Raw genomic sequence first — 144,179 nt, forward strand, 5'->3', positions numbered from 1 at the left:
GTTATTTAAATACTTTAGCCTGAAAAATCGGGCTTCATACAGTTATATTATATTATAGTATAGTATATTGCATTATGTTATATTAGCCTATATTATAACCCCAAAAAGGGCAAGAGACATCAGAAAATTAATTTATTTCTATTTTCCATCTTATTAGGACACAAATTATACAATTTCATGATTTTCTTTCCTTTTTTATATGAATGTTTGCATCGCCCCTTTGGGGGTATAAATTCACTGAAAACAGAATGTAATGTGTATTACAATTATTGCATTTTAGCGACATTTGTAAAACATTTAATTTCTAAAAGTATAATGACTATTTATGAATATATTAGCCTACTGTATTATATTTAATATGCAAATTTCTATGGCCTTTAACTTATCAATATGACCGAAACTTTATTGTACACAATCTACTTCATGACTCCTGATTGATAGTTCATACTTTTTTCTTTTTTTTTTTTTTATCAAATATAAAAAATGTAAGATTTTACTGTTAACCTTTACTGGACTGAATCAACTCGGATTTACTTGATTATTCATACATCATTTTTAAAATTCTTTTAAACATATTTCATGTTAATGTTCAAAATAAGACATGAAAGGCTTTTGGGGAACTTTTAATTATCATTGTTTTGCATATATGAGCCATAAAAGCCATGTTATACCCCTAAAAAGGGCAACATATCCCCTGAGATAAAAACATTTATAGACAGATTATGAAAAATTTCAAAATTAAATTCAGAAAATTTCAACATAACCATACAACAACTTTTTAAACATGTAAGCCCCGTCCAAATATTGTAAATATGTGAAATGTATCAACTTTCATCTGAAGCTGGGTAGATTTGTTGTTTTTAAATGCTGCCCGCGAGCTAAACAATGAATGAACAAAGTCACCAGATCAAAATACTCACAAAAAACACAATTTCCACCATGAAACCAAGAAATGAGACCTCTCTAATGTTTATATCCCCCAAGAATACAAAAACCATAGGGATAATTAATATAATATAATATAATATAATATAATATAATATAATATAATATAATATAACATAATATAATATAATATAATATAATATAATATAATATAATATAATATAATATAATATAATATAATATAAAGTTTTGTTGGCTTTGTTGCGCCATTGTATGAATTTCTTTACAAAACCTACCTTTTTTGGACCTGATGGTGAAGGGAAAGCAGCCAAGACGTGTTCGGCACACATGGGAACTCCTTCAGGAATGTTGGACCAGTATCTCAGGATGTACCTCGAGTAGTTTGAGTGAAAGCCCAGAGTGTTCAGAACAGGAATCTAGGTTAGAAGTGAACTTTTTTTGTCATCGACTTTTTAAATCAATATTTGTATGCAAGTCAAGTCAAATCACCTTTATTTATACAGTGCTTTTATATATATATATATAGCCTTTTTGTAGAAAACCTTGATGTTATCGTCCAGCTCAGTCCAGTTCTCATATAATGGTGTCAATGCAGGCAGATCAATAATGTTGAATATTAAATTAAATGTTCCCATGTGCAACATTCAAGTAATAGTAAGATTATGTATATGATACACACCATACACACACATATTGCAATAATCACAAAAGTGGAGTATGAAGGCCTGTTTGGCAGGTGATTTGCACAATCTATTAAAAAAAAAAAAAAAATTATGATTACAAGCATTCATCAATATACCCAAGCCCATATAGTGGAGGCTTGCGCTTTATGGATTTCTCTATGTGGTACGGAAAAATACAAATGAGTAATCTCATATTTCATATACTCATATTTTCTTTTATTAGGGGGATGTTTACGTATTTTTGAACTGTACAACAGAGACAACATACGGCTTAGATTATAGCTAATTTTAGCTTTTAGTCCTCTGCACAGACCCTATGGCCAGGTTCAACTCCCCACCACATGCCAGATTGACATATCCCGATCTTCAAGAAGACGGAGCTGGATGAAATATTCTGACTGATACCAATCCACAATCTGACTTATGATGCAGCCTGAAATCATAATCACATCACAGCGTGTTCATTGGAGACCTGACCCCAGACTGAGCCAGTCATCCCCTTCCTTGCCACTGTGTCGCCTCTGACTTGCTAAATTGGGGACACTTAATATTCAACATTATTGATTTGACTGCACTGACACTTGGATGAGAACTGAACTGAGCTGGACGATGACATGGCTGTTTTCTGCAGAGCTGCTTTATAGATGAATTGAACTCATTCCATTATTGATTAACTTTACACCGTTATTGATAAGTTATAGGCCAAAACGCATAAAAAGTTTTCTGTTTTTAGTTGAAAACAGTGTCGAGTAAACAGCCCCTTAGTATAAACCAGGACAGAATCCATAACCCCTTTCACACAGAGATTCCGGAAAATACACGGATAATGTGTCCCGGGATCTGTGAGTGCGTTCACACACACATCCCGTAAAGACACGTGACGTCAGGATGTGTTGTAGAAAGGCCAGTCTAATCTTCCGCTACCGCTCTTTCCATTGTAGTCGTCTTCAGTTTACTAATAATCTGCGCTTTCGATCTCCAGAAACCACGTCCGAGCATTTTTTCCCGGATTCGGTCGTACACTAACGCATCGCGTACCGTTCCACAAAGCTGGCGAACGCTCTCCGCTTCAGCGCGGATAGTAAGGAGCTCCTGGTCTCGGCTTCATTCTAGTTTGCTCACGTTTTTTTGTTCTTTCTTTGACGAACACAAACTTTCTTCTATGAGCAACAAAATACCCTTTTACGGCATTGGTCCTGGCTTTTGTTCACACAGGGCGCGTTCCGGGACTGATCCCGGCAATTTTACTAGGTCCCCATCCCGGCATCAATCCCGGGACGTGTTTGTGTTCACACAGAAGGCACTCTAGCAATTTTACGTCAGTTTCCCGGGATCAACACGCTGTGTGAAAGGGGCTCATGATATGTTTATTTAAAGGCTTAGAGCTGGAGAGCCCATGGTCTCCACCAGAGGGCACTCCTCCCGTCTACTTTTGCTATATGATCATGAACTTAATTTCCCATAACCCACTGCCTGGACTCATTATGCTTTATTACTTCCAACTGTCTCATTAACCTGTTAACTACATAAGCCCTGTGTTTTCATTCACTCTTTGCCAAGTCTTGTTTGTGTTACACTACATTTCTGAGCACTTTCGCTGGTTTCCTGTATTATGGTTCTGATCTTCTGCCTGATTTCTTGGATTGCCCTGCGTTTCGACCATTTGCCTGATATGTGGATTACGATTATCCCTGATAATGTGGCGTTGGGATCTTCTAACCGTGTGTCAGAGCAGTACGTAACAGAAGACTTCACCCTCTACAGATCCAGCAGCCGATTGAAAGCCAGACCACACGTGGATCCAACAGTGAGTCTCGTCCGACTTCGCCAAGGAACTCGCTCACTTGAGGACCACATTCAGCTTTCGGGACATTGCTTATCTAACTGACCTACCAGACTTTGCTCTCATGGATTTCTTCTGCCACGGACAAAACAACCCATTAAAATCCACACTAATCCTAGATGGTCCTCAGGGATCACTGAGGGTGTATTCACACCAGGAAAGTCCGCTAGTTCACTTGCTTTGGTTCACTTGACCAAATACAATGTTGATTTATTTTTTTTTTTTTTGGTGTGGTTTGCTTTCACACTGCCCTTTTTGCAAGTTGTAAACAAAACCACACGTGTGCTAAGGTCGTCCATTCATTGGATAGAAATTCGTACCGTACGAAAGTTCGTTTGGAACCAGCCCGAGACCACCTCTTCAGCTGTGTTTCGGTACAGTTGTTTGGTCCACACACGAGTGCGATTGATGTATTCACACCAGCCCAGAAGATCCGCACCAAAGAACTTGAGTTCGATTCAATCGAACCAAACAAGACAGGTGTGAATACACCCTTAGTGAGTTCCTGGACTATGCACTTTTGTTAAGAGGTTCCCCTTTCACTAGAGGAGGACCCTTCCCCTAAATATTTTTTGTCCTCAAGTCCAGTGCTCTCCGTGCGTCCGAATCCGGTGGGCCAGAGTCCCCAGTTGTCTTGGCCACTGTACCTGAAGCAACTACGGCTGTCCCACGGCAGACCCACTACTGATGTCGGTGTGATCGGCTGGCACTCTGGTGGTTTCCATGGGCACCCAAGTTCAGTGGTCCCGTGTCTGGGGGTCTAATACAAGGGGGTCTAATCTTTCAGCCGAAACTGAAGCTTCCCCGGGCGCCGCCATTGATTAGCGGACCATCACCTGCTGTTAGCATTCCATTGACTCCCATTCATTTTGGCGTCACTTTGACGAATAACTTTACATCTGAGGCGTTTAAAGACTCTATTTGTCCATTATTTATTTCTAAAGAAACACGAAAATGTATAAAAGGCTCCATTACCTTGTATCTCCAATGGGGTCGCTGTGTCCATTTCTTTTACTGTCTATGGTCTAAGTAAGAGGTCCTTCCACTGTCGGCTGTGCTTCCTGTGATGACAACCGCCATTTTGTGTGTGTGGGCCGTATACACTTCTCCTGCTTCTCCTGAGGTGTCTCCCGTAACAGTTTGAGGAGCATCTGGAATACACTCCTCTGGTCTCCTTTGCTATCTGGACATGAACTTCATTTCCCATAACCCATTGCCTGGACTCATTTTGCTTGATTACTTCCAGTTGTGTCATTATCCTCTTAAGATATAAGACCTGGGTTTTCATTCACACTTTGCAAAGTCTTGTTTGTGTTACACTGCATTTCTGAGCGATTTTGCTGGTTTCCTGGATTTCCCTGGTTGCCCTGTACTTTGACCATTTGCCTGGTGTGTGGATTTGGCTCAAGGCTTGTCTGACGTTATCTATCTCTTGATCCAGTCAATGGCTACCAGGAACAGGATTGGTGAGATGACGCATCCTTGCTGTACCCCTGACTTCACTGAAAAGTTAGGGGTACAAAAAACCCAAACTGCAGATAGAATAGCTCAGTCAGTGTAACCATCCATAGGCATGCAACATCTTCCACAAGGTGTCACGGTGGAGGCTGTCAAAAGCCTTTCTGAAGTCAATGAAGTTAACATATTACACACTACTCGATGATGTTTCTTAGAGCAAAACTCTGGTCTACACAACCTCGCCCCTTCCTGAAACCTGCTCTTGTCACAGCCTGAGGTCAATAGGGGCTTTCGCACTGAAGGAACCTATTTATGTTCCTGGAACTAATGGTGAAAGTACCCAGTTTTTGGTGTGTTTGCACCGCAGGAACTGGGAACGACTTTAGTTCTAGGAATGACTTTTGGGGGTCTAACCCAGCACAATAGGAACTACCGGTGGTTGTTAGCTGAACACACATGAAACGCCAGCACCCGAAAAAGCCTTACACACACAGATTATAGCCTATATATTACATTACCATCATGCATTTGGATGTGTTTTTGTCATTCTCTTTTCCTATAATAATTCTCATTATATCATGCCTCTCACTAAAAATACTTTAATACAATATTTTAAAAACTAAATCAGCAGTACACACACACACGTTGCATTTTCATGTTTTATGGGGACTTTCCATAGACATAATGATTTTTAGACTGTATATTCTCAGCCCTTACACTAACCCTACCCCTAAACCTATACAGAAAACTTTCTGCATTTTTACATTTTCAAAAAACATAATTCTGCATGATGTATAAGCTGTTTTCCTCATGTGGACCAAAAAATGTCCCTACAAGCACAATGATTTCAGATATTGCCATCCTAATGGGGTATTTTGTCCTAATATAAGGTTTACCTGAACACCACACACAGACACACACCCGCACACAGACACACTCACACCGCAGGAACTTTGGGGTCTGTGTGTTTTGACTGCAGGAACCATGCAGGGTCTAAATTAATTTCCGAGTAAAGATTTCCCCGTCAGAAAGTCCCTGCTCGTGAGGTAGTAATTTTTCAAAAGTTCAGGAACTTTCAGGGGTGGGACTTGGGCACTGAACATGCTGATCTGTTGAGTTAACACATCATTTAATTTCAACCACCATTTTAAAAAATATGTTGTGCTGCGCGCAAGTCCTACATCTCCGGACTAATTTGCCTAATCTTCACGGTACTTTAGGCCGTGGTGAAACGCAGAAAGCAACAGGTCTTGGGCGAAAAAAGTTCTTGGGACAAATTGTAATTTCGGTGGAAACGCGGCTTTAGTTATCTAAATGGGGACATTGCATAGACTATTACCTAACCCTACCAGAACGCTTTCTCCATTTCTCCACTCTACAAACATGGAAACCAGTGATAGATGGACTTCTCAACCTTTTACGCTGAGGAGAAAATCCAACGCAACTTTGAGGGGATCAATCGAAACATGATTATGTATTTCTGCTCAGCTAGCGACACTGAGCATCAACCACACGGCATACGCAAATACTTTTTTCATATACTGTCTACTTTCTTTGTATAACAGTTCTATCTGATAACGTATTAGACAGGACTGTTAAACAGATTGCAAGTGGCATCAAAATAAATGTCCGCCGCGCCTTCAAAATAAAAGACACAACAACAAGCGCGGCTTACGTCACTTCAGAGTTCCTACTAGCGGTGCGAATGCAATTAGGAAAATGGCCCTATAGGGGACTTTTAGTTCTCAGGGAACTAGTTCCTATAACCGAGTTCGCAGAAATATCCAGTGCGAAACGGCTAATGGCTCAATTATGGACAGAAGGATTCTGCAAAATTCGTTTAATGGTATTGAAAGTAGTGTGATGCCTTGACAGGTGTCACAATTTTGAAGGTTGCCCTTCTTGGAAAGATTGATAATGAGGCATTTGGACCAATCTTCAGGGATGATGTCTTAATTGCAGATGTTCTCGAATAGATCATTGATAACTAGATGTGGTAAGGGTTGCTTTAACCATCCGGCTGCTGAAACCGAGACAACAGCGTTTTGGGGGCCTGAAAACACAAACTTTTGAATACTGGTTTTAAAGTGCAAGTTTTTGAAAATAATATTGTTATCATCTCCGTGTAAACTATAAAAACACAAATTTGTTTCAACAGGTGTTCAGTCTATAGGCACGCAGTGTTTCTACGCAAAGTCACATCGCCAACTACTGGCCTGGCATGAATCATACAGCATTTTTACGGGGATGTGAACGGGGCCTGTTTTGACAACGTTGTCTTCTGTACGTTGCAGTTTTAATTCATTGTTGTTGTGTAAACGTACCCTAAAAGGTTAAAATAGAGAATGCATTTCAATATATAATATGTTTAAGGAGGTTCAGTGATTCCTAGTGGAACGAGCACAAGATTCCATGACAGGGAAGGGCCGGTTTGCTTGTGCGCAGCCTTGGGTCCGGCAGCAGGAACGTTTCCAAGGCTCTGGGATGCACGCCAAACCTTTTAGTAAATAATAGCATCTATTACTCCCAAGAAGGAAACAAAACTTAAACTTACACGAAGATGAAAGAGGCTTTGTGTTGCTTGTGCTTGCTGCCAGTGTAACCATACCCATCAAAAGAAACAGGATGTTTTATGGGCCATAGTGTATAATAGGACGTCACCTGACCTCCAAATGTCCTGAAACGTGCAGAAGCTGTATTTAATGTCTAAGCAAGGTGGTTTTGTACTTCTAGTGTCATAAACTGCAGGTATGTAATGGTGTCGTTGCTCTGTGCCGCTCCAAATAAGGGGATCAGCTGGGCCAGTGAGAGAACAAGAACAGTGGTGTCAGAATAAATCCAAAAGCTTTCTTGCGTTTGTGTGTGCAGAACTCTGCATTCTTCGGGATTCCGGGAGAGTGAATGGTCCACTTCGCCATGGTAACACACATACACAAACAAAAATGAAAGGACAGGACGTACAATGTGATTAGTATCGAGTTTCAATGCATAAACTAAAAGCGATCCTTCAGGTCATTTTAGACATTCACAGAGAGAGCACATATTTACAAATGATAAATTAATAAACATTCAGGTTTAAACTGCTAATAAACTGAAATAACTTCACACGCTATGGAAAGTTCCAAATATACAGTACTGACACATTTTGTTCAAAATGTGTTAAAAAGAAAAACAAAATAAAGAAATTATATTTTTGCATTAAGAACTATTAATAGTTTTAGCATTGTGACATTATTTCCTCATTGTCAGCTGTCATTAGCATAATGCATTTGGCCTGGTTTTTGTAATTCTTTTTCCTATAATGATAATTCTCATTAAGTCATGCCTCTCACTAAAAATACTTCAATACAATATTTTAAAAACTAAATCAGCAGTAAATTTACTACTAAATACTTTCAGATGATATATATATATATATATATATATAATTTTCAAAGAATTATATTTATTTATCTCTCATTTATACAGACACAGACATGTGTTTTCATGTTTTATGGGAACTTTCCATAGACATAATGGTTTTTATACTGTTCAAACTGTATATTGTCTCCCCTTACACTAACCCATCACAGAAAGCTTTCTGTATTTTTACATTTTTAAACAACATAATTCTGAATGATTAAGAAGCCGACTAAAAAAAAATTCCCCCCAAGGACAAGGATTGCAGAAATTGCCATCCTTATGGGGATATTTGGTCTATTTACCTGAACCACACACACACTTAGCTATCTAAATGGGGACATTGTATAACCTAACCCTACCAGAAAACTTTCTCCATTTTTACAATTAAAGTCCCCCTAATTTTATCCCTTAAAACTCATCTTTGATCACTAAAATTACATATTTTTTGTGTATGAAATTTTTTTCTTCATGCTTTAAAATAGCTTCAACTCGACACCCTTGCCTCATTTAGTATATGTGGTTCTATATGCAAATGAGCCCCGCCTCCACTCACTCACTCAGCTCAGAGATCCACTCGTTACACGTTGATCTGATTACAAGGTAGTTTGTAACGTCAAAAACACCAGCGATTTCAATCCGTGTCTTTGTTGCACTTTGTGAAACTGAAAACTGAAAGTTTTTGTCAGGTTTGTCAAAACTCACTTATGGTGAAATATGGTTAAGTAGGTACACACGCACGCACACACACACACACACACACACACACACACACACACACACACACACACACACACACACACACACACACATTTACATTTTATAAACAAAATGTTTGCATTTATTCAGATTTTTGCTCCTGCAAGCAGAACCATCATTCCTCTGTCTTTCGTCTCCCGAAGGCCTGAAACTGCAGCTCTGTGGACACAATAGCACAGTGACAAGCAGAATATGGTTTTGAAATGCGCTCAGTATTTATGAGCGGGTTACTGTGTAAATAGATTCAGCAAACAAATGAAGAGGAAAGAAGGGTTTAGTGTTTGTCTGGATCGGCTTGTGCTGGATGGACTGTTCTCTAATCAGTTCAGCTATCAAGATTTCTGCTTGCGCTAGATGTTAGATGCCTGGGTGTGTACATCAGAGCACTGAACATCAGAAAACAACAGAATCATTTATTCAAGTATCAGAGAATATTATTAGAGTATTTAAGAATTAAGTAATTGTTACATTTTGCCATGCGTCACTGCCGCCATGATAGTGTGCTTTCACAGCTCTGTTTGTGCAAGTATTTTGAGAGGTTGTTAAACTAATTAAGACACAATTTGCATGCATTTTACAACATACATTTAAGTTATTAATATCATAATACTAATACTCCTTTCCTTTACTAATCTAGCAACTCCATACATTTGACTTTTTTCCACCAAAGAACAAGCACCGTGTGGCATCCAAACGTAGAGGCATTGCTCAGTGTGTTTATTAAAAATCCCACATCTGCAGACAAAGCTTGCATTGTGAATGCTCCTCATAATCACTGTAGTTTCCCACAGCATTTTAACACACTAGGCCTTTTTGTTTTCCACAAGCTAGAGCGGAGAAACTAGACAATCTTGGGAAAAATCCTCATCTCTTGAAACAGCGCCCCCCTCTGTCATTTCTGAGATTAAACAGTAAAAAGAGAGAAAAAAAGAAAGAAAGATATCGTCTATTATTCATTTTTTAAAGAAATGTTAGTTTCTTGATTATAATTACTAATCTGATCAATTGGATTATTTTTATAAAGTTTTTGAGACTCAAAAACAAAAGAACAGACGTTGAGACAAAACGTCTTTTATTATATTAGAATGATTTCTGAAGGATCATGTGACACTGAAAATTCAGCTTTGCATCAGAGGAATGAATTGTATTTTAATTTAATTTCATAGAAAAGTTATTTTAAAATCACAATAATATTTCAAAATAGTTCTGTTTTTACTATATCTTTAAAAAAAAAAATGAAACATTGGTGAACAGAAGAGACTTCTTTGAAACTTTTTTTTTTTAATAAATAAAAATAATTAAATACATTACAAGACCATTTTTGCAACTGTCATGTTTGTTTTCGCGTCTTTTATTTTGTAGTTATATTTCCTGTTTGTCATGCATTTCATGTGCTTCCCATGCCATGTTCTGATTGGAAGTTTTAGTCATGTGTTTCTCAGTTCTGTTTTCTCATTGGTTTATTGTGTTCAGGTGTTTCTTATTAGTCATTAGTCTTTGTGCATAAATAGCCCATCGTCTTTTGTCTAGCTTTGTTCATGTAAACACTGTTGGTGAGATTTGTCTTCGTCAGGTCTAAATCAAGGTTTGTTTTGTATTATGTCTCAATAAACTTCGCATTAAACTCTCCTTTAGTTGACTTATATTACAGCACCATGGATATATCAAACGCAGTCGCAGAATGCTTATTCAACACACTGGACATGAGATGACCACAAGCCAACATTTATTGAAATGAGAAAATCAAGCTATCATTATAAATCGATGTTAAAGGTTAATTCCTGCTAAGACTTTACACATACATAGCATGTAAAACACAAAATTGTGAAACTAAAGCCGTATTCGGACTGGACTAGTTTAACATGGAGGTGGGGTAACGTTAAAGTAATTATTACCTGGGGCCGGTTTCACAAAGCTATTTTAGACCGGTCTATAGTGTTAGACAAGTCTAAAATTTGCTCATAGATTAGTCTAATGCAAGTTAGACTGTTTCACAAAAATAAAGACTGACTTTAGACCAAAAAAATTAGACCCCTGACCCCCAGGCTAACTTAGGTCAAAGACTATGTTACCTTGGCAACCAACAGTATGAGGCTAGTTGCACGCATAGACAGTAAAAGAAAGTTAGTTGCACGTGGCCGCCATTTTGGATTTCGGATCAGCGAGTGTGCGCTTAGACACTTCCGGTTTCGCATTACGGCCGGTGCAGGGAGCCGTTGTTGATAGAATCATTTATCACTTAAAATAATACTAAGATCCATATTACTATCACACGAGCCAATGGCAATTAAATGCACGGATGCATAGTCAGATTAATGAATTGACGCTGCGGTACAAACAACCAAAAGAAAAGGGAAAATGGCTCATAATTTAAACATTTCTTCTTGTTACTACATTCTCCGCTAAATTTTCCAAGTAAAATGTCCTTGTAACTGTTATACTCCTCCAACAAACACATATTTTCCACTGGGGTAAACTGCACTGAGCGGTTGAATGCTTACTCGATCCGCCATGTTTTTTGTTTTGAAAAGTGTCTTATTTTACCCAGAATGCATTGCAGTGTAGTCCTACTTAAGATAGTCAGTCTTAAGTGCTTTGTGCAACGGTCTGATTTAGATGTCTATCTGAAGTCTGACTATCTACTGTCGTAGTCAAAGTCTATCTTTGTGAAACCGGCCCCAGAGCTTCTCAGTGATTTTAGTCCCGTCCGAATGTGCCATCTTAGTGATCATTACGGACAAGCCAGTAAAGATTACAGCGACTTTTACCTTCTGGAAAAATGTCCTCAGGTAATGCTAATCCTGTGCAAATAGACCCGCTGTAAATATATACATAAATATTCCATTATTTCCTGTTTACAGGTAGTTTTCCATGGTTTTTCAAGTATGGAGGCGCTTGAAGAAGCATTCAGTTGTGTTCTAGACGCTGGGACAAATCTGTGGCAAAACTCAAGTGTTTCCACACACACTATTCAGATCAGAAAGAAGGTCGAAAGCACTTGAACTTATTTCAGCTTTAGGTAGCGCCTATTACCAACAGAATCCAATCAGAATTTAATTAATAAATCATTCGACTGGACCTAACTGTTATATATAGGTTATATAGATGATATGTGTTGCGCACGTGATATGTGACCCTGGATCACAAAACCAGTCACGAGTCGCACGGGTATATTTGTGGCAATAGCCGACAATACATTGTATGGGTCAAAATTATCGATTTTTCTTTTATGACAAAAATCATTAGGATATTCAGTAAAGATCATGTTCCATGAAGATATTTTGTAAATTTCCTACTGTAAATATATAAAACATTTATTTTTGTGAGTGAATGCAGCACAATCGCCAACATAAATGCACAACTTTAAAGGCGATTTTCTCAATGTTTCGATTTTTTTGCACCCTCAGATTCCAGATTTTCAGATAGTTGTATCTCTGCCAAATATTGTCCTATCCTAACAAACATACATCAATGGAAAGCTTATTTATTCAGCTTTCAGATGATGTATAAATCTCAATTTCTAAAAATTGACCCATGTGACCCAAAGTTTTGTAGTCCAGGGTCACATACAGGTGAAACTCGAAAAATTAGAATATCGTGCAAAAGTTTGTGTATTTCAGTAATTCAAATTAAATAAAAATCTGTATTTAGTATATATAACTATATACATATGCATGACTATACTTTTCAGAGGGCCGACATTTCTGTATTTAAAATCCTTTTTTTAAATTGATTTCATGTAATGTTTTTGAATTTGGGGTTTTCATAACCTTTAAGCCATAATCATCAAAATTATAACTTTTGCACATGAAGAGTTTCACCTGTATTGCAAAAGCAAATGACAACCGGAGGGTGACTGTGTGTGGTGTGTAAATCGAGTTACCCCTCCCACTTCTGCTGTTTTTACTGAGATATCTTATCCCGTACGAATTGGCCATTAATATTACAGTAGTCCTGTGGTAAAATTACATTATTACTCCATTAACCCTTGTAAAACTAATCCCATCTGAATAGGGCATAAGACTTCTTCAGCAAACATAAAAATGCATAAATATAGAATCACTCTTCAAATCTCTTCATGACTGACCATGAAGTCGGTCAGTCATGGAGAAGACGTCCCACACATGAGAGATCAAGCGTTTAGCCCGAGACCGCACCGCTGTTCGTGTTCGCCAAACATGCAACCGTTTTAGCATCAAAATAGTAAAACCAAGACATACGCCGTGTTGTGTGGCTGTTGTGGAAGTTTAATCCTCCTTGTTAAATTCCATAGTGTCTTTACAACGACATGTGGTGAATGTCACAATTCTGTCTTCACTTTGTGCATGAGGTCTTTCTGGTCGATCATTTCCAGTTGTCTGTTCCAGCGGTGGTATGCTAACAGTGCTATATTCTTAGCCGCCACCGAGCTCATTTCCATCGCACTTCCAGCCCACTCGATTCCATTGAGGAAGTACAGGTTATCGTGCAGCTCCACCGGTGGCAAACCCTGTGTGCTTCCATAACTAGGGTACGCCAACCAATCCGTGACCTGCACGGAGTAATAGGACTTAAAAAGGGTCTTCAGCTCACTCTTCCCGAGAGGTACCGGGGAAAAGACCTTGTAAACCCCGGCCTCCTGAGGCTGTTTTCTGCGGAAGCCGGAGCTTATGTTGACGGGACACACGCTGGCGGCGCTGTTGAAGACCAGTCCGGGAGTGTCTGTGGTGAGGATGCTTGAAAATGGGAAAAGCTTTGGGTCGGGGAAGCCGAAGTAGGAGCAGTTTAGGTAGCCGTGGATGATGGAGGCCACGGTTTGGTGGTAGGAGCCCGTCATTTCTGGGAGCTGTGGCTCGAAGCCCTGGAATGAGATGCCGGAGTTGACGTTTTGTTGGAGAGGCGTTGCTACTACTACGATATCATAGAGCTCCGATGTCTTTTCATTTTGAGAGTCGTAGGTGAGCTCATACTGGTGGTAATCGCCTGAGGAAACAAACTGCAGTTTTAGTTATTATTCAATCCACCTTATTCCTACGTCCCATGATGCTTTGCGTGAATTATGGGTGTTAGGGATGTCCCGATCAGGTTTTTTTGCCCTCGAGTCCGAGTCCGAGTCATTTGATTTTGAGTATCTGCCGATACCGAGTCCCGATCCGATACTTAATACATAAAAAAAGAATAAAGAAGAGCGAAAAAACAGATCCAGGATGTTCCTTATTTTTTATTTAATTCACCTTATTTTAACATTCAACAACTCTGTTAACAAACAGAGCACTTCTGTGAGGTAGCTTGAACAATCAAATACATAAATTCTTCACTTTTGGACTTTAGTGCAACAGTAAATATAAAAAAAGTCTAATATATAAACAAATAGCACCTCAACTTAAAATACCCGGCGGCAGGCATGTAAACAAATAAAAAATAAAAGTGCTACAGTGTTTGCAAAGCCAGTAATGTGCTTTTAGGAACTGCACTCCTAACTCTTACACCGGTTTCACACTGCACTGTTAGCAGAGCGTGCAGCGCGTATTTTTTTCGCCGCCCATGTTACCAGATTAAACCAGGCTTTAGAGCATTCACACCGCGCGCAGAGGCGGCGCGGCAGTGCGGAGCAGAGCAGAAGCAGCAGTGCCGCGATCGTTTCGGCGCCGAGTCTATTTTTGCTGCGCCGCTTTTGCTGAATTAAAGTGACAATACATTGATCATGTCCAAAATACACCGCAGTTTTATCCAAAAAGTGCATTGATGATATCTATTGTGTTTTAAACAGTCAATCAAATGACCAACAGCAATTTAAAAAGAAAACAAATGTCCAAAAACAAACTTGTTGCCATAACAATAAAATCAAAGATGAAACAAAAGTTATATATATGAAATTATTAATAAAATAAGCTTCTTGACAAGTCTTTTCTCTTAAATGTATTTGAAAACGAAAAAAAGCAATGCCAACTTATCCATTACAGAGTAGCCTACTCTGTCTGTAGCCTACACAACCCGCGGTTCAGCCGCGCGTGACAAACGATGCCAGTGTGAAAGCAAAACCCGCGTGTCCTGCTCCTGCTCACCATACGCACTGCTCCTGCGCTGCTTACTAACGCGTGCAATGTGAAACCGGCGTAACTCTGTGCCACCGCATAAATATTGATGTGTTAAAAAATAATGCGAATATATATATCCGAGTCCTGATCGGGAGGTAACGTCCGATTCCGATCGAGTCTGAAAACACGTGATCGGGCCCGATTTCCGATCATGTGATCGGATCGGGACATCCCTAATGGGTGTAACTTCCGTTAAAGGACAAGTTCGGTATTTTACACTTAAAGTCCTGTTTACAGATCGTTTCTGATGAAATAGAACGGTTAAGATTAAAATTTGGACAAATGCTGCTGTCCCGAGAATTTTAGGTTTCTTTCGCTTTCCCCCCCCACCAGTAGACTGGGTGTATAGGTGCACTGAAACAGTTCTTCCTAAAACACATTAAACTTTCGTTTACAAAGACGTGAAACTCACCGAGTGGTCAGGGGTGTTCACTGATATGCTCACACAAAAATCGCTGCAAAAGATGCTTTCCAACAGGTGTTTTACCATTCGTTGTAAAACTGTGGATCTATTTTTCCAAACGCCTCACACCCGTAGATTCTTCCGTTGAGAGCTTGAATAATAGACACTCCAGCCCAGTTGGTGGCGATAATGCACCTTTGCAAGCAAACCACTGGCATTTCATTTGCTGAGTCCCAATTCGCATACTATCCATCCTAAATAGTATGCGAAACTAGAATTAGTACGTCCCAAATCGTAGCATGTTGAAATGAGTATTCCAAAGATACCCGGATGGTCTACTATTTCCGGTTAGAATTCGAAGTGCAGATCAATGCACACTCTAACGGCTAATATTGCCCACAACCCATTGCGTGCGGGAGGGAGGAGCTTTGCGGTGATGATGGTGATGTAAACCTGGCAGTCGGATGCAGCAACGGAGATGCGCCCTCAGTTTTTAAGTGTAAGAATTCAAATGTTTAACCCTAATTAAAGTTATATTTTATTGTCTCGTAATATTAATGGGTTTATGTTGTGCCAAAAAAGTACCGTGTTTATCTTGTAGGGTCCGATGAAGATACTGAGCGCCTCATTGCAGGCTACAAAACAATAAATAAAAAGGCTCTAGTACAGTGTCATGCAAGTGTCTTTTTTTATGTATTTCTTTTGATGTTTCTGTCTGACTTATTTGTAGTAATACTGTGGCTGTACATATGTTAACTTTATCAGTCCAACCAAAGAAACATGGTTACTACACTTTTACTATAGTAAAAGCATGGTTCATTTTCATCGGGGTATTTTTAAGTATTATACATACGTATAAGATTAAGTATAAAATACGTTAAACAATAGTTACACTTTCTTACACAGCTTTCGTTACACACATTTGCACATGAACGTCAGAGCCGCCTCACAAACGACCTGCGTTTGGTTGATCTACGACGACGCCCTGCTTCACTCCTCAATTTGGTAAACACATTGTAAATGTATTGTGGAAAAAAAGATGGGAATAGTAAATAAAATTATATTGGATATATAAGAATGAATGAAATGTTAAATGTTTTGTTAACAGTCGCGGTGTGCGTAACTAGGCAACCACGTTCAAGTTCACGTTGCATGACGTCGTCGAAGTATGTCCCAGAACGTGCATACTTTTTTGCTACACACTCAAAAGTATGTATTGGGGGGGGGGGGGGGGGGGGGGGGGGGGGGGGGGAGAACCTAAAGCGAAAGAAACCTAAAATTCTCGGGCCAGCAGCATTTGTCCAAATTTTAATCTTAACCGTTCTATTTTATCAGAAACGATCTGTAAACAGGGCTTTAAGTGTAAAATACCGAACTTGTCCTTTAAGCTGTAAACAATCAGTGAAACGCTCGCTCTATGAACGCAATACGTTAAAGAAAAAAGTGTCACAATGAGATGACATTAATCTACTCACCGTTCAACCATTAAAAGGAAATTTAAAAGTGTAAAAGCATCAACAAGGTATTTTCAACAGACGGGTTAAATATCATTGTAGTAATATCTATATATATATATATATCTGTATTATGTAACTTATGTTGCCTTAATCAAAAATGCTCATTAACTTCAGCATTGCGTGATACTATTTCAAAGTGATTTCCGTCATTTTGACTGATAATAAATTGCATTTACCTGTGAAAACAAACCTGGAAAGAGACGTGAGGATTTGAAGAGAATAACGAGAGATTCTTCGTGCATTCCAGTGAATTATTAATGGAATATATCAAAAATTTAATTCGGGAGAACAGAGGACAAATGTGCAGTACATGTCCTTTTTCATACTTTTACAGCGGATTGCAAAAGGAAAAAATAAAATAATCATGAGGAAAAGCAAGCAGCGACTGAAAAGAGCTCTCGCCGTAGATATTCTTGTTAAAACGTCACGTTAAAACACCAAGTATAACGTTATTTTCATGATGTCTGAAAATAAATCATGAAGGAAAATTGATAGCTCATCCAGTCGAACTGACGGATCAGCTTTATTTGTAGGGCAACCTTATGATTTGAAATGATTCGTTTCAGCCTATTTGAATGGAAGTTCCCCAAACAGGAAGTGCCACCCATCATTCAACACATAAGGTCGTCAGGAATAAGGTGGAAAAGACCACCACATTTGTAAGGTGCGTTCACACTGGCAGCCATCCAGGCATTATAAAACTGATCGGTGAATGTTTTAAACAGCTGATTGTACAGGTCAGTTAATCGCCGTTCTAAACTAATGCCCTGCTGCATTGTAACACACACAGATACAGAGAAGAAAACCATGTGGAAAAACATAATTCTTAAACATTTGTAATGCTTGCCCTGCCATTGGCGAGATATTCCATCATTTATGAACCACTTTCCCACCACTGACAGACATTTCAGGCAATCCATGTTGTTATTGACCTAGACCATAGTACAGAATCTTCTGATCCACAAACAATCGAAGAAGATCTGCGTAACCCAGAAGAAGCGACTTTTTGGCCCCTTAAAAGTTTGTGCTAGTGATATTTTGGACAAACATCATATTCGTTCTGCTGTCTGACAGAAAATATGTACATGAGAACAGCTTTATTGGACATATGTGAGCACGGATTAGAAGAGAAAACGATGCAACTATGACGCGATGTCACGCTAATTGACGCATGACGTCATCTAGCGACATTTTGAGCAGGATTTAGCTACTTTCCTTTGAAAACAGTTGGCAACACTGGATAGAAGTTGTTTACGCACAAGTAAGCTAACGTGATCACCAAATAGAGCTGCGTGATTGGTCGTTAAACGATTCTTCTGTGTCTATTAAATCTAACCAATCAGTGTTTGCGCTGCCGCTGATCCAGCAGTGGTCATGTATAGCTATGAAACGGCTTCACACACAGTCTTACAATACTTCATATTTTCACAGAAGTACTAGGATAAAAGTTTAGTTTGAATATAAACACTGATGTCTAATGCCTGGCTCACACTACAGGAGTTTTAAAATCCTAACCGATTTTGAAATCTGGTTGCAGCACACACTTAAGGAGAATCTTTGCAGATTTTCTTCCCTCAAATCTTAAACATGCTCACACTACAAGGTTTGAAAATCGCGGTGCACCACACACTACAAAATGTTATTAAGATTATCGTGCCAGAGGAAGCGCCTCACGTGATCTCACGCAGCAGATCTGAAGTGGAAAAGCATGGAAACATATGGGATATGCATTGCCATGAGACACACACACACGCACGCACATGCACACGCACAGAGACTTTGAACCTACCGGTACTTTGAGTTAAGAGCTTAGATCGGGCCCAAAAAATCAAGCCCGACCCTACCCGAGCCCATGCACGTTGTGTCCGAGCCCGGCCCGGCCCGGCACAACACAACACAACACATTAACATAACTGTAATTATGAGCCCGAGCCCTATTTAAAGGGGTCATGAACTGGATTGTTTTATTATTTTATAATGTTGCAGGGGGTGCCCTTATAATGTTAGTATGATTTTTACATCAAAAATTGTCATAATTTATAAATAAAAGCCATTTTTCCAAGCCTGATTTCAGCCTGAGATTTGAACGCTCTGTTTTAAGGGGCGTGTCTGCTGTGAGACTGCAGTGCAAACGCCCACTGCTGTTATTGGCTGACATGCTTGCATATGAAATAGCTAGTATTATATGAACTCTCTTGAAAACTTTTACTACGTTTTTACTAGTACAGCTATCGAGATTAACAAATCGTGAAAAATATAGTTTAAAGCATTATATTTAAATCTATTCCATCACATGAAAGGTTGCAGCATGATGAGCACTGAGCAGATGACAGACAGTCTGTTGATCGCGTGAATAAAGATCTTATCATTGCAACGCAATTTTTGCACTCTCACAAATGCTTACACCAAATGACAATGCAAACACGATGTGAATACACAGTAAGAGCTTCGTTGTGTAGTGTAACAGTGTCATTATTTCATCACGAGTTTGGTAAGTGTCCAGATAAGCTCTCGCGGCTCGCGCTGTGCTGTTTGATTGACAGCTTGGGCGAAAGGGATCGTTCTTTGATCGCTTTCTGTATAAAATTTAATAACCGTTTAAAAAAGATTATTTTCATAATACTACGAGAAATTATGTGAAGTTGATCGTTTAGTCACTGAAGCATAAACAGTATTGAACGATTTTAAGAGAAATATCTGAACTTGAATAATTACACCGAAATCACTGATCGCAGATCAGGCATTAGAATACACATGGTTACTTACATGTTGCTGGCAGATCCGTGTCGGGAAATTGTGATTGACTGATTTAATAAAGTAGACTGTCTTCTTCCACAAACAGGCACGCACAATATTTAGTAAACAGCATGTTTATTGCTTGGAAGTAGCTCGATCCGGTTTAGCAATCATCATGTCGTCCTATGTTATTTAGCATGTTTGGGCGAATCGGTGGGCGGGGCTAAACAGGCCGTGTTGAAGTAGCGTTGATCTTCTTTTGTGGAGGCGGTGTTTTATCCTCTTTGACGTCATAGTTCCCCACTTTGAAAAACGAGTCGTTTGCTGAGCCTGATGTCTATAAAAGCTTTTATTGGACTAACAGGGTAGTTTTCAGTTCTGAAACTTACAGGATATTATTATAGTATGATGATCTCTTACATGTCAAAAGCTCAAGGAAATTTTGATTTCTCAGTTCATCACCCCTTTAAACCCGACCATTTTTTTAATACGTGGGCCGTTATAACCAGGGGCGGTGCCAGATATTTTTTTAACGCAGGTGCTGAGGGGGGTGCTAGATATATAGCCTATATAAATACTATTACAAAAATTGGCCACTTAATATTTAATATTTAATTATTTCAATTGTCACAATTAAAGTATTAATTTTATTAAATTGACCAAGCACAACATTCAGCATTCAATCAAATATTGATTAAAGATTTATTATTATTAGGCTAATAATGTTATTTCAACTTAATATCTCGTTATTTCGACATAATATGTGTGCGTGCAACAAGCTAGATGTGCATTTGTAAATCCGGTGACGCGTGCATTGATTTTATTAATAAACTAGTGTTTTCTGTCGGCTGCAAAGATGAAGTTGACGATCGCCATCTCCGTAGTGAACGCGCCTATGAAATGCACATGGATTACATAAATCAGAGAGTAGCCTATTTCTTTTCGTTTAAATTCATTTAAATTTCAAAGTTTAAATTAAATATTAAAATAATTAACAGCTTGTTTCATTACATCTAGCACCTATCTGTGAATGCATCCGCATTTTTACATTTCCATTGAATGAACAGTTTAATGACTGAGTGACAGTCTTGCGCAGAGACTTTCAATGTCAATAGGCTACTGGTGAAATATCAGCAGAAAGCCTCTCGTAAAGTGAGATTCAAGGAATTAACTGTTATATAACAATGGTCTAACAAGCTCATTGTCAGGTTTATTGTGTTTATTATGTTATGTGGACCCCCGACCCTTATTTTGACGTGTTGTGTCTTCATTTTAATCCACTTCGTTTTAACGCGCTTTTTAGTTTCGGTTTAATTACTGAACACACTCGTCTTTGTGCCTGCTGACCACAGCGTAACACTTATTTATTTAGCAATAAATAAATGGAGATAAAAACGCATATCGAGTTGAGTCACTCAAAATTATCTCAAGGGAAATTCCTTCAGCACGACAGCCCTACTTGTTTCCTGGCTATTTTGACAGCACTGACGTAATCACAGATTTGCTCATCCCGATTTAAAATCTTAAATATCAAACATGTTTGATATGATCGGGGCGAGCCCGATTTGTGTGAGAGCAGATCGGGAGGTGCAAGATTCGATCTGTGAACGCCTCACATTACCAGATAATCTACTCCGAACATCGGAACCGATCAAGGTCCTCGACAAGATTTTTTCTCCGATTCTCGGGAGGGGGAAATCGGGCATAAATCGGCCTAAAACTCCTGTAGTGTGAGCCAGGCATAAGGTAGAGATCAAAATAGAGCAAAATCACCTTTTAAAAGTAACGTGACGAGTGAGCGAATCCAGACAGTCGTTGAGCGTAGATCGGCTGTACGCTCGTTGTTGTGGTGCATTGTGGGATTGAATAAGTGCACTCAATAACGTCCACTATGGTTTGGGACACCACTATAATGGCTGTCCCCTCAAATAACGCCCTATTTGAGGGTATAAGGAGCGATTTCGGATTCAGCCCAATGTATTTGTCATTGAATCATTCATTCAAGAGATTTGTTCAAAAATGCTGATTCATCCAGTACTGAAACAAAGTATGAGCGAGTCACTGAATCATTCATTCAAACTAAATTAACATGTTGTCAGAACCTCTAGTAAATGACATGTTATGTTGTTTAGTTGTCAGTTCAGAATTGTGGGAGAATCGTGATCTCCGTTTTATCCAGAATCGTGCCGCTCTATCACAAAACAATCTGAATGAAACGTCAAAACCTGCAAAGAGGTGCAGGACTGTGAAGCTTTACGGGTGTTCATGGACTCGATCTACTCCATATACGTTTGGATTATCGTTTTGTATCTGATCCGGACAAAGTCTTTGACAAAAACGTGATTTTCTAAGCTTTCTTCATACATTCAAGTGTAGATCCAAGAACAGTATTTTTGCCTGTCAGTGTGAACACACCTTTAGAGGTCCAGATGAACATGATTGTTTTTTTCATGTGGAATACCTGCTGATCGAAGGCTAATGGTTGTAACTGGACTTTGGATGAGATTAGCTTTAGCTAGTTGAAGCAGTCCTGAGCAAACCAGCTTGTTTCCTCCCTCCACGGCCCAGAGATTGGCCTGTGCACCGGCGAGAGACACGGCACCTGTCACAGAGAAACACACACATCAGGACAGGTGATCTTATGACATCAGAACAGGTGATCTTATGACCAACATACACTCACCTAAAGGATCATTAGGAACACCTGTTCAATTTCTCATTAATGCAATTATCTAATCAACCAATCACATGGCAGTTGCTTCAATGCATTTAGGGGTGTGGTCCTGGTCAAGACAATCTCCTGAACTCCAAACTGAATGTCAGAATGGGAAAGAAAGGTGATTTAATCAATTTTGAGCGTGGCATGGTTGTTGGTGCCAGACGGGCCGGTCTGAGTATTTCACAATCTGCTCAGTTACTGGGATTTTCACGCACAACCATTTCTAGGGTTTACAAAGAATGGTGTGAAAAGGGAAAAACATCCAGTATGCGGCAGTCCTGTGGGCGAAAATGCCTTGTTGATGCTAGAGGTCAGAGGAGAATGGGCCGACTGATTCAAGCTGATAGAAGAGCAACTTTGACTGAAATAACCACTCGTTACAACCGAGGTATGCAGCAAAGCATTTGTGAAGCCACAACACGCACAACCTTGAGGCGGATGGGCTACAACAGCAGAAGACCCCACCGGGTACCACTCATCTCCACTACAAATAGGAAAAAGAGGCTACAATTTGCACGAGCTCACCAAAATTGGACAGTTGAAGACTGGAAAAATGTTGCCTGGTCTGATGAGTCTCGATTTCTGTTGAGACATTCAGATGGTAGAGTCAGAATTTGGCGTAAACAGAATGAGAACATGGATCCATCATGCCTTGTTACCACTGTGCAGGCTGGTGGTGGTGGTGTAATGGTGTGGGGGATGTTTTCTTGGCACACTTTAGGCCCTTTAGTGCCAGTTGGGCATCGTTTAAATGCCATGGCCTACCTGAGCATTGTTTCTGACCATGTCCATCCCTTTATGACCACCATGTACCCATCCTCTGATGGCTACTTCCAGCAGGATAATGCACCATGTCACAAAGCTCGAATCATTTCAAATTGGTTTCTTGAACATGGCAATGAGTTCACTGTACTAAAATGGCCCCCACAGTCACCAGATCTCAACCCAATAGAGCATCTTTGGGATGTGGTGGAACGGGAGCTTCGTGCCCTGGATGTGCATCCCACAAATCTCCATCAACTGCAAGATGCTATCCTATCAATATGGGCCAACATTTCTAAAGAATGCTTTCAGCACCTTGTTGAATCAATGCCACGTAGAATTAAGGCAGTTCTGAAGGCGAAAGGGGGTCAAACACAGTATTAGTATCGTGTTCCTAATAATCCTTTAGGTGAGTGTAGTTTTGTTCCAGGATCATTCAGAACTTTCTCTTCTACTGTTGATAAGATATTAAGGTTACACTTTATTTCAAGGTGATGTGGTTACATTGTACTTACTCAAATAAGTGCTGAGTTAGGGTTTGGTTTAGGGTTAGTTACTTGTAACTATGCATCATTTACTGTTATTACTATAGTAAGTTAGCCTGACGTCGTCATACTCAGATTCTAGTCAGAGTATGAGTCTGATACTGCTCCATTGGGCTGTGATTATGGGGTGTGTTTCAACCGAACCAGGAAAGAAAATGCCTCTGCACTCAATTGGATAGACCTACAACCAATCAGAGCAAAGGAGTAAGTGACGCATGTTCTTCATTCATCTTTACAATCGACAAATGCCTTGATCGTGTTTCCTGTTCCTCTTTTAAAATCAATGCGCTGTCGACATCTTCTATAACAGACGCGATGGCAGAATCTACACATATCAATTCTCCAGTGGCAGCCATCTTTGTTGTAAACGAATTCAACCCAAGCACTCTTTGCTGACGTGGATGATTACGTTACTGTTGATCATCTGTCCATCATCGTATAAAGCCCACCCTGACAATTGGATTGGTCCGAACAGCTCTGTTTCGAGCATAGTTGCTCCACGACGGATCAAGTCCAGACCGAACTTGAGGGCGGGGCTTAGTTTGTCTGGCATCCAGGCTAAGTAGTAAGTACATGTAGTAAAATAAAGTGTTACCGGTATTAAAAGTGCCAAATCACGAAAACTTTGATGTAAAACAGTTTGATGTCATATAACACAATTTTAAAACTGTCCAAAACCCATTCATTTTAACTAAGCAAAAACAACATTAAGAAATCAACTTGTTTAATTTTTTAACATTTAAAAATGAACGTACATGGTCACAAAATTAATTAAACTATTATATAAAAATGTACAATGTTTCAAAATATTTTTTAAATGTTTTTTATTGTTCACAAAGGGCTAAAAATTTTGTGTTTGAATAGATTTTAAAATGTAATTTATTCCTGTGATGATAAAGATGAACATGTTAATGTTGAAACAGTTGCTTAATATATTAATATTAGTTCATTTGAAATGTAACAATGTATTTACTGCCACATTTGATCAACTTAATGCATTAAAAATGCTACATTTTGAAATAATAATAATAATAATAATACTGTACCCAAACTTTTGAATAATAGTGTATATTTAATAGATTTTTAAATTTATGCTTATGTTTTTGGTGCAAAAACTTTACAATATTTACATGTTGACAACACACCTTTAGATATTTAATAAGAAGATCTTGTAGCCCTTTAATGTTTGAGGTTTATTACATACTCTATATATCTAGCTATATATACACGTTGTGCTTCAAATATGTATTATGTGATTAATATTAATCACTTTTAGAATGAAAAGGAAGTGAAAAGTAGAGTATAATTCTCATAAGAGTGTAGAAATAGAGTTTTCGGCTGTGCATACCCACAAACGCAGGGATGCTGATGTTCTGGCCGTAGTTGACCCTCATGATGGGGGCGATGACTTCATCAATGAAACGCTGGGAGACGCCCAGTTCGAGCAGAGACTCGGAGAGAGAGCGGCGGGTCATGTTGATGAACCCCGAACCGCCCAGAGAATGCAGCAGCTCTTCCACTGAACTGAAGGCGTAGCCATGGGCCTGATATTTATAGATCCTGACAGGAATGGTGAGACAGATCATTTGGTAAATGAAAATCAAATACAAAAACTAGTCACTCAGCTGAACAGAACTGCAGATTTTAAGGTTCCCCAACACTACAGTTAAATCAGCGTATGTAGTGGGGGTTTTTCAAACAACAGAGAATGCATCAACAAGAAGTGGTTTGACAAGAAGTGCCTCTTTCTTTTAGTTTTTTTCAGTATTACCTATTGAGGACATAATCAAAATGCTTTTTTTTTTTTAAGTGCCCCTTTTGTGCTTTTTCGAATATTATCTTTCATGCCGTGCGTAATAAAGCTGTCTGTGACTGTAAAAGGTCTGCAAAGTGCACAATAAATGGAGTTATTGTGTCCCAAAAGAAAGAAGCGAAAGAAAGAACTGCCTGAAACGAGTCGTCAGTCATTCCAGTCTTACTTCCTGCATGAACCGATGTGGGTTTGTAACACATTTGCATAATTATACATTTGCACAATTTTTTAAACAGATATTCAGTAGCGTTGGGACATGTTTCCTATCGATTGTAAACAAACGCTTTCTCTCTGGTTCTGTTCCAGATCAGTGTAAACATGCCATGGTGAGACAGATATTGAAAAGACCAAAATAATTTTTGTCTCATTTTAGACCGATCTTTCATTGCTAAGATCTCAGAGAAAGCTGTTGCCAGATAAATTAAAATACACAACACAGAATTTCTGAAAAAAAAAATACAACAACATTATATAGAAATATCTTTTTTTAAACATTATGAATTATGAGTTCACAGATTTAATTAATTAGACATGCACTTTGATTATTAAAATTTAATTAAAACAATTAAAATGGAATCCAGGAAACTTAAACCAGAAAACACAGAATTTAGTAAAAAATAAAATGTAATTATTTAAGAAAAGAAAACGTATTTCTTAAGGCCTAAACATGTAATTTTTGTTAAACTTTTAATAAATTGTTATTAAATTGTATAAGTTTCATGATTTCAAGTAATTAGATTTAATTAATTATGTTTTTTGATTACTAAAATGTAATTTAACCATTAAAATGTAAAATTCTTTCTAATTTAATAATTTTTCTAGCTGACTAACAAGTTATGGTCACTAAATATGTTTTTTTCTGAGGTAAATGTGATTTTACGTGACATTGTTTACAAGCTGTTTTATTGACGTCTTTCTGCGGTTGAAACACTGATTGAGCGATTACATGAGAGACATGATACGGATTTCGGTAAGTTGTACAATATCTTTTAACATAACTTCGGTTATGTTGCTGCAATGTATATTTATTAGAAAATAAAGTGTTCTTTGACCTTGGATGCATGTAAAAGTATCATAGGAGACAACCAAAACATAAATAGGAACCTTTAAAATAGCATAATAGAGGCACTTTAAAATGCAACAGCCCTACGTCACAGCACGACAAAACCACTTGCTATTGCTATTCAGTTTCAGGTGGTAATTATCAAATTTAATTCTAACAGGCAGAGATTGGGGTAAAAAAAATACTATGGAAGTCAGTGGCCATCAACTGTCTGGTTACCGACTTTCTTCAAAATATCTTCTTTTGTGTTCAGCAGAAGAAAGAAATTCATACAGGTTTGGAATAGGGCTGGACGATATTCTGTTTTAACATCGACATCGCGATGTGCGAATGAGCGATAGTCACATCGCCGGAACATGCGATGTGAAGGGTAGTAGCACCCATGGTGTATTAAGAGAACGGTAGCACCAGGGTAGCACACAGTAAACACGAGTTTGTTGTATGGCTTTTTGCTGGGGTGACTTGCACGTTCCGCGTGCTTGTACAGTGATTGGTTCGCTGTGCCGCAGCTCACAGCCTACATTCACTGGCATGGCATCCTATAGTTAAAAATGGGTGATGAAGAGGATCCGCCGCAAAAAAAAAAAAAAAAAAGAAGATTTCGTACCAAAAAAAAAAAAGTCAAAATCAGCTATTTGGGACTATTTCGTCTACAAAAAGGAGGATGTTGACCAAAAAGAGGTACTTTGCTGGAGTGTTATAAAGTTGTGGATGGTTGTCTTTTTTAAAAAGTATTTTATTTTTCGTGTTCGCATTTATGAGGAAAAAACAATGTTACGTGACAGTTCTCCATTACGGATGCGAACGTTATAAAAGCGGCACTAAAAGACTGCTTTAAAACTTTCACAGAGACCTCAAACAGAAAGCACAAAGCCTTTCTTTAAAGCGAATTTCGTTTTGTATTTAATTGTATCTTAATTTTAACAAGTGTTTCATTATCCAATTTCCTGGATTTAATAAATAAAAAGTAAATATAGCAGACATAATCACGACATGGAGGCGCCAGCGCCTGAATCCATGAAACGAAACTCAGAGTATAAGGTAGCCTACTCGCCTCACACACCTAAAAACTATATATAAATATATCTATTATCTACAGAAATCTCTACTTTTAAACCTCTACTCTAATGGTAGATCGTCAACTTCATCTTTACAGAAAACACTTGTTTATTAATAAACAATTAAAATGTCTCATTGTAATATTTTACATATTCATAATCATTACTTTTGCTGGTTCTTTGTGACAGCTTTTAAGTGCCGTTTACATGAACGCGTCACTGCATCAGCACCGAAAACATAGAGACACAGAAAGAGAGAGAGAGAATAAGATTTTTTGACAGAAATATTTTTTTCGAATTCTGACAGAAATATGTTCTAATTTTGGAATAAAATATTAAGTGGCCTTTTTGTCACTTGTAATGAAGCTTGCTTAGTGAAATTATTAATATCATGGAATGGTAGGCTAATTATTGACTTTAGCCTGGATTGATGGCACGCAATATCACAATATTTATCGTTGGGAAAAAAAAATATCGCGATATATATTTTTTCCAATATCGTGCAGCCCTAGTTTGGAACAACTTGAGGGTGAGTAAATGGGTGAATTGTGTGCTTAATTATAAACGTGAGCAAATTTAAAAGATTATAAACGGTCAGTAGGCGGTTTTAATGTTCGCTCACCTCATGAACTTCTCCATGATCTCCTCCACCCACATCTGCAGGCGGATGAAGCTGATCCCATAGCGCCACCACAGGCGAAACAGATCCAGCAGGTACCAGTCCGTCTCCTCCAGGATAAACTCCTCTCCATTAAACACCGCTGTTTTCCCAGCCACGCTCTTACGGTACTTCAGCCCTGTGGACAGGTAACATGAGACGAGCACTGAAGAGAACAGCCTCACGCTTTATATAATGCGTCTTTCATTGTACTTGCCTTAAAAGTTAGTTCAACCAAAAACGAAAATTTTCTCACCCTCATGTCGTTCCAAAACCGTATGACTTTTATTCATCTTCAGAAACACAAATGAACATCTTTTTGATGAAAACTGAGAGCTTTCTGTCCCTCCATTGACAGCTAAGCAACTACCACTCTTTTTTTGCCTCAAAAAGTTCAGTAAGAGATCGTAAAACTAATCCATATGAATTGAGAGGTTTAGTCCAAATTTCCTGAAGAGACTCGATTGCTTTATTTGAAGAAGAGATTGAATTTAGGCTTTTATTCACTTAAAAACATTCTTCAACTCACACTTCAGTTGTGGTAAAAAGAAGCTCAAGCATGTTTGCTTAAAGTGCGAGAACCAATGAGGTTCATTCCCGTGTAATGAAACATGTTTGAGCTTCTGTTTACGTTCGCTGATCAATGTTTATAAGGGAATAAAAGCCTAAATTCAATCTGTTCATCATGTAAAGCGATCGAGTCCCTTCAGAAAATTTGGACTAAACCACTCAATTCATATGGATTAGCTTTACGATTTCTTTATGAACTTTTTGAAGCGTCAAAGTGGAAGTTGCGTAGCTGTCAATGGAGGGACAGAAATCTCTCTTTTATTCAATTTTTTAATAACATTTTTTTTTTTTATTCGATTTTATTCAAAATATCTTCATTTGTGTTCCAAAGATGAACGAAAGTCTTACAGGTTTGGAACGACACAAGAATTTTCACTATCCCTTTAAGAGCAGTGTACTTATTGTGTGTTCATATTGTATTGCAAAACACTTGTGCTGCGATTGAGGTGTGATATTAATGTTAGGGACAGGTTTCATGTTTAAAGGGGTGGTTCAGGATTTTCGACATCGGACCTCATTTTCAAGTGAGCCTGGTTGTTATTCATCAGTGGAGACAGTTTTCAAAAAAATTCATCCAGTCCTTACTTTTGGATAGTTCGCCTATGCTAGGCTAGCGCGAGTCAACGGTGCACGTTAGCCTGCCATTAAAAACAGTTTTACCCACTCCACAGTACACCAAAAGCAAATAAATTATAACGCCAGACTATCGATGTAAATGTCTGTTGAGAGAATAATGTTAGAAATCAAACTACCCTTTCATCACATTGCATTAGTTATCATTTGTTCCCTGTATTTATAAGCAGTCTACAGCAGCGGCGGAGTTATATTTGGTTACCTAGGAAACCGAGAGAGCCGGTCCACAAAACAATCACGCAAGTGTATTTACTTGCCGCAGATAATTGAGATACAAGAGTACTTTGATTTCTAACATTATTCTCCCAATAGACATTTACATCGATAGTCTGGCGTTATAATTTATTTGCTTTTGGTGTACTGTGGAGTGGGTAAAACTGTTTTAATGGCAGGCTAATGTGCACCGTTGACTCGCGCTAGCCTAGCATAGGCGAACTATGCAAAAAGTAAGGACTGGATGATTTTTTTTGAAAACTGTCTCCACTGATGAATAACAACCAGGCTCACTTGAAAATGAGGTCCGATGTCGAAAATCCTGAACCACCCCTTTAAGGGTGGGTTAAGGTGTAAGGGAAGGTCAACAGTGAAATTACAAATGCAATTACAAGCAGATTTTATTTATTTATTTATTTTTATATATAAGTACAATGTAAAAACATGTATGAACAAAATAATTGCATTGCATCAAATGATTAATTTAAATGTTAGTGCATAGTTGTTAAAGACACCTATAAAGTGAGGCTGAGAACAGAATGAATAAAAACAAACCACTTACTCTAAGTATGAGCAACTGAAGAAGTGTTTTCTCAGGAGGACTAATTCAGTCACTAATAACTAAATTCAACATTTTAGCAACATGACTACAACTAACCCAGTTGCTGGACAAAGTCTTGCATGTGCAGGTTGAGGGAATGGATGATGGATCCGCCGGACTCGTACTCTTGCTGGTTGACGGTCACAGTAGCCAGTCGACCACCGACTGAGCCTTTCTCAAACACATCAATTCTCACTTCTGGCCCGAAATGTTGCCTCAGGAAATGAGCTGTGGCGGTTCCTCCGATTCCGGCTCCAACAACAGCTACACACACACACACACACACGAGTGTTCAGACTGCAGCATAAAAACCTTTATTAGCAATATCATTCACTTTTTGGCCTACCTATTTTAGAAGGCGGAGCGCCATCTTGCTTTGCAAAATCCGAATCCGCCAATACATGCACAAAAGAAATAAGAACAAGCAGAGACTGATGCATGTTTGTTTATGACCCGAGACTACTTCTAATGAACAGAGGATGCACGTGCATTCAAGCTAACAGTTAAATGAATGCACGAGCCTTTATGCATTTCTTCTCAGCATTGTAATAAAAAGGAATTAACACGCAAATATCTGATGATTTTGATAAATGTCGCTTTAAAGCTATACGCATAAATGTCCGCTACTGTCCACCGGCAACAAGAACGCATGATCGTTCATGCGCACGCTTCTGACCAATCAGAGCAATAGAAACTCTCTTCTGACCAATCAGAGCAAGAGAAACTCTCTTCTGACCAATCGGAGCGATATAAATGTCTGACCAATCGGAATAGGAGAAACATTCTTTCTTCCGGGATGCGTTTAAGCTTTAAGATGGAATGGGCTTCTTGGACCCAATTATTGGTTAGGTATAGTTTTTGTTGGAAGTTATAAGATGCCATAAGCGATTTCAGCGACTGTTTTAGACCGTCCAGTCCCCACAATCATACGACATATATTTAAAACACCGCCTTTCAAAGACGATTGACAGACAGAAAGTGTTTCTGCCTAAAATATTGCTAAATTACTTTTAATTGCCATTTACAGTAAAGAGAGCTCTCACAGGTGTGATTTCTCGGTCAGGAGTCAGGTGATATCTGTCAGGTAAATCATGTTACATTTCCAGGTTTCTCCGAAGCGGAAGTCGTTATAGTTTGTGTTCTCATTTTCTCAAATAGCAAAAGAAAAACTTCACAATAGTGTTTTCACAACTTTCAAAAAGAGGAAAAAAATTAATATAGAAATTGATAATGGCAGTGGAACAGAGAAGGGTGTCATTTTGACCTTATAGCCATTGTATTTGAAACAGCAGCGTTAATTAGTTTTTTGTCATTTAAAGTAAAGGTTATATAATACAAAGTATAGTGTTATTATAGTAAAAATAAAAAAATATATATATGTCGCATAAATGTCTGCTACTGTCCACCGGCAATATATATATATATATATATATATATATATATATATATATATATATATATATATATATATATAAAACTTTGCAGGATTTACGATGATGATAACCGTTAAAGGGTCAATAGACCTTATTCAGAGCAGCGCCATGACAGGTATGAAAGTGAGGCTGTGAAGAATAGACTTACCGTGTTTTCAATGGCATCCACTGTTAAAAAAAGCTGTTTAAAACTCCCATATCACTTATAATTTTCCACCGCTCATACTGTCTGGGATTTGTGGTCTACTGAAATTTTGTGGAAAGATATTTTTGCTATGTTTTGTCAGTAGAAGAACAATCAACACACTGAAGAGATGCGGGCCTATACGCCTCGCTTTCATTCCTGTGAAAAATCAAAGATGACGCTGCTGTGAATGAGGCCTGGCCTATGGTTTCATTCACTATTCCCTACATTACTCCACTAATGTAGTCCACTTGAAGGAGTGAATGAAAACGAGTGAGTGAATTCGGACACTGAATGCATAGTTTGTGTTTGGTGTTTGATAATCATTTGAAACTTAGCAAACTGGCAGCTCCAGTAGTAATGACAAGATTTATCTTGAAATCTGTCTCTAAATCTTATTTAAACAATTTAATAACCAATTAAAAAGGAATTTATACCTGCATTATATTACGCAGTTTGGAAAATGGATGGATGAATTCATTTCGACACGACTCTCACAGTGCATTATGGGTATTGTCTAGCGGTTGCACACTCGTTATTGCGGTGCATTGTGGGATTGAATGAGTGCACTCAATAACGTCCACTATGGTTTCGGACAGCACTGCAAATGGCCGTAAGCGTCCTATTTAAAGGAGTATTTTGACACGGCTCCGTTCACGCCACGTGGTAATTATCGTAATTACAGGATTTCAACTTGTAAAAAGTGTTAAAGTTCTCGCAGAGCTCGTAATTACATCTTGTGATCTGGGAATTTTCTGAGAGACCACATGATCGAATTAAAAAAAAAAATGACCTAGCATAAATTATGCAATTCCAAAATATCAGCATAGTCACAAAATAATGAACATTTTCCCTGCATTATGTATGTATAACTCCTTAAAAATGGAAAGCACAAGAAAAAACAGAGTAGTATTAAATAATTAAATAAAATTAGATTCAATTAATATAAATAAAATGACAAAATAAAAAAAAAAAATATTAAAAACATTAAATAATTAAATGAAACACATTTAAATCTGGTAGAGAAATTAGAGTTGTAGTTTTGATATTGATATTTACCATTTTTCTAAGGCTAATAGAGTGTTCCAGTCAGATCGTATGTGAGTTATTAGTTAATTCTGGGTCAGGGAGAAATTCCCCTTTAGCCAACTGGTTTTGTTTGGAGACTGATTTCCCAAACAATTATTATGCTCAAGATTAAAAGGGATTTTCTTACAAAATCACAATGACCAGTGCCAGGAACCTGAAACGTGATTTGACTTGATGCCTGTCCAGGAAATGTCCCTTGACCTGAAAGGTTACAGTAGATTAAAAATACATGTAATGTTCTGTTTAAAATTGAAACCATTATTTATCGATATGTACCATTTGTGACATTTCAAAGATTTCTTCGAAATATCGTCGAAATAAATATAGACCAATCATTCCAGTCACTGACATTTTCACACACACCCCCCCCCCCCCAAAAAAAAAAAAAAAAAAAAAAAAAAAAAAAATATATATATATATATATATATATATATATGAAGAGTTCAGATGCAAAAGCCTCTGAGTGCCATCTGAAATTTTCTTCTAGAATGATCATTTTTATCAGGTCCGTATATTTAAGTTCAGTAATTTCAATTTCACTTTAATGACAATTAATAGGTAATTTGCATTGCCATTTAAGTGAAATTACTGAACTTAAATATACAAGCTTTATAAAAATGATCATTTTAGAAGAAAATTTCAGATGGCACTTAGAGGCTTTTGCATCTGAACTCTTCATATAGATATATATGCTTATTTGGTTATAGTTAACATTTGTGCCCGGTTTCACAGACAAGGCTTAAGATAGTCCCATACTAAAATGCATGTTTGAGTTGTTTTAACTGAAAGCTGATATATCTTTAAATATGTCATATATGTAATGTTTTTTCAAAGGCACATTTATAAAATGTCTAAATCCTGGCTTAATCTAAACCCTGTCTGTGAAACCAGGCCATCTGTTATCTGAGGAAATAATTCTCATTTGTTCAAGAACACTGTAAACACTGACAGGGCGTTTATATCTTCTAAACCGTGCCGTTAATCTTCCTCACCAGTGTTGATGCTGGCTTTCACACGTTTGCACTTTTAAAGGTCAGCGTTTATTTATACGCCGTTTTCTCGTCATGAGAGTGGCCTGTGACTTCAGGTCATCTGTGAGATTCTGACTCATTTCCTCTGTCATGTGAGGAGAGAGAGACAACTCAGTGGCGCAAGATGGCCAAAAGTCACGATGACCGATATCATAAAAACAACTCATAAAAGGTCATGACAGGACATTCCCACATTGTTTATGACCTTTCCAGACATAGTATTTTTGCTGCTGTAATGTTAAATGGTCAGTGGAAATGTTTACAATTCAGTGGTGACCTAAAAACGGTAACACCTAGTCAGCGATATTATTTAACACAACCGAACCAACCAATAAACATTCATTCATATGGCCTACCCACAAATCAACATTTTGGGGTTAAATCAGCTAGAAATCACACTTTAAGGGAACAGGTTACTACTGTTGACAGTGTATAAAGCTGAACGCAGCTTTATGAAAACTCGAGTGATATTCAAAACAGGAGGTCTGATATTTTGCATTGTTTTGGTACTCTTGGAAACTGGGACGAGAAAAAACCACCAACAACAACGCTCGTATGAATCAGGAACGTGAAAAAGTTGGTCTAATAACAGCCATGTGACAGTTAATGGCACTCTTGATGGGCAAACCGAACAGGGTTAGGATTTCCCCGTCTCAACCCACGGACTTTACAGAGCGGAAATGGTGCATTAAATACTTAACCAACATTTCCTCCTGCTCTGGCGGTTGGGGTTTTCTCAACACCAGCGTCGCTTGCACGTCGCCTCGTCTGCAATAACAGGCTATACCGACGGAAAAACAATGTTATTCGATCAACCTTTATCCATTAAACATGATTGCAACGGTGTGCTGTTGGTGGTGTGACGTGGGTCTATTATCATGGGCCATACGTGTGTGTTGTGCAATTACGGCTATCTTTGCACTTTGAGCAAAATGGATAGCAGAGGGACTTTCCCATGACTGTGTGTGTAGTGTGGAACAAACGCCCATGCAAATGACAGTTCTAATCGATGGGTTTATATAGGGATGCTGCGCTGAGCGAGTAGGCGGCAGAAGAGCTTATCGCTCACGGCAGGTTCATGAGAGACGTGATTCAGCATCCTCAATATTGGTACTGGTACCGAAATGACTCAGTAACAACACATGATGTGGACCTGTGGAGAGAAAAGAGGCCAAAACTGAAGGTAGGTTTAAGGAGGTGAGTGATAAAACGCAGATAGACGACACGTGGGTTGAAGAAGTCAGTGGAGTTGAAGATGTTAAAAAAAAAATTTGCAAAATGCAATCGTTGCATTTCATGTTTAAGAGCGTTCCCACACTTAATATAAACACTAATATCAATGGAGTTTATGAGGGCAGTTCAGATTCATCATAACACAACATGCATGTAACACTGGAAGCAATATGCGCATCTCTCAGTGCGTTTAAATGCACTACTGTTCATAGGTTTAGGGTAAGCAAGACTTTTTGTGGAAGAAATTATTCATTTTATTTAGCAGGGATGCGTTCGTTGACATTTATATCGTTATGAACGATTTCTATTCATCGAAGAATCCTGATTTTTTTTTTAAAAAGGTCTCGGTTTCCCCCAAAATAATTTTGCAGCACAATTGGAGGCATCATTACATTTTAAAATATATTCAAATAGAATTCATTTTTTTAAGTTGTATTAATATTTCACAAAATTACTGCACTGGAAAATATATATATATATAATCAATAAGTTATGACAACAAATGTTTTTACTTTGCTTTAACTCACAAAAATTTTAAAACTTAAAGTCAGTTTAATGTAATATAAGTTGAAATTACTTAAACATCCACGTTCATTGTACTTAAAAATTAAAGGCAGCCACTTTTTTTAATCAAATAAACTTAGAATAGTGAGTATAATAGATTTTCAAAAAGCAAAATCTTATCGACCCCAAACTATAATGAAAGGCACGGTGTATGTTATATTTATTTTTATATTTATTTTGTTTGTAGTAGGTGAAATTAATTTGTTTTGTGAAGTTCTAACATACATATGCAATTAACATAATTAAAAGTTCAATCAACTGAAAACATTATTTAAATCATCCTTGATCACAGGAATCTTGTTGTTATTTGATTCTTGCAAGGAAGTTAACCGAACATGACAAATATTAGTTCGATTTATTCGTGCATGAAGTGCTTTCGAGAAAATGCTCTTGAACAAATACAGAATTGCTGGAAACATGAAGAGGAACGAGGAAATCTAAGACAAAAAAAGAATTGCTACCAAAAGAGACAAAGTTGTGCGATGCATTTTTACTAACTAAATAATACTTTAATTTATCTGTTTTTATTTTTGGTGATAAATGATTTTTGAGTGAATATTTATTGACTTTCATTTTGTTTTTTGCTCAGGTCACATAACCCCCCCTGGGCAGCTCTGCGTGACTTCTGGATGTTACACTGAGCTCTTGGCTTTGAGAACTGAATTCCAAGGGTGTCTTCTTTATATTCAGCCCACGGAGTTCAGTTCTTAAGCTTGGATGCTCTCGGCATCGGCTCTGACCCACGGCCTGCACAAACACTGGACCAGAAGGTACTGATGCCGTTTATCATGCACAACTCCTCAGTCCTCTTCTGGCTTTCAGATTAGAGATCTTAATGCACTAGTTCAGTGGATTCTCTCAGGGTGTGGATCATCATTTCTCTATTGCGTAGAAGTAAATTAGAAAACTATTGATGTAGTTTTGTATGGTGATTTTTTTTTTTTTTTAATTAACACTTTTATTTTTATCCTACACTTGTAAGTGAAGACTTGCTTGGTTAAACACGATATAGTAAATAAGGGTTATTAATTGTTTACCAGCAATGTTTTTTTTAATCTAATTTATATACTGTATAATGTATGTATAATGTCAGATATATACAGTATATATATATATATACATATACATACTAATATTGTTTCATGTCAAAATATAATACGCAAGTAATATATATATATATATATATATATATATATATATATATATATATATATATATATATATATATATATATATATAAATAAATATAAATATACATGTATATATACATATATTACTTGCTCTATATTATATTTTGACATGAAACAATATACGATGAATAGCATGTTGTGAATAATGGGAAATACGTCTGTTATTAAACAAAGGCAATATTTCTTTACTGTTTTTGCAGCACAATACGTTTTATGAACTTTATTGCTAAAGTATTTTGATAATAAAAACATTTTTCATTTTAATATGAAAAAAATATTTTGTTTTATGCAATTAAAAGCGAAAATTACAGGCCATCATCCTTTAAAAGTGCATTATAAACTTTAACTGCTTTGCTGAAACTGGTTTACTAAAATTAATTTGAAGTTGTATATAGTCAGTCATCGGCAAAAGTGTACTTTGTACATCTGGCACTTTATTTTACAGTGTCCTTGTTAGACATGTAGTTAATAACAGTAAATTAAACTAAAACTCTATATACAACTAAAACTAAATGGAAATTAGTTTTACTTAGTCAAAGCTGCAGTCCGTAACTTATAGTCCAGATATAAACACTTATCATAGGTGTACGGTAGTGATTCAGGATGAGACAAAAACACGTTTTGGAAAATGGATTCATGATGTTCTCGCTTATTATATACATCTACGGACTGCAGCTTTAGATGTATAAATACACTCTCACAAGGACACCTTCAAATAAACTTGATAACCATGATAACCAACATGTAGCATATACTTCTTTTCAAATGCTTTATCTGATGTCCAGTTGTTAAATCACTCTTTTGAAGTAAAATGTCTTCATCGCCCCAATCTGCCAAAAAAAGACACTTGAAACTGACATTATCCGGAAGGCTTCGGCTGATTTTTTTCCGTTTTAAAGACAATTTAAAGGGTCATGACATGAGAAATCAAACTTGCCTTGATCTTTTGATGATAATTAGGTCTTTGCACGATTGATTAAATTAAATTAAATTCACATTTATTTGTATAGCACTTTGCACAATAAAGCAGCTTTACAGACAAATACATGTTTCTACATTACAATCTGTTATCAGAGGCGACTGTGTCAAAGTAATGTCCATTTGTCCAGAAAACTAAGATAATACAAATCATGTAGTTAGCTAAAATCATGTTCTCATTTAGGCAGAAACAATGGTCTCATTGATACAAGTTGGGATTATAATGATTATATAGAAAATGTGGCAGTTTTCCATCATGTCTGCATCTGAAGTCTTCATGCTGGATCCAGACGGTGTGCTGCTGTTTCCTCGTAGCTGCCGTTCATAACATTTCAAGCAAAAGATAATCATGTGCACGTCATCTGACTGACATCTGACATACTGGACTACAAAGAGGTTAAGATATGTATTATATGAATGCTTGGCTAAAGAGATGCGTCTTTAATCTAGATTTAAACTGGGAGAGCGAGTCTGAGTCCAAACATTATCAGGAAGGCTATTCCAGAGTTTAGGAGCCAAATGTGTAAACACTCTCCCTCCTTGGTACTATCAGAAGCCCTGAGTTTTGTGATCTTAAAGAGCGTGATTAGTTAAATACACAGGAGCTAAACCATTTAGGGCCTAAGAGGTCAGTAGCAATACTTTTCAATTAATATGTAACTTAATAGGCAACCAGTGAAGAGATGATATATGAGTTATATGATCAAATTTTCCTAGAACTCTAGTATAGCTGCATTATGGACTAACTGTAGCTTGTTTATTGAGGATGTAATGCATTACAGTAATCTAGACTAGAGGTCATGAATGCCTGAACTAACTTTTCTGCATCAGAAACAGAGCATGTTCATAGCCTAGCGATGTTTCTGAGGTGGAAGAAAGCTGTTTTTGTAACATTTAAGGACTTTCTGGATGGGAGACTCCTGGGAAAACCAGGTTGCTGCTGGAAGAGGTGTTAGTGAGGCCAGCAGGGGGCGCTCACCCTGTGGTCTGTGTGGGTCCTTACATCGGTGATGGGGACACTATACTGTCAAAGAGCACCGTCCTTCGGATGAGACGTTAAACCGAGGTTCTGACTCTCTGTGGTCATTAAAAATCCCAGGATGTCCTTCGGAAAAAGAGTAGGGGTGTAACCCTGGTATCCTGGACACATTTGCCCATTGACCATCATTGGCCTTTTAATCATCCCCATAAATATACACTGATTGGCTTCATCGCTGTTCAGGTGGAGCTGCACATTAGTGATGGTTGAGGAGATTTCCCCCTTCCATGTAAAGCGCTTTGAATACCCAGAAAATCGCTATATAAATGTAACAAATTATTATTATTATGATTATTATTACAGGTGGGAATGTGGAGGGACGAGACACTGGAGACAGGGAGAGAAATCCACTTTGAGTAAACGTGATGGGACGATGAGCTGGGGTGAAGTGAGTGCATGTATAGTGGCGGTGATGAGGGTGATGGGAGATGTAGTGCAGATCTGTGACAGTCACGATTGCAGAGGTCGTTCCTGAATACCTAACCTCTCCTGAGACGCACGCGGAGGTCGTCCGTGGACTTTCTGCCTGTCCTAAACACAGACTGTAAAAAAAATGATGGACGATGCACCCTCCCTCTCTTCCATTGTAGTAAGCAAAGCCGCCAGTGACCCAATCTGGCGCTGACATCTTGAGTCTCGAGTCGAGCGAGCGTGAAGTGGTATCAAGGTACTAACTAAAACCACACTTATTTAAAGAACGAACTCTTGAACTTATATCAGCGTGATAAATAAAACTGGCTAAAATGACAGAAACCATCTTTGGAAAAAAAATTATTTCATGTGTAATTTGATTGTTTAGTTTGTCTCACGTCCATTACGTTACATGGAGAGGGCAGGGTTTATGACCTATACCGGGACCGGCCACCAGGGGGCGATCGAGATGCTTTGGCTTCACTTTTCAGGACTCGTGTGGCACGCTTTGCCCCGACACGACCACGGAGGTCACCTGTGAACTCTCAGTTTGTCTTGTTATGGCCACAGAGGTTAATCTGAACTCTCTGCCTGTTTTGACACAGCCCTAGAGGCCAACCATATCCTCTCTATGCTCTTTGTTCCAGTTCCACCTGATTAGTGATGGTGGTTTTCTGATGGTGGCGTCCAGGTCCGACCAAACGGCAACCGTCCGGTCTCTCTCTTGAATCCAACACGGAAGTGACTTAAACTGCAATTCATCGACTGGCCACTAGAGATAGGCTCCAAAAGAGAGTCAATCCCATAGACCCCCATGTTAAAATGTCCAACTTTACAGCAGAAAAAAACATGTTTACAGCCTGGTGCAAAAAGTGGTTTTGGTCTATATAGCTAATTTTGCTCTTCTTGACGACTGTGAGTGGGGTAAAATTTTTTATAACTCATCCGTTTAAATTTTATTAAGTCTTAAAGTTCTGCATAATTAAGGGCGTGGCCACTTGAGTGACAGGTGGATTGCGGCTGATGTCACTACTAGCCGTCTGTCTGCTGTCTGTTAGCGTCACGTCACCTCAGCTAATCGCCTCTTTGACCATTTTCGGTTATCCGGGAGTGACGCGCAGCCAAGATGGCGACGGCCGGCTCCGCCCACTTTGGGCTTAAACAGTGCTCTTCTGAAACCTACGGGTGACGTCACGAACACTACGTCCATATTTTTTTACAGTCAGTGACTCCGACTGATGGTCCTTAGCTACGCCTTGGCAACACCAGCTGGAGAGCCCACGATCTCCACCAGAGGGCACTGCTTCCCCCTGCTTTAACTGTGAACGACATTTCCCAAAACTCATTGCCAGGACTAATCATATTCTGATTAATCTATTATTATTAATCTATTATTGATCTATAGCCCTGTGTATTAATTCTTACTTTGTGAAATCTTGTATGTTGTTGTTACACCGCATTTCTGAGCATTATCCTGGTTTCTTGTGTCTTGGTTTTTTGGTTTTCTGATTTTTTTTTTGATTACCCTTTTACCTGTGTTTTCTTGTTCACTTGGATTGTTTGACCTTTTGCCTGTTATATATTCTGGATTGTCCCAATAAAGCTGCATTTGGATCTTCAACCCGAGTCTCAGAGCAGTTCGTAACAAGTCATCAGGCTAATGTCATATTAATTCGTTAAAATGCATTGAATAGGCGCTGTGCCTCCCTACATCTGTTTCCCATACTATATTATCTGTTGTAACAAAAAACCTAGTGCTGTTAATTGATAAAAAAAAAAAAAAAAACTACTGTAGATTAATCACACATTTTTTTCTGTGATTAATCGCGATTAATCGCATTTCATTTTTTTTATATATTTTAGAATGTAATAATTTCACAGTTAATCTCCAAATTTATGTAGAAACAACATAAAGACAGTGTATTTAAGATACTTGTTTAATGGCATCTTTTTATGAATGAAGGTCAGTATCACTGATAATACAGCAACTGATAAAATTTTACCCCAATCTTAAACATTAATTATAGCCCTTCAACATTACAGAGTAATTGAAAGCTATACATTTTTAAAAACATTTATTAGGCTTCAAAAAATATAACAACTTTTTTTTTTAAGAACTTCAAACAATCCTCACACAAAACCATAATAAATGTCATATTTACATGTAGGAGGGCTACCTGTCAAGGTACAAGTCATCACAGTGCTTAAAGGCTGAATGGTTATGCTCTTATTTATTAGGACTTTTCACATATTCTCATATTCTGTAAAAATCAGATGGCAGCTGGGATCTGTTTATCATATATATATATATATGGAAATATATATATATATATATATATATATATATATATATATATATATATATAAATATATACATAATTTAGCCTATATATTCCATATATTAAATATTGAATAGGCGATGTGCCTCCCTACGTCTGTTTCCCATATATTTTATCTGTTGTAACAAAAAAAACAAAAAAAATGTCTTGATCTTTCAAAAAATGCACATTTTTTTTTCTGCTTTTTGTTGCAGCTGAAAAAAAAAATTTGTCGACAAAAAATGGCACTTTGTTGCTTTCAACCACAAGATCTCTTATTTACATACGTGCAACTGGAGCATCTCTGCTTAATGGAGTGCAGCAGAGAGCACAGCAAAACTAGTTTGCATTTTAGCACTCCCAGTTCCATCGCCCTGATATTATAGAGTATTGTTATTGGAAATATACAGTATATTTGTGTAGTATGTATTGGGGGCAATCTAAGCAGAATTAAGAATCTGATTCAAGAGTCTGTGAAAGCTCAGTGTTTGGTTAATCACTGAACATGCGAGTTTTCGGAAGCTCAGTGATGGTGACCCTGAAGTAGTTTTGAAGTACTCAAGACTGGCCTTGGTCTCGAGACCAGTGTTTGAAGGTCTTGGCCTTGTCTCAGTCTCGACCGCATTTGTACTCGGTCTTGTCTCTGTCTCAGACTAAGAGGACTCAGTATGTTATTTTAAGACATTGGGGAAAAAAAGTGTTTGTGAAGTGAACCAGAGTGATGCTAACTTCTGAGTTAGCCTAAACATGTCATGATCACTGCAGTCTCTGGCAATAGTCAAATCTCTTCTTCTGCCCCATTACATTAAACGTGGCTTTACTGCCATCTAGTGTTCTTTAAGTATTCAACAAACTAACTCCAAATCCTTCAGATCATTCTGTGTGAACGATTAAGCTTGTCTTTGCTTGAGCTAGTTAGTTATATTATGTAAATACATACATATTGTATTTATACAGCTGTAAATAAAGCACACATATGTGCATAAAGTCTTCTGTTTCAGATGTATACCACATTATTATTTATTTATTTTTCCCTTAGTCATATATAAATGTTCTATCTGTTCTCGTGTCATATAATGTATGTATCAGTGGATATGCTAATAATAATATCTCAGAAATGTTATATTTCTCCTATAAAAATAATTATCATCTCATATTGGAACATCGCAACATTTTGTGCATATAAATGAATGTTAGATAAATTAGATCAAATTAGGCCTTAATCAAGGAAACGGCATAGCGTGGTGGAAAATGAATAAAAAAATGGCAACAACAGTGGGATAATGCAGTAAAAGTTTATAGTCAATACAAAACAGACAGATATGAATCAGAGACAGCAGGATAAGAATGTGAATTTCTCATCATGTGAACCGAGTGAATCAGGACGATGTTGAACGTATTCTAGATTGTGCAGGGAGTTTATAAGAGAAAAGTGTCTACTGAACATTCTCGAAAAGTCTGGACTGGACAAGCGAGTTTGTAAGTGAAGTGCAGGACAGTAGGGGGCGGTAACGCAACACTCCTGATGTTAACCTCTGCCAAACCCCACCGAAGAAGAAGAAGAAGAGGGAGTGGAAGCTTCTAGACGCCTGAACCTCGGCCGCGTCTCTTCCGTTATCCCCGTGACTCTGTGTTCAGGTTTCCAGCAGAATGTCCGCGGTTAAAGCACTAAACCCGAAAGCAGAGGTGGCCCGGGCCCATGCGGCCCTGGCCGTGAACATCAGTGCGGCCCGGGGGCTTCAGGACGTGCTGAAGAGTAACCTGGGGCCGAAGGGAACAATGAAAATGTGAGTTATGTGTCGTGTTGCGCACCGCTTTGTTAGCACGTGTTTGTCACCCAGTCATCCGCTAACCGGCTCAGTCCAACATGTGCTCCGGGATTTACGCACGGTTTCCCCCGTCACTGCGACATGCCAAAATGCAGTGTGTTGCAGTGCTAGAAAAATCTGTTTGTTCAATGAAAGTGTGTGTTTTTGAGGCAAGTTTGGACCCACTGGTTGTCAAGAAGTTAGCATCAGTGCTATCCACTCATCGTGACTGTAAACTTGCATTTATAATTAGCAAATCTGGTCTAGAGCTCGATTCTTTGTGTTGTGTGATATGAGTGATTTGTTTAATACATGTTTGCAGCACTTTGGTATCAAGTTTTTAATTGCATGCAGCGGCCAGCCATTTTAATTCAAGAACGCATGAACCAAATAAGCAAATAAAATGAATTAAAAAATGAATGGTTGTCTTAAAAAAACAAGTGTCCTGGTAATTTAAGTCATGTAAGGTTAATCAAACTCAACGACTTCTTTAATGATGTTTACTAGCGCGAGGGTGTGGCAACCTGTCAATCACTCTCATCACAGTAATGGCAAACAACAATGATTCAACCAATTTCTGATGGACAAAATTAAAAGGTTAGTTCACCCAAACATAAATATTGAGTCAGTAATTACTTGTTCCAAACACCTAAGACTTTTGTTTATCTTCGTAACACAAATGAAGATCATTTTGATGAACTGAGAGCTTTCTGTCCCTCCATTGACAGCTACGCAACTACCACTTCTGCATTAAAAAGTTCATGAATTAAAGAGATTGTAAAACTCAGAAGCTCAAGCATGATCGCTTAACGTGCAACAACCAAAGATGTTCATTCGTTACGCAGCGGGTTTGAGTTTCAGCTAGGGGTGTGCCGGTGTCGTGCCGAATTTTGACTCCTGCCAAATTATTACCGCCCTAGTATTGGTAGGTTTAGGATTAGTTGTGGGGGAGGGGTTAGAATTAGGGGTGGGGTTAGGATTAGGCAATCAGGTACTGACTTCAACGAGGGGGGTAATAATTTGGCAGGAGTCAAAATTCGGCACAACACCGGTTTCAGAGTCAGTGATGATGGTTATGACGTGAGTCAAATGTGACGTTCGTCTGTTATAGGACAACTTAGTTTGAATGAAATTAATATTTGTGTAGTGTTCAATGTTGTTATCAATTGAGATACGCGGATGGGGTATTATTTCATCCGCAACCGCATCACAAAACTCATCATCCGCACCAACATTTTTTGACTATATTTCAAAGCCGAGCCCGCCCGCCATCCGCTGATTGTTTTGCAGTCTATGGACGATGCAATGCTCTGCTGATGCGAGCCGCAAGAAAACCCTTGTCTGTTCTAGAAAGGATGCAGCAAAGATATTTAATGCTAATGTATGAGGCATAGGCCTACGCTGAGTTTCATTCATTTACGATGAGATGCGCTCTAGTTCAACTTCACAATGCAATGCAAGTGAACGCGGCGCATCGGAGCCTCCATGTCACGGTTATTATATTGTCTCCTATATTGCTTTTTATTTATTAAATACATGCAATTGGTTGATGAAACATTTATTAAAATTAAGATACAATTTGTACAAAACGAAATTCGCTTTAAAGAAAGGTTTTCTAAAAAGCAAAACTTAATGAAGTGGTAAAAATCATGTCTGACGATTTACAAAACAAAACTTCATTAAGTGGTAAAAACCATGTCTCCCGATTGCAAATGTTCATTGCTAATGTTTATTATTGCAAATGTTTTTCATTTGTTTAATAAATCTCATAATGATGGCACATCACTATATCATAGCTTTTATTTCTATCTCAAATGACTGGCGGTCGGTCAAGGGGTAGCCTACTTGGCAAAGAATCAAATACAGTTGGAAACGACGTAGACCATTAATAACACAGACTGTTAACAATTGTTTTTAATTAGTATTTAAACATTCTCTATGATAAATGTTTGTAAAAAATATTTTAATAACACGGTTTTGGCGGTTATAGAGTTGTAATGACGGTGTTCAACTATAACCGTCGGTCTCACGGTTATATACTAACCGTCACACCCCTAGTTTCAGCAAGAGGTTTGTTCTTGCGCGTTGAGCAGGTTCGGTTGAGCTTCTGTTTATGTTCGCTGATCAATGTTCATATCTGAATAAAAGACTAAATTAAATCTGTTTATAATACAAAAGGGATCGTGTCTAAAGCCGCTAAATTCATATGGATTAGTTTTATGTAGGGATGTAGCGATACCCACATGTCACGATTCGATACATATCACGATACTGAACTCACGATATACGATATTATTGCGATAATCCAAGACATATGGTAAAAGGTCTACAAAAAATGTGCTGTTGATTAAAATGCTAAATTTGGTTTTACATTGTGAGTGTAAATGAATAGTCTTGGACTTGGTGCTGAAAACCAAAGCACAGGACAATAGAGACACCAGAATAACAATATTCATGATTCTGAAGCTGAAAATACAGAAATAATTTAGATGAATATGCTTCCACTCTTTCACGGACTAGATATATTTAAAATAATGTAGGACACTTTTTACTGGTAACAAGACATTTGGCATTATCAGGAGCCACAAATATTCCCCTATTGGATTATTCTACATTATATTCTACATTATATATAGTAGTTTAATGTAGTACTGACACTAAAACTCTAAAAATGGGAATTATTTTCTCACACAGTAATTTTAATTTTGAGTGAACTATACACAATATATATTGTCACTATCCACGATACATATTGTTGCATTTTTGTATTGCGATTATATTGTGATACGATGTATTGTTACACCCCTAGTTTTATGAATGCATTTTTTGAAGCGTCAAAGTGGTAGTTGCGTAGACTGTCAATGGAGGGACAGAAATCTCTCAGATTTGATCAAAAAAATCTTCATTTGTGTTCTGAAAATGAACGAAAGTCTTACAGGTTTGGAACAACATGAGGGTGAGAAATGAATGACAGAATTTTCATTGTTGGGTGAACTAACCCTTTAGGGAAGCCGTTTAGGGAAGGAAAGTGTTTCATTGCGACTTTAAAGGTACACTAAGTAACTTTTTTTTTGCTTTTGTTCAAAATCTAAATGTCAACACATCATCAATTATTCTTTTAAAACGTGTTTTTGTCTTGGCCTGATTCCCTATAAGTAAAGGATAATGTTCACCCAGCCGGTGGTTCTCTCAAAATAACGACGCAAAATTCGCAACGCTAAAAATGTGTTGTTCTTATAAAATGTTCTCATGAAAAACTATTTGAAGAAAAAACTATAAAATTAAGATGTTTACTGAAAATGTATTATGCGGATTTTTAAATAGTGTGTAGCCTGTGTGTTTCAAAGCAAGGCACGTGTAGCATTAGGGTTGAGAATCACAGGGTACCTCACGGTCATATACCGATAACATCACGATACAGCAATTCTGCGATAATCAATATATTGCTAGACAATCCTATAATGATAAATCACAATATCGGTCTAATTGTTTTCTCTCTTCATTAAAGTCCAAACTGTTAGAAAACAGCGCAAAAAGTTTCAGTCTGTAAATTAAATCAAATATTTTAAGTAAATTAAACATTTTATGCTCAAACTTTTTAAAAGCTTAAACTTGTCTTTGTGTGTAAACTGACACATTTAATTGCTTATCAACTTGTTTTATATAAACATGGATATATTTCAAAATTTACCAACCTCATTTATCTAAACCTGGGAAAATCTGGGTGTTTTATCAGCTTCCTTAAAATAAACCTGGTTTATTAGTAGGGCTGGGTATCGATTCAGATGTTACAATTCGATTCGATTTCGATTCGCAAGCTCTCGATTCGATTTTCGATACCGATTCTAAATTCGATTTCGATTCGACTCATTGAATATATATTTAATACAAATCCTATATTTATAAAAAAAAGAAAAGTGAACATAAGTTTACAAGTGGTTAATTAATAAAAAGAAATAGAGCTACAAACCTGTATATTAAACTCTTTTTATTTTAGTTACACTTGGGTACATTAAAACAGAATCATATTTACCTGTGCCCTTCCTATTTCATAAAAAATCGCAACATTTTGCTATAATTGCGTAGGCTTGAAATCGCGATTGCGATATGATTAATCGTGCAGCACTAGTTGAGGTTATTTTATGATTAAGATAAAACAAACATAAAATCTCACAGCATTAACTATAAAATGGAGTTTGCAAGCCTATGAACAGTGGAGGAAAAATACTGGCTTTTGGGTAATAGATAAATAAATATGGAAAAAAATCGATTCATGGCGTCCGAGAATTGATTTTGAATCGACCACATTTTAAAAAACGATTAATCGAAAAATCTTTTTTTTTTTTTACCCAGCCCTATTTATAAGTGTTGTAAAATACCCGAACTTGGGTATTTTAACTTTTTAAAAATGTGACGATACCAGCATTTCCCTCTAGCGTTTTCAGCGATATTGAACGGATTCTTAAACGCCTCTGATTGGCCATTGTGTGCTCAACACTTATGTCTGTGATTGGCTACAATGATGAACTCTTCCAAAACAATATGCATTTTTGACGCTTTTCACCGAGCGCTTGCTCAGATACACATGGGAGCATCTATTTACAACATGTTTGTCCCATCAATGGTATTAAAGCAGAAGTGGGTCCAGACTTTAGACTCAAACGTGGCTGAGGCGTCTATTATTTTACTCGCACTTCTGTCCGCCATCCTGTTTAAACCCTCTTTGTCTTAGGCTACTTTACTTGATCACGTTTCCCTCATTCATGTGTTGAGCGCCACCTGGAGGAGCCGTGAAGAACTGATGCTGGAAGTAGGGAAATCTATTTAGAGCGCCTTGTTTTATTAATGCAAATATCAATATTTGGCACCAGCATGTCTATTCTCGTTTCCCACGGAGAAGGACAACGATACATCGCCCTATAGAGATTTGGTCGCACCCCTAGTGTACATGCGTGTCGCTCATGATCCGGTGTTTATCATCTCAGAGTGGCGCAGTCGATGCTGTGAACTTCATCTGTGTATGCATTTCCAACATTTTTAAAGTCAGATGACTACGACGTATCATTAGATGTGCTGCTTTTGTAAAGCTCCTCAGCAGATTTGAGTTGTCATGCACACATTTCAGTTTTACTACTTCTATTTGTCACGAGGCGCACAGGATAATGGTTTTATGATGAGACGTTAGTTTTAAAGCAAAGAAAGAGAACTTTTCAGCAGGCTGGTGTCCAAATAATTATTGATTATAAAAATCTCAAAAGAATCCATTTAACGTGAGGGTTCTTAATGGTGTGAAATAAGGGGCATTTAGTTGTAATTATATTCGCATGAGGTTAGGTCAAGGATTGCACGATTATCTAAAAGCTGCAAAAATTGATTCACACATGCCGTCTTTGCCTGCCCTTACAAGCTGAAACTCTCACATGTGGAAACACTTCTTTTTAAAAATGGTTTTATATCAGCAGCAGTCATAGTTCCAGTTTCTCTTTTTAAATGATGAATACAGACCACTGTTATTTCATCTCGCACAGGCGCAGAACATACACTACTGGTCAAAAGTTTTAGATCGGTAAGATTTTTTTGTTTTTAAAAGTATCTTCTGCTCACCAAGGCTGCATTTATTTGATAAAAAAAACAATAAAAAAAAAACTGTAGTATTGTGAAATATGACCATTTAAAATGACTGTTTTAATATATTTTAAAATGTAATTTATTCCTGTGTTCAAAGCTGAATTTTCAACATCATTACTCCAGTCTTCAGTGTCACATGATCCTTCAGAAATCATTCTAATATGCAGATTTTATGCTCAAGAAACATTTATTATTATTTTCAATGTTGAAAACGGTTCTGTACAATTTTTTTTTTCAAAATTCTTTGATGAATAGAAAGTTCAAAAGAACAGCATTTATTTAAAATAGAATATTTTCTAACATTATAAATGTCTTTACTGTAACTTTTGATCAGTTTAACTCATCCTTGATGAATAAAAATACTGATTTATTTTATTTCTTTCCCCCAAAAATAAAATTAAAATTCTTACTGACCCCAAACTTTTGAAGGGTAGTGTTTAATGTTACAAAAGCTTTCCATTTCAGATAAATGCTCTTCTTTTGAACTTTCTATTCATCATAGCATCATGAAATAAAAATGTACACAACTGTTTTCAACATTAATAATCATAAATGTTTCTTGAGCATCAAATCATCATATTATAATGATTTCTGAAGGATCATGTGACACTGAAGACTGGAGTAATGATGCTGAAAATCAGCTTTGATCACAGAAATAAATTACTTAACTATATATGAAGAGTTCAGATGCAAAAGCCTCTAAGTGCCATGTGAAATCTTCTAGAATAATAATTTTTATAAAGCTTGTATATTTAAGTTCAGTAATTTCACTTAAATGACAATTAATAGGTAATTTGAATTACCTATTGATAAAAATGATCATTCTAGAAGAAAATTTCATATGGCACTTAGAGGCTTTTGCATCTGAACTCTTCATATTCACATAGAAAACAGCTGTTTTAAATTGGAATAATATTTCACACAATATTACTGTTTTTGTTTGTATTTTTAATCAAATAAATGCAGCCTTGGGGAGCAGAAGAGACTTCTTTTAAAAACATTAAAAATCTTACCGATCTAAACCGGTAGTGTACTTTCTTGTTGGCCTTTGTCTGTCCTCTTTGCAATCTGTTCGAGTGCATTCTCTAATCCCGGACCCTGGCGGTAACACGGTTTAACACGGTTGCCTTTCATCACTGCTTCTTGTTTGACGTCAGCTTGGTGTGTCATGGTCTAAAATCACTGTGAACCACGGCTTCACTTCACAACTGTTATAACTATACCTCAGCAAGCTTTTATAAACACACCAACCAAGTTCTTAATAATTTGATAAATCATAAGTTCTTCAGCAGCGTATGGCAGAATGGTTGTCAAGCGCAGTAATAGTGATGTAAGGAGTCCACAGGTGTGTGTTTATAGAGTATTTTACAATGGCTTCAAACACAGCTCAGCCAATCATAATCAAAGACTGGAGCTCAGTAAATGGATATAAAGTGAATGCACACACACAATAAACATGGCATCTTGGACACATGCTCCATGCAGCACTGACTCAATCCTCTTCTCTATTAACACGTTCTGTTGGTTTCGCAGGCTTGTGTCCGGTGCAGGAGACATCAAGCTCACCAAAGATGGGAATGTTCTGCTGCATGAGATGGTAAGAGCTTTACTACTAATGATTTAGGAACTTTAGTGTCATATGACATTAACTGTCTATTAATTGTTCCACAGGTGCAAGTGCAATAGTTGTTTACGGCGCATTGAACAAGCATGAGAAACATTGTTTAAACTGGGGACTGAATATTTTATAACATTTTATAAACATTTTTATTTTTAACTATATAGTAGGGCTGGGCATAAAAAAATCGATTTTTCGATTAATCGTATTTTAAAATGTGGTCGATTCAAAATCGATTCTCAAACGCCAAGAATCGATTTTTTCCCATCTTTATTTATCTGTTACCCAAGTATTAGTTTTCCTCCACTATTCAGGCTTGCAAACTCCATTTTATAGCTAATGCTGTGATTTTATGTTAGTTAGCATAAAATAACCTCAACTAGTGCTGCAAGTTTAATCATATCGCAATCGCGATGTCAAGCCTATACGCAATTAGGCTATATGACGCAAAATGCTGCGATTTTTATATGAAATAAACAAATTTGGGTTTTAACGCAATTAATATTAGCATCTTTTAATTTTTTGTCATCTTTTGGCTAGTGTTACACGATCCCGCTCTTATTCATGCAAATGTTTTTAAACCATTCATGCGCGACAAGACAAAAAAGAGCTCGCTGCTTTGAATGTTCTGACTGTGACACAGAAAAACTTCCGATGATATCGTGCGTGCGCACAAGACAGCCCAGAATAGTGTTCTCTTTCGTGCTTGAACGAACAATAACACACACAATTATGCCAAAATGTCTTTTTGTCGAGTATTTTCATAACATAAGAGCAGTCTTATGATGAACGTGAAGAGTTATGACTCGTGAGAGAATGAGGCGCGTGTGAGATCCGCGTCTCTGTCAACAGCGGCTGCTCTTAAAGGGACAGTACACAGTAGCCACTAATTATCTCTGTCGCTAAAGTTAATCAAAGAACAAAGGGAACAGAGAAAAACACTCAGTGCTCTTGACTAAAGAACTTTTGTAACTTTGATAAGTCTATATATAATTTATAATTAATGCTGCGCAGACTGTTTGATAACTTTATTCAATTTCTGTATATGGCCTTGCTGTTAAGGGCACAGATAAAAATTATATGCAATGTTTATATATGGGTTTATGTGAGGATTGTTAACCTGTTTGATCAAGACATGGGACTGTTCTGACTTGTCCAGTTTTCAGCATCAATTTTTCATCTTGCATCAAAATCCTGTCTATTCATTGTATGCATTTGAAATATAGAGTTGGGTTCTGTTTTGATGTACCTAAAATAAAAAGTTTAATATACAGGTTTGTAGCTCTTAATTTCTTTTTATTAATTAAACGCTTGAAAACTTGTTAATTTTTTCTTTTCTTTTTCTTTTTTTAATAAATATAGGATTTGTATTAAATATTCATTGAGTCGAATCGGAATCTAATTTAGAATCGAAATCGAAAATCGAATCGAATTGAGAGCTTGCGAATCGAAATCGAATCGAATTGTAACATCTGAATCGATACCCAGCCCTACTATATAGTATTAGAGTGTGTGTGCTTGCAATCTGGACTTCGCCATGTTGTCAGTGTCATTATCATGTGATCTACCACTGTCAGTTGCGTCACTTCACTGTCATTCATAAATCCTCTCCCGTGGTCTCATGGGATAGTAAAGTGTCCATCGTAAGCATACAATCACACGAAGTATTAGGTAATCTGGGTACTTTTTACCTACTCTTTTATGAGTACTGTGAATTCGAAGACTTATTTTGTGTCATACTATTTTTCGCCTACTATGAAGTAGGGAAGTATGCGAATTCTGGTGCAAGCTGAACCAGACTACATGAATGATGAGCAAGCGATCTCATTGGCTGCAGGATCAGCTTGTGCCATGCAGTATTGATGTGAGAGCTTGCAGATCGCCAGTAAAGGACCGATCAGCCCTCTAGAGTTTCATGATTTGAACTAGATGTTTATAAAAATGCTCCTCTTTAGAGATTATTATTATTATAATATACCATGTTTATAAAATTATCTCATTAGTCTGGGGTGGCGAAACCTCAGGTGCTGTAACACATCAGATGTGTTCGTCACGGTTGCTGACACTATTTGTCTGTGCATTATATTTAGTTTTTTGGTCTGTGAAGGATCATTAATTCCCCGTTATTCAAGCCACTCTCTGAAATTGCATATGTTCTTGATATTTATTTTCCTTTTATGTTTTTTTTCTCCAGCAAATCCAGCATCCCACTGCTTCATTGATTGCCAAGGTGGCCACGGCCCAGGATGACATCACGGGAGATGGCACAACATCTAACGTGCTCATTATTGGAGAGCTCCTCAAGCAGGCGGACCTCTATGTTTCTGAGGTTTACATGCGCTTCTCATATTTCTAGTTTTGTCTTTGTCACGAGTCATGTTCCTCATTTAAACTGGTCTTGTACTTGTCTGAAGGGTCTTCACCCCAGGGTGATCGCCGAGGGGTTCGAGGCTGCGAAGGAAAAAGCCCTTGAGGTGCTGGAAGAGGTGAAGGTCGTGAAGGAGATGGACAGAGAGACTCTCATCCATGTAGCCAGGACCTCACTCAGAACCAAGGTCCACGTGGAGCTGGCCGATTTACTAACAGAGGTGAGAAACGTTGTTTGAATATCTAACGTTTTAAACCAGTTATGATGATAGAACAGAAAATCATTTTAACATGGGGAGAAAAAAAAGGATTTGTTACTTGTCACTGGATCACAAGTTGTGCCCATGGCATCGTCTTCAAAGGGGACATGAAGTGATAAAATCTAAATGTTCTTGTTATTTACACAGTTTAGAATATCATTTTATTTTGTTGCCATTAGACGTGCTGATATACAGTAAAACAATATATCCAGATATTATCATGTGCACTTAAATGCATTCTAAAATCTAAATAATTCATAAATAGGAATTATTCCCTGCATTTTTAAGATAACTTTTCCATCAAACGGTTACAGAGCTGCCAACGCTCGCGCATTCAACGTGAGACTCACGCAATTGACACTTTTCACACGCTCTCGTGCCACACATCCATTTTCTCACGCACAGAAAAATCACGAAGCAGAGAGGACACGGAGACCGACAGACTATAGAGCAGGTTACTTATGATATAAAAAAAATCTCAGCTCTCAGATTCTGTCAATTTTATTACGAAATTCAAACAATAAATACAGTTTTGGCGCTTGTAAATATGACGTGACAGATCCCTAACGGCATGTGAACCGATCATCTCTACTAGCTAATAGTATAGTAAATAAACACAAATGAACAATGTTAAAAGATATAGTATAACTTACCGAAATGTATATTCCTCATACATAATATCGATCAGTCAGTGTTTTTCAACCGTGGAAAGGGGTCAATAAAACAGCTGGAGAACAATTGTCACAACATTTACCTCAGGAAAGCCATTTAATGACCATAATATAGCACGTTAGTTGGCTAGAAAAAAAGAGCTATTAACGCTCTATTTTAATAATTAAAAAATTAACGCCTATCTTGTGTACCTAATATTTATCCAAATGAGTCAATATTAAATCAAATCACAAGAATTGAATTGAAATCGCGAAATTTGTGTCAAGCAATAATAAAAAAACCGTAGCTTACCAGAAGTTGTACCATATGTAAACATTGTAACATGTTTGTCATTAAACCTAATAAAATTCAGTTTAGTTACTAAAATGTTTTGACAATCACAATACACTTATTGTGATGCAAGAATTTTATTTTTATTTTTACATCCACACACACACACACACACACACACACACACACTTCCATAATTCTCACTCCAAGCTAAACTCAAAAGTTGCCAGCTATGCGGTTAATTTCCAGCACTGCGTGTTTGCTGCTTCAAAGAGGAATGTGCTTTCTGATGTAAACGATCCCAACACGGATGAGAAGCACGGCAGACTGAGCGAAGGAGACGGACTGAATGAAAATGCGCATTCACTCTCTAACAGCAGGGCTTTATTAACACTCTTTTGGGGTTTTACAACCGTATTTACCACATGTCCCGTTCACTCAGCAACTTATCATTAGGGTTGGGTATCATTTGAATTTTAACGATTACGATTCTTAGCGATTTCTAATTAAAAAAAAAAAACCTTGGATATCATTCACATTTATTTTGTCTTATTGCAAAACATTGATACCATGAACAACAATCAACAGGCTAAAGAACACTTACACGAGGAACACTTTCCTGTGGTTTAAAAATACTATAGCAAAAACAACTATCCTAACTAACATAAATTTCAAGCATTATACAAGTAAACACTCAGAAATTAAAAAAAGAGCTCAAAAATAGCAGCAAATAGAGACAACTGAACAAACATACGTTTTAAATAAACTGTTGTAAGATATTCAGGTACACAAACTAATCAAATGTAAAATAACAGCACTTTATAAATAAAATATACATTACAAATATAGTTACAAAAGTTATTCAAAGATCGAGTGAATTTTATCTTTGTATTTTGTTGTTTGATTAGTGTTATTAGAGACGGCAGCAGGAATATTAGTCTGCTGTCACTTTAAGAGCTGCACAATTTACTGTTACTTTATGTGTGCAGCACAGAAAACAGTGCGGGAGTCTTATTTTTATATATATTTTTTTTAGCTTGTCCATTTTCGACCACTTCCAGAGGTAGTCTAAAATGCATTTGCTTTCATTGTGTAGACACTCAATGCGTTCAAGCAACCATAACATACTAGACTACTCTCCATCTGTTGAGCTAATGTGTAAACATTATAGGAACCGCTTGGCTGAAGACCTGAGTTTGGTTTGAAGGAGACAAATGTACCCGTTCTCTCACCATTCCTGATTTCTAAACTAAACTTGGGTCATACATTTATCAGAGCAGGAACGACAGCTGGTCTCCATGTATTTCCGTCATCTCCGGTCGCATTCATACATGCATTGCGTGAGCTCATTTCATCCACTAGATCCAAAGATCTGAAAAAGCCCATTTTAAAAAATTTTGTTTTTTTTTTCCATTTCCATGCGTCACACTTTAAAGGGGGGGTGAAATGCTCATTTTCACTCAATCTCCTGTTAATCTTGAGTACCTATAGAGTAGTATTGCATCCTTCATATCTCCAAAAAGTCTTTAGTTTTATTAGTTTCTTTAGTTTAAAGATAGGCTGTACCGAGTCTTTCCGAAAAAACCCGAGCGTCTGGAGGCGGGCCGTGTGGGCGAAGCCAGAGCCATAGAGAGAATCCGATCTGGGCTTTGTTTATAAAACATTCATCGTCGAAATGCAGGGAACAAACAGTCTACACAACTACACAACAATCTGCATCCACTGTTCCTAACGCTGGGTTCTTTGGGAAGCTTTCCCTCACATCCAAAAACACACTTTGGAGACACTATGCAGCGCTGCCGATGATTTCCTGTTGAAGCGCGTTGATGTGCGCGGTCTCGCTCTCCTCTGGTCGACGTGTGCGCGGCCGCGCTTTTCCGGGAGAAATGCTCATATAAGGAGTTCCACTTTGGTCTACGTCATTAGATCCACGGTCGAAAAAAAACCAGCCGAAACTTGTACCAACCCGGAAGTAAGATTTTCGGCACAGAAATTCTCCGTTATTCGTCCAAAATATTTTTTAAAAACTTTGGCCATGTTATGCATGAGAATCCATCTCTTTAACACTGTAAACAACTCTGAATACATGAAACACCATTGTACCCCCCCTTTAACAGACTCCTACAGATTTGATCGGGTCATCTATATATTTGGTCAGTGTAATCTAAAGGCCTTTGCAATGCTACATTGTAAAGCTTTTGCGTTTTCGTTGAAGTGCGTGTTCGTGGCGGCCTGACAACGTTTGATGTTTCACCATAACTCAAGGAAGTTGTAACTCAGACATATATTGTCCAATCTGCCCCAAACTTCACATGTTAAGAGTCCTGGCCTGAAGACATCCACACTCCAATCGTCCATTATAGTTGTAGCGCCACCTACTGGAAAGAAGTGACACGTTTTAGACTAATGCACTCGTAGCATCATATTAAAATGTCATCAAGTGCTAAACTGTGCTAAAATAGCATGCAGCATAGTAGCAACATGCTAGCTACATTTAGCTAAGTGTTAAAGAATGCAATCAATTCCATGAATGTTTGGGCTGCTGTAACTCCAACGTGAAGTTTGGAGATGATTGGATGTTTGAGTCCTGGCCTGAAGACATCTACATGCCAATATTCAGTAGTTGTTGTAGCGCCATCTGCTGGCAACAGGAAGTGACATGTTTAATATTGTCATGCACTCCTATTATAATTTTAAAATATTCCAGCAAGTGTTAAACATGCTAGAAACACGTTTTTCTCTGCTTGCAGCTTTAATAATAGTTTTAGAACTATATACAGATTTTTTTTTAACATGCTTTACCACACCACACCAAGTCTCGTATATGTTTGATTCCAAATCCGATCCTGTCACAGCTCTGGCTATCTCGAGCATCAAAACATCATGCATACTGTGGGGAGGGTGTGAATATAGTGCGACACAGTTTGTCAATCACCGCACTGGGCATTTATTTGCATTTCTGAGACCTAACAGCCTCTGAAACAGAGTATGGAAAATGATTTTCACAAATTTGATTGGTGCAAAAACTTTAACTTCATAAGATACATAAAGATCTGAAAATGCTTTTCATGACCCCTTTAATATGATAAAAATGATTTGGATAGGACATCTTTCCCCTGTACACTTACATGTGCTTTTACTTCAGGCTGTGGTGGACGCTGTGCTGGCCATCAGGAAACCCAACGAGCCCATCGACCTCTACATGGTGGAGATCATGGAGATGAGGCACAAAACCGACAGCGATACACAGTAAGACTCAGACAATGGTTTCCTCTCTTGTGTGGATTGTAGACTTTCCTTAAAGAAAAAGTTCTCAAAAATGAAATTGTGAAAAGTGGTAAATTGTTTTGAACATGACAGAAGGACTTCTGTGTAGCACAGAATATTTTAGATGAATATCCTAGGCAGTTTTTTCCATATAATGAAAGAGAATGATGATTGGGGGATTGGCTTGTGGGCTATATTACAAGTCTATTAGTCAAATGTCTGTGCTATGCAGTGGCGTCGCTTCACAAAAACCTAGAGTACGGCATTCCCTGTGGGCATACATAGAACAACGACATTACCGAACGATATACCTCACGTTATACCAAACAAAATGCACGATGCACTATTAACTCTATTACACTATTAATAAAACTCACAGTGAACAGCATTAAATATAAAAACACATGCCTTACATTTTTGTTGCAGTGCAGTTTTTATTGACAAGCTCATCCAGATCAAAACGTGTCACCAACTCTTTCTCCACAGACATGAGCATTAAGTGGCTTTAGTCTCTCATCACCCATTGTTGTCCTCAGATAAGGTTTTACTTATTTTTTATTGCTTCTTCCATTCTCATGATTGCTATTTAATCTCTTCGTTAAAAAAAAAAAAAAAAACATCCAGGGAAGATTGAATAGGCCTGTTTCTTTATATTTTTACTCAGTATCAGCTAGGCTAATCAAAAAGACGCACTTAAGTGATGCAATAAACTGCGGCTGCGCACACTCACTCCACACACTTTTTTTTTTTTTAGAATAATACTTTTGCAATAATGTATATATTTGTGTTCATTTAAAATCTGCCATTGTTTTTTTGACGTTGTTAAAATAATAATAGTAAGAATAGGAAAAGTGTCAAAGTCTCATGCTGTTTGGATGAAAGGAATTTCATAAATCAATAATTCGTGTTGAATTGCTCCAGCATCATATAATGTAAAATGCATTTATGACAAACAAAGAACTACACTGATTTATATATATAAAATCTATCATAACGCTCTATCAGTGAATACACACGTTGTCCTCTGCTTTTGTTCTGACACTGACGCTGCGGAGATGATACTGGGAGGAGCCGGTTTCATATGAGTTTTAAAGGTGACTGAGGCGATCACGAATAGTGTACAGTTAATAGCAAATATTTAGGGGGGTTAAAGCCCTCCTAAAATCTTTAATGAGCATCATCATTAGCTGATGTTTTATCTGAACTCTGACTCCCATGAGCAAACGCCACCCCTGGTGCTTTGACAGTTTCATGGTTCACGGAAAAAGAAGAAATGTCTTTGCTTGAGCTTGAATTTCTGGCCTCTGCCCAAGATATTTATCTATAAAGTCTCCTTGATTTCCCTGTAAGAGAAGTAACTCGGGTGTGTAATCAACAGGGGTTGCAGCACTTACATTTACATCTGTGTGTGTTTATTCTCAGGCTGATCAGAGGACTGGTGTTGGACCATGGATCCAGACACCCTGACATGAAGAAGAGGGTGGAGGACGCTTTTATTCTCACTTGCAACGTTTCTTTGGAATATGAGAAAACGTAGGCTTTACAAATGTTCATATTTAATTATTTTCAGTAGGTTACTGGGTGTTGCTAATCATCTATGAATTAGGAGATCTGTAATGAAACGATTGCCTGTTTTCACAGAGAAGTGAACTCTGGGTTCTTCTACAAGAGTGCAGATGAGAGAGACAAGCTGGTCAAGGCTGAAAGGAAGTTCATTGAAGATCGTGTGAAGAAAATAATTGATCTAAAGAATAAAGTGTGTGGAGACACTAAGAAAGGCTTTGTGGTCCTCAATCAGAAGGTAATGTAATTATTTTAGTTTGTGGAATAAATGATTTTGAATCGATTTATTTATACCCTACTTAATTATATTCTCTAAGGCAAGCATCACTATTAGTATTGGCCATACTTGGGGTTAGTAAACAGGTCTTTTGTACAGGTGAAGTTCAGCCACATAATCATAGTCATTATTACGAGTCATTATTGAAATTAAAATTGGCTTGAGTAATTTGCTTTTGAGTGTATAAAAAAAATACTGTGACAGTTGTTTGACCACCTGATAAGCTCAGACAAGCACTACTCACTTTTTCATGACATGTAGAAAGTTTTATTTTTTATATTTTTTTTATATTCTTGTGTATGCATTTAAAAGACCCCTCAAACAGAATTGCAATTACATTACATGTTTTCATCAGACAAGTGGAGTGTCTGTTCTTTAACTTTTCCAGCTTGCTAATCACTTAGTTTTAACCAAAGTGTATTTTGTACAGGGTATTGATCCATTTTCTCTGGATGCTTTGGCTAAAGAGGGGATTGTGGCTCTGCGCCGAGCAAAGAGGAGGAACATGGAAAGGTATGAGAATGATGTTAGGTAGGGGTGTACCGATACCCCTTTTTAATTCTCATACCAAAGTTTATTTTTTTCTGCTTAACTGATTGGTATTTCTCATGTATAAATAAACATTAACTATGCTACTTGAATATAAATAGAAAACACATATACGTTTGCATAATATTTTCAGGTTAAACAATAGGGGATTTCACACTCGAGGAACCTTTTCATAGTTCCTAGAACTATTGGAGGAAGTACCTGTTTTTTGGCATGTTCGCACCGTAGGAAATGGGAACGATGTTAGTTCTAGGAACGTCTTTTGGGGGAAATAATTAGCTCCTACTTCAGAGCAGGGTCTAAACCAGCAGTATAGGATCTGCCAGTGATGTAAGTGAAGCGCTGATCGCCGAACCAGCACTCGCCATTTAAAAAAAAAAAAAAGTTGGTGGATAGTTCCTATAACTACCCAGTGCGAAAGTCTGTGAAATAAGGTTTAGCACATTATTTCACTTTTTTTTTATCATCTGAAACGTGCTGTGACTTATATTCCAAAGTGACTTATATAATGCATGGTTTAATCACTGTTATGATTATAAGAGGGTTCTTGGGAAAATATTCCACCCAATAAGGCGCCCCTGGCTTACACTATCAAAAAACAACCAGTACAATACAATTTTTATAGGTTTATGTCAAGTGTAACTGTTTTATTTATTAAAACAATGTAAAAATTAGGGATGTCCCGATCAGGTTTTTTTGCCTCCGAGTCCGAGTCATTTGATTTTGAGTATCTACCGATACCGAGTCCCGATCCGATACTTCTATAATACATTAAAAAAAAAAATAAAGAAGAGCGAAAAACAGATCCAGGATGCTCATTATTTTTTATTTAATTCACCTTATTTTAACATTCAACAACTCTGTTAACAAACAGAGCACTTCTGTGAGGAAGCTTGAACAATCAAGTAATAAATAACATCAATTCTTCACTTTTGGACTTAGTGCAACAGTAAATATAAAAAAAAGTCTAATATATAAACAAATAGCACCTCAACTTAAAATACCCGGCAGGCATGTAAACAAATAAAAAAATAAAAGTGCCACAGTGTTTGCAAAGCCAGTAATGTGCTTTTAGGTACTGCACTCGCCGGTTTCACACTGCACGCGTAAGCAGAGCGTATTTTTTTCGGCGCCCATGTTAACAGATTAGAGCATTCACACCGCACGCAGAGGCAGCGCGGCAGCGCGTTGCAGGAGCAGAGCAGAAGCAGCAGTGCCGCGATCGTTTCGGCGCCGAGTCTATTTTTGCTGCGCCGCTTACCTGAATTAAAGTGACAATGCATTGATCATGGCCAAAATACACCGCAGTTTTATCCAAAAAGTGCATTGATGATATCTATTGTGTTTTAAACAGTCGATAAAATGACCAACAGCAATTTAAAAAGAAAACAAATGTCAAAAAACAAACTTGTTGCCAGAACAATAAAAACAAAGATGAACCAAAAGTTATATAAATGAAATTATTAATAAAATAAGCTTCTTGACAAGTCTTTTCTCTTAAATGTATTTGAAAACTAAATAAAGCAATGCCAACTTATCCATTATAGAGTACTCTGTCTGTACACAACCCGCGGTTCAGCCGCGTGTGACAAACGCTGCCAGTGTGAAAGCAAAACGCGTGTGTCCTGACCCTGCTCACCATACGCACTGCTCCTGCGCTGCTTGCGCTCTGCTAACGCGTGCAGTGTGAAACCGGCGTAACTCTGTGCCACCGCATAACTATAGATGTGTTAAAAAAATAATGAGAATATATATACATATATATCCGAGTCCTGATCGGGAGGTAACGCCCGATTCCGATCGAGTCTGAAACCACGTGATCGGGCCCGATTTCCGATCACGTGATCGGATCGGGACATCCCTAGTAAAAATGGTAAAGTTTAAACATTTTTGTCAAAATTGAAAAGCAAAATCCCTCTTACTATTCCAAACATGTTCTCTTCCCCTAAGGCTGTCTCTGGCATGCGGCGGCATAGCTATGAACTCGGTGGACGATCTCACGCCGGAGTGTTTGGGACATGCTGGGCTTGTGTATGAGCACACACTGGTGAGTGAACTAAACTCTGAACAACAGTCTGAATGTCAGCTCACAGTCACTTATGTTTGGCTCTCTGTTTCAGGGAGAGGAGAAGTACACGTTCATTGAGAAGTGTGGAAACCCTCGCTCCGTGACCCTGCTGGTGAAAGGGCCCAACAAGCACACGCTCACACAGATCAAAGATGCGGTCCGAGACGGGCTCCGGGCCGTCAAAAACGCCATTGAAGATGGTAGAGAGACAATCCTTCAAACATTAAAGGGGTGGTATAATGCCCTTTTCACAAGATGTAAAATAAGTCTCTGATGTCCCCAGAGTGTGTGTGTGAAGTTTTAACTCAAAATACCCCACAGATATTTTTATAAAGCATGTTAAAATTGTCACTTTTTGAGGGTGAGCAAAAACGCACCAATTTGTGTATGTCCCATTAAATGCAAATGAGCCGCTGCTCCCGGTACAGAGAGCGGAGCTTCAAGAGCTCGAGTCCTGAAACTTTCAAAAACTTTTAGCCTTTTATGTTCAAACTGGAGTCAGACAAAGATGGAGAGACTCAAGAAGTGACAACATGTAGACAACATTTCTGAATGGTTAGTTGATGAATTTATGAAGCTGTTGTGTTAGTTATCTTCTAGTCATTGATTAGCATATTCTGTCATGACAATCTATAAATCGTGTTCAGGGGGCGGGGTTTATGTAAATTTTAGGGTTGGTGATGTCACTAACCCGGGAGGAATGTGGTGTAGTCTCTACCAGCCGTTTGCTGTAATCCTTAAAAAGCGATTTCTTTAAAAGCAAATATCTCCCTTTGCTTTGAACTGAGCGTTGTAACTTTGCAGATGTTGTTTATGCTCAAACAACAACATTACACACTAACTAAAGTTAGAAAAGTGAAATCATAATCAACCTCCCCTTTAAAGAACTTTATATGGATAATACTGAAAAGTAAAGAAAATATCCCATTTCATATTGAATAACTGTTTTAGTAATCCTATTAAAGTTGACAGTCCCAGTCTGAGTCAGGTGGCGTTTTCGGTTTGGTTAAACACTTTTATTCTGAGCATCCCTATTTTAATCACTTCCTGTGTAGAGGAATACGTCATAAGTTAGACTAGTTTTAGCATACACTTGTTCAATTACCCTCTGTTTGATTACAACATAATCACGTAAATGTAAAACAATTCCATATGCCTTAAACACTTTCATTGCCACTCATTTAAAGAGTTTTATTCACTATCGCCTCACACCTAAAACGGCTAATGGTAATGCTAGCTAGAGGTCCTGTGTGGACTATAGTGGTGTTTTCCTCATCTTGTGTGTGTGTGTGTTTGCAGGATCTGTTGTGGCCGGGGCCGGTGCGTTTGAGGTGGCTGTAGCGAACGCTTTGGTCAATCATAAGCCCAAAGTGAAGGGCCGTGCCCAGCTGGGGGTGCAGGCGTTTGCTGATGCCCTCCTCGTCATCCCCAAGGTACTGGACAAACCACAGAACTATGTGTGCGCTGCGTAAATCACTCGAATCAACAAGCTTTTTGTGTAAAGGAGCCTTTGACTGAAGCTTATCTCCTTTTCAAAGGTTCTGGCTCAGAACTCAGGCTACGACCCTCAAGAGACTCTTGTGAAGCTCCAGAGTGAATTCAAAGAGACCGGACAACTGGTGGGAGTGAACCTCAACACAGGCATGTGTCTCTCTCTCTCTCTCTAAATATAGCTCAATTGTTTGTTTTGTTTTTTCAATTTCTATGATTGTTCTAAAATACGTTACTTTTTTTTTTTGTGCAGTCAATGTTTAAGATTTTGTAGTACTGTAAATCAGGCGTGTGCAGTGGAGCCAATATCTGTGTCTGTTACAATCCCAAAATCAGTTCAATCCCAAAATCAGTTCAATCCCAAAATCAGTATCTGTAATCAGATGAAAACGGGTCTAAAATCACGGATATAAATGCAAATCTGAACAAATGATAAAGAATACAAAATGCTTGTCATCTCTGGGAGAGAGTTGGACAGAAAAACATTTATCGTATCATTAAAGGCTTGAAACATTTAAATAGACATCATATGTGACGCTGGACCTCAAAACCAGTCACATGGGCCATTTTTTTAAAATTGAGATTTATACATCATCTGAAAGCTGAACAAATAAGCTTTCCATTGATGTGTGATTTGTTAGGATTGGACAATATTTGGCCGAGATACAACCATTTTAAAATCTGGAATCTGAGGATGCAAAAACTCCGAAACATTGAGAAAATCTCCTGTAAAGTTGTTCATTTATGTTGGCGATTGTGCCGCATTCACTCACAAAAATACATTTTTGATATATTTAAGGTAGTCAATTTACAAAATATCTTCATGGAACATGATCTTTACTTAATATCCTAATGATTTTTGGCATAAAAGAAAAATCGATAATTCTGACCCATACAATGTATTGTTGGCTATTGCCACAAATATACCCGTGCGACTTGTGACTGGTTTTGTGATCCAGGGTCACATATTGTAGAAAATGTTTAAGATTGAGTATCTTAGTTGATATTTCTCTCGTCAAACTCTTATTTTTGAGAAATGCAGCTATTAATTTGTGATCATTGCACTCATTTCATTCATAGAGCTTACACTAAAATCACTTCACCATAAATGTGTGTGAACGAGTTTTATATAGTTATATCACACTTTCCCCTGGCTAGGGCTGGCCGATAAAGCGATTGTAATTTGGTATTAAGGTATTGATAAATGCATGGTTTAAACTGTGGTTATCATGATCTAAATGTATGCTTCTACGCAAGACCAATGTTTAGGATGCAGATGTAAACAAATCATTAACAAAAACAATCAAATGAGCATTTCTAAGAGCCTAAACATGTAATATTAATAGTGCAGTCTGCGCTGCAAACTGTGGACACAGTCAGTCAGGCAACACAAACATGTTTCATGACTTGAAACAGTATCACCTAATAGAAATACATTTCTATTAAGAAATTTATTTGAAGGAAAACCGACTGGAGAATGACTTGTTAAAATGTGAAGTGTTTGTCATGTTCTGACCATTAAGAGCAGTTTAAAACCACAATTAATGGTCTGGGGCCGTATTCACAAAGAATTTTAAGGCTAAAAGTAGCTCCTAACTGGCGAATTTAGGAGCAACTCCTAAAAATAATGGGCGTGTCACTCGTAACTTTAGGACGACTCATTTTTTTGACTAAGAGAAATTCACAAAGCATTTTAGCCCTAAAAGTAGCACCTAAGCCTGGGACAGCTTAAAAGAAGTCGAGAGGACTCCTAACTCACTAAGACCTATTCACAAACCGCTTTTTGTGGCATTTCACGCTGCGATGTTTTGAAATGCGTATGCGGCGGCTACAGGAGCTTCCACTCGCGAGGGAACAATTTTGCATTGTAGGCATAACTAGGGATGCAATAACGCCACCAACAACAACATTGCATGTAAACTAATTGTAACGTTTCATTGTGAATAAAATTAAAATGTTCTTCTCTTTGCAAACGTAGGCAGAGGCATATAGTGACTAGGGCTTGCACAGACTAGTCGAGTAGTCGAGAGATCGACTACTTCAACCACTATTCGGCGCTGTCGGAAACAATTGACTACTCGAGCGCCCATTAAACATAAATGAATTCAAAAAGGTCGAACGTCACCAACAGACACCACACATCATGATGTGTGGCAGTATTTCATCAAGGATGACAAAAATATCGTAATTTGCCAACTCTGTAAGGAGCCGTTCACATATCGCGTCTAAAAACGCTCTCCTTCTTTCCACAAGTGCTTGCGCTCCCATGGCGTCTGTCGTTGCTATGCAACCATGAACTGCGCTGACGAGGAAGTATCAGCAAAGGATTAATGATTTCTAGCCCTTGCATTAGCTTTACCACTAGATATATGGAAATGAGAAATAAAAACTTGCCCTGTACAGCTATGGTCAGCTGTTCGGCCGAGCTTTCGATGTTGTTACGGAAATGCAAGCTTATCGGTTGGTTTTTGTCTCATGACCTGCGCAGCGCTTGCGGCATTCTGAAAAGTTGAGACATTTTCATCTCGCCGCGGCATAGATGCGCCTGGAAAAACGAGCGCGCCGCGACCGCGTCGCTTCCATTATGAGTGCGCCTGCCGCACGCCTACATTACTGAAATAACAAACTTTAGCGCGCAAAAGACGCAATATGTGAACGGCCCCTAAAAGCGATTGCGTATGAAATGAAAGGCAAAAACGGATATTTATTTGGATTTACTCTGTTACATGAAAATTAAATAATGTCATACTCATAAATAATAATTATAATGTTTTAAGAGTTTACATATGTAATTGTTGCATTAGGCTATGAATTGGGCTAATAAAAGTTTATTGATAATAACTATTTCATGTCTTTTCATTTACAGTCGCATGAACCACGAGTAGTCGAGTAACTCGAATATTGTTTTGATAAGAAATCGACTTGCAGAAATCAGTAGTCGTGCAACCCCTAATAGTGACAGATTAATTCAATAATGTTGCAAAGATATTGCATCAATCCATATGTTTCATTAGGCTTCTAGGCTATTTGTTTAGCCTTACTCTTTATTCATTTAGGCTATTTATTCAGTTATTCATCATCTTCCGTCCTTCGCACTACTTGTGTAGCGCACGCATTCTCAGACCTGTCACCTGTCACTCATCATCGTAGGGGAGGTGTTTGGAATCATTCCCGCGTTACAATCATCAGCCAATCAAGGTGGTCACTTCAGTCAAGCTCGTGCATGAGTAATGACGTCATCCATAGCAACGAAGACTCACTCTTAGTTTAGGAGTTGTCATTTTTCTTTACTAAGAGTAGGTCTGAAAGGCGTTGTGAATAACTTTTAATAGAAAACTCCTAGCTAAAATCTTTTAGTGCGATTTAGGAGTACTCCTAGTGGTAAGATAAAATGCTTTGTGAATACGGCCCCAGGTTTCTACAACTTTCAAACATGAGCAAAAAATCTGCCTTAGCAAAAGAAATGAAGATTTGACCTTTCTCATGATAATTCAACCCTCTACAATGTGAGTAAATCACTCTCATATGTGACTAAACCGTCAGTGGGCGACTAAATGTCTATCATTAGCCATTGGCTAATAAATGCTTATTTACTCGCCAGTGTGTGTGTGTTAACCTGGCTAAAGTTAAAGGCTAAGTATAAGATTATATTTTCCCTCGCTGAACACTGACCGAGCGCTTTAGAGTTTCGCTACTACTAATCAGCTCAGTGGATGTGTGCATCGTACCTCTAGTGTGAAGACACAACTCGCCCGTCGCTTTACTGAGAGCGCTGTTTCTCTCACACACACGCAAAGAGAGAGAGAGCGAGAATCTTGCATACCACGCAGAATCGACACGCTACATGGAAACGATATTCTTCGCTGTATTTTCCTGTCAAAATAACAGAATAATTCAAATCATTTTGAATAATTCAGCTTTTAAGTACGATCAGGAGACATGTCGGTTTCTCCGGTAGTGGGCGGAACTAATGCACAAACGGCAATCTCATTGGCTGGCGCTCATCCCTGTTTTGATTTCAGCAAATCAGTTTGAGCGAACGCTGACAACGTGACTAATATTCATGAACCCAGCAGCTCATCAACCCTTAAGGCTCGGTTATACTCCAGTTTGGACGCGTACACAGACAGCGCGGACTACTTGTATTTATACTGTCTGCTCGGTGAACGCGTTCCACACATGCGCAGTAGATCGGCTTGCGCTGTTTTAGCCTAGTGACCACGCGGTCATAAAAAATGGGTGGCACACGGATGTCCACAAGGAGCCTCCGCTCGGAGCCTCCGCTCACACCCTCCGATGACGATTTTTGCGCGGACGCGGAAAGTATAAAGCCTCGTTCACACCGTCTCTGTACTGTGAAGTCCAAAATGCAGCTGCTAGAGTTATTACTAGATCAAGAAAATATGATCATATAACACCGATTTTATCATCACTACATTGGTTACCTATAAAGTCCCGTATTAATTACAAGGTATTGCTACTGACTTATAAAGCCCTAAACGACTTAGCTCCAGTTTATTTAACGGATCTTCTATCGCCCTATAATCCATCGCGCTCTTTAAGATCACTAAATTCGAGGCTTTTGCTCATACCTAGGATATCCAGATCCACCAAAGGAGGGAGAGCATTTTCACATTTAGCTCCAAAACTCTGGAATAGCCTTCCTGATACTGTTCGTTGCTCAGACTCGCTCTCCCAGTTTAAAACTAGATTAAAGACGCATCTCTTCAGCCAGGCATTCATATAATACTTTTAATCTTACAGTTAAATCCGACCTCTAGTTCATAAACGCCAGAGGAGAACTGGCCCCCGACTGAGCCTGGGTTCTCCCAAGGTTTTTTTTTCTCCATTGGGTCACCTGATGGAGTTTTTTGGTTCCTTGCCACTGTTGCCTTTGGCTTGCTCAGTTGGGGATATTTAATTTAATTTAATCAATCAATAATACTATTGATCAGCCTTTTCCACTAGAAACAAACCTTGTTGTATTATTTTAATTTAATACTGTGAAGCTGCTTTGATACAATCTGTATTGTGAAAAGCGCTATACAAATAGACTTGACTTGACTTGAAGTCGCTTGTGGGCGTTGGTAGTGCTGTCGCTCTAATGTTATTGGTAGACTGCACGTCTGGCCATATCTTTACAAAATACCATCACGAGTGATACAACTATATCATTTTAATTTGACTAGGAATTAGGCGCAAAAGAAACAGTATGCTGTTGGGAGAGCGTTTTTATATCACCACAGCAGTGTTCAGTGGATTAAATCATTTACTAGATTAACGATCGATCAATCAACAAATTAAACTCACTCATACTGTCAGTAAATTACTAAAACGTCATTCGAATTTGACAAATAATCAATTTTCTTGTCCCAAATAGTCAACATAATGCAGGGGAAACTGTATAATGAACTGCAGCAGTGCTAAACTTGCATCATAAAACTACAACACTCAAACTATAAATGTATGAATTAAACTCACTGTCGACAGTTTCTTTTCCATGCATCATTTTATTATATCCATGTTTGTGGTTCGTGACAGTCAAATCATATAAAACAGTGAAATCGCCCTCGAACTCTTCTGTCTTTCCTGCACTCGAGACTGACGGGAGCTGAGCTCCACTGAAAGGCTTCTTTCCTATTGGTTGTCGCTCGCTCAAATCGCTTCTTATTTGCATAAAGTCAAAATTCCTGAACTTTTGTCGTGTGTCCCACATTCTGTCGCCAACGGTCACTGTTGCTCGTGTCACCGGGAGTCGCCAGCGCTACATTGAAATGAATGGGATCGTATTGCTGGCGGTGTCAGACAAATATGCATTCATACATGGTTACCAAGTTTTAGTTCTAATTTCTAAATTTCTATCATTTAAATAGTGCTTGATTATCATAATAATAATGCTTGATTGACTGATGTTAAGTATACGTTCAGATATTTAAAAAGATGAGCTGATTTGGTGGAGTGAGATGTATGAACGTCTCTCTCCTCCGCCTGTGAGCTCAGTTCAGATGTTTGTGGTATTTTGGTTTAACATCAGTGTGTGTTGTTTGTAGGTGAACCCATGGTTGCAGGAGAGGCCGGTGTGTGGGATAACTACTGTGTGAAGAAGCAACTGCTCCACTCCTGGTGAGACTCTTTCTGTGACTCTGGAACAGTGGTTTCAAACTCAGTTCCTGAAGTTTCGTGTCTGAGTTTAGCTCCGACTCACTCCTGCTGGGAAGTTTCTAGTAATCCGGAAGACCTTGATTAGCTGGATCAGGTGTGTTTGATTAGGGCTGGAGCAAAACCCTCCAGGAACTGAGTTTGAGACCAATGCTCTATAATAAATGCTGTCAGACACCATCGTTTACTTCACTAGACTTTATGAACACATTAATGTGTATATAGCCAAATACTGACCTAAACCTAGACCAGGGGTCAGGAACCTTTTTTCACCAGTCTCATCTCTCTTTTTCTCTGTCGTCTGCACAGCACTGTAATCGCCAGTAACATCCTTCTGGTTGATGAGATCATGAGGGCTGGCATGTCTTCACTCAAAGGATAGTCCATCATCATCATCATCATCATCATCCTCCCGCCTGGACTCAAGACCACAATCCTTGGCTGTTAACAATATATTTGTCTGCTCATTGTACATGTCCAAGCAGTTTTGTCCATTTCTATGACCTAGGAAATGTTACTCCTTCCAGTCAGTCGGTTTATTTAAGAAATTGTTGCATAAGCACTGAATTGCAATACACACTTTCTTTTGTACCCATTAAACGTTTTGCTTTTTTTCTGCGAATTCTTTAGCGTGTGTGAATTGAGCATGAGCTACCAGTCAAATCAAGAATATCCATTTGAGTGCATTCATTTGTGTATATAAACTGTTACTATAGCCCCTTCCACACAGAGATTCCGGAAAATACACGGATAATGTGTCCCGGGATGGTCTGATTTTGGTTCATTCACACGGCCAGTGGTTTTCCGGAATCTGTGAGTGCGTTCACACACACATCCCGCAAAGACACGTGACGTCAGGATGTGTTGTAGAAAGGCCAGTCTAATCTTCCGCTACCGCTCTTTCCATTGTAGTCGTCTTCAGTTTACTAATAATCTGCGCTTTGGATCTCCAGAAACCACGTCCGAGCATTTTTCCCCGGATTCGGTCGTACACTAACGCATCACGTAGCGTTCCACAAAGCTGGCGAACGCTCTCCGCTTCAGCGCGGATAGTTAGGAGCTCCTGGTCTCGGCTTCATTCTAGTTTGCAGACATTATTTCGTTCTTTCTTTGAAGACGAACACAAACTTTCTTCTAAGAGCAACAAAATACCCTTTTACGGCATTGGTCCTGGCTTTTGTCCACACAGGGCGCGTTCCTCAATCCCGGGACATGTTTGCGTTCACACAGAAGGCACTCTAGCAATTTTACCGGGATTAACGCGCTGTGTGAAAGGGGCTCATGATTGGGAGAAAAGAGAACACATCTTGCTTTTGTACATTAATAAAAAGGTAGAGTCCGTTAGAAGCTCCGGTTCTCATAGAAACAGTGGGTATGTTTACATGCACTAGTTTGTCAATCTGAAGGCCTGTTCACACCGGGACGAATTTCGCCGACGTTTAACGCCTCGTGACTAAACAAAGGGCGCCAATGTGAGTGTGCACACCGACGCGAAAAACGCCACGCGTAAAAGCGTAATTTTTTTAAAAAACGTCTCGGGTTCGTTTTTTTGGTTTGACGCGCTGCGTCAAAAACTGTCCGACCAATGAGATTGGCGCTTTTGCTCACGTGTCTGGAGCTTCTGAAGTTACAGTAAAACACAACTTGGGGCCTGTCTTGCCGAGCACACATACGTAACGGCGAAGAAGATATACGTCAAGTAGCGTCTACACTGCCGGTGTCGTGCCGAAAAGTGATGGTCTGCCGAAAATTTATTGCATTATTTATTGCAATAAGTAGAGGCTTCAATCATTTTGTTGTAAGTAGACTACTGCATTTTATGGGTTGTTTTTGACATTTAAAGGTATTTTAACAGGTAAAAAGGGCTGGATTGGTTGGTACACAGCAAGTAAATAATGCAGTGTCATAAGGAGCAAAAGAGATCATGACTTACTGCTGAGCTATATATAAAATAAAGACATGTTATTATAGACTACAGTCCGTTTTCCAAATAGAAGAAATAAGACGAGGAAGATGCAAGGCAAGATGAATGTAGAGCTGCTGGTCTCGTTGGTGTCGGAACATAAAGAACTATATAACAAACGCGACAGCGACTACAAAAATCTTGATAAAAGAGAACTGTTATGGAGTGGTATTGCACCTTGTGTACCGGGGTATTTCTGTATTACATTAAGTGCCATCTAATGTCAGGGAATGAATTTGCATGTTATTCACTCGGCTCAAAGTCAGCGAAAATCGCTTGGGTGCATGTGAACACAAAAAACGCGGCGAATAACGTGTGCCGATATTCGTCCCGGTGTGTAGGGTGCTTGAATCAATCCAGTCACGTTTCAGAAGTTCGGTTTAAAAATTAGATCAGATCAGTAAATGTGTTTGTGTAAATACTTGAATGAACATAAAAAGATTCAACTGAGACCAACTGAAGTTTCAGAGAATTGATGAACAGAAATGGAATGAGTCAAAAGCAACAGTATCTGGTGTGGCTTGAAGTATTAAGATTTTAATATCAGCCTTTCAGACAAGAACGTACAGGTAAATAAATGACCATGGAGACAAAGATATATGGTCAATGTTTATTGTTCAGGTGTTGGCTTCTATACACTTGCAGACGATGGTGAGGGTGGTATACATCGTGTCCTTATCTCACCATGACAGTTGCACTACATGTTTCTCGCCCCTACACCTAAAAACCACCACTCGCCCTGAGGTAATATGGATATATTGAGTAATTGTCTGTAGTTTTGTGATAATGACAAGACTACACAAAACATTATAATAGTTCAACATTTTATTAAAGATACAGATGCTACATGAACATTTTTTCATGACTGCCTTGCTGTGAGAGCTCCGTGATCTTCTGGATCTGCCTGAACACACTCCTCTCAACTTGCATAAAACAGCTGAGACAATCTGATAAACTTGTCACATGTATATTCATTTTAACCTGAAATCTTGATAATGTGCCAACTCATTTACTATACTTTCAAGTCCATCAAACATTTGTCTAAAATTCCATCATGAAATGAACATTAACAATAGCCAAATAAACAAGTAATCTTGTTGAAAGTCAACATAATTGCAAAGGAGCCAAATTCATTAACTAAAAAATAATATATTTATATTCTGTACTTTTGCACATACTTCTGCTAGGCTGATTTACTGCATGGCTGTATTTCTCACTGAAAATATGTTTTGTTCACACATTTCAGTTAAAATATGCATAACACAAAGGTGAACTGGAATTTGAACGTGGTGTGAAAGTAAAACAAAAAGGGTAAATATATGAGGCAAATAGATTCTGAGAGATGTTCATGTGATACCCTAGTCATTTAGTTCTTGCCCAGTCCAGAAGCGCCCTGGATGAAGTTATATCCTTTAAGCTTTTCATTTATGGTGGATCAGTCATCTTCGTCACTTCCAAAGCCTTCTTCATCTTCCATTTCCACTCCCTGAAACAATCTAGAGCAGAACATGAATAAGTAAACACACCACAAATGCACCAGCCATTTTAGAAAAGTTATCATTCTGAAATCAATTATTTATGACTTTAAGACCAGGAATTGTATTGGCAGAGGAAGAAAACTCTGAGGCGGCGAGAGGCAGTGTCCCGATCCGACGGCGCTTCTAATCTCATCACTTCAGAAAATTTGGACTAAACTTCTCAATTCATATGGATTAGATTTACGATCTCTTTATGAACTTTTTGAAGCATCAAAGTGGTAGTTGCGTAGCTGTCAATAGGTGCGTTTCCATTACAGCGATTTACTTTTTCTAAATGTCAACAAAAAACTATTGCGAAATGACGGCGTTTCCATTAACCGATGTTATGCGACTAAAACTTCCTCTCGCGATAAGTAAAATCATTCCAGGTAACGGACGTTGGTAGGTTTATGTACTATATCCCAGCCACTGCATTAGCCATTATTATTAATCGAAGGAGATGTATGTGTGTTTTCCAAGCATTAATGGTAAACAACGACCCTTATTATACTTGTGAGCGGCACATATGAGGAGTTTCTGGGTGTTTCTCCCTCGTATCTGCTTCGAGGTCTTGATTGTGGCATTTATTTGAGGTTTAGAATCCATTATTCCTGTAATAATTTTGTCTTATATGAATTTCATAAAGAACTCTGTCGCGTATTCTGTCCAAACACACCGCGTCATCTACGTCAGGTGACCTGTAAATGAGCAAAAACTGTTTCCATTGCAGTTTTGCGAAATATTCCTTTTTCGAATTGCCTGAAAAACCTCCTCATGCGAGCGTAAAAACTTTTTTGCTATAAATGGGAGTTTTTGACGCTTTTCCATTGGACGTATTTTCAATTCGCAATTTTAATGTGCGCAATTTGAAGGGTAATGGAAACGCGGCTAATGGAGGGACGGAAATCTCTCAGATTTCATCAAAAACATATTCATTTGTGTTCTGAAGATGAAGGGAAGTCTCACGGGTTTGGAACGACATGAATGAGAGTAAAGCTCACGGGTGGCTCTGTTCTTACTCATGGAGCTTCAATGGTCTCCTCGCCTTCTTTCTGGAGTGGCTTTCACATTATAGGAGAACCTGTTTTCGGCTGAAGTCCACAGTAGTCGATTGTCGAGTTCGGGCGCATGATCGTACGTACTAAACCTATGCGCGTGAACTCGACAATCGACTACTGTGGACTTCAGCCGAAAACAGGATGTAAATACAGGTATGTGTGCTGGCTGAAATAACATCATTTTTATTCATATCTTTCACATCTACTGCAGTCAGATTCACTCGTGTTCACTCTGAAGGAATCACTCACATGGCCTGTGCACTTGTAATGACACATCAAGGATGTTAAGAGGCTAAAAGCAGGTTTGAAACTTGCCCCATTGAAGTCAACAGGGTGCAAATTTTAAAAAGAGGATAACACGGTGTAGGCAACACCGATTTTTGTCGTTGTTCTCTGTACTGACAGCACTCCAAATTTACAAAAAAATGAGCTCAATGTTAAAATTGACCGGAGTTCTCCTTTAACACGTGTCAGGGTACCAGAGTGAAATCAGAGTAATACGCAAAAACAAATGATGAGTGCTGATCACAACAAGGCTTCATGACTAAAGTTGCCCCATAAAGAGTTCAGGACACTTGCATGTCCGTGTCGGGACACTGTTGCTCATTGAAGACAGTATGTGGAGGAACTCACTGGTTATAGCATGGCGAGCTGGGGTTGTTGAAGTGGCTGTAGGGGTTCACTCGGCTGAGAGCTCCCAGACAGATCCAGCAGAAATACTTCTGACAGGAGGAACAGGTCATCTTGTTACAGCCATGAACCTTCTGAAGAAACGGGAAAATACAACAACAAAAACCACTTTCAATCAAAGCGCAATGAGTCTTTCAGTGTCTCCTCCCCACAATACATCAGTTTTGCAGAAGGTTTCCATTATTTTTTAGAGATTTCTGGGGCAGTTTATCATTGTAATGTTTAGGCAAGGCAAGGCAAGGCAAGTTTATTTATATAGCACATTTCATACACAATGGCAATTCAAAGTGCTTTACATAGAAGAAATTAAAATAATAAAAGAAATAAGAATAATTAAAACAGTTTAGAAAAATAAAATAAAATGCAGTACAGTACAAACAGTCGGACGAACAGCGGCACAGTGCTCATTCAGTAAATGCACAGCTAAACAGAAGTGTTTTGAGTCTGGATTTGAATGTGACTACTGTAGGAGCACATCTGATCTCCTCTGGAAGCTGGTTCCAGCTGCGACTGGCATAGTAGCTAAAAGCAGACTCGCCATGCTTAAAGTGAACCCTTGGTATTTCTAGCTGATATGATCCTAGTGATCTGAGTGATCTGTTGGGTGTATATTCAGTGAGCATATCTGCAATGTATTGAGGTCCTAGGCCATTGAATGATTTATATACCAGTAATAATACTTTAAAATCAATCCTAAATGTAACTGGGAGCCAGTGTAAAGACCTGAGGACTGGTGTGATATGTTCATATTTTCTGGTTCTGCTCAGAATCCTGGCGGCAGCGTTCTGTATGAGCTGCAACTGTCTTATGGTCTTTTTGGGAAGGCCAGTGAGGAGTCCATTACAATAATCCACCCTGCTGGTGATGAAAGCATGCACAAGTTTCTCTAAGTCTTGTCTGGAAACAAAGCATCTAATTCTTGCAATATTTTTCAGGTGATAGTATGCTGATTTAGTTATTGCTTTGACATGGCTACTGAAACTAAGGTCTGACTCTAGGGACACACCGAGATTCCTTACTTGATTTTTAGTTGTTTGACCCCTAGAGTGAAGGTATGCATTCACCTTGAGAACTTCATCTTTGTTTCCAAACGCAATGACTTCAGTTTTGTCTTTGTTTAACTGAAGAAAGTTTTGACACATCCAACTGTTGACTTCGTCAATGCATTGATCTATCCAAAAATGGATAGATCAATGATAGTGATGGATGATGGATAGTTTAGTAAAACTTTCTATGAAGCCTGTATTTATAGCTTGCATTACAAGGGTATTCTTAATGCATTATAATACAAGCATAACGCCTTATAATGTGTTGTATCATCTAACAACACAACAGTAATTATACTTATTAGATTTGGTAAAGCCTTGTAATCTTACAGTTTTTATGAATAAAATATGAATATAATATAAATACTTTTCCACACAACTTTTTGATTTGACTTCACCTAAAGATAAACGTTTTATAACCACGTCATGACAGCTTATGGTTGTTTAAAAGAAGACATGACACTGTGCAGATCTTAAGTAAACAATGTCAAGATATGAGACTTGGAAAAGTAAAAAGATATGAAACGATGAGATATATAATTCACTATAATTGAAGTGGATAAAATTATGTTCATTGTGTGTTTTAAATAATCATACACTTATTAGATATAAACACAAATAAGTATTATTACTGTTGTTACAATTATTCATCATGAGATGACAACACATTATAAGGTTGTTTATAAGGCATTATGCATGCATTATAACACATTAAGAATACCCTTATGATGCATTATAAATGCAGGCCTTATCTGGTGTTATAATGCATTGTACTCTTAAAAGTTATAACCACAAATAGTGGGTTTATCCCGTTGTGCAATAATGTAACTGTTATGAATATTTATCAGATGATACAAGGCATTATGCATGCATTAAAGGGTTAGTTCACCCAAAAATGAAAATTCTGTCAGTAATTACTCACCCTCATGTTGTTCCAACCGCGTAAGACCTTTGTTCATCTTCGGAACACAAATTAAGATATTTTTGATTAAATCTGAGAGTTGTCTAACTCCTCCATAGGCTTCTAAGGGACTGAAACTTGCTGGCCCAGAAAATGTATTAAAGACATCGTTAATATAGTCCAAGTGACTCCAGTGGCTCAATCTTAGGTTTATAAAGCGACGAGAATACTTTTTGTGCGCAAAAACAAACAAAAATAACGACTTTATTCCACTTTTCATTTCCTTCTCTCTGGGCCTCGGGTCTTTTCACGTAGTGTTTAAGCGTAGCGCGTCTGTGTTGCACATCACCACGTATCACACACATGACCAGCTTCGGCCAATTGTGAGCCAACGTGGTGACGTGCAACACAGACGCGCTACGCTTAAACACTACGTGAACCAACTCCAGGGTGTCCAGAGAGAAGGAAATGAATAGTGGAATAAAGTCGTTATTTTTGTTTTGTTTTTGCGCACAAAAAGTATTCTCGTCGCTTTATAAACTTAAGATTGAGCCACTGGAGTCACTTGGACTATATTAACGATGTCTTTAATAACTTTTCTGGGCCAGCAAGTTTCGGTCACCTAGCAGCCTATGGAGAAGTGATCCAGCGCTCAGATTTCATCAAAAATATCTTAATTTATGTTCCGAAGATGAACGAAGGTCTTACGCGGTTGGAACAACATGAGGGAGAGTAATTACTGACAGAATTTTCATTTTTGGGTGAACTATCCCTTTAAGAATACCCTTTTAATACATCCTTAAGCATCGCTTTCTGCCAGGACTTTTACATGCTTTTCCCTAATCACTGAAGTGACGTCGACATCCGGGTTAGCGGTAGCATGAGCCGTCAGGCAAGTGTTATTTAAATAAACTCCTGATGTACTTACAAACTTTCCAATGCCTCGTTTTATGAGTACAGAACCTATTTGTACTACTGTAGAAGTTTGGTACCATTCTGGGCATTATTAGTGGGGTAATTTACAAGATACAGCCTTGGATCCTTTAGCGCTTGCACTAAGTCATCCGGCTGATATCTCTAAATAAGCTCTAACTTTAATAATGTTCAACCAAGGGAAAAAGGCTTCTGGGGGGTGTTTGGCTCGAGGTCATGGAGCAAAGGACCCTAGGTTGAAATTACTCCGAACCATCCCTTTAAATATTCGTCTGTACCTCACATTAAACTATGGAATGGCTTCAGAAAACTTGGAATATAGTGTTATATTATATAGTTATAAAGCACCATAATGTTTTCGTGCCTTTTGTGTGGTATAACAATAACATAGGCACAATATCGGATTTGGATCGGTCACGTCTGGATGATACCCGATCCGGCAAAATAATTGGCAGTATTGGAGCACTACCTATACGGAGTATCGGATCGGCGCACCCCAATCCAGACTGCTGCCACCTGCTGGTATGGGAGAGTTACGTCCTCACGCAGGAACAGAACGTATGTGCTAGTTGTCCGTCGGCTGTAGTCTGTGTGATGTGTTCAAGCCGGCTTTCATCAGCGCTAGTTCTTTTACCTTTACAGTCATACGCTACACATGCACAGATGTTATGTTGGCCATTGCATTACAAATTGTATGGTTTGAGCATCTTGCGGTATTAGCATTTAAAAAATAATAATTTAATAATAATAATAATAATAAATATATACTCAATAAAGGCATTATTGCCTTTATTGAGAGAGTATAGTGTAGAGAACTGACAGGAAGTAAAGTGGGAGAGAGAGATGGAGGGGGGCGGAGTCCAGCTGTTTTTGAACACAGGAATGCATCTTCTGTAATTCTTCCAAAGAGAAAAGCATCTGACTGGGATCAGCCTAACTATTCACGGCATTTCATTTTAGACAACCCACCGAACACATTTTGAGAATATGTAGCATGTCCGCTTAGCACTGACCTCTATATGAGAGCCGCAGCACGGGCACTGTTTAGAGTTGCTCTTCAGCCAGTCTGTGCTGAAAGACTCCTCCACCGCCTTCTGAATGACCCGCTTCCCAAAACGCTTCTCAAGGAACTTCTTTCCCTCTTCGCTGGCAGAAATGTACTCATCCCGCAAACTGCGAAGCTCATCTGTTAGAGAAAAGCACACCTTTTGAACAAGCTAACCAAGTGCCTGTACTTCACTTTTTGTAGCAAGAAAGCTGGTCACTGAGCATCCAATACATTTATGGAAATATTAATATCAGAATCAGGCAACAAATTAGCTGGAAGTGACTCATTACTAACTCAAATAGGTGTAAAGATCCCGGATCTTACCAGTAGTCGCTATGCAGTTGGAAAGGCCATGATAGCTTCTCTTACAGAGGGTACAAAAGGCGTATCGGCAGGAGGGACAGATGCCCATGGTGGAGTCGGGCTCGACCATCACAGCCATACAGCAGCTCATGCGGGGGCAATACACAACATCTGCCATCAGATCCAGACTGGACTGCAGCAGAAGACGGTCGTAGCGCGCAAATTCATCTTCACCCACAAGAAGTTTCACCTATTATCATATGAGCAAAGTCCCAAAGCATTCATTCAGGTCTCCAAACAAACACATTTCACACACGTTCTTGATGATTTCTGCAGAACTCCACATTTGACACTTTACACAAGTTTAACCATGTGCTCATTCATCAAACACAAACACATTAAATAATTAACTCAATCTTTCATTTATGTTGTATACTGTAATATACATTAAGCTGCAACATTATTCCTGAATCCGACTAAGAGGTTTTTGTTACAGTGTTATGAATTTTTCTCTGTGTTCTCTAGTTCAAACTAGTCTATGTATTTGTTAGGGTTTGTGAGTCATCTGAGGCCAAAGTTTGATTCTGACAAAAGAGAATATATATTGACTAAAGTATTTGATTTTGATGTAACAGTTTGAGGTTTGTAGATTGTTTGTTGATTGTCAAAATGAAAACTTTTACTATTGAATTTTTTTTTTAGCAGATGGTGCCATTTTCTCTGATTTGGCCTATTAAGCAAATACTAGCATTTTCTGATGTTGCTGTATTATAAAGCCAATTTAATAATATCATGCAGCTATAAATGTGTGGGTATGTTGATATGGATGTCAGAATGTGGTTTGCATGTGTAAAAAATGTGTGTGTGATGTTTGAGAAAGAGAAATTATACTGTACTTACTGCAGATCACAAATGCTGGCAATCTAATGGAACATTTTGGTATTGCACCCAAACAATTTGTATAAATCTAAAACCTCTTTCACTTTTTTAAATAAACGTTTGTTCAGTGCCCCAAAGCTTTTAGACACATTTTTGTCTTCTAAGGACCTCTGAGTGACTTTTAAGGGTTTAAAGGGTTAAAATCAGGTGTAAAATGGCTGAATGGTCATGTGAGCTTTAGACAGGTATTGTATTGTGCAATATTGAATGAACACGGCTCTATAGGACACTGTTGTAACTGCCGCCTGAGGACTAAAGTTGAAATTTAGCTTTAAGCAAAGACTGTTACTAGTATATAAAGTGAATTGTCCCTGTACAAATAAATAAATCAGATTTCACCCAACGGTTTAGAGAAAAGACATAACCAACTGTGTTTACAACAAAGATACCCTCTTTGACTATTCTGTGTGTATTTTTCCATTCAAGCATGATAAGACATGAAAGAAAACTCAATTCAGTACTCAGGCTTTCTGTGTGCACACTCTGAGGGGACGTTTACACCACAACGATGTGCTAAAAACGGAAATGATTTTTTTGTACAGATGACAACGTTGTCAAAATGATCCCTGTTCAAACGGATCTGTGAAAACGACTAATAACGCTGTATTATTCATGTCAGACAAGTAGTTGGCGATGTGACTTTATAAAGAAAGACCATGCGCGAGCCGAACGCACATGCCTAAATAATCTGTCGTGTTTTCTGTCCGATTTTCATTCTAAGGATGTTAATCTTCTTGATAATACTGTATTATTACTTTGTCTTCTGGGTAAATTTCATCTTCACAAAGCCAGAAACATTCACTGTAATCCCAATTGTAGAACGTCCTCCTCTGATGTAAAGTCCCGTTTTACTTCCTTTAAGAAAATGTCAAACCCTTTGAACACAAAAGCTTCGAAAACATGCATCATCCTTGAGTCTGTTGTAACGAACCTTTCATTTTTCATGATGACAAAATGTTATATCGTGATTTGTGTAATTCTTATAACCACTTGTGATGATGATGTCCGTACACCCACCTTGTTAATATCTGTATCCTTTCATTTGCAAAAAAAGAAAAGGTTATTGACTAGATGGAGATGGTAAGGGCATTGTTTTCAAAAACTTGCACTTTGAAACCCGTTTTCAGGCGCCCAAAATGCTGTTGTCGTGTAAATGAACAGCCAAAGCGCATAAAAAGTCTTCTGTTTTTAGTTGAAAATCGTGTCGCTTAATCAGACGGCCACTTGTGCTTAAAATTGCATGAATGTTTAAACTGGCAGGATTTAAAAAAACATGAATTTATAACAAACTTGCTCTGGATAGTTGATGGAATTTCCACGCATCTTTCAAGCTGGCCCTACATTACCTATTCATATTATCTATTACTATTTTTATTACTATTCATATGAGCACACAATGACACAATGATAAAAAAAGACAAAGATACCTGTGTGGGAGTGGCCAGGGACACACACTTGGGCTCAGGGCAGTTAAGGCACTGAACTTTGCCATCTCTTATTTGGATCTGGAAGTACTCCTTAATGCAGGCCTTGCAGTAAACATGCTGACAGTCTTTGAAGAGCAAAGAGTCGCATCCCAGCTTCTCCGAGTAGCAGATGCCACAACAGAACACCTTCCCGTCGAACACCTTCTGCTTCTGAGCTTCGTCAAAATCCAGCAGCTGAGTCAGTATATCCGTGCGAGGGTCAACTTCTTGAACAGCTCTCGGGTCCAAATCTTGTGCTTTGCTTTTATCTCCAGAAATGTCTTCGGCTTCTTTCTGACCGGATTCAGATTGATGCTGAATGCAAGAGCTTTGGATTTCAAGCGGAGACTGGATTCCCAGGAAATCCAGAGCATCTTCCTTTAGGAACTGGATCCAGGTAAAAAGAACCACATTGCCTTGGGTCTCCTCCCAAAGCTCATCCAGCCTCCTGCAAAGTGCAGTGATCTGATGGAGTGAGAGTGGAAGATTATCTAAGATTATGATTGATATATTCTATCACGTCAGAAATAATACAGCAGCAGAAAAGATATATGTGATGTCTGCACCACTAACAAACATTAGGGGCCCTATTGTAATGATCTAATCACATGGTCTAAAGTGCACGGAGCAAATCCACTTTTGCTAGTTTAACGTTGGGAAAAATGGTCGGCGCTCCCGGCGCATGGTCTAAAAGGGTTGTCCCTATTCTCTTAATGAGTAATGGCAATAAACCAATCAGAGTCTCATCTCCCATTCCCTTTAAAAGCCAGTTGCGCTCGCGTCATGGCAGATTCACTATTTACATGACAGAATTTGATAGCGGAAATACTGAACGCGTCTTCAGAGCGCAAACAAATCTTCTCGTGCGCGAGGTTAAAGCACTAACAGACCATCTACGGGACAAGCCGGATTCCACCATATCTTTATGTACACAATAATAATCTTTTACATTTCAATTGTTTTATTTGTAATATCTTTATTTGTCCCTGTGTGTGTTATAAGCAGAGTGTATGCATGTTGTGGACCCGCCTATAGGCACACATTACTAACGCGCTCTTTAAATAACAAAACAAATACTGCACCATTGACTTTAGACCAGGTTTCAGTTGGTCAATGGCGCAGTGTATTTCAGTTTCCTCAAAATAGCAACGCGTCAACAATGCACCAGAACACACCTCACTTTCAGACCAGCACACCCATGGGCGCGCAAATGCATTTGCTATTTAAACAACGTGGCGCAGGACCTGAAAATGAAAACTGCGTCAGGCTTTGTTTGACTTCCACTGGTCAAAGAAACTGATATCCCCAAACTAACACCATTTACCAATGTCAAAGTTGCTGTGACAGGTTGATTGGGATGAAACCCCCTGGTCCCCAATCACTTTCATGATGGTCCGGAAAATCATGAACATTTCTCAGAACTTCTCCTTTTGTGATCCACTGAAGAAATCCATGCAAGGTTTGCCATGACAGAGGGAAAATATTTATTTATTTATTTATTTATTTATTTATTTAGTGAACTATTCTTTTTAAAGACGCTGCCTTATCAGTATTTGCACTTAATTAAATGTCCCTGGCTGTTTAAATAAAATAAAAAGTTCAATTTATGCGAGTATGACTAATTGCTTGATGACAAATGGACATGGTCTCTAATTACGAATTTTCTGGTTAAAAATGCGATTTGCAATTTAAAATGTGTTTTTACTTTTTAACCACAAATGCTCGTCTCGCACTAGCTCTGCGATGCGCCACGCATTACGTAATCACGTTGAAAGGTCACGCGTGTTCTGGTTCAAAAAGGTAGGGTAGGGCGAAAAACTCCATCTCAGTTTCTCCTCAAACTACAAAATCGTCAAACATTGTTGTTTTACCTTTTATTTATAAAAATTTTTGTAAAGGGCTTTGATCTTCTCAATACTTAGTCTTTGCACGTTCGCTTTGTAAACACAAGGTCGGTACTTCCGCCTACGTCACGCGTGACCTTTCAACGTGATTACGTAATGCGTGGGGCATCGCAGAGACGAGCATTTGTGGTTAAAAGTATATTAATTTTTGATTTTTTTTAGAAAATGACTGATCACTTCACTAGATATTTCTTGGCTGGGATTGTGTAGAGACTTTGAAGCTGCATTAAAACTGCAATTTGGACCTTCAAACCGTTGGACCCCATTGAAGTCATTATATGGAGAAAAATCCTGGAATATTTTTCTCAAAAACCTTAATTTCTTTTCTACTGAAAAAAGAAAGACATGGACATCTTGGATGACGTGGGGGTGAGTAAATTATCAAGAAATTTTAATTCTGAAGTGAACTAATCCTTTACATGCTGCATGATCTTACATTTGTCAGCAGAGAAAAGTGAGTGTCACAGAAAGCTATGATTCAAAACTACAAAAGCAAAAATAACAAAATTACAACAATAACATTACACACATTTCGGGACATTAGTAAACAGGACTCACCTGGACTCTTGTGAGCCATTTGGAGCTTAAAGTAAAAACGGGAGACGATACTGAAGGGTAGTCTGTAGGAAGTTCAAAACTCAGAACCAATGGAGGTAGAAATGATAAGTTATACTCTGTGGATTTCTGTCCTGCAAAAAAAACAAATATAAATATATAAATATTTTATAATAAATGTATTTATTATAAAATAATATATTTTTATAAATTTAAATATATATAATAAACATATTTTGTGTGCGCATATGTGTGTGTATATATATATATATATATATATATATATATATATATATATCTTCCTGGCAAATTTGTAACATCTTTATTTGATTGGAACTTCTTAATTATTGCCCTGATGGTGGAAATGGGGATTTTCAATTCTTTAGCTATTCTCTTACGGCCACTTTCTATGTTGTGATGCTCAACAATCTTTTGCTGCACATCAGAACTATATTCTTTGGTTTTACTCATTGTGAAGGATGATTAAGGGAATCTGGCCTTTGTGTTTCCTCATATTTAAACTCCTGTGAAACAAGAAGTTATAGCTAGACAATTTCATGGTGTGCTAAAAAAGGTAAATATTAATGGGAATATACACTCACCTAAAGGATTATTAGGAACACGATACTAATACTGTGTTTGACCCCCTTTCGCCTTCAGAACTGCCTTAATTCTACATGGCATTGATTCAACAAGGTGCTGAAAGCATTCTTTAGAAATGTTGGCCCATATTGATAGGATAGCATCTTGCAGTTGATGGAGATTTGTGGGATGCACATCCAGGGCACGAAGCTCCCGTTCCACCACATCCCAAAGATGCTCTATTGGGTTGAGATCTGGTGACTGTGGGGGCCATTTTAGTACAGTGAACTCATTGTCATGTTCAAGAAACCAATTTGAAATGATTCGAGCTTTGTGACATGGTGCATTATCCTGCTGGAAGTAGCCATCAGAGGATGGGTACATGGTGGTCATAAAGGGATGGACATGGTCAGAAACAATGCTCAGGTAGGCCGTGGCATTTAAACGATGCTCAATTGGCACTAAGGGGCCTAAAGTGTGCCAAGAAAACATCCCCCACACCATTACACCACCACCACCAGCCTGCACAGTGGTAACAAGGCATGATGGATCCATGTTCTCATTCTGTTTACGCCAAATTCTGACTCTACCATCTGAATGTCTCAACAGAAATCGAGACTCATCAGACCAGGCAACATTTTTCCAGTCTTCAACTGTCCAATTTTGGTGAGCTCGTGCAAATACTCAGACCGGCCCGTCTGGCACCAACAACCATGCCACGCTCAAAATTGCTTAAATCACCTTTCACCTGTTCAATTTCTCATTAATGCAATTATCTAATCAACCAATCACATGGCAGTTGCTTCAATGCATTTAGGGGTGTGGTCCTGGTCAAGACAATCTCCTGAACTCCAAACTGAATGTCAGAATGGGAAAGAAAGTTGATTTAAGCAATTTTGAGCGTGGCATGGTTGTTGGTGCCAGACGGGCCGGTCTGAGTATTTCACAATCTGCTCAGTTACTGGGATTTTCACGCACAACCATTTCTAGGGTTTACAAAGAATGGTGTGAAAAGGGAAAAACATCCAGTATGCGGCAGTCCTGTGGGCGAAAATGCCTTGTTGATGCTAGAGGTCAGAGGAGAATGGGCCGACTGATTCAAGCTGATAGAAGAGCAACTTTGACTGAAATAACCACTCGTTACAACCGAGGTATGCAGCAAAGCATTTGTGAAGCCACAACACGCACAACCTTGAGGCGGATGGGCTACAACAGCAGAAGACCCCACCGGGTACCACTCATCTCCACTACAAATAGGAAAAAGAGGCTACAATTTGCTATATCTATCTATCTATCTATCTATCTATCTATCTATCTATCTATATATCTATATATATATATATATATATATATATATATATATATATATATATATATATATATGCACACACAAAATACGACTCTATGAATATGTTAGAACAAGGTTTAAATATCCGCTAAAAAGGTCTCACCCTTGACTAGCAGTTTGAAGTTAGGAGGAAGCTCTAGGCACAGATGAATCTCACCCTCCTCTTCTGATTCTGCCTGGTGAAACTCCTCTTCATCATATATGCTTGTTAGAGCAAGCAGTTCATCTTTTTTCGCTTCCTGGTCGGCTGACATTTGAACATTCCTGAAATTAATATGAAATCAAGTCACACTTGTATTTTGTAAAGCATCTTGAGCAATGGAAATACTCTAAACCAGGGGTGTCAAACTCAGTTCCCGTCCCGCAGAGTTTCGCTGCGTTCACGCCGTGGCGTAATTACCGTCATTTCGTGATGACAACACGTGACGCTCTATTTGAAGCTGTTCACGTCCTCAGACTGGGAATTATGCACTTCTATCAACACCTAAATAAATCTGCAGCAGTCAGGTGGTGGTACGGTGGTTATGTGGTACTAGGACGAGCTCTCAGAAACTTCCTAGGTAACAAGTTATAACTACAATTTCTATGAGGATGTGAACGCTTTTTACAAGTTGGAATCTCATAATTACGGTAATTTTGACATGGCATTAACGCACATTTTAGCTCCAACTCGAACAAGGTCTTCAGGATCACTAGAAACTTCCAGGCAGGTGTTTTTGGAGTTGGTTGGAGCTTCACTTTGCAGGAACAAGGTTTGAGACATTTGCGGGCAATTCCACGCAAAACTGTCACATCCATAACGCCAGCACAATTGCCATTGTATTTAGTTGGCGTTATGGATGTGACAGTTTTGCGTGGAATTGCCCTTGCTCTACATAAACTACTAAAAAAACTTGTTCTATGTATTTGTCTAATAAAGGTAACTGATATGTCTGGATTCTTCATGTCATTTAACTCACTGTAAACAAACACGTCACAACTGTAAGTGTTAAAATAATCAGAGGACCATTCTCCTTTCCTAATGTGACGTCAGTCAACTTAAAATGGTTGGGAGAACGTATCATTTACAGACATTTCACAAGATAGAAAATGTTAGGCTAATTGTGCTTAGGTTGTTGCACCTATAAATTGTGTAAGTGAAACCTATGTAAATCTAGAGGCGATCAACTGGAAACCAAGGCGTCGATTTATGTTTCTGGTAGTGGCTGCGCACACTCCACACCACTGTCATGCGATGAGAAACGCAAATACGTACATCTTTCTTTTACTGGAAAACACATTACCAATCAAATATAAACTTCTTTATTCACCTGTTTCCATGAGCAAATGATAACTGGAACTAAGTTACACATACGCAACAAATGCCCCTTAAAACATTTTAAAGTCCCCCCATTAATGTTGTTTATATGTCTATGTGGTGTTTTTAATACGCTTTAAGACAAACCATGTGTAAATTCATAAGTCGACAGCATTGCTGAGTATTTCCTCCTTAAAACTGCAGTGAACCAAAGACAGTCTTAAAAACACGCTTTGAAATCGCTGGTGTTTCTGACGTCACAAACGACCTTGTAACCAATCAGATCAACGTGTGATCGTCAACCAGTGGATCTCTGAGCTGAGAGAGGGAGTGGAGGCGGGGCTCATTTGCATATTCATAGATCCACCTATACTAAATGAGGCAAGGGTGTCGAGTTACATTCAAGCTATTTTAAGACCTGAAGGATTTTTTTTCCAAGGAAAAAACGCTTAAATATGTAATTCTGGTGATCAAAGAAGAGTTTGAATGGATAATATGATTGACTACAGGGGGACTGTAATATTCTCATTACTCAATTAATTATACTTAAATTACTTGGTGTTAGTTTTTCCAAGAGTAATGTCTTTTTCTCCGTTCAATGGTGCACTTGATTAATTCATTACACAAAATGTGTCTCACAAAGGGAAACACACAGACTGCAAATACATGATCAAGTTTCAGTCAGAGCGCACAGACAGAAAACAAGAGCTCTAAGATGGAGTATATGTAATTTATGACATATCATGCGGATACATTTGTCCGGTATCAACAAAGGCACAGGGAGGAGACAGATGAAACATGAAACCAAATAAATACACGATTATAATCATATTATGATTTGTCAACATTCTTCAAGCAGTCTCTGGTATTTGCCATAAACATATGTCTATTTATGGACTGCAATCAGAAGCCATTTCAAGCAGCCGCTGGTGTCTGAAGGTGAGTTTTGAGCTGTACATTGTTTTAAATGTTGAGGTTAGCTGGTAGCCTGGTATGATAACATGGGATATTAGCAGCGGTGTTAACCCTCTCCTGACTCAGATAAACTCCAGCTTTTGTTCATGACCACTCCACCTCAAGCCCCATTTGGCCTAGTTTGGACATTGTTTGGTCATTGGCCCTGAGGAGGCTTGATCAGGTTGAACCACTACAGTCTAGGGTTGCAAAATTATGGGAATTTTCAAAGATGGAAACTTTCCATGGGAATTAATGGGAATTTAAGGGAATTAACAGGAATTTATGGGAATAAACTTGGAATTTTCAAAGTTGAGGGTTGGCTCTTCGTAGGGAACTTAAATATAGTTGAGGAAAGTATATTTTAGAATAATCTTGACTAAAACAAACAGATGCCATTCAAATACACTTGAATATCCATACCATTCCTCAATCGCATGCACATAGCACACTGCTTACTGCATGGCTATTGAGACCACACCCCCTACTGGCACTGTGCATGCCTCCATCACATGTACAGAAGCCCAAAGCACAAGACTATTGAAGGCACACATTTGAGCCTGTGGACTAAACAAAGTGAAGTAAGTTTTGATGATATTATGGGGAAATACATTTATTAAATGTTTAAATTGCAAATATCACATACAAATGTGTTCATCTAGTAGATAGCAAGCTGATAAGTTAGATGCTAAATAAGCTAGCATAACTTTATTTACCACATAAGTAGGGCTGGGCAGTATGACAGTATATATCGCTACCGCGGAAGAAAATGTCAACCGTAACAGATTTTTTTATTCCGTGTATAGACCTTATGTAGCCCCGCCCACTTTACCCGTTTCCGGTTTAACGCGATTGTCTTTCGACTTCCGCCTAAAACGCCACAGAAAGAGGAAGTGTAAACAGTGCTACAAAACAAAGCTAATTTGTCAGTAAAAAGGGCAAGCAAACATTTGTTATACATTATTTGTTTCGTTTGCGGTAATTAGCTGACATGGCCAACATATGGGAGCACACTATTTCTGTGCTGCGGCGGTCGGATGGTGTAAATGTATCGCATCCTTCAAGGATCGCCACTAACGACTGGGAGGATGACATGAGAAAGTGGCCAGAAATAATGTACGGGGATATATTCAATTATTTTGTGCTGTCCCTTGGAGTAGATGGTGCTGCTATGAAAAGCTACAAGAGCACTGAAGCCTACCAGTCTCGGCAAGTCATGTAGCCATGCAGCTTCAATTTTATGGAAGGTGAGGAAGTATGTTACATTATCAAATAATCTTTGATAGTATACAGTTATGTTTTTCATGCATCTATCTATCTATCTATCTATGTATGTATATATATATGTATGTATGTGTATATATGTATGTGTGTGTGTGTATATATATATATATATATATATATATATATATATATATATATATATATATATATATGGGGAAACTATTGGCCCACGTGATGTAACATGAATTGTGTGCAGCTTTACAAATTCATACCATTAGTATATCAGTACGTTCATATTAATAGAATAAAATTTAGCCTTATGGGTAATGTGGATTATACTAACATGTTATTTGTGTATCACAGACTTGGAGAATTGTGGAGAATATGTAAGTAGTATGTAGTCAAATCTCATATTGGAGGAAGAAGGTAAGTACATAGTATGGAGTCAAGGTAAGCAACAAATCTTGTCTACACCAAAGCATGATATATTCAGTATATTTTACTCAAATTGTACATGGTGAAAAAATCAGCTCTTGGACTCATACAGCATAATCTGTAATATTTAATAATATCTACTGTTGTCACTTTTCAAAATGATAATAGTCTAATCAGTTGCAGTTTTGGAGTTAATTTCTCCAGACATACAGTAATGGGCTGGATGTGTCACGGTAAGTACAAGACTAGTCATATAACTTGGATCCAAAGTAAGTTTATTAGTAGTATATTCAGATTTGCATTTTTTATCTTAAAGATGTATAATTTCTGTACAGTATATTGATCCAATTGCTCCATTGTTGCTTGGAAATGAATATCTTTATGGGCCCTATCTTACACACAATATTTTCTTTATATTATATATAAAATGTATATTATATATGTATATTATATATAAAAAAGTATATATATTTTTTTTAGACCGTGCGCTTAGATCATTAAAATAGGGCCCTATATCTTTATATATTTAATATTCTGACTGTAATTGTCTCTGTGTTAGGTTCAGAATGCTGTGACCCAGGGACTCACTGGTATAGCGTGCACTGATGAGCAATGCTACTGGAATGCTGGAACCCAGAGGAACCTTGCCCCAAAGCGGTTAGTGGACATCAGGTTTGCACACCATAGAAACACTGACCAATTTCAGAACATAGAAGCAAGGTCACAATGCCCACCCCTGCCTCCCACCCCTGCATTTCAATCCCATGTAAAGCTGAGGGAGAGCTTGAGCCACCTGAAGCTGCCTGTAGGAAGCCTGCTTTACAAATGTCTTAATGCTCAACCAAACGAAGAGCCATCCCAGCCAGATTTCCTCCCACATGGGGTACATGATGTTCCAGCCACCTGCCAGAAATGTTTGTTATTTTACAATACCTTCATTGCGCTTGACCTGACCAAATCTGCATCACTGGAGCGCATCACTAATGAGCAGAGTTCCTCACACATATGGCATGAAGCTCGTAAGATTCGCATCACTGCTAGCTCTGCCAAGAGGGTTCCAGTCAGAGCGAGTCCTGAGAAGTTCCTTAATGAGCATCTCTACCCAAGGTTCCACGGAAATGCAGCTACAAGATATGGGAACGAGAGTGAGCTCAAAGCTTGCCAGTGGCTCAAAGGCTGCGGCTACTCTGTCATTCACAGAGGCACTGTGGTCAGCACAGAAGAGCCATGGCTGTCGGCAAGCCCTGATGGAGTGTTGAACACAGAAGAACTGTTAGAGATCAAATGTCCAGTCTTGGGAAAATCTTTTGAGTCTCTGGAAGACCTCTTCAGCAGCAAGACCTCAGATGTGAAGATAGTGGATGGGGCACATCAACTTCAACGACATGGTCCACGTGGCTATTACATGCAGGTGCAGCTGGGCATGTTCTGTACTGGACTGACCACTTCGAAGCTGCTCATCTGGACCCCATCCCAGCAAGCCTTGATCAATGTTAAATATGATGCAGATTTCTGTGCTGACATTGTGCTAAGGCTTAAGGCTTTTTATTTTAAATACATGCTGCCTCACATTGCCAATGAGTTTCAGGCAGGCATGTTGTCATTAAGTGATGGGTACAAGCAGCTTTGTGAAAGTTAGAAATCTTCTCTAATTTAGGATGCAATGGAGTTTAAATTAACAGGTCTAAGAAATTGAATTATTTTAAAAGAAAAGAAGATATTTTAAAGAAATTTGATAACCAGACAGTGGATAGACCCCATTGACTTCCAGAGTAGGAAAAAAAAGTATTATGGAAGTCAATGGCGACTGTCAACTGTCTGGTTACCAACTTTCTTTAAAATATCTTCTTATCTGTTCAGCAGAAGAAAGTAAATGTTTGGGTGAACTGTCCCTTTAAGTGGCTAGTGCTATTTTAAAAAGGCAATTTTATTGTGTAATGTTGTTTAAATTAATACATTTAATAAACTTTGTTACAATTGAACATTTCATTGTACATTTTTTGTTAGGCCTATGTATAAAACACAAGTAAACATCAGCCTTCAAAAATACCTAGCAAAACACAAGTAACACAACTTCCAATGGCATTACTTGCCACTTTACGCATAAGCATTACACTGCTTTGTTGACAACGCCAATCTATCTCACTCAGCATCTTCATGGATAATGTCACCTCGCAGGTTACACAGGGCAGCACAGATTCTCAGAATTTTATCTATTTTTGAAGCAAGGTTGATTGGCACAACTTGTGAAATAATCCTGAAGTGCTTCAGTCTGCATATTATCCGCTCCACGTGGACTCGCACATTAGCAATCCTCCTTGTGCTGGTGGTGTCTTCTTCAGAAAGCTGTGCCCCTCTTTTAGTAAAGGCAGGTATCGTGAGCTTCACCTTTCTTTCAGACAGTAGATCCCGGATGGTGAAGCCTCGGTCAGCCATGACCTCATCTCCTGGACGCAGGTACTCCAGGAACCCTGAGTTGCATGTTATGAATTTATCACTACATCTACCTCCATAAACAGGGGAGATGAACATTATTAGGCCACAGGGTGCAATTGCCACTAGGTATTTTATTGTGTTCTGGGCATAGTAATGGCTAAAAGACTCTGCACGGGAATCAAGATTCTTGGCCCTTTGGAGGGGGGTCTCAGAGCAGTCTATGATGCACGTTGTGCCTGGGTAGTTTTCTTTAAAGGACTGGGGCATTGTAGCACATATTGTCTCCTTTGGAAGCCAAGGAATGTATTCTCTCATATTCTCTTCCATGAGGTCAATCCAGTAGCTTAACACTCGACTGACGACGCTCTGGGACACACTGAATCTTTCAGCCAAGTCATCCTGGAGCAGATTAAGCTTCAGCTTCATCAAAGCCAACAGAAGCTGGTCCGTTGGGTCGAGCTGGAAGTTACCTTTGTAGAGAGGTATGAGGTGTTCAGCCACTGAATAAAAGGCAGCATGTGACAAGCCCGTATGGAGCAAAGAGAGAGCTTCGGTCCTAAGCAGAGTCTTGTGGAGAAGTTTGACACATTGTGTTCCCTGGTCAGTAGTGGTGGTCAAAGGCATCGGGGGGTGACTTGAATAGTAGTTATGGTCACCAAGTGAACGGTCCTCCCACTGGGTCCCAACATCTTTATGGGAGTCATCCAGTGGCACATCCACTAGATCAGTGGCCTCATACTCCATGCTGAGTATTTCATTGTCATCTAGTAAAATAATAAAATGGCTCTTCATTTAGTATCACTCTGAGCCTTCAATTTTATACCAATTTTGCAATTGTGAATGATTTGTATGTTGGTAAGCCATATTTTATTCAGTGTTTTCATTAAAGCCTTATTTGTATGCATTTTTTCATTACAAAAAAGAAAAGAAAATACACAGTAACTATTATGTAACATTTTAATAAAACTTTATTTGAAAAATTAAACGCAGAACCGCAGCAAACAAATCAAATAAATAAAGGCAAAAGTCTTAACATTAGCATTTAAATCCGGCTCCCCGCCCCTCTCTGTCGCTCTGTGTACATGGCCTGTACCACTACACTCGCTATCTTCGGAACGTGTATGTGTCCCAGCTCTTTCACATAATGGTTTGATCCTAGTCTGTATTCCCATGTAATTGGCCACATAGTGTGCCCATCCAAATAAAGTCCCGCCCCAGCCGGCTTGTTCGCGAACGACACATATCTACGACGTACCTGACTGCCTAACTAGCACCCGACGTGGCTTCTTCAACAGAGCTTCATAGCCAAGCCACTTTTCAGGGTAGGGATGTTCTTCAGTTGGCTTTCCATCCACAAAGTGGAAGGAACAAACAAAAGCACGTTTGGGTGGGGTTTTCAGGTTCAAAGCCTTCAACCAAAGTCGCAGCGCTTCTTTCTCCTTCGGAGGTGGATGCAGGTTGTACGTGGCTCCACAGGTACAATCACATCGTAGTTGAGGTCGATGTTCAAAACATTCCTGCTTTAAAAACTGCTCTCGTTTCTTCCAATTATTATGGCACCCTCTAACTGAACACATAACACTTGACATTGCCGAAATTAATAGGAAAATAAATTAATATAACAGAACACTCGCATCTAACTAACTTCTACTTAGCATTTCCCGGTGTTTAGCCGCGTAAACCGGAAGTTCGAAGACAATCGGAAGTGCTCCGCTGACACACAGTGTAAAATGGAACATAAGGTCTATAACGCGACATGTAAATAAGTAGGCGTGGTTAACTCGCGTGCAGCATGCGTGAGACTGAGACACTGATATTTGTCAAAGAAACAGGAAGAATCACCAAGAGGATCCACAAAAGGAATTACGTTTTCAAAATTAACGTGATATTTTCGGGGGGGAAGGCGCAGAAGTCAACTAGAGCAGTGCAGCACACTGAAAGTTTAGAGAGACGCACATGCTCGCAACGGGGCTTACTTGACAACAAGTTCATATATCAATATTCTAACGAATAGAAGTAACCTTAAAAAATGCATCTATCCGTCTCTTATGTGTACAGTTACTTTCAGAGTGGACGTGCAAGCGGTTGCCGTGGTAATGAATATTTCCAAAAATTCCCCAGCTTAACTTCCCACCGGAAATTTTCCGCCCCTTTGCAACCCTAATTAGCAGCGGTGTTAACCCTCTCCTGACTCAGATAAACTCCAGCTTTTGTTCATGACCACTCCTCCTCAAGCCCCATTTGGCCTAGTTTGGACATTGTTTGGGCATTGGCCCTGAGGAGGCTTGATCAGGTTGAACCACTATAGTCATGAACTATTTTAACAATGTCTTCACTGCCTATCTGGACCTTGAAAGTTGCAATGACGTTGATGCCTGTCTTAATTTGTGTTCCTAAGATGAACGAAGATCTTACGCGTTTGGACCTTAATTTTGGACGGGTTAATTAATGACAGCAATTTCATTTTTGGGTGAACTAACTCTTTAAGTATGACAGAAATATGTTAGTAATGGAATTTGAAGCAAATGAGAGCTAACAAGTTTATTTTCTTGTTCTGCTTGAATGTTAAAATGGCCCTCCTATGAGATGTCAATCACAGCACTGGCCCCCAGCCAATCTGAGCTGGAGAGCCCTGATTTACACCAATCACGATGTTCAAAACACAGGAGACAAATGGGGTGTGAATGAAAACAAATGCAGTCAGTCAGTCTGTTCACCTCCTACAACATCTGAATGTGAAATCAAAATTTAGATGAATTATTGTTAATAATTCTGTACAATAACAGCATCCTGTACATATAAAGGTAGATATTGGCACAGTAAGTCCGGAAAGGAATCTACTACAACCATCGGAATATTAATAATAACAATTAGGTCAATTATAGCCTAATGATTATTTTCCTTAAAATATGTTAGTACTGCATTAGTATAAAGGGAGGTACTGGACAACTCTCACCTGTAGTCTAGCACCTTCTTGTGATCCTACAACAACTTTAGGATGTGAAAATGTTGTTTTGCTATATATATAATTTAGTGTATGTTAAAAACTTGTGAGTCATTTGAATTAACGCCTGGTCATCTCATATGTTTTGTACTGTGGGTTGAAATGTCAGATGATCCTTTAGGGAGCAATTCAAACACGAAACTAATAACTTTAACGCAATGTCACCCTACGACTACAGTCTAACTGATTGAGTGGAGTTATTTCCTTTTATTATTCATCTCAACTGCGACCTGTGAAAAGATATTAACTTATAAAACACGTACCTTGCTCTGTGCCTGACGCAACTTCAACAACAACTGCCGCTTCTTCTTCTTTAGGTGTAATGGCGGGTTGCGAACTGGCGTCCTCGGCGCAGACCGCCCCCTACCGTGATGGAGTGCGAAGAGAATTAATTCTATATTCCTATATACTATTTTTTAATCCACTAATCCTAAAGAATATCATGATTGCATATTGATTTCCCGCATTTGGACCATTACTTCGTACATTTTGTATTATTAATAATCCTAAAGATTGCAATTCCTTTCTCTTGCATTATCATCACTGTCTCCTCTATTAAACAAACATCACATAATCCTGTGTTATGTAGAGATGATGATGGGCGTTTTCGAAACACTGCTTCGTGAAGTTTCGAAACCTTTGTGAATCTTTTGTTTCGAACCAGTGATTCGGAGCGCGTATCAAACTGCAATAGTCACGTGATTTCAAGCTTCGTTGCGTCATAACTTTTTCGAAATGTCAATGGTTCGCCGCTAGAGGGCGATGATCTCTGTGAACCCGTGAACAAGCGTTCAGATGTTGTTTTATATATATATATATATATATATATATATATATATATATATATATATATATATATATATATATATATATATATAACTGGCGCATCACATGTATAGAGGGTGGTGACCTCTGTGAATGTTTTTTTTTCTTTCGATTTTCCTGATCTCGATTTTATTTGTATAGCGCTTTTCACAGTAACTTACATAATAGTTTCAAAGCAGCTTTACAGAAAATGCACAGTGACATTTTGAGTGATCTGTTATCAGAGGTGACTGTGTCCAAGTAATGTCCATATAAAATAACATATATTATTCACACACTTATATTTAATTGTTTTTTGTGATTTGTAGATTCAATAGCTATCAATTAAACATTTGCGATTTGTTTTTAAAAGGTGTTTTAGGCTGACATATCTTTGCATTTACAGTGTTTGACCAGCAGGCGTCACCAGCGCGCGGTGTTTCGAGTGAATCAATTTGCGAAGCAATCGGTTCAATTGATCCAGAGTTTCGAAAAGATTCGGTTCTCCCATCGGAACTGGTCCGGGAGTCTCCCTGATGCACGCAACTTATATACAATATCCCAGAAATCGAGCGAGCAAGAGAGAAACCCTGTTTCCACCTGGTTTTAAGATGCGTTTTCGGTGAACCGAATTATAATAATGATATTTGACACCCAAATCATGTTAATCTTTGATAAATAAAGACTATGGTGTAGCTATAGTTTCTCCTGTCTTGGACCTGGACCAGATTTAAAAAGATTTTGCATTTTGAGGTTAACTACACACACCCACTCCACTGTAAGTAGCCTAGCTTTTCTTTCTTTTTCACATGCTGAACAGTGAAGAAGCACATGCTCCATTACTGTCTGGTTGCAGGGTGAATTCAGGTTGAATGGGACACGTTTTTCTAAATCATCTTAATGACAAAAGTGCCCCAATTACCCTGAACTCACCCCTACATTTATTGTCCTGTTTACTGTTTTCCTATTATAATAAATAGCGAATGAACAAGACTTGAATGGCCTATGAGTAATGTCAGTAGGTGTCATAAAGCTTGTTAAGCCAACATATCCACAATTTCATAACCATCCGTTCCTACGTGTAGCCAACAGAAATGACAGGATTAAATGCATGTTATGGATTCAGAATAACACTTTTGAGAATATTTTATATCTTGATGAATATGTTAAAACCGAGAGTGAGTCAGTGCATATTACCACATTTAGAGGGCCATGAAACCCTACATTTTTTTAATCAAATATTTTCCAAGAAAAATGTGGGAAAAAAAGGTTATCTCTGCGCAAACCTCAAAAATGGTTTAAGAATTTTTTAACAATTTACACATTTTTAATTGTTGTTAAAAAAGAAGACACTGTGTCAAATGTTCTGAATATCGGGAGAAACCTTTCTTTCCCTGATGGTGAATCAGCAAAAGGGAATGCTGGCGATTTCAACTTTATGGTTTGTGTCAGTGGGTCTGAAGAACCACTCAAAGAAGTGTGGACAGTTGGCAGCTTGTACGAGACGAGACAACAGATTACAAAGTTCTTAGACTGTATGTGTGCACAAGACTGAAAGATCAGGATTCTGAATCTAAAGAGACCCCGGCTTACTTCCACTCCAAGCACTTCAGGGGCCGGTTTCACAAAGATAGACTTTGACGACGACTTAGATATAGTAGATAGTCAGACTTCAGATAGACCTCTAAATCAGACCATTGCACAAAGCACTTAAGACTCTGACTATCTTAAGTAGGACTACACTGCAATGCATTCTGGGTAAAATAAGACACTTTTCAAAACAAAAAACATGGCGGATCGAGTAAGCGCATTCAACCGCTCAGTGCAGTTTACCCCAGTGGAAAATATGTGTTTGTTGGAGGAGTATAAATGACGGAGTATGTTTTTATGTTTCCACTGTTCGATCGCGCCCGTGCCATCTCTCTCTCTGACATACACACACACATTCCAGCATTGCAATCTTGACATCGCAGCCTGTTATTATGCAGCGTTCACACCAAACGCGAATAGAGCGTCAAATTCGCGTCTAGTTCGACGCTTGAACATTTTAAATCCATTCGCGCGTCCAAGGCGAATAGGACGCGCGTATAAAGCGAGCGCTTGAAGCGAAATAGACGGGCATTCAGAGCTATGACTCCACTATGACTCTACTACCCCCTGTTTGAGCAGTCACGGTGTATTGCATTTCATGCACCGCCCGTGACACTTGCGTATGAAAGGGAGCGCGTCGATCGTTGCTCGCGTTGACTATGTAACGGCCCTAACAGTTACAAGGACATTTTACTTGGGAATGTAGTAACAAGAAGAAATGTTTAAATTATGAGCCATTTCCCTTTTCTTTTGGCTGTTTGTAATGTAACTGAGTGTTACTGCTGGTTGCCAAGGTAACAGAGTCTTAGACCTAAGTTAGCCTGGGGGTCAGGTGTCTAATTGTTTTGGTCTAAAGTCAGTCTTTATTTTTGTGAAACAGTCTAACTTGCATTAGACTAGTCTATGAGCAAATTTTAGACTTGTCTAACACTATAGACCGGTCTAAAATAGCTTTGTGAAACCGGCCCCTGGATGAACCAATCAGACCAGGGGCCGGTTTCACAAAGCTATTTTAGACCGGTCTATAGTGTTAGAAAAGGTTTTGGATTTTTTATCATATGTTAATTTAAAAAAATATTTTATAATATGACTTGCTTTGTTTGTTTTGTTTTGTTTTTATTGTATGTATATGATATTTGTATTTTTGCCATGAAAATAGCTTTGAATGCTGACATGGCATTAAATAAAATAATCTGAATCGGATTATGTCGGGAACGAAACATTTGTTGAAACAATACTGGAAACAGTTCAATCTGAGTCAGATTCAGTCTTCATCCCAGATAGCACATTCAGTGACGTTACAGATGCTGAACTGTGCCAGAAGTGCCACAAGATCCACCACAGGCAACTGATTCCCAGGAGCCAGCGAAACAATGACTCCTTCTTTGAAAATCCAAGACATGTGACATTTGTGTTCTGCATGCAAATGTAAAATTTAAACGGGTACTGGTAAGCTGGCATCAGGATTACTGAATTCTGGGACACATTTTTTGCAACAAGAACTTGTGGAACAACTCACAAGATTCCTACTCATCACACTTACCAAGAAAGCGAGTGGGAAGCTGTTGCACGTATTTTAGCCAGGCTGCGCTTTGGTTTCTTGCCAATTCAGCTGGCGCACCTCCTTTTCTAAAAGAAGCACTGTCCCTTCCTTCACCAGAAACCAGGCTAATGGAGGTGTTTTTTAATTACATTAGTCCAACAGAGAAGGATGTTTTAAGTGAAGCGCTCCAAGACTTCCAAAGTGCTGACATGGATGAAGTACTCAGTGTTGTCAGCAGTCACAGCTGCACATGAAAACAATCTCCAGAAGATACTGGAAGAAAGTGCACATAAAGAGATGGTGCAACAACCAGCCTACATAATAAAATGCTGGAAACCCATTCTATTGGGGAAACCATGACTTCTGAAAATCTGGACAAGAGAACTGAAAATCTCCAACCAGAGGCAAGAAATGTGGCAAAATCCAAAGTTCCCACAATCAATGTCTGAAACAATCGTATCAAATCATCTCTTGCGATTCATTAGGGAGAGAGACCAGAAGGAGCTTGGTCTTTTTCTCAGATACTGCACAGGATCTGATTTATTTCTCTCTCATTTAATTGAAATAATCTGTTGTTGAAACAGGAGTTGCACTCACATAGTTTTATTAGCATCAACTGATTCATTTATTTTTCTACACAGTTGTATGGATCTTTCTATGGCTGTCATATTAAAACAAAGTTCTTTGACTCATCCTTTGATGTACTTTGTTTCTGTTTTCATTTGGTGACAAAATTAAAAGATAAATAAATAAAACATTAAATTATGAAACTAAAGGGTATACAAATATAACCTGCCACCTAGAAAAAAAAATGGCATTTCATTTTTACACACTAAAAAAGATTTATAAAGATTTTATAGATTGTGACATCTATAAACCTTAAAGTTCTCTAACCAGAGGTCGAATGTGTTTGTAGAGTCTCGATGTCTCTGTGGCTGTAGATTATTCTCCTCCATAACAAGAATGCAGAGGTCATAGAAGTCATGATCACAGGGTATGTCTGATTTCCACAGGCTGACATTTTCATGCATAATCACATCCAGTTTTTCAGCATCTACAGGATTCAAGTCTTTTGATTGATAAAGTTCTGGTAAGTTGTACATGAGGAAGGGTTTTCAATTTTGTAAGTCACGACCATTGCTACGTCGGATTCAGTGGTTATTCCACATGTGTGACCCTGGACCACAAAACCAGTCACATGTCGCACGGGTATATTTGTGGCAATAACCAACAATACATTTTATGGGTCAAAATTATCGATTTTTCTTTTATGCCAAAAATCGTTAGGATTTTAAGTAAAGATCATGTTCCATGAAGATATTTTCTACATTTCCTACCGTAAATATATAAAGCATTTATTTTTGTGAGTGAATGCAGGACAATCGTGAACATAAATGGACAACTTTAAAGGCGATTTTCTCAATGTTTCGATTTTTTTGCACCCTCAGATTCCAGATTTTCAGATAGTTGTATCTCGGCCAAATATTGTCCTATCCTAACAAACCATTCATCAATGGAAAGCTTATTTATTCAGATTTCAGATGATGTATACATTTCAATTTCATAAAATTGACCCATGTGACTGGTTTTGTGGTCCAGAGTCACATATTTACAACAGTGTCCAGTTCATCCTAAAAACAAAGCATATTAGGGATTAATAAAAACAAATCATATTTAGGATTAATAAAAACAAAGCATATTAGGGATTAATGAAGGGGAATAATGACATGCAGTAAACTGAAAAGCTGCAGGGTTTACTGAAGCAGTAAAACTTGAACAGAAATTGCCATAAACTACTGAACTGCACAAAAAAACTACTCAATCTGTATGGCACGTTTCCAAAAACCATAATTATCTAGTAGCAGGTAAAAACATTACAATAAATAAATTAAAATATTAATTTAGCTCTTAGCTCTGACTCCAATTAAATACACCTTTACCAGCTAATCAAGGATCACTAGACACTTTAAGGCAAGTTGGAGCTAAACTCTGCAGGATGTTGGCCATTCATGAGCCGGACTGAACATCCTAGTATTTACACATTTTAATCATAGCAAAGCAATATCTGAGAATAAAGAAGTGACTATTACGATCCTCAGCAGTTTAGGTGTTGTCACTTAAAAAGACTACTATTTGAACAACCTACTTAACTTAAGCATATGCACGATTAATTAAACTCTCATAGATGTAGCCTATGGGTTACACAAATGCCTTTAGCATTTCTTACCTCAAAATATTTTATATGAACAAGCAGATACTAGCCTATATCTGTAGTGTACTGAATAATACAAGAAGATAATGCCAACAGCAATAATAATAATAAAGGTCAATTGGACAGTTGGGCTATTGGCCTAAAAGACTTGGACTAATTGGCCTTAACTTGCCAAAAGAGATGTAACCCATTTAAATTGTTTTGGAGATAAATCAATAGCAGACTAAACAACAGTTGCCTGAATTAATGAGGGAAAACAGAACCGTATGAGGCATTTGTCAGTTGCATCGCCTGTGAAATCCCCAGTTGACTGCAGTTCTTTGAACATATCCATCCAGTAATCTGCATTTTGTCGTCTGTAGATACCCCACCAACTTTCTATTCTCTGGTTTGCTGGGCTGGTTCCTTGAAAGACACACGGTCCACACATGGTCACGAAGAAACTCTTGTAGCCTGTTGACGTGGACATTTTCGGTTCCCAAAATCAGATCTGATTATTTGAGGACAACCGACTCTTTCAGCAACAGCGCGGAAATAATAACCAGCAATTACTCTGGGATTGTTATTGGTGAAGTAGGCTTGCATCCATATGATGTGCCTCGAGAAACCATCAATGCAGCCGATAACTGCTATGCCATACGGCTTCAGTTTGTCGTAAGAATCCATGTGCCACAGATAGTTAGGGTCTGGCACTCGGTAATGTCGTCTCCGCAACCTTCTCCCTCTTCTTTCCTCCACACCTGATGGATCCAGACTTAACTGTACCTCTCTGACCATTTCTCTGGTCAGCCGCAAACCATTTCATCGGCATCTTTCAAACATCATTCTGTAGTCATGCAGACATCCCGGTCCCGCTCCCTGAAGTTGGCTGGCAATGAAACTGACTACACGTTCAGGGTCGCTATATTGTCTTTTACGATAAAGATGACCTGACAGCTTCCTTCTCGAGTGTCGGACACTAATGTGGAAGTCGTCAATCACTGACAAACATGCTATTTCAGTTTGAGTGAGTCCGCTATCAAAGTAAAAGCGAATGCGATCATCCATGATTCTGCTTTATTCTGCTTTTAGTGCTTAGACTGTTCTTGCCGAATACGCAGAAAAAAACATAGAAGATCACAAGTTGTGATCTCGAGAAAACAACTTTTGTTATCTCGAGATTACAAGAAAAATAAGTCGTCATCACGAGAAAACAACATAGAAAAAAATTATAATCCATGGCTTCTTAGGGCTTCCGTACAATTCCACTGATGCCAACATAATTTTCGAGTCTATTTAAAATAATGTTGTGGTCAATAGTATCAAATGCAGCACTAAGGTCGAGTAACACTAATAGCGAGATACAACCACGATCGGATGATAAGAGCAAATCATTTGTGACTCTGATGAGAGCTGTCTCAGTACTATGGTACGGTCTAAATCCTGACTGGAAATCCTCGCAGATACAATTTCTTTCTGAAAAGGAACATAGTTTTCTCATAATGCATGAGATAGTATTCAGTTTCATGGCAATGATGTTGCACTGGTAGGTACGCCAAAAACAACAACAACCGCATCATGGAAGTTTCATGTTTTCTTATTTAAAACATGACAATGTGTAGCCGCTGGCCTGGACTCGTCTGGCACTTTGCAACAACACAACCTGCAGTAGTGATGAGGCAATTATGAACGGGATGTGTCAATTATGAACGAGATGTCTCAGAGAGTGATTCGTTCATTTTGTGTTGGATTTTTACTGGAAACAGAAAGTCTTTCGTTCTTTTGTCACGTGACATGACAGCCGTATTGGATACAGAAGTTAGTTAATGGATGTGTCCGAAAAGTGATAAATGCTCCCTTCAGAGGACGCATTCTCAGGTCGGAAGGCTCGTCTGAATGCAATGTTAGTTTCACTTTCTGTCTCCTGATATCCCTTCATCTGATCGGTTTTTGAAGGCAGAATAGATATATCCTTCTCTGCCTTTGATATCCCATAATCCTGTGCTTTCCATTATGTGACAGTTCAGCTAAAAAATAAAGATGGCGTCTGAAAGTTGCGGCTGGTCGTCAGTTTGTGCGTAAATGTAGGGAGAACGGGGTAATGTGAGACATCGGGTAATGTGAGACACCCCCTGTATCTAGGCAACGGAACACAATTTTGGTCATTTGACCATTTTGTTTTCAAGCCCCTCTCATTTCCCCTTGGCCATGAAGGAGAGGACCTCATGGTGCTGTAGTAAGCATGTTTTTTTCACAAAAATATTTTTTTTGCATGTAAAAGTAAATTTTCTTGCTGTCAACTTAATCAACTGTTGTGCCAAAACAAATTGATTCAGGTAGAAAAACTTATATCATACATGTTGATGAACTACCAACATATAAAACCATGTGATGATGCTAGCTGAAGATTAGCCTGAATTGCTAAGAGAGATCGTTTTTTTCTAAAATGTGGGGGTGGGGTAAAGTGAGACATGAGGCACAAGTTAAGTTGAGTCTTAAACATATTTTAACGTAATTTTAAATGACATATGTTTTATTTTTAATGTCATAAATATTGTAGAAAAGCCATCAAAAAGAAGGGGGAAGTAAAATCAGTAGCTTGGGGTGCAGTAGCTGAGGCAAAGAGGTGGAGCACCTTCTCCCTCTTACCTTGTCTGAATGGAGCGTTTGTCCCCTCCTCGACAAAACCCCTAAGGTCCGTTTTAGGACCGAGGTCGCTCCGACAGGAGCTCCGCACTCTCCCTGGGAGCCTGCTAGGGAGTAAAGTCAGCATGGGAATCTCGTCCATCTGCAACCTCACGGACACTGTCCGTTTTTGTTTTCGGAGGAGGACTTTCCTCCACCACTTTTTCTCCAGGGGTGTCTCAAGCCCCTGGAGTCGCTTCGCCGTTTACCCAGACCGACCGTTCGACAAGCATACGTTTTACCTCAGGATCAACCGAGAAGCCCCGGACAGTGAACCGTGATGCGCAGGCTCCCTACACATGGGTCTCGCTCCACTCGGGCCTGGGCTCGAGACAACATGGTCACTCATAGGGTGCGTGAGGACTGCATGAAATGAACAAATGACTTGAAAAAACAATTCATTCATTTTGCTAAATGAGACTCAAAGATCCGAGTCAGTTAAATTATCCGAATTCTGCATGTTTTCTATAACAACGTCTTACGTTACATTTCACATGGCGTGAGGAAGTCACAAAAAAACATGCGATATCCAATCAGAGCAGTCAGACTGAAACGGATTTCCAGAGATGCGATTTGAATAGGATTTCAAACTCCATATGAATGTAACTCAAAATGGATTTGTAATTTTATTTTGCAGTTCACACATACTAATTCTGATCGGATTTCAATTGAATATGTGCAAAAATTGGATTTGGACTGACAGTCTGAACGAGGCTTATATCATTCAGTGTGTTCCATGAATACCTTGGAATACACTAAAATAGAGCAGACATCTTGAATGAAATTATATACGTTATATAGGATTCAGATGTGGGAGAAAGAGATGGGGAGGAAACATTTGGAGGAGGCTAGAACTGCTAGATGGTTTTATTACATTCAATGATCTTAAGGGTTAGTTAGAATAACATGAAGAAACAGATGATAAGAAACAATAATCTCCAGATTTAGGTCTGGACATATGGCTCTTAATAGTACACAGTACATATGGAAACATGACGCAGGGAAATGTGACCAGTGCAAGGAGAAAGAGACATTAGAACATGTGATGATAATCAGTGATAAATATTATAATGAAAGGATGTGATTTCAGAAAAATGACTCTGGGAACATAGGATCTATTCTTTCCTCTATATATTTCAGTAGCGTCTTTGTCATTTCTAATGTATTGTCAGTATCATCAGTCACATTTGCAATTTTAAAATGAATCTATTCTGTCCTTGTTGAAAATGAATAACTCATTTTTAGTGAAGGACATGTCCCTTTTTGTGCAGTCAGTCAACATTTCACAAACAGGATGTCTTATTACTTTATTTTGTTCATGAACAAGTGCATTTGGGTCACATTCTATTCAAGGTAATGACGCTGCTACACATAACTTTATGCCCCATAGAGGCTTTCACCACAAATGACAGCAAAACAAATTTTAATTCCATATATTTAGGATTATGTTTTGTGCATGCTATCTTTGCATTGCACCCTCTTTCCCTCCTTGTTAAACAAGACTGACTCACAAACTGAATGGATGAATGACTTGCCCTTTCTCGTTCAGTTTTCAATCTTAAGTTCCTTTAAGTTCCTAATAAACTATTTTTTTTTAAATCCATATTGCCAAAGCATTTGCAAGGTTGCAAAAGTTGATCAGCATCATAACTGTGAGAATGTGATGACTGATTGTACTGGTTATATTCGTTCAGTATGTCCAACCCAATGAAATGCACCTGTACAGTCCACACTTGAAAACAGTTGGCTCATATTATAGCCGGTTTTTACAGGCAGGAGAAACCACCAAACAAGTCACACGCTTGAAATTGAGATTCAAAGGGGAGAGACTTCAGTGAATAAGAAATATGAGTCCGTGTATGAAAATGAACAAAACTGATCCGTTCAATTTAGAGGTGTAACGCTACATGTATTCATCCCGAACCGTCACGGTATGGATGTCATGTTTCAGTGCATACAGTCAGACGATGAATACAGTCAGTTACAGGCGATCCACACTCCAATCCAGAAGGGGGCGCGCTTGGTAATGCAACGCGGTTTGCAAACCGCCACTACAGGAAAAAGAGCAGCAGAAGAAGAGACGATCTATGCACCATCCCAAAAACAAGACATTATGAGTCCACTAATACAGTTCACTTGAAGGAGTGAATAAAAACGAGTGAGCGAGACAGCCGTTGAGCGTACATCGGCTGTACACTCGTTATTGTGGTGCAATGTGGGATTGAATAAGTGAACTCTATAACGTCCACTATGGTTTCGGACACCACTACAAATGACTGTCCCCTCATATAATGCCCTATTTGAGGGTATAGGGGGCGATTTCGGATTCAGCCCAAGAGTTCAGATGGTAAGCAAGAGCTTGCTAGTAGCATATATGCTTGAGTTTCAATACATTTTTGTGACGCACTACACTAATTCACGGAAAGGAACCCGGGACTGCAGAAAGCGGCATCCTCTTTATTTTACAAAAGCACAATGTTTTGTTTCTATTGTGAGTGTACACAGATAAAAATAGACCATTTACAGTTTGGAATGACGTCTTACTCTTATCTCTTATCTATATGACCATAATATGACGAAGTATTCCTGAGAGTTCTTTCTGCTGTTATAATGAGACAAAAACATTTGGCATTGTGCCGATTTGTGTTGTAGAAGCGTCTCTTCTGTCCAGTGATGAAATGCGTGTCCTGGAAATGGGAAGCCTCAGGTGCCGCTTCTCTCGCTGTCTCGTCGTGGAAAGTAGGCTCAGATGTAGATGCCACTTTTTCTCCTTCTTGCTCACCTTTTAGTGATTTCTTGAAAAAGCATAATATTGAACTTTGTGGATCCACCATTGTCACTGCATGTGTTAATGAACTCTCACGCGCAAAGAAAATGACAGCGTAGGCTACTCACATCACATCAATGAATCAAAAATCAAACCAATATGTTTGAAATGAACAAGTTTGAAATCAATAGGTTTGAATCAAACCAATAAGTTTGAAAACAGCCGTTGCATTTTACAGCGCATCATTGGTCAATCTATCATTTAGAGTAACAAATCAACAATTCCTTCATTTTTTTATTTATTTTAAGCAACCAGAAATCTGGGTTTTTTTTATCGACCCTACAAAAAATATGACCTATGCAAGAGTGCATTGTTTACTGCTTAATACTCTATTGGACGCTGTACTGTACCAACTAGGGGACTAAATGCCGCTACTGTAGGTGGAACAAACTGTAATTTGCACTACTGTCTGTTCAAAATAAATGAATAGAAACCTAGCATTGGGGATTTGTTGCTTTTCCTGTTGTACCAAAATCGTATCGAACCTTGACTCCAAAACTGAGGACCGTACCGAACCGGGACTTCTGTGTACCATTACACTCCTAATTGGGGGGTGGTGTGGCGCAATGGATAAGACACATGCCTTTGGTGTGAGAGACCCGGGTTCGAATCCACTGTGAGACACCAATGTGTCCCTGAGCAAGACACTTAACCCCTAGTTGCTCCAGAGGCGTGCGACCTCTGACATGTATAGCAATTGTAAGTCGCTTTGGATAAAAGCGTCAGCTAAATGAATAAATGTAAATGTAAATGTAATTCAATTAAAAGATTATTTTAAAAACACTGATTCATTCACGACACATCACAGGACCTTGGGAACATAGAACCTTGGAAAAGTACTTTACCAGGGTTAACAATTAATCCTGGACATTCATAGTCTGATGATTCACACTGTACATTCCTAAACCCTGGGATCATATTCTGGTTTGCATAACTGATTTAAATACCTGCTTTTCTCATGCTTTTGCGTCAATAAAAAAAAAAAAAAATTGTTGCCGTATAAATCGTCCTTGGCTGTTTTACAAAGTGCAGAGTTTCTGTGAATGTACAAAGCACGTAATAAGAGGAAAGTGCTGTTCAATTTGTTATTGGATTCCTTTTAAGGCATTAAGCCATAACATTCTAACAACGCATTGTTTGCTTACATGTTTGGCACCAACATGCTGAGGGTTATAACAATGATTTAGAACGGTGGCTTAAACACATTATAAAAAGCCCTTCAGAATTCATGTAGCAAAGATTAATTTATGTTGCCCTGAAAACGTTAGACACTACAAACAAGGCTATGGCATTGAGGTTTTATTGTTTTTGAGATTAAAACATAAAATCAATACTTATTCCCTGCCACAATTAATTCATTTACTATGAATGACTTTGTATGGTTATACATTCACGTATTTGACAAGGACAGGATAGGTAGTGCCTATGTGCTTCTGGTTGTAGTGGTGACAGACTATCTCCACCTCATATACGTCAAAGGAGACTTTCACTCGCTCGTTTGGGGACGTGAGAAAACACAGCGTGTACAGGGCAAACTCAAACTCTGGGCTCACACCAACAAAGATGCTTCCTTTGGGTTTAATTCCATTCTTCCAACTGAACTGGAGAGCCAACATGTGTTTGTTCTCATCCGGCTGGGAATGTGAAAATTAGAAGAAAAAGAAATGAGGATTATGCATTAAAAAGAGATTAATGTGATTAGACAGACAGATAGAGAGTGTAATTGATTAACTGGTTGATTACAAGTTTTCTGCAAAAGATTTTCCTCAACAGATTTCAGCTAGTTAGTATAATATAATTGTATAATTGTATACTAATTTTAATTAAAGGTGCTGTAATTGATGTTAACCCAAGTACTTCAGAACACTAAGCTCTACGAGACTAAGTGCCCCTCATTCTACAACCCAGCCACTTTTAAGTAACCATTATTTTTTTACCTTTAATTTTCCCTTGGGATTTTCCTATGGTGTTTTATAATGGATTCAATTTAAAATAAAGCCTGTTGTAAACATAACTTGACAATACTTTGACGTTTTGTTCTACAAAGTCAATTACACACCCATACCGGAAACACGAATTTTGAAGCTGTTATGTTCATTTTTGAAAAAGTACGTTTTTAATAAACAACTAGATAAGACAGTTTGGGGTGTGAGTGTGTGCAGTGTAGGTTGTTGAACAAAATGTCCAAAATAACGTTGTTATGTTTACCACAGGCTTTACTCATAAATTGAAATACCCCAATATAAAACCGCATAGGAAAATCTCAAAGGAACCAGCAGCGAATTAGTCTTCCGGGTTCTGACGTCATACCTGCACCACTTATTGTTATTGTATTATTATATTATTATTATAACACCAAACCTCACTGGTGCTTGCGTGATGACACCATGACGCCAAGTGATGTGACACGCAACAACCAATGAGGTTTGATGCTTTTTGCCATGTCGCCATATTGGATTTGGTAATGAGTACCAAATTAGCTTGTTCAGATACACTTAAAAAAATTATAGAATCAATAAGTTGACAACATATGTAAGTCATTACATATCATTGCTTAACTCATCAAAATAAGTTGAACAATTTACAATTCTTTTTTTTTTTTTTAAAGTTATTCAAGATTCAACTAATTTTTAAGTCAGTTTAATATAATTTAAGTTGAAATGACTTTTCTTCTTCTTTTTTTTTTACAGTTTATGGTTGATTAGTGTTGGAGAAAAAGTCTGCAGAAACGTGGATCTCGAGGACCAGGCTCGAGAACTTTTAGAAACCATTGATTATTACTGTATGGACTTAATTGAATCTTTTTTGTTGCGCAAAAGAAAGAAAATCATATGATTTTGGAACGACGTGGAGGTGAGTAAATAATGGCAGATTTTTATTTTATTTTGGGTATTCCTTTAAAACTAAGTTATTACAACAGAACTATTTTTTTTATTAATTTATTAAAACATGCAAATATTTAAATAAATTTTATAACGTATCTGTTATTACTAAGAACAAACTAAATGAATCTAAGTGGTATTTGTACATTCCAGTGATGTTACAAACATACCTGTGGTGATTTGGCACTCCCACTATATCCTTTGTAGTCGATGTGTCCTAGTTTCTCCTGTAAGTACAACTGAATCCAGTTATGGAAACCAATGACGGTATGGCCTCCTCTCGTCTCTCCTACAAAGACATGTTCAAAACCAGAAGAGTCCGGTCTTGTGTGGAGAGAGAAACAATCAAAACCTAACTTTTAAAAATGACTTTATGTTACATAAATGAATATCAAGTTACCTGTCTGTGTGAACAGGGACCAAATTCATCACACAATCTTAAGAATAAAAGTTGTCTTAAAGTTTTGATGTATCAGAAATAGCTAAATATATTTTCCTCCGAGCTGTGACGTACATCCGAGTGAAACGGATTATTGAAGAAGAAATAAATTCTATCCATCGGTTGTTGATTGGATGGAGGCAGATCTTAATGCAAGCTTGCAGTCGATTGAAAGACATTTTTTTGCAGGGTTTATGGAGACTAAATGATTGGAGAAGTTCAGAATAAGTCACTAGAGGGAAGTCTTTCATTTCACCTGAAGATTGAGTTATGACATTGTGATTAAAAATAATGGTGTGAGAATTTTTTTTTTTACTTGTTCTTAAAGGGATACTCCCCCCAAAAATGAAAATGAACATGATGGCAACAAATACAAACCCAGTGAAGAAAAATACTAATATTTAAAAATTTTCACCTTAAACCATCACTTCCAGTCAGCTGTTATACGCGCATTCAAGTGTTCAAGGTTGACATATATCAGCATGTTGTGAAGGGTGATGCAAGCACATTGTGAAGCTCATGCGAGAAATGACGGTCCTCTGTGCTTCTGCACTATTTCTTGCACGAGCTTCACAGTGTGCTTATGTCACGCACCACGTAGCGCTTCACGATGCTCTCATGTATGACAGCTGGCCAGAAGTGATGGTATCACTGTATGGTTCTCTCACACACACACTTATCATCCACTGGGGTCATATACGTTATTGTCGTGTTCTTTTTGCATGGTTTTTGAAGCATCAACGTTTGGGCACCCATTCACTTGCATTATACGACTCAAGACTCAAAGAGATGGATTATTTTTCTAAAAATCTTAATTTGTGTTTTACTCAAGAAAGAACGTCATATACATCTGGCATAGTAAGTAAAAAGTACGTAAATGATGTGAGAATTTATATTTTCGGGTGAAGTATCCCTTTAAGACAAATATTTTTGTGAATCTGGCCCCAGATAATCTCCTGCAAACTGTTTTGAATCCTCTATACTTACTTACTGGATCCTCTCCTGGCATACAGCTCAAACCAAATGTTATATAGCTGCTTCTTGAAGTCTGTGTTGTTCTCCGGAGAGAGATGCTTCTCCACGAGATATTTGTGGGCAATCTAATGTTAGCAAATACACAATTGCTGCAAATTAATATTCAGTACACTATGTTAGGGAAATTGTACGGTATAATAAACTCATTTCTCTTTTTAGTTTTACCTCTCTGCATGGTACTTCACAAGAATTAAAACAAACATCTCAAACTGTTATTTTGAAAAACAGAATACAGCTGAATTATTTCTCATCACAAGTAATGAATAACTTCCGTGACCCATTTATTACCTTCATAGTGGGAGTCTTTATGATTGAATCCAGGAACTTGTGATTTTCTAGTTCTTCCTCTGGTGTGACAATCTCTGGTTCACCAGTAGCACTTTCATAGTTGTCCAGAAGTGAGATGAAAGCTAAAATGGCACAAATATCATTATGAAGACAAAATATTTCAGCTTCATCTCTTAATTAGTACCTATACTTGTTTAGATCAATATTATTTCCAATCATGTCATGACAAGTAGAATGTCATTATTCCATTGATGACTGCATATAGTATATTTGATTTAATTCAATAAGTTGCTCTTTTTGTTTGTCAAGTTTGTTTTTACTTTTTACAGAAAAAAAAAATAACCATCAAACATGATGATAAAGTCTTCTTACATTTCTTTTGTTACTGATTCTTGAAGGTATACTATGGAATTCTGGGCTCACAATTAACATCCGGCTTAAGTCCCGTACGGAGGGAGGTTTTTATTTTAATTTATGTTTTACATCAGTTCTGTGTGGATAAATCTGATGGTTTGAGATACAGGCCTACCTATGTTTGTCTGTAATTGCTATATATTCTGAAACATTCCACAATTTCAATGGTTCGCTGCTATAGAGGGAAATCTTAGTTAACCCATAAACCAGTATCTGTATTAGGGCTGGGCAACTGGGCCTCAAGATCCACTTTCCTGCTGAGTTTAGCTCCAACTATAATCAAACTCACCTATAGCTTTCTTTGGCTGCTTCCGAAATCGCATACTCTCCCGAGTAGATACTTATTTTGAACATGTAATTACTTCACGACCGGTCATTATCATGTGATCTACCAGCGGCAGGTGCGTCACTTCACTGTCATTCATAAATCCTCTCCCATGGCCTCATGGGATAGTAAAGTGTCCATTGTATGCACACTTCAAAATCTCACTGGAAGTAGTACATCATCCGGGTACTTTTTGCCTACTTATTTATGAGTACTGAGAATTCGGACATACTTATTTTGTCACATACTGTTTTTCGCCTACAATCTGTCCGTCATTTTGACAGATTACACTGAGTGTGATGTATTGTAACTTGTAACTGTAATTCTCACCCCTGTCCACTTGGTGGTAAGTGTGCTCTTGCTGACTAAGTGTGCTCTTGCTGACTATCAAGTTAATGGTCAACGGATTGCTTTTCTGAGTTACGCGACATTGTTTACAAGCTGTTTTATTGACGTCTTTCTGCAGTTGAAACGCTGATTGAGTGATTACATGAGAGACATGATACGGATTTCGGTAAAATTGGACTGTATTTTTCAACATATTTTTTGATGTTCATTCATGTTTATTTCATTCTGTAACGTAGTAAAGAGGAAGGAATTGATCACGTTCACTCATGCTCTGCTTCTCTTGAACTCAGGCACTGATCTCTCGCGCCACATTAAAGAGCGCCAAAACGGTATTTATTGTTTGAATTTTGTGATAAAATAGACAGAATTTGAAATCTGAGACTTTGTTTCATATCAAAAGTAACAAAGCACAAAGCTTATTGCGATTTACTGGACAAACATTCATGATATAACCTGAAAAGTGATAAATAAATAAATAAATGCATAATCTAGCCTGTCATATACGTTTGTGAATGCAGATTAAATTGTGAACAAAAACATCATCATCATCTTCTTCCGCTTATCCGGGGCCGGGTCGCGGGGGCAGCAGTCGAAGCAAACCCAGACTTCTTCCCTCTCCCTAGTCACTTCCTCCAGCTCTTCCGGGGGAATACCGAGGCGTTCCCAGGCCAGCCGGGAGACATAATCCCCCCAGGGGTCTCCTCCCGTTGGGACGTGCCCGAAACACCTCCCCGGGAAGGCGTCCAGGAGGCATCCGGAGCAGATGCCCGAGCCACCTCAGCTGGCCCCTCTAGATGTGGAGGAGCAGCGGCTCTACTCTGAGCTCCTCCCGAGTGACCGAGCTTCTCACCCTATCTCTAAGGGAGCACCCAGCCACCCTGCGGAGAAAGCTCATTTCGGCCGCCTGTATCAGGGATCTTGTCCTTTCGGTCATGACCCACAGCTCTTCCTCCAGCTCTTGACCCACAGCTGACCCACAGTCATGACCCACAGCTCATGACCATAGGTGAGAGTAGGAACGTAGATCGACCGGTAAATCGAGAGCTTCGCCTTGCAGCTCAGCTCTTTCTTCACCACGACAGACCGGTACATCGACCGCATTACTGCAGAAGCTGCACCGATCCGTCTGTCGATTTCCCGTTCCATCCTTCCCTCACTCGTTAACAAGACCCCAAGATACTTGAACTCCTCCACCTGGGGCAGGAACTCTCCACCAACCTGAAGCGAACAAGCCGCCCTTTTCCGACTGAGAACCATGGCCTCGGACTTGGAGGTGCTGATTCTCATCTCAGCCGCTTCACACTCGGTTGCAAACCGTCCCAGTCCACGTTGAAGGTCCTGGTCTGATGAGGCCAACATGACAACATCATCCGTAAAAAGCAAAGACGAAATCGTGTGGTCCCCAAAATCGGACACCCTCCGGCCCCTGGCTGCACCTAGAAATTCTGTCCATAAAATTATGAACAAAACCGGTGACAAAGGGCAGCCCTGCCGGAGTCCAACATGCACCGGGAACAAGTCTGACTTACTGCCGGCAATGCGAACCAAGCTCCTGCTCCAGTGGTACAGGGACCGGACAGCCCTTAGCAGAGGGCCCCGGACCCCATACTCCCAGAGCACCCTCCACAGGACACCGCGAGGGACACAGACGAAGGCCTTCTCCAAATCCACAAAGCACATGTGGATTGGTTGGGCAAACTCCCATGAACCCTCTAGCACCCTGGAGAGGGTATAGAGCTGGTCCAGTGTTCCACGACCGGGACGAAAACCCCACTTTACTTTCCAAATCCGGGGTTCGACTTGAACAAAAACAGAGCCTATTAAATGGCTTATTATTAAAATGTGAAAATTTAAATGACGGGTAATAATAGATTAAGACAGAATTTTTCACGACCATGTCCGTCAAAATGACGGACAATGCGGAAGTCTACCGCGACCTCTGCCTACTGTATGCGATTTCGGATGCAGCCTTGGTAATCCTGAAGACCTTGATTAGCTTGTTCAGGTGTGTTTGATAAGGGCTCTGCTGGAAAGAGAATCTCGAGGGCTAGAGTTGCACACCCCTGTTCTATGTGGTTTTTACCTGATCTCGGATGCAGTTTAAAAATTTTGAGATTTTTTAATTACACATTTGTATAATAAAAAAGTAAGAGTAATAGTTAGTTGTCCTTTATTGACCTCATTAGCCAAGTCCTCCATAAAACACACAAATCAAGCCCTATAATTAATAAAATAAGGCACTTAATGTTTAATGACCAGCATTAGAACAATTTGAGTGCTTCGTAACAGTGAATCATTTTGCAAAGCAGTTCATTTGAGCCGGAAAGCTCAGTTTCTACCATCTTCTTTCATATTGGTTGAGTGGCTCATCAGTTGCACAAAGTTAAACATCTCAATTTTCTCAAAGACACCCTAGAGACACACACACACACCAGACGTCACTGTCTCAAGATCTCATTTAAAAATGAATAGGATGAGTTTATTATGTCACCTAGAATTGTGGCATGTGTGGATGGAGCAAAAACACGATTTTAAACCCAGAATTTATATGTACGGGTTTTGTTTTCTCAAAAGTTTAAAAGTAAAGTCTTCCACGGTGTATCTTTTGATGTTGAAATTCTCAATACGAATTCAACACACTTAATACAAAACTAACCTGACTTCTCCACCACGGACAATTCAGACAACCCCAGGTTGTCAGTATAATATATTACAATACTACTGTGCCTCGGGGAAATTCCTGTCCCAAATAATACAACATAATCCAATACTTCAAGGTAATTCCCCTCTTAAAGTATTGTGACAACATCCCCTCAAGAAGCCATTATCACTACCTCAAACCCCACATGAGCACCAGGTCTTCAGCATCTATACCTGGGGTTCCTCAAATCTTGAGTTTAGCTCCAACCCTGATCAAACACACCTGAGCAAGCTAATCAAGGTATTCAGGATCACTAGGAAGTCACAGTAGTGGAGCGGCTAAGTGATATAATCGTTCAGTTTATGATACAAGCGTGAAAATTGGCATGAGCAGTCTCCATGGGTCACTTGACAAGAAAATTGTCCGAGCCACTTGAAATTTCAAGATTTTTCATTTTTCAAGATGGCCGACACCTTAGTGGAGCAGTTAAGTGATATAGTGGTTTATTTGGTGATACAAGCATGAAAATTGGCATGAGCAGTCTCTGATGGTCACTAGACAATAAGCCACCCACAGCTACTTGAAATTTCAAGATGGCGGCCATTTTTCAAGATGGCCACCACCTTAGTGGAGCAATTAGGTTCATGGCAATTTTCATGCTTGTATCACCAACTAAATGATTTCTTAAGCCTAATTGCTCCACTAAGGTGGTGGCCATCTTGAAAAATGGCCGCCATCTTGAAATTTCAAGTAGCTGTAGGTGGCTTATTGTCAAGTGACCCACAGAGACTGCTCATGCCAATTTTTATGCTTGTATCACCAAATAAACCACTATATCACTTAACTGCTCCACTAAGGTGTCGGCCATCTTGAAAAATTGCCGCCATCTTGAAATTTCAAGTGGCTCGGACAATTTTCTTGTCAAGTGACCCATGGAGACTGCTCATGCCAATTTTCACGCTTGTATCATAAACTGAACGATTCTGCCAAACATAAGCACTTAGCCGCTCCACTACAGGTAGGGGAGTTTGATCAGGGTTTGAGCTAAACTCTGCGGGGCAGTGGCCCTTCAGGACCGGATTTGAGAAATCCTGATCTATACTCTATATCACTGCCCTTCTCAGGTCCACGCTGGTCCAACACAGGATCATTAATACTAACTTTGAGTATTACCTCACAGAGAGAGCGTGTCTATAGTCTTCCAACACCATCACTGTCCCTGCTGTGGACATCAGTGCATAGATTCTTTAGTACTTCTATTCTTCAGCAGCGCAGCATATACCAGACAAGACTTCCACTGCTCTTTGCAAGAATAATAATTTATTCATGGCCGGGAGCTCACAACCAAGAGACGCTCCCTGAACAGAAAGATACAATGTGCATTTATATCTTGTAGTTGAGTAAAAATCAATGTTACTCAAGCAGGGCCTTAACCACCATAGACAGAGATTAAAAATGGGCAAATTGTAAAAGTTAAAATTTTAGTCTGGTCTACCTCAGCGGCTTAACAGCACACTGGTCAATGTCAAAATGATTGAGATGGCCAATCAAATCAAAGAAGGCGAAACTTACTGTTCACAGAAGCAGAGTGTGAATTCCAGAGTGAAGCGTCAGTTTAACGTTGAAAGAGAATAAGGTAAGATGTAAATAGCTAAACATTTAATACAGGTCAACTGTTTCATGATAGAAATGTTAAACGACAAGACAGCAACACCTTACAGACAGTAAGTCTTGTTCTCAAGTCTTCTTCACTGTGATTGTGTCACGGTACGTGTAACCACACTCACAAAGACAAAAATAAATGTTGGGAAAAATGACTTTAATAATAATTATCTTGAAAACAGGAATAATACACACGCTAACATAAACGAGAACCGACAAACACTTAGGGAGAACTGAGGACTTACAAGCAGGAACTAAACAAAGAAGCTGATGAGGTAATTAACAGAACACAGGTGGAGCCAAATTAACTAATCAGAACATAGGAAAACTGGGTCACAGAGAACAAAACAGATTAGACATGTGAAAGATTGCTTATACTGACCTGGTGATTGATATTTAATGATCTATTTTAATGAAGCTAATCATATGACAGTGAGTTCTACCATGTTAAGCACTTCTTAGGTAGGTCTAGATTCTTTGATCATGTGATGGCACATGGTCTTTGATCTGAGCATCATTAGTCTGCACATTCCCTGTAGAAACTTTTTTGCCCCCTCTGAGGCCATTACATGAAACATTTCTATCACACTTTAAAATGAACAAAATCATACATGTTAGCTGATATCCTACCCAAGAAAGTCTCCTTTTTGAAAATGTTTTCGTCAACAAAAGTGAACAAAGGCAACCCTGCTCCATCATTGCAATCGTCAATACCTGCCAGATCTCCCGCTTTGCCCTGTGAGATAAAGAAAGGTTTGAGGAACTTCCAAAAGTATTTTCAAATTATTATTATCAATATTATTATTATATCTGAAGACGGGAATGCTTCAATTGCTGGTTAGTGTGTAAATTTCAGAATAGAACCTTAACCAGAATATTGTTATGTTAACATGATCATTAAGTACAACTACATTATAATAAAGATTAATTATTAATGCAATCAATTAGTTGTGATTAAATCATAAAATTACTATATATCATTAACAATCCTAGTAAGCATCCAGGTTAATGTTTTGCAGCCATGTCCAAAAGTGTCGCTGTGAATGGTTTTCTAAACACAGCACCAAAGAACAATGCTCATCTCAGTTTGTATGTGTTAAATAGGAGCTCTCTGACCTTATGACCTTATGTCAACAAACATAAAATAGAAAGTGCATGTCACTTTTTAGTGTCAATTGGAAAGGATGCAACAGAAAGTAGATGTCAAATATTATTCAGAATTATTATTTATATTATTATTATAATTTCTATTTCTAGAGAACTTGTAAACTTCACACAGACAAGATTTCAGAATTACCTGTAGAGATATGCGGTAATCTATCCCAGGTCTCAGCCGATTGATGTCATTGTCCCAGATCTCCTGAATCATAGCTGAAAGTTCTCGATCACCTTCAATCATTTTTTTTTCTTTTTGAATTCCTAAGGATTCACTACAGGTGTTAAAATATACTTCATTGCTTTAAATTCATTACTTAAAATTTCATTTAAAAAAGGGTTATATTTTAATATAAAAATAACCTAAAAAATTGGTAAGTGACCAATTGTTTAAGTGACTCTAAATGTATTTAGTGAAACATTTGTTGTAGTTGCTTTGTTTTTTTTCAGAGTGTAATTATTATTATGGTATGTAAAAGACACTATGTTCTGAACAGACACCTGAAAACAATACAATATATAAAAAATATATGTATCCACTGACCTGGTTCCTCTCACCGATGTGGGTTAGTGGTAGATTTGGATTGTCTTCTTAAAAACAGTGAGGGCAGGTATGCCACAACAGCTTAGCGCAATGGTGTTCCCGCACATGGACTGGTTGGGTAAGATGCAGCAAGCTTCCCACACTGTGACAGAGGGCCCATTCTAAAGGGTTAGCCAGTGTCAGCAACTCTAGCCAAAGGGATTAGAGCAGCTTTTGAATGTCCCTCAACAGTGAGGGCAAGTGCTTTGCATTTGTTTTCGTGAGGTATTGACCCTTTACCTGACATTGTGGACCTTCTTCTAAAGCCTGACTCAATTCCCAAAACACTCAGACTGGGCAGACATTTACTTCCCTTCATTTCATATGAAAGCAACAAAATCTCCAAATTTACTCTCCAATAATTGACAATTTGAATACCTTACAGGGTTAATATTTAGATTTTGGGTTATATTATAACATACTGTTTCAACTTCACAATTCCACAAAGTTAGAGTCATTTTTATTTTAATTTATTATTCTTTACCCCATTTTATATATTTTGGTCATGTTTATTACTTAGAAAAAGTTTTTGGGAGAAATTAATGGGAGAACAGTGGACAACAGGATCAGGAAACTGCTTGATCATTCAAACTCAAAATCTTGAAGAAAAGGTTGTCAAGACAAGCCATGTAGAGCATTACACAGATTGTTTAAAGCAACTTTACAGTGATAACAGAAAAATGATTCAACGAAGCAAACAGAGTTAATTTCTGCTGTACAGGAGCTCTAAAAGAAAATAGTGTCCTGTTCAGCTGAAGTTGATTCATTTCTGTTGTAAAGATCATCAATTATTAAATCGGTTTATTTAATCTATAAAGCAGTTCTACAGAAAACAGAGATGTCATCGTCCAGCTCAGTTCAGTTCTTATACAAAAGCGTCAGTGCAGTCAGATCAATAATATTGTTGAATATTAAGTGTCCTCAACTAAGCAAGAATGAGGCGACAGTTGCAAGGAACCCAAACTCCATCAGGTGACAGAACGGAGAAAAAAAAATCTTGGGAGAAACCAGGCTCAGTCGGGGGGGCCAGTTCTTCTCTGGCCAATGAACGAACATGGTGTGATTATGATTCAGGCTGCATCAAAAGTCAGAAATCAGATTTTAGATTGGTAACATTAAAATATTTCATCCAGTTCCTTTTTCTTGAAGATCGGATTCATCATGCCGGTATGGAGCCAAAGCTAGCCATAGAGTCTGCGAGGAAGACCGGTCTTGTTATTGTGGTCTTTTGTGAGGATCAGTGCCGATGGCTGACGTGACGAGGCATTCACAGGGGTTTGTCTAGTTGACAATTTCTGCTGACATTCAGGGCTACGATGTGGTTGTGTCTAGGTGCAGGTCCACCTGCGATCTGGATACGGACCAGATATGGCTGACTACGGTAACCTCGGGATAAATAGAAAGACTAATATTAGATTAGATGCCATTCTTCTTACGATGTAATGAGTACATCGGGTGTCATGGAATGTGTTCCCAGTTGCAGCCTAACAATCCTTTAACGGATGTGAATTATAGAAATGTGATCTGTTATGTGTATGCCAGGTTAAAGAGAGGTGTTTTCAGTCTAGATTTAAACTGACAGTGTGCTTCCCAAACAAGGCTAGGAAGACCCGGTCTCATTCACGAAGCATGCGAACGGACACATTTTTGCCTGAAATCTGCGCGTTTTCCCGAACAAATCATGATTCACCAAAAACTTTAATTCTAAAATTTGAGGCCTCATAATCATGCTAAGTTTTTATTTAATCAACATGACTATAATTATTATGTTTATATAAAATTATAAAATAAAAATAATAATACAATGTAATTTCATCTTAAATACATTTCATCATATACAGTACAGTGAAAGATTAAGAAAATCTGTGTTATAGCGAGGTTAACTTACATCACACTGATATAAACATTTTGAGTACTCCTGCTCTGAGAGCAGCGCATAGTACACTTGTCACACGGGGTCAGAAGAAGATGAATACGGATTATAAAAATATCAACAAGGTTTATTAAACTAGAAGGCAGCAGGAAGAACTTAAATACACAGTGATAATGAGAAGATAACGAACAGGTGTGATTAGATGAGTGTCCATGACAACTGATGACTGGCAGGAAACTAAGACAAAGAAACACATGTGATAGATGAAAACAAAACTGAAAATAAGTGTTTCATTAAACCGTGGCAGATGTTGAGTGACGACTGACCAAGGGGGAGCCGGTGGGATGAGGGAACCCGGTGGAGCCGCAAGGCCGAGGGTGTCTGGTGGAGCCGAAGGAGCCAAGGCAGAGCTGACAGGTTGACGGGCCGGGATGGAGCGAAGTGATTAGAGGCTGGATACGGAGCTGCAGGATCCTCTTGCTCAGGCGCTACTGGTGGTTGCTCGACGTCACAGCAGGGCATTCAAAGAGATGGCGAAGGGCTGCAAACCTCAAGCAGAGGCGGGGCTGGAGGACTGGCTGAGCTCTGCGGTGACAGTGGCAAATGGAGACTTGACGAGATCAGTGATGGTAATTCCAGTTCCCAACAGGTCAATGAAACAGTCTCAGAAACGGCGATGTCTAGAAACGGCGATGATGATTCAGATTAATCAAAGTCTAAACAGTTCTTAGTGCGGTCTAGAAACAGTGATGAAGAATCCAAGCAAACTGATAAATCATTGTCCAAACAGTTCACAGTGCTGTCTAGAAACCGCGATGAAGAACACAAAACGGGGTGGGATGGGGTGGGAGTCGATACCTCTGCACTGAAGTCCATCAGCCAGTCCTCAGTATCTATTTCCACCAGTATACCCACAGCCACAGGTGTCGGGGGCTCTCACCCCTGGTCAGACTCCCTGTGGGGCTTCTCTTCTGGGGCGAGGGTCAGCGCTGTCCTCTTCTCCTCTGTCTCACTCGTCGCAGCAGGCGGTATCTCTCCGTCTGCAGGGGGCTTACACGTTTATCCGTGGTCAAAGGTGTTAAAACAGGCTCTGGGTCCAGGTGTGTTCTAGACACTCTTTAGACACCGGATGATGGCGTCCCTCCAGTTGAGTCCAGAGGTGTCTGGGAGGTCTACATGGTGGTGATAATTAGCCCCGATCCAGAACAATGACTTCAGGGTATCGTCATCGAAGGGGCTGGTGATGGCAATATGGCAAAAGTTCTCAGTATAACTAAAACAATCTAGGCTCTCCTGAGCCAAAACTGCAAATCGCACTACATAATCCATTCTTGGTCGGTAATTCTGTCACACGGGGTTTTAAGAAGATGAAGACTGACGACAGGATTATAAATATCAACAAGGTTTATTAAACTTGAAGGTAGTGATGTGACGTTCGGCACCGAAGCTTCGAAGCTTGTATCAAAAAAACAAAACATCACACATTGAAGCAGTGTATCGGAGCTTGATTCGTTTTGCCATAACCACGTGATCTGTGATGTCCGAAGCTTCGTTTCCACACACAGTCACGTGACTGCTTCGTATTCAGATTCAAAAATAGCGCGAACCCCTTGAGCAGGTTTCGAGTGTCATGCCCTTCGGTAGTAGTAAAAAATAGACTTAGCCCTCACACTGTTGAACAAGTCCTGTTCCTTAATAAAAAAACTTAAATTTATTAAATTACCCACAAAATAAAATGTCAGCTCCCCAGTTCACAAGTACTTTCACTACCCAGTTCACAAGCACTTCACCATTCCACACAATTTTCTTTTATTTTGATTATATATGCCTACATGAGCCTTGCCTATGAACTTGTAGAATTAGGACTGAGGCTAAAGTTTAAGTGAATAAGGCTGCATTTGTAGATCAAAGCAGATTCATAAGAATTGTTAGTCCCATTTATTGACTAACAATAAGTGAATTAGTCCCATTTATTTGTATTCTTTTCATAAATTAATTCATACAGTGATTTGTTCATACATTGTATAAGAACTACATCAACACTAACACATGAATTATGAGGATTAATTGTATTGCTTTGTGGTTAACAGAGCACAAAGTGATTTATTAAATGTTAAAAAAAAAAAGGTCTTCTGGGACAGGAAGGCAGCTTTCCACCTTTTGACCACAAGATGTCGTTAGTGTGCAACGTGTTTAAAAGCTTCGAGTAATGAACCATTTTACAATACAGTCGAGGTGTAAAGCCCCAGTGCTTCACAAAGCTTCATTTCATCATCACTAGAAGGCAGCAGGCGTAACAGTGTGCACTAACACAAATAATACCCAAAAACTGAAGAGTGAACAGGGAGGAACTTAAATGCACCGTGATAATGAGATGATAACGAACAGGTGTGATGATTAGATGAGTGTCCATGACAACTGATGACTGGCGGGAAACTGTGATATATGAAAACAAACTAAAAGTCCATGAAAACAAAACTATCTGAACAACTTTTACAACACTAACACAGTGATATGAACCTATTAAGTACTCCTGCCCTGAGAGCAGCATTAGGTTGGGAGATGTATCATTTTGGCTGATGAAATGTTGCAGACATTTGAACAAGTTCTCCTGTCACACATATCGGATATTTATATATCGGATATTTAGACGATGATTATTAGGCCATCTTACCTTGCAATAACTGCATTCTCCCAAGATAGTCAATAACAGTCAATAACATATCTGTCTGAAGTATTCCCTCCACATTAACATTTAAGGTGTGTGACTGTTCAAGTCTCTGTTTAGATCAGTGTGCTCAATAACGTGCCTTTGACCTTCATTATATATATATTTTGATTATGTTGTGCACTATGTTGTAAATAAACTACAAACAAACAAAAAAGCCATTCTTTTAATCTCCTCACATTCCTTCTTTTGTTTCCCTCAGTCCCATTCACCTTGATAGGCCCATTAGGGGAGCGTCTTTGTCTTCCCATATGTGAAACACATCAATATTCATGGCCATTGTCACTCCCTCGCATACAAACTTCCCATGGTGCTGGTCAAGATGTAAACAGACGTGTTCAGGAGTTGAGACCACTATCAGGGCCGCTGGTTGGTAAGAATAGGCCCCTATACTTTCTTCTGTTCTTCGTGTACATAGGCCCTCTGGTCACGTGCTGGTTCCTCGTTCTCACACTTGTCCTCCTCAGTAGTTGGGGAGCACACGTCTCAGGATCTCGTTCAGGACATGACCTAGAATGCTTTCGTGTAGATGAATAGTATATATTGCACTTTTGTGATTGGTTTCAAGGTTTTACAATGCAAGAAAATCTGCGATGGTTTTATGTTATGATGTGTTAGAGAAAAAAACGAAAACACACAAGAGGTGATGAAAACGTTTATTTTGTACAATGGTTACAAACTGTTTGATATTGCCTGTTATGGCATGTTAAATCCCTTATATGTCCTGTTAACATTTTGTTCTCTGTATATATGAAATGAGGACAGTTCTTTTTCTAAAGGGGGGGGGGGGGGGGGGGATTTATTTTTGTATGATTATTTTGCGTTTATGTAATTTGGGTAATTTGGTTACTGTTCACGGGTGATGTAACTGACGCTATAATAAGGATGGGGAATTGATGCGTGGACACGTGTAGTGTCTGCAGAAGCATGAGCAGTAGAGAGTGTGTTAACAAGAGCGACGTGTGTGAAGCTAACTGTAATGCATGGTGTTCCTAACCGCATGAGCTCTGACAAATAAAAGTCAATAAAGCTTCATACAGTATCTCCACGTATTATCTGGAACCCATCTACGAGAGACTGTAGCTTCCACTCTTACACAACCGCATCCATGTCATTCTGCAGGAAATAATAAACGGTACATTTCTGATATCTCTGGGAAAAATATCAGGAGCAAAGTGATTCGATTTTCTGATATGAATGTAGATGGCACACAAACAGCAAACCGATTCTGCGCTGATAATAGTGTTCATATTCTCACAAGAGAATTTTCAAGATACTCATATGACACCTAATTTTAATGAGTATAAACTAATCAAAAATTAAACATGCCCACGTGTATAATGCAAAACTATCAAGATGCATATATCCAAAATATACAAAACCATACAGTCTGCTGGTTTGTTCAGCTGGAAGGTTAATGCAATAGGGTTAGAAACCAAACAGTATATATTTCTCCAACTGTAAATGATGTGTTACTGTATGTAACCAGAAATGTTTGCTTATCTGTCCTTTTTGCTGCCAAACAGTTGCACCTGTTCAGTGATTTGGAAGAAAAACTAAATATTCATTTTTAATGCAGCAGTGAAAAACAAAATCATCTAAACATCTGATTATGCCGCAACACTTTGGCAGTTCTGAGATTTTAGTACACAGTGTTTTTAGTTGCATTGGTTTTGGTGTTTTTTTATTTATTTATATATTGGTTGCACTTTATTTTACAGTATTACCTAAGAAAGTACTGGGTAACAGAAGGTAACTACATGGGTTAAGGTTAGGTTCAGGGTTAGTACCTAGTTATTACCCAGTTTTTGTAATACTATTACCTCTATTTGTCGTGATAACACTTGAGCAGCGGTGCCCAACACCAAACATATTTATGTACTCAGAAGCATAGTTATCTACCTGGGGTAAGATTTCTGAAGTTAATGGTTTATTAAAATAGAAAGTGGGTTGTGCTTGCATATGTTACATTTTATTAATGATGCTGTAATTTATTTGTTTCCCATGTATGCATGATAATGTTATAAAGATACTATTTAATACATGCATGCATGTCATTTGCTAACTGCAACAAATAACACACACAGTAACGTATCAATCTACAGATTATCTACTAAATTCAATGAAGTAAGTTTTGTTTTTTTGTTAACTGAAATGTCATCCTATGTTTAAGCCCAATTTATTCATTTATAATATAAATTAATACATGAAAAAAAAAAAAAGCATGTAGACATTTTGCAGTTTGTCTGACAACATTCTGTTATACGTGTTTGGAAAAGACAGTGCTAGTAAAGGAAAAACTTAGTTCTATTAATTTTGTTAAAACAAAATAATAATAATAATAATAATGGGGGAAGAGAATATGACTATAGTAGACTACAGAATACTCACCCCATCAACTGAAAGATGAGCTGGACTAACTTTGGGTTAATATTTATTTTGTGGGTATATACCACACCTATCCAAGGACGGATAGGAGGCTCATACTGATACCCAAAAGGATGCAAAAAATTGAAACCAGTAATTTTACATATAACAATATCATTGTGCATTTATAAATGACAGACATCTAGAAGTGGCCATAAATGATGTAAATGTAGCTGGACTGTTGAAGTTAAGCTTTCCTGACCCTTTTTTTTTTTTTTTTTGTCTTTTATCAGTTGATGATAATAAAAGACTTTTGCTAATTTTGGCCTAAATGGTGCATGCATTATACAGTATTCATTATTTACAACATTTGTACAGGTGACCAAACGTTTAACCAGCCGTGACCACACATGAAAAACTCTTTTCAAACAATTCAATTTTTACATTTGATCTGTAGAATGCACAAATAATAAAATGCTAGGACATATTTGTTCATATTTGATAGATTGCTTTTACCTCATATAGGCCTGACAGCCATGCATTTGGAAAAAGTTTCTCTAAATCTCTTTAGTGCTTTCTCTCTAGGGGCCTGAAAGAACATGTAGGCATGCAGTACTCATATGTTCTGCCTTTTGCCCAAACAATTCTGGATGAATAATCTTACAGATGCAGGTTTCCGCTCTCTGCCCCCTTCTGCTTGTGTGTGTGTGTGTTTTTTGTTTTTTTTGTTTTTTTTTGCTACAACTTTTGCTTTCTGCACAAGATATACTTTCTAGAAAAAAGATGTAAACATAGACAAACCAACAATTCACATATTACATGAGTGCACAAAAATCGTAAACTTTAAAACAAAATAATAAATAAATAAATAAATAAATAAATAGTAAAAATTGCACATAACATAGACTGGAAAAACAACAACAACAACACAATGCAACTTAATGTTTTCAGTGGGTTCCCGTTTCCAAGAAAGGGTCTTGCTGGAATCTGTAACATAAAGTAAGGCCAGCCTTTATATATAGGCCTATATATGTATTGTTTAAAGATAGAGATAGGAAAACCAGTAAACTACATTGAATAGACCAAATGCAGTAGGAAAGAAAATGCGGGCGTAAGAGTCTATCTTAGCGACACGGATGTGCAAACGGCCGTGCCGCCAGGCTCCTGAGCGACAGTCCTCAAAGCAGCAGAAGAAGCTGGTGCAGTCCTTCCCGTCCAGACACTCGTAACCGTATTCCTCATCCCGCTCCTGCATGTGGGTGGCGTTGTTCATCTGGATGGCAGTGGCTGAGCGCGGGCGGATGTCCACGGTGGGGGCCTGCTTTTTGAAGAAAACACAATCAGCAAGGCTCACATCAAACACACGGGACATCTCCACAGGCTGTTAGGGTCTGCGTTTAAAGGTCTGTCAATACGGGCTTTGCCCCTTATTTTGCGGGTGGAATGTACTAAATGATATGTATCTGCAATATTTGGCTGTAAAAAGAATTTACTACTTGAATGAATACTAAATTAATATTATGGCTGTTCAATGTACATTTTAATAATGTTGTTCAATGATTATATTACACTAGAGTGGTTCCCAAACTTTTTAGAGGGGTGTATCCCCTGAGGCATTTAACATCCTTCAGCGTACCCTGTCTTGTCCACTCTCGTTGCCTTTTCCATTAAAGGGATAGTTCGGCCAAAAATGATATTTAACCCATGATTTACTCACCCTCAAGCCGTTCGAGATGCATATGTCAATCATTTTTCAGACAAACACATTTTCAGTTATTTTAGAAAATGTCTTAGATCTTTCAGTGGTTATAATGTGAAGCTATGGGGTCCACCTCCACAAAAGTAATCCATCCGGCTCCAGGGGGATAAACGAAGGCCTTCTGAGGGTAATCCGTGCGGTTTTGTCATAAAAATATACATATTTAAAACTTTATAAATGAAAATATCTTGCTTCCGGCAACGGTCGACGCGCGTTCACGGGAGATGGATGCCGGTGTATGACGTAGGACGTAGCGTAGGAAGCGTCGTGATGTAGAACGAAGTATAGCTAAATCAAACGCTACGTCCTACGTCATACGCCGGCATCCATCTGCCGAGAACGCGCTTCGACCATTGCCGGAAGCCAGTTATTTTCTTTTATAAAGTTTTAAATATGTATATTTTACGACAAAACCGCACAGATTACCCTCAGAAGGCATTCGTTTATCCCCCTGGAGCCAGATGGATTACTTTTGTGAAGGATGCATGCACATTTTGGGACTTGAAGGAGGTGGACCCCATAGCTTCACATTATAACCACTGAAAGATCTAAGACATTTTCTAAAATAACTGAAAATGTGTTCGTCTGAAAAATGATTGACATATGCATCTCGAACGGCTTGAGGGTGAGTAAATCATGGGTTAAATATCATGTTTGGCTGAACTATCCCTTTAAGGGACAATATTTGCCTTTTTTTCTTTACCTAAAGGCAAAGTTTTTCTAACCCTATCTAATGTGTCATGTCAAATTCTGAATGTTTCATTAATTTAATTATTAATATAATAAATAAAGCAATACGTTTAAGTAAATCAATCGTTTCAATCAAATTAAATTGGTATCAAAGCCATCCAATTTTCCGTCATTTATGGGACAATGCTTCCCCGCCATTGACGGACACTTCCAGCTTTCCGTGTTTTCCGTGTTTTCACTGTTATACGGTAGGGGGCGCTATTACGAATCTTCTGAAAGATTACTGAATCTCCAGATCAAAACACATGCAAAGAAGACGCAGAAACAAGCGATATCATATGTAATCATATGCATAATGTAAAATAACACGATCACTAACATTAAACAGCATATAAATCAAAACTGCCTAATGTTACTGAATGAAATGTCGACTCAGCTGGCAACTTTTTTCCAAAACGCTGGCGGGGGGAGAGTTAAATATTAAACTAAAACCACCAGTAGGTGGCGGCAAGTCACTGTCTTTCAGTAACAAAGCAAATGGCTGTATTTAAGAATGAGTCATTAGCTACGTTTCCATCCAAAGTTGCAAATTTAACTTGTGCGCAAAATTGGAATATCGCATAAAACAATTGCAAATAAAGCACCGTTTTATTATTTGTTACGGATTTATTTGGTCAATTTGTTTCCATCGTAGTTTATGCGCATGTTTTCTTGTCAGATGAAAAATTCAACCACATCCATTTTTTATATGCATTTTTATAATTTATGTGCATCTTGGGTTTTCCATCCAGACGTTTTTGATGCAATATCCCAAAATGCGCATAGAAATGGGTGGATGGAAACAAAACTATTAAATCACTGACTCTCCCAATTTGTTCAAAACCGCATTCATTCACTAACGAAACACCGCTGTGTTGAAGACACGCAACAGTTCTGCTGTGGCTTTCATTAGAACTATTGTTTTATAGAAAGATATAACAAACAATATTGAAAATACGGTTATGTCACTTAACATTACCTTTTTGTTTGTTGAACTGTTGTATAAAATCAGTCACATTTGCGCATAATCGTGTGGTTATTCAGAAAAAAAATTGCATTATTGCTTGTATACTATGTGATCAACATTAAAAACAAGAACTCACACAAGGTATGTTTCTGTATCAAAGAGAGTTTGAGTCTTGAATCGATGCACTCTCTGTTTCTATATTTGTTCTAAAATCACACTTTTTTCTCTTGAGAACGGCAGTAATATAGAGCGATTTTTTAAGGCAGCATCCTCTGCATGCAATCTATCATACCTGTATTCATATTGCTTGTGTGGATGCACTCAGTTTTGACCGCAAAAGATGAGGTAATTTGATTGGACGGCCTTTTACGGCACTACCATTTTCCCGTTTACACTAGATGCAGCATTTTGCCTGTTAGAAATACATGCTTGGTTTTAATGTTATTTTAAGGTGGTGTAGAATTAAATGAATGGCAAAACTCAGCATTTTGTTCGCGTACCCCTGTTTGGGAACCACTGCACTAGTATATGTGTTCTGCAAAAATAATAAAACATAAGTGCATCATTTATTTGGCAAAAACGTCATCAGAAACGATGCAGGATAAAAAGATAAATGTTACTACAGCAAAGACTAGACATGGCTTTTTCAAACAGGGCACTGTGTGTCAAAATGCGGAAGAACAGCTAAATAATTAATTATTAATATCCATTCAATCTTGTATCTTGGCCAGCAACAGTACTGAAATATATGTTTAAATATACACTTGAAGTACACAAATGTTACAAGACCTGATTGTCAATATTTCCCAACAAAGCCAAGAGAAACAGGCTCATTGGGACATATCCACATCTCTGGACTCACAATCATTTTGCCCAGCATTGGAAGGATGCTTCAAATCCCTTTGAAAAACGAAGCACAACCAGCTGTTCATGCTGGCTTCTCCGAGAGTACATTGTGTAGCTTTTAGGACAGAGCCACCTGAGGCTGTGTTAAAACGGGGTCATGTGAATCGCTTCTCAAAGGGTTTCACCGAAGCGTGTGGAAAGCAACGAGCACAAAGAGTCTGCCAAGCGAATAGAAACAAATACAGTGGAATTGGCAGCTTTAACCGGATGAAATACGACAACCTAGTAAAGATGAAGTGCATGTCTGCCTGTCCTGGTGTGTGTGTGTGTGTGTGTGAGAGAGAGAGATTACTTCAAAGTGCTTTTCTTTTAACTGTGGTTCTCAACTGGTTGGCTATGACACAAAAATAGGTTGTAAGTCTGATAGGGTCCCAAGAAAAAAAAAAAAAAAAAAAAAAAAAAAAAGCCTAACAATACACAATCAGAATTTAGCTCCACCCCTAAACAAAAACATACCTACCTGAAGTAATCCTGAAGACTTTAAGATTTTTTTAGGTGTGTTTGATTAGAATTGGAGCTACACTCTTTGCCCACCCTGCTGTTAAGCAAAGGTTGCGCGGAAAGCCCTTATATGGAGATGATTTGGGTGTGTTTTATGCAAATTACTAACCTTGGGTTTGTGGTCAGTCATTTAGAATAGCCTACTACAAATTCATTAACAATAGAATAAGGTTAATATCAAATTCTTGTGTGTATGCACTAGGGGTTGCTCAGACTAGTCGACTAGTCAACGTGTCGATTTTGATTCTCTGCCATGAAACTTCAAGCTTGACGTCGTTTGACGTTGACTAGTCGCTGATCATGTTATTTTGACACCAACAACATGGACGCCTTGCAGAAGACATCCAGACTGTTCTGACTTAATGCACTATATCTTTTCTAACAGATCAGAGTTAAGATTTTCATATAAATTACGATCAAATCTGACTGACTGTACAAAAACACTGACTGTAATACTAATGCTGTCCTATAGAGGGGGCCACAGGATAATAGATCTTTAAAGTCCACTCTAACGCTCAGTTACCATTAGTTAAAATGACAAATAAAAGCACACTCTGGGAGCGCTTCACTAGTTTGTTTATGCCATCTGAATACTTGATATTGAAATCAAACCCCTAAAAGTTGACTTCCAATTTTTTTTATTTCGTTCAACCCCTAGTATGCACACGTTGTGAATCTGGTGAATTTTTTTGGAAGAATTGTCCTGTGTGAAAAAAGACCCAGTGTTTGTTGTCCACTGTAAAATCTAGGTCCTGAAGAAAAACTAGTTGAGAACCACTGGTTTAGTCTGGTTACACATTGATATCATTTAATTTTCTCCAAATTCTGGCAAACTTTCTTCTAATACTAGGTGGAAGTTACAAATATCAGTCTGTGCCCCATGCACATTGACTTTTAAAAGCTCACTATGGCTAAATCTGCCAAAGCCATCAAGCTTATGCTCTTTAATTGGGATTAAGATAATCAGCGTGGTTGTCTATTTCAAGCTGTTAAGGCTCTGCTGACTATTTCTGTCAGGTTTAAAGCCTCATATACAAGCACACAGAGAGGGAGGAAGGCGGCCTATTTTTAATTAAATGAAAGATGCAAATATTTCAGACACTGCTGTTCTATTGAAGTAAAATAAGAGTCCCACTGCCTTTCACAGCACAGGAGGTTCAGTACTAAACTTACTAGATGTTAGTACAGTGAATCTAAATACCTGACACAAGAGCAGTGTGGTTGCGCAGAATGCAGAAACATGCATGATTAGTGAAGTTTACATGAGCAATATACCTTTGAGGTAAAGAGCCGCAGGAGCTTTTGTCCACACAGGAAACAAACAACAACAAAAATTAGAAATTGAAAAGAAGAAAACAAACACGAACAAACCAACAACAACAACAACAACATAAAAATAGACATACAATATAATATAAAGAAGGCTCTGAAATATAAATAGACACAGAGGAGGGAAGGGGTGCAAGGCAGTATATCTTAACATCTTCACTGCATGTTGTTAAAATACAGAATAAAAATGCTCGTTTTTAAGGAGAACACATCTGCAAAGTGCAAGGATTCATTTAAAACACTATTAAAGATACAATTAAATACAGCATATTTGACATGGTTTTGAACATGGCTCATCCGATTAGATTTTACAGCTGGGAAACAGACATTTCTTATAAACGTAAAGTACAAATCAGCAAACATTAATCAGCAAACAGCAAAAGAAGAACATAATCGTCTGAGGAGGAGACTGATACTCTTCCACTCCGCGTAGATCAAAACACTTCTTCAGCAAAACTTCTTGTCTTTTTATTTGATGAGTTTTTCTTCAGAGTGTGCCTTTGACTGGTAACCAATCTGTCGAATGTGGTTTGAAAATCCGCCTACCATTTTAAACCCCAAAAATCAAATAAGACATTTCTGGCACCCCTTTAATCATCTGAAAGTGGAACGACCCCATTTACTGAGATCAGCACTGCTCAAGCTAGAGAAATGAGCACCATGCTGAGATGAAAATCTAAGACTGCTCTTCAAACCTGCTGTCGAGATGATTCGGATCAAGGACTTCACTGCTCAGTGACACTGTGAGCAGGGCCGGATTAACAATTTCCTGTGCCCTGGGCAACAAGACTCAAGGCCCCCCGTAGTTAGGGGGGTTCGGGGGCATGCTCCCCCGAGAAAATTTGGATTTCTCTGACCTACATATGTGCAATTTAGGACTTTTGAAGGCCAAAAAATTATAAGAAATAGGCTAGCTTTAAAACCTTGTCATTAGATTATTTGTCAATACCTGCTCTCTCCTCATCTTCATATTTCTTATTCTCTCAGTATTCTTATCCTGGCCTATTTCTACCTCTCCTAAAGCTGAACTTTGACTGATAGTCTTTTCATTTTCGTCTGTGTCAGAGCCTATAGGCTCAACTGATATTTATACGTTTTATGAATCATTTTCTTGAGACATGTTAATTTACTCAAGGCTACCAGGAAAGTGTAGCCTATCAGTATTGCCATTAGGAACCTTCTGCAAGCTTTGGGATTTGAAAACGTCTGTTTTTAAATGTTAAAAGTAATTTTAAATAATACAAATTATAGACTACGTTTAACGCAGTTGGTGGCAGACGTTCCCTTAAGCATCGTGCGCTGTGGAAACGCGTCAAAGCATTCTCAGGTATAATTATGCAGCATTAATGCATGAATGATTTTAAACGAATATTTCATCATGTCGATATACAATGGTCACATAATGTTAAAACTAATCTTGCTATTGATATCTTTGTTAGACTACCGACCCTATAGAACAAATGTCCGGCTAATATCGAACCTGAAACGAACTTTACCGCGCTCAACCAGCGGGAGTGCATTTCACGAATTAGTAATCGCTGGCGTTCAGCGGGGAGGGAGGAAAGTCTGCGTGAATCCGCGTAGATGCAGTTTATGCAGTGAAGACTGTAAAGAGTTTGATAACTTTATTAAATTTCTGTGTATTTCCTACCTGTCAGGGCCCCCTAGATGTCATGGGCCCCTGGGCAAGTGCCCAGTTGCCCTAATGGTTAATCCGGCCCTGACTGTGAGAGATGTGGTCCACGCTGGCAAACTGACCACATCTGGAGCAAGTTTCTAGCGTGCACACTATAGCTATGTTCCAAAACCTAGTGAGCTTTCTCATTGTGTATCACCTGCATGTCGGGACCTTATTAGTGACTGATTTGAAATGCTCATCATGGACAGCAACTAATGATCACTTAGGTGCATCACAAATAGCTTTCGTCACACAAAAGTACACAAGAGACTCATCTAGCACTCAAAGGTGATTCCTACAGAGTTAACAATAAAGCCTTAACAAGTCGAGAAGCTAACAACACAAAACTGTAATAAGAAAGATCACATACATAGATTACAATACATACAGACTACAATATTACATGCCGATTACAATACATAGCACACATAACAGTCTTTTTGTAACCAGCCGGGACTAGGTTTTCAATTTGATCAATTCTCAGCAAACTACAGAATATACTCTTCCAGTCAAAGGTTTGGACACAATTACTTTATTATTTCTATTTTCGACATTTGAGTCCTCAAGAATATACCCGTCCACTATCAGGCCAAACCGTTCGAGTTGCTTAACCGTTCCATTCCATGCCGATCCGGTCCAGCCGGTTAGTTTATATAATGCACCTTGATACTAGGCCTATATAAGAATTTATTTGAATTGTAAAAAATGTTGGTAACACTTTACAATAAGGTTCATTAGTTAACAACCTCAGTTAACATGAACTAAGAATGAACAATACTTCTTTAGCATTTATTAATCTTAGTTAATATTCATTTCAACATTTACTAATACATTATTAAAATCAAAGGTTGTATTTGTTAACATTAGTTAATGCACTGTGAACTAAAATGAACTAACAATGAACAGCTGTATTTTTATTAACTAACATTAACGAAGATTAAGTAATCCTGTAACAAATGTTTTGCTCATTGTTAGTTCATGTTAGTTAATACATTAATTAACATTAACTAACGAACGTTATTGTAAAGTGTTATCAAAATGTTGTACTAACAACCAAAAATATGAATTAATGTCAATGGTAATTCTGATGTAATGGGTTATACAGAGACTGTTTTACAATCCACTGCATTACAAGATTTGTAAGTCCAAATTGTATAGTCCTAGAGATGTAAATTATGCATAATGTAAATAAAAGCAAACCAAAAACCGTGCTGAGAATTTCGGTCAGAGAACACTTTGTCATTGTGCAGTGGAAATATAACTATAACCTTAGCGTTCTTAGACCTGTTTGACCCAACAGTGGAAAAGAGACTTATGATTCCAGCTCTTTACAATCAATATTCCCAACCAAATAAAGGCATATAATGGGATTCTATTTAAACAATTCTGAATTTGAATTCACATGCCTGCTGGATACTTTCTGGCTGAACTGTAAAACTAGTTATAAGCATTTAAGTACCTTAACCTTACACAGTCTAGGCAGCGCACTAATTTGTGGAAGAGTGCTATTATTTGGAGAACTCAATCCTTGACCCTAAAATACTAACAATTGCAGTTATCAAATAGGTTGATCAAAAATACTTACAACACTGGTAGTAAATACACTTTATAATATTGTTGTATTGTAGGTGATAATGTGAATTGCTTTAGGAAGTGTACTCACAGGATTTTTCTTCTTCTTGTCTTTTTTTGCGCTGGGCTTGCGGTTGCTCACAAAGTAGTGGAGCATTCCGTACTCAATTAGAGCGGCGAAAACAAAGATGAAGCACACAGATACGAAGAGGTCCATAGCTGTGACGTACGACACTTTGGGTAAGGACTTCCGAGCAATGGTACTCAAAGTGGTCATGGTAAGCACAGTTGTGATTCCTGGGGAACAAAGTAAATAACACTGAAATAAGAGCATGGACATTTCAACATTTGTTGCATATGGATTACTGAGGTTACATCTGTGGTATTTATCTTTCACACGGCTAGTCCACGCTTGTGGTTTGGATTTTAATTCCTACTGGACAACAATTCAACCACTCATTTAAGAGACAACGTAAAACAATTGTTTTTTATTATTGTTCTGAAAATAATAAGATAAGGTGAATGTATAAATACTTCATATTTACTATTAATTAATTAGTCAATTAAATTAATTTTAAATGTTAATGAGTGCAACCAATTAACTAAATTGGTCAGAACCCACAAGATATTAATTTGGATTCTTCATATAGCTCCTTTTTGAAGAGATTTTGGGGTAAATTAAAACATCCTGGGAATTAAATATTAAATATTACACTCAGAGAAGATACAGGGTATTCAGAAAGTATGTCGGAAGCCCTTAAGGAAAAAAAAATCTAAACTACGATGTGCAAATGACTGACTTCACTATAAAGTTGGTTCCCCACTGAAAGATGTGAAAACAAGATGTAGAGGGGTTTTAGAAAGGAGCCTACTTACAGTAACATGAATCATTAATGTGATTTTAAATTGTATTTTTGAAACCATTGACATCACTTGAGCAGTTCAAGTAAACATGCTAGATCCTTGCTCATTCAAGGATGCTATTTTCTAGCACAATTGAAGAAAAAACAAATGACATACAGTGCCTGCAAATCTCCAAGCCTTTTAAGAGATAACAAGGCCAATAGCGATACAGACTTAAAAGTCAATGCTCATCTGAAGCTAAATCCAATGGCTCAAAAGGAGGATTTGTCAAAGCCTCCAACACCACAGATATATCTCAAAACAGAATGCTTACCAGGCAGAAAATTCTCAACTGTCTCGCCCACGCATAAAACAGGATATCATGGAATGTCTTCCCAAACATAGACCAGTAAAGGACACACGCTCAGCCGCAATAGCTGCCTCATAAAACTTATAAAGCTGCAGATGCACCTGCTCCTGTAGAAAAGCCAGCACTGAACCTACAGGCCAGTGAAATACAAAGTCCTGTCATAAAACTCTAGATGGCGCCAGCTAATAGGTCCTGACTCAACCTGCTCGTAATCACATCCTTACATAATCTATAGGGTACAGCTGATTGGTTCCCGCTGTATCAGTAGCCAATGAGCTCGCGTGCTCAACCTTCAAATACATGAGTAGCATTTGCCTTAGAGGTGCAGCGCACTTTCAGAAACCCTCCACCTTCCCCAGCTCCACCTGTATAGATCTGCTACAGGTAATTCATGAATGCTATATTTTACAGCAGCAGCATGAATTACTTGCTCACAGCAGCGTGTCATGTATGTATTGGCAGCAGCAATAACCTACAGCATCGATAACCTACAGCAGCAGCGTAGCAGATCTATTCTAAACATATCAACATTGTCATATCCATTACCATATCCATTAAACACTCCGAGAATTGTCATGACAGAACTTGATCTAGGGCCAGTGGTGCTGGAGGAGCCAGAGAAAACCAAAGCGATCTCTGAGACTCTGAATGTCTGCCAAATCAGGCCCACATGAATGAAGCCTCCACTTCCCGGGCCTCAGCCCATGTCTCGACAGCAGGTCTGCCCCCTCATTCAGACTTCCTGGAATGTGAACTGCCCTAAGAGAAAAAGGAACTTGCCTTTGCGACCAAAGCAGAATGCACAGACTGACACCCTGTGTTGAGCCAAGCAGAGGCAAAAAGACTGAACACATGGAGGAGACAATCATACCTGCATTGTGCAAGAAACCAGGATAATTCCTAGAAAGGTCTTTTGCTGCCTCGGCAGTAACACACTCTTCTGGCTGTTTAAACTCAAACCCATCCTTAGCCAATGACAGAGAACTAAGTCCTGATGCCGAACCACCAATTCCTGTGATTGTACTAAAATTAGCTAATTGCCAAGGTAATTTAGAACTGTGGCAGAAGGAAGTGGAGTGAAGTCAGCTACGGGAGAGCGAGATTAGGAGCCGAGCGGTAAGAAAATGGGTCAACTCTCTGATAACTAACTGTTTCCTCTCTCAGTAACAGACAGGGGGAGAGAATGTAAGCTGATTGCCTATTTGGTATGGGGAAAGATAAACAAGCCTGACTCAAAAATAATAATAATACTGAAACGCTGATTTTGTTGTGCTATGCCCATTTTTCTTTGCATCTGTAAATTAAGCAAATTACATTTTTCTCGTCGGCCCTGACTTCTACATCCCACATCTTCAATCTTGCTAAACATGCACAACCCGAGGCCTCAACAGGGCAAGAGCCATGTCCATTTATTTTGTAAACATCTGGGGAGTCAAGGCCAGGCCAAAAAAAAAAGAACACAAAACTGGTAAGCCCTAAAGCAAACCATAGAAACTTCCTGTGTGTCTGAACGCTGTCTTCTGAAACTAAACACACTGAGCATGAAATTCAGAGGACGCAAATCCAGAATATGATGCAGACCTTCTATCTTTTTCGTAACTAGAAAATACTGGCAAAAGTTAGTTTCCTTCTGAGGAGGAGACACCTCCTCTATGGCCCTTTTTTTTTTCTTTAAAAAATGTAGGTCAAGTCACATTTATTTATATAGCACTTTATAGAATGCAGATTTCTTTCAAAGCAGCTTTACAGTGATAAACAGTAAACTAATGATTCAATGACGCAAACAGAATTCAATTCTGCTGTAAAGTAGCTCTAGAAAGACAATAGTAAACAGTCATTATTCATTTGAAATCAGTTCAGTGTTGATTCAGTTTGGTTTAAAAACTGTGTAAAGTTCATCAATTAAGTTCAATTACTCAATCAAGCAGCTTTGGAGAAAACAGTGTCATCATCAGCTCAATTCAGTTCTCAACCCAATAGTGTCAGTGCATTCAAGTCAATCATATTACAGAATATTAAAGGGTTAGTTCACCCAAAAATGAAAATTCTGTCAGTAATTACTCACCCTCATGTTGTTCATACCCCGTAAGACATTCGTTCATCTTCGGAACACAAATTAAGATATTTTTGATGAAATCTGAGAGCTGGATCACTTCTCCATAGGCTTCTAAGGCATTATAACTTGCTGGCCCAGAAAATGCATTAAAGACATCGTTAATATAGTCCAAGTGACTACAGTGGCTCAATCTTAAGTATATCAAGCGACGAGAATACTTTTTGTGCGCAAAAACAAACAAAAATAACGACTTTATTCCCCTATTCATTTCCTTCTCTCTGGGCCTCGAGTTGGTTCACGTAGTGTTTTTGCGCAGCGCGTCAGTGTTGTACATCACAGGCATTACACACATGACCAGCGTTGGCCAATAGTGAGCCTACGTGGTGACGTGTAACACAGACGCGCTGCGCAAAAACACTAAGTAAACCAACTCGAGGCACAGAGAGAGAATGAAATGAATAGTGGAATAAAGTCGTAATTTTATTTATTTTTTGGCGCACAAAAAGTATTCTCGTCGCTTGATATACTTAAGATTGAGCCACTGGAGTCACTTGGACTATATTAACGATCTCTTTAATAACTTTTCTGGGCCAGCAAGTTTCAGTCCCTTAGAAGCCTATGGAGAAGTGATCCAGCTGTCAGATTTCATCAAAAATATCTTAATTTGTGTTCCCGAAGATGAACGAAGGTCTTACGGGGTTGGAACAACATGAGGGTGAGTAATTACTGACAGAATTTTCATTTTTGGGTGAACTAACCCTTTAAGTTTCCCCAACAAAGCAAGCCAAAAAGCCATGCCACCAAATAATTTGAGAGAGGTGACCATGAGGTGTCAACCTGTGGAGTCAGCATGTCGGGGAGATAACCTCCTAGGACAAGTTCAGACAGAGAGAGCGGTCTGTGTCTCTGACCAGGACTGACCATCAAGGAGCCTTTGCTGCCAGGCCTCAGGTTAACACGTTGGCGGGGGTACATACACTCTGGCACACGAGTCCAGGGGGCCCAATCTCTCTGAAAGATCGCCTAAGCTGCAGCATCTCTGTTCTGCCTCTCCACGGGTCGCTGCAGAGAACTGGAGCAGAAATTACTCGAAGGAGGTGCAGGCTCTCAAGCTCTGCGTGGGATGGGATACCGAAAAGTTGCTGACTGCTGCTTCGCAGCCTGGAACTTATTGAAGACACCCAAAACAGTCTCGTCAAAAAGCATTGCAAGCCTCTGAACCCTGACATAAATCCTCACATACAAACATAACCGAACCGGAGCTTAAATCTTTATCGGGAGAGAGAGAGAGTAAAAGAGAGAACTCAACTGGGTGGCTCTCCATAGCTACAGTGGTTAGCTGATCTCCCTTTTTCCATGAAAAGAAAGAGAACTGAGAATGAAGCATTACTGTCATCCTAAAACTTTAGACAAGCTGCTGAGTATCGAATGAACATGTTGAAAACCCAAGCATTTAACACACTTTCACGTGTCCTTGCTCGAGATCTTCCAAAACGGCATTGTGTTAACCCTGAGGAGATTACCAAGGAGAATAATCCAATTGAAGTGGATCGCTAAACACAATGAATCCTTATACAACAACCAACACAAGCAGATAAATGGTCTTCCTGAAGAGAAATCTGAGCCATAGAAAGTAGACATTAAAAGATCAGCGCTGATATTTTTTGCACATGGTATCAGTTTACATAATTTTTTTGCAGGCAAACCTAGTACTATAAATGTATCGTGACTACCCTAGATTGTAGATTGTTTGGATATACACTTTGAGGCTTTCAGCAAACTTTATGTGATCAGAAATATTGTTTTAATGCACTGATCTGGATTTATTGTGCACGATTATTCTGCTGTGTAATAAAGAGGCCAACAATAGAGCATTATTGTCAGGTTTGGTTGCAGTAAGGCGAGGAGTGTTGAGGATCTTTTCCAATGGTACGTTTATTCAAATAAAACAAACACAAAACAAACTAGATCCATGAAACATAGGAGCAATGGAGCACAGGAGTACTGGTAACCAAACCATAAACCAACAAGAACGGACAACAAACAACTCAAATGATAGGTGAAACAATGAGCAGGTAAGGGAAATCAATGAACAAATGAGAAACAAATATAAGATAAGATGGCGCTTTAGAGTAGACTGGTGTCTTTTGCTGTTTGTGATCTGTTTTATTCGTATTTATCTTTGTTTGGGCAGTGTATGAGCACTAAACAAAGTCTTTGGTGGTTGTGTCTAGTTGACATTCAGGCGGACAAAACTAATATGATCCCCCAGTCATTGCATGCACATCTGCGGATATATGTGGCCTTCCAGAATGTTTTTGTCACAGAAGGAAATGCAACAGTAGAAGTGGCAAGAGAGGATGTGTGTTGGTAAAACAGAGAAGAGCATACTGGGCATTTGGTCTCTGAGGTGGATCTCTATGAGCCTCTTTGGCATCTCTTTAAACACGTCATCGTAATGTAAGGTACTCTTACTGGTTTGGGTTGTTCCAGCCCCTAGGGAAGTGGCATCTCTTTACACAGTAATGCGACTGCATTTTAAAAAGAGTTGGGTCAACCCTGATATTTTTCATCCTCTGGAGCATGTGCTGTTTTAATTCAAACGAAAAGAGGTTTCTACATGCACTAGCATGAAGATGGTTCTATTAAATATTAAATGGTTCTATTAAATTACCTCACAAGATCTAGATGTTCTATTTTTAAAATGAAGACATGACATGGGGGGCATTTGCAAGCATTTAAAGTAGACTTGAGTAGTCCAACACATATACAGATCTCCCAATTATAACAAGGATTGTATTTATGTTATGTTGGTGCAAGTTTTTTTTAATCTTTGGTGAATTCTTTCAACCGAACTCCATCTGTAGTGGTTTCTATGCTCAAGCAGGGTCAGGGACTGGATCTGGTTTTGCTTTCGGGTGTCCCGATGTGTGAGTTTGCTATAGAATTTTTGATTCTCAGATCATTTTCTCATTATGTTTAATGTTTTTTCTCTCTTCCTACTTGGGCAGGCTGCCGTGCTAGTTCTATAAATGCTCTGTCTGCCTTTCATTTTCAGAGGTTTATAATTCCTGTATGCAGTTTCAGAGTATTCTCCATGTAGGGAGTAGATGAGTAGGTGGCTGACTTTAACTGGTTGCAATGATATCTTGCTTACACAAATGGAGACAAGTAGAGAGGAAATTAAAAAAAGACAGACTCCAGGTTTTATATGAGATACTTAGAGATGGTATGGTTTTGTCTCAACAGTTTGTTAAAGTGGTCAAGGCAGTGGTTTTGGACTTAATTTGTCAGAATTGCCATAGTCCTAAAGTATTATTTTGCATAATAAATAGAATCCTGAATCCTGAGGTCCAGTTTCACAGACAGGGTTTAGACCAGGGTTCACCAATCTCGGTCCTGGAGGGCCGCTGTCCTGCAGAGTTTAGCTCCAACCAGCTCTAACACACCTGTTTGAAAGTTTCTAGTATGCCTAGTGAGACCTTGATTAGCTGGTTCAGGTGTGTTTAATTGGGGTTGGAGCTAAACTCTGCAGGACACCGGCCCTCCAGGACCGAGATTGGTGAACCCTGGTTTAGACTAAGCCTGGATTAGGATTAGTTAAATTAGGACATTTAAGTAACTTTTATAAATGTACCTTAGAAAAAAAGACATGACTGGTGTGCATCTTGAGACAAAGCAATGGCACTGACATATTTTAAGATATGAAACAGCTGCATTTTAGTCCCGGACTAGCTTAAGCCTTGTCTGTGAAACTGTACTAATTTTGCATTTACAATCAGTCCAAAACGCAGCTGCTAGACTTTTGACTGGTACTCACAAAGGTGAACATATTACCCTTTCTTGCGCTCTTTGCACTGGCTGCCAGTCTGGTTTAGAACAGTTTTAATTGGACTGGCACCTTCTTATCTTTCTGACCTTTTGAGTATAAACTCCCCTGCTCTGCTAGATGTATAAGAGCTTTGGATCAGAAACTCTTACAGAGATTGTTTGAGTCAATAGGTGGGAATCAAGAGGATTGCACTAAAGTGGTTCTCGTCTTATTTAAATGACAGAACTTTTGTCGTGGAAATAGGGAGCTCTATTTCCACCTCTGGGCCTATCTCTTCTGGGGTTCATCAAGGTTATTTTCTCTTTATATGTTTCTGTTGGGATCTGTCAAAAACAAAATGTGGCATATTGTTTTATGCAGAAGACACTCAGTTGCATCTATACCTGTGAAGTGTAATGGCAACTCCAAACTCAGGTCTCTTTTAGTGCAAGCACGCTACATGTCGGAGCACTGTCTATGAAGCTATCGGCTCTGACAAATAGAAAACATTCAAAAAAATGTATTATTATAATAATAAAAAAATATATTTCATGAGTTATACAATGGATATTTGTTAAATGAAAACAGAATAACATGTCTTGAAATGCAGTTTCAGATTTTTATATTATGTTTTCAAGGTTAGTTTACAAAGTTTGTCAAGTCCAATATTTGTAGAAATTAGGATTTTCCATCCTCATTTTCACTCTCTGTGGAAAACACTCAATTTCAAGGGGCAGATCTTGCGGAAACAGAAGTCACGAACTGCTGTGATTGGCTAAATTTCATCGCGCCATATCCATGCCCTCCTTTACAGCATGTCATGTGTTTTGATACTCGAGATAGCAAGCGCTGTGATGGAGCCGTTTCAGCCTGAGTCAGATTTCAAGGAAGAAGAAATTGAAATTTCAACACAAGAAACCCCTGACAGTAAACTAATGCCGTGTGGAATTGCTGACGACCTCCATGCACTCGTGCTACTTCTGACGAAGGACAAATGAATCTGAAACGTTTGCTTTGTCGTGTTCAGTGTAGACACGGTGAGATTAAAAATAAGTGTACTTACCAGCGTTGCCTCCGAGGACAAAATGCTTGCCACTGCCAGAGATGGGCAGAAATACACGAAAAATGTATAAAAATAAAAATACAAAATGCCTCAGTTGAAATGTATCAAAATAAAATATCAAATATAATTAAAATTTAAAATAAATTTATTTCAAATAATTTAAATACAAATACAATACTTAGACTTCTTGAGACTAAGATATTATTGTTATAAAAATGTAATGATATTTTTATAAATCATAAGTTCTGATATTTATTTTTTGTAATGTGTGAAAAGTATTGACATTAAAAGTTTACTATTTGTACATGATTCTTTGATGTTTTTCATAGTGTGTTTTTTGGGGAATTGTATTAAATCCAATGCGGGTCAATTTGACCCTCTCAAAAATGAAAAAAAAAATTAAATAATAAAAAAAATCATACCCATAAATCGAACATAATACAAGGGTTAAATTGAGGTACCTCTACTTTTGCATATAATTTTCATTAGATGCATTGAAATTGATAGTGATGTGTGGTGTTTTGTAATCTTGATTGTGTAAAAAAACTTGTTATTTTTAAATGTGCTATAGAAATAAATGTTGATTGAACAAATGAACAGGAACTAAACACACAAAGAAACTAAACAAAACTTGACAATAATGATGGATATTGTGAAGCATGCTATATATCATCATAGACGCATGATGCTAAGTATCAGCTACATAACCAAATGCATACAAGGGTTTTA

The 144,179-nt window shown here is 38.4% G+C and overlaps 5 protein-coding genes and 1 long non-coding RNA gene across 8 annotated transcripts in view; 1 reads left to right on the forward strand and 5 right to left on the reverse strand.

Annotated features, from left to right (window-relative positions):
• Nucleotides 1–10,757: 10,757 nt before the first annotated feature.
• On the reverse strand, nt 10,758–31,097 carry pcyox1l (prenylcysteine oxidase 1 like). Its single transcript, XM_079847023.1, has 6 exons — nt 30,763–31,097; nt 30,474–30,680; nt 28,364–28,538; nt 25,156–25,367; nt 22,243–22,383; nt 10,758–14,010 (listed from the first exon to the last, which is right to left on the reverse strand). Exons 1-6 carry the CDS (start codon nt 30,854–30,856, stop codon nt 13,349–13,351), a joined length of 1,491 nt encoding a protein of 496 aa, XP_079703149.1. The 5' UTR covers nt 30,857–31,097; the 3' UTR covers nt 10,758–13,348.
• Nucleotides 31,098–43,428: 12,331 nt separating this feature from the next.
• Nucleotides 43,429–70,505, forward strand: cct6a (chaperonin containing TCP1, subunit 6A (zeta 1)). Its single transcript, XM_079847021.1, has 14 exons — nt 43,429–43,673; nt 50,856–50,919; nt 53,135–53,269; nt 53,355–53,528; nt 57,655–57,758; nt 59,199–59,309; nt 59,418–59,577; nt 60,047–60,129; nt 62,116–62,212; nt 62,286–62,433; nt 63,533–63,666; nt 63,772–63,874; nt 69,775–69,847; nt 70,193–70,505. Exons 1-14 carry the CDS (start codon nt 43,537–43,539, stop codon nt 70,263–70,265), a joined length of 1,596 nt encoding a protein of 531 aa, XP_079703147.1. The 5' UTR covers nt 43,429–43,536; the 3' UTR covers nt 70,266–70,505.
• Nucleotides 54,677–55,195, reverse strand: LOC307144593. Its single transcript, XR_013818791.1, has 2 exons — nt 55,161–55,195; nt 54,677–54,946 (listed from the first exon to the last, which is right to left on the reverse strand). It is a non-coding gene; the product is annotated as an uncharacterized lncRNA (long non-coding RNA).
• rnf14 (ring finger protein 14) lies at nt 70,213–95,842 on the reverse strand. Its single transcript, XM_079847031.1, has 8 exons — nt 95,750–95,842; nt 86,240–86,400; nt 84,210–84,340; nt 81,709–82,212; nt 79,364–79,592; nt 79,005–79,177; nt 75,055–75,185; nt 70,213–73,342 (listed from the first exon to the last, which is right to left on the reverse strand). The coding sequence occupies exons 2-8, from the start codon at nt 86,388–86,390 to the stop codon at nt 73,282–73,284; spliced, it is 1,380 nt and encodes a 459-aa protein (XP_079703157.1). The 5' UTR covers nt 86,391–86,400; nt 95,750–95,842; the 3' UTR covers nt 70,213–73,281.
• Nucleotides 95,843–108,411: 12,569 nt separating this feature from the next.
• Nucleotides 108,412–118,937, reverse strand: endou2 (endonuclease, polyU-specific 2). Its single transcript, XM_079847048.1, has 7 exons — nt 118,860–118,937; nt 118,458–118,579; nt 117,791–117,896; nt 111,771–111,892; nt 111,435–111,547; nt 110,179–110,332; nt 108,412–108,760 (listed from the first exon to the last, which is right to left on the reverse strand). The coding sequence occupies exons 2-7, from the start codon at nt 118,557–118,559 to the stop codon at nt 108,509–108,511; spliced, it is 849 nt and encodes a 282-aa protein (XP_079703174.1). The 5' UTR covers nt 118,560–118,579; nt 118,860–118,937; the 3' UTR covers nt 108,412–108,508.
• Nucleotides 118,938–124,281: 5,344 nt separating this feature from the next.
• The window catches only part of gabrg2 (gamma-aminobutyric acid type A receptor subunit gamma2), a 118,360-nt gene continuing 98,462 nt past the window's right edge, over nt 124,282–144,179 (reverse strand). The window contains exons 8-10 of one of the 3 annotated variants that reach the window (XM_079847025.1): nt 135,399–135,604; nt 132,004–132,027; nt 124,282–127,184 (exon numbers count right to left, since the gene is read on the reverse strand). In XM_079847025.1, coding sequence (XP_079703151.1) covers nt 126,906–127,184; nt 132,004–132,027; nt 135,399–135,604 — 509 coding nt within the window. In that variant the 3' untranslated portion in view covers nt 124,282–126,905. Of the gene's footprint in view, nt 127,188–132,003; nt 132,028–135,398; nt 135,605–144,179 lie in introns of all 3 variants that reach the window. The other 2 variants (XM_079847024.1, XM_079847026.1) reach the window with 2 other exon arrangements.

The sequence above is a fragment of the Squalius cephalus genome, assembly GCF_949319135.1.
Source record: "Squalius cephalus genome assembly, chromosome: 17".
Lineage (NCBI taxonomy): Eukaryota > Metazoa > Chordata > Actinopteri > Cypriniformes > Leuciscidae > Squalius > Squalius cephalus.

Bases quoted from the DNA above. Each gene is read 5' to 3' on its own strand.
- pcyox1l (XM_079847023.1), bottom strand. From the start codon at position 30,856: ATGCATCAGTCTCTGCTTGTTCTTATTTCTTTTGTGCATGTATTGGCG. The intron at 25,368-28,363 runs GTGAGCGAACAT...CATTCCTGTCAG, and splicing joins ATCATGGAGAAGTTCATGAG to GATCTATAAATATCAGGCCC. The intron at 14,011-22,242 runs GTATTCCACATG...TTGTTTCCTCAG, and splicing joins CATTAGCCTTCGATCAGCAG to GCGATTACCACCAGTATGAG.
- cct6a (XM_079847021.1), top strand. From the start codon at position 43,537: ATGTCCGCGGTTAAAGCACTAAACCCGAAAGCAGAGGTGGCCCGGGCC. The intron at 59,310-59,417 runs GTAGGCTTTACA...CTGTTTTCACAG, and splicing joins TCTTTGGAATATGAGAAAAC to AGAAGTGAACTCTGGGTTCT. The intron at 63,875-69,774 runs GCATGTGTCTCT...TGTTGTTTGTAG, and splicing joins GGGAGTGAACCTCAACACAG to GTGAACCCATGGTTGCAGGA.
- rnf14 (XM_079847031.1), bottom strand. From the start codon at position 86,390: ATGTCAGCCGACCAGGAAGCGAAAAAAGATGAACTGCTTGCTCTAACA. The intron at 84,341-86,239 runs GTGAGACCTTTT...TTTTTTTTGCAG, and splicing joins CTTCAAACTGCTAGTCAAGG to GACAGAAATCCACAGAGTAT. The intron at 79,593-81,708 runs GTATCTTTGTCT...ATATGATAATAG, and splicing joins CCCTGGCCACTCCCACACAG to GTGAAACTTCTTGTGGGTGA.
- endou2 (XM_079847048.1), bottom strand. From the start codon at position 118,559: ATGATTGAAGGTGATCGAGAACTTTCAGCTATGATTCAGGAGATCTGG. The intron at 117,897-118,457 runs GTAATTCTGAAA...TTTATCTCACAG, and splicing joins ATTACCGCATATCTCTACAG to GGCAAAGCGGGAGATCTGGC. The intron at 110,333-111,434 runs GTAAGTATAGAG...TCTCCACACAAG, and splicing joins GCCAGGAGAGGATCCAGTAA to ACCGGACTCTTCTGGTTTTG.